The sequence below is a fragment of the Carcharhinus amblyrhynchos genome, chromosome 13 (genome assembly GCF_965287045.1).
Source record: "Carcharhinus amblyrhynchos chromosome 13, sCarAmb.v2.hapA, whole genome shotgun sequence".
Classification (NCBI taxonomy): domain Eukaryota; kingdom Metazoa; phylum Chordata; class Chondrichthyes; order Carcharhiniformes; family Carcharhinidae; genus Carcharhinus; species Carcharhinus amblyrhynchos.
Genome location: NC_137336.1, coordinates 73,830,291 through 73,974,469, shown reverse-complemented (window position 1 = coordinate 73,974,469; position 144,179 = coordinate 73,830,291). Strand labels below are relative to the sequence as shown.

At 42.2% G+C, this 144,179-nt stretch overlaps 1 protein-coding gene across 2 annotated transcripts; it reads left to right on the top strand.

Moving 5' to 3' along the window:
- The first annotated feature begins 34,013 nt into the window (after positions 1-34,013).
- Positions 34,014-121,148, top strand: LOC145351986 (NACHT, LRR and PYD domains-containing protein 3-like). Of its 2 annotated transcripts, XM_080201835.1 has the most exons (12): positions 34,014-34,254; positions 45,012-45,151; positions 59,627-59,715; positions 62,913-63,079; positions 66,011-66,182; positions 66,282-66,341; positions 71,087-72,806; positions 88,988-89,074; positions 100,994-101,164; positions 107,855-108,025; positions 116,938-117,105; positions 118,194-121,148. In XM_080201835.1, exons 3-12 carry the CDS (start codon positions 59,661-59,663, stop codon positions 118,279-118,281), a joined length of 2,859 nt encoding a protein of 952 aa, XP_080057961.1. In that variant the 5' UTR covers positions 34,014-34,254; positions 45,012-45,151; positions 59,627-59,660; the 3' UTR covers positions 118,282-121,148. The 2 variants fall into 2 exon arrangements, with proteins under 2 accessions (XP_080057961.1, XP_080057962.1); XM_080201836.1 differs by lacking the exons at positions 34,014-34,254; positions 45,012-45,151; positions 59,627-59,715; positions 62,913-63,079 and adding an exon at positions 64,200-64,443.
- The last annotated feature ends 23,031 nt before the right edge of the window (positions 121,149-144,179 follow it).

Genomic DNA, 144,179 nt, shown 5'->3' with positions numbered 1-144,179 from the left:
AATGTGTGGAACTGAAAGACTTTGGTGAAGTTTTAAATGAGTAATTTGGATTTGTGTTTCCTACGGTGAAAGGTGATGTACGTATTGAAAGTAGGGAGACTTTGGTCATATATCTAAACAGATTTGCATTGAGAGAGAGCATCTGTTCAGCGTTCTTGGTGATATAAAATTGGATAAATAACCAGGCTCAAATGTGATGTATTCAAACTGTTGTGTGAGGCAAGGAGAAGATTCCAGTGGCTCTGAAACTAATTTCTAAATCCTCTCTAGTCATAGGAGGGGTGCAGGGGACAGTTAATGTGCTACTATTATACAAGAAGGGAAGTGTGGAATAAAGAGGAAAATACAGGCCAATGAGTCCAACATTGTCGGGAAATTAATTGTTGGGGAAAAATCTGAATGAAAGAATTAAACTCCATTTAGAGAGCCAAGGGTTAATCAAAGAGAGTAAGTATGGCTGTGGCAGGGGAGATCATGTCTAAAATCATTTTTTTTTTAGGCAGGGATTAGATGTTTAGATGACGGCAGTGCCATTGACATTGTCCACATGGCCTTCACTCAGGCTTTTGACAAGACCCCACATGGGAGATTCAGCAATAAGTTAAGACCTCATGGGATCCACAGCAAATTTGCAAATTGGATCTAAAATTAGCTTAATGGCAGAAGGTTGAGGTTGAAGGTCGAAGGAGTTTCTGACTGCAAGCCTCTGTTCAGTGGTCTATCACTGGGCTTGGTGCTGGGTCCCTGCTGTTTGTTGTGCACACTAATGATCTAGATATTAATGTGGTGGCTGTGGTCAGTAAGTTCAGAGATGACATGAAAGCCTTAGTTTACAGGATGATATTGACGCCTGGTCAGATGAGTTTAACTCTGAAATGTGTAAGATCATTCATTTGGAGGATTAAAAGACAAGGGAATACACAATGACTGGTATGATGCTAGGAAGTGTAAAGAACAGCAGGGACCTTCAGTGCATGTCCAAATGTTCCTGGAGGCAGATAGATAAGATAATTAAGAAGGCATGTGGCATATAGAATATAAGAGCAGGAAGGTTATGATGCAGCTGTATAAAGCACTCATTAGGACACAGCTGGATTATTGTGTGCAGGTCTGATCGCCACAATATAGGAAGGATATGATTGCACCAGAAAGGCACAAAGGAAATTCACCAGGATGCTGTCTGGACTGGAGTATTTCAGCTATGAAGAAAGGCTGGATAGGATGAGGTGATTTTCCCAGAGCAAGGAATGCAAGCGTGGGGAGGGGGATTGGTGGGGGTTGGGTAGCTGCGGGCTTGTGTGTGTTGGGGTGTGTGGAAGATGTTTCTTGTGTACAAAATTCTGAATGACATAGATAGGGAGAAACTTTTCCACTTAATAGAGAGGTCAATAACAAGGTGAACAAAGTAAAATTAAGAGAAATAAATTTAGAGACGGTTTGGTGAAAAATGTTTCCCTCCAGACAGCTGTCGCCACCTAGAACTCCGTGTCTGAAAGGATGGTAAAGGCAAAAACTTTCACAACATTTAAAACACACATAAATAAGAACAAGAAAAGCCATAGCATGCATAGCAATGGACCAAGTACTGGAAATGGGATTAGGATGAATATTTGGTTAGTGGCCATCACAGAAGATGGGCTGTCGGGTCGTTTTCTGTGTTCTAAATCTCTATTTCTCTATGACTCTATCAATCTTCAGTCCAGTTGATAATCCATCTTCCTCTCCTCCAGAAGATTCCAGCATCAGATATGCGGATCTTTGATCCATTCCATGTGATATTAAAAATGGCTAGAGACACTGAATACTGTAAAGGCTAACAATATCCCGGAAGTAGTACTGAAGATATGTTTCAAAACTGGCCACCTCTAGCCAAGTTAAAAATTGTCCAGGTATACTGGGGGTGGCGCGGTAACACAATGGTTAGCATTGATGCTTCACAGCTCCAGGGACCTGGGTTCGATTCCAAGTTTGGATCACTGTCTATGTGGAGTTTGCACATTTTCCTCGTGTCTGCGTGGGTTTCCTCTGGTTTTCTCCCACAGTCCAAAGATGCGTGGGTTAGGTTGATTGGCCATGCTAAAAATTGTGTCTTCCAGTCTTGAGATGCATAGGTAAGAGGGATTAGCGGGTAAATATGTACAGACGTGGGAGTAGGGCCTGGGTGGGATTGTGGTCAGTGTAGACTCGATGGGCCAAATAGCCTCTTTCTGCACTATAGGATTTCTATGATGTCTATGATTCTATACCCTATACACAAGCAGCAGGCAAATCCAACAGCCTCATTGATCTACTCTGAATCATCAATAAAGTGAGGGAAAGGGTGTGATCAAGCAGCACTTGTTTTACAGTAACTTGCTCATTCACATTCAGTTTTGGTGCTGCGAGGGTCTCACAGCTCTTGACTTCATTACAGCCTTGGTTCAAACATGGACAAAAGACCGGAATTCCAAAGGGAAGGTAGAAACAAGTGTCCTTGTTATCAAGGCAGCATTTGACTGAATATGGTACTAAAGAGACCTAGCAAAACTGCAGTCAATGGGAATCAGGGGGGGGAAAAAAACTCCGCTGGTTGGATCCATATCTGGCACAAAGGAAAATGTTGGTGGTTTTTGGGGGTCAAAAATCTGAGCTCCAGGATATCACTGCAGAAGTTCCTCAGGGCTAATTACCATCAACTGCTGCATTAAAGGCCCTCATTTCATCATAATGTCAGAGGTGGGGATGTGTACTGATGAGTGCACAATATACAGTGCCATCCTCAGATACTGAAGTGGTCTTTGTCCAAATGCTCCAAATTTTGGACAGTGTCCAGGCTTGGACTGACAGGTGATGAGTGACAGCTTTGTTAGCCAGCTGTTTGCGAGGATATTTCCCTGCAGTTACTCTGCTTGTTCCTGGCCATTTGCTGTAGAACTGTCAGCACGATGTGTAATACAGGAAGTGTTAATGGCCAGTCTGCTGTAGGTCCGCATGTTTAAACTCTGCCGGGGATCACCCTGAGCAGGGTTCAGCCATACCCTGGTTTAAGCCTGGACTCAAACAGAGTTAAACCAAACACTGACCACGACATGAAACTGCTGGCTCTGATTCTCTCATTTTTAATTATCCGTCATTTTTACGTGCATTTCACTGCAGGAAGTTTCTGTTTTCATTCCCAGCTTTCTGACCCCAAATACCAGATCTATTTTGCGCCATGCGGCCCTGTGTTCAACAACATCAAAACCATCCCATTTTTATAAAGGCAAAATACTGCGGATGCTGGAATCTGTGACAAAAACAAAGTGCTGGAGAAACTCAGCTGGTCTAACAGCGTCTGTGGAGAAAGTATAGAGCCAACGTTTCGAATCTGGGTGGCCCTTCTCTCTCCACAGATTTGTCAGACCTGTTGAATTTCTTCAGCATGCTCTGATTTTGTTTCCATCGCACTTCTACAGCTCTTTAACTCGGGAGACGTCATATTGGACTCGAAACATTAACTGTGTTTCTCTCGCCACAGATGCTGTCCGATCTGTTGTGTTTTCCCAGCACTTCTTCAATAATCCCATTCTAATTCAACATTACAGTTCAGACAAAATCCTAATGATGGCAACAAGGGGCAAACTTGGGTTCCATTTTAAACCTGAAATATAAGGAGCTAAAATCTATTTCAATTACATTTTGGAGGCAAGATGTCCGGTAACTGATTCAGCTGGCCACCTTCCAATTGTCTTATTTAAGAAACTAAAGGTTGCTATGGCCGGGAATTGAACGCAAGTTAACGGTTTGGGAAGCAGCCATGCTCATCATTACACAACCACCGTTACTTGATGGCCCGCACTGGAACATTTACCTCGATTTTGGTAAGTCATCATTTCCTGGTAGTTTCTGTTTTGTTTTTCATCTGCGATAATAATCCTCTGATACATAGAGCCCAACAATGATTTAGCTTCTGTTGGGCAGAAGAGATAGTTTGACGTTCTTGAAGTTCGCGTCAGCTATTAGGTAGAGATAGATCATAACTGACATTGTAACAACAAGATTCAAACCAAGGTATGTTATTTCTCCACTCAGTGATCAAGAACATGTGTCCCATTGCTGAACTCTTACTCAGAAAGATATCCGTACCTTTCCAATCACTGAATAGTAACACATTTTCCAGTATGTATCGTGTTTGCAAATTGAATACACTGTCGAGACAAAGAGTTCAAAAGCACGGTATTAAACCTTTTTAGTAGCAGATGCGGCATTAATCACAGTTCCGTGTGTCACACTTTGGGAGGCATAGGAAGTTATTAGAAGCGGTGCAGAAAAGATTGAACTGATTGGGTCAGTGGACGACAAAATGTGTTCATTAAGATAGATTACAGAGGCTGGGGTTCTTCACCATAGAGAAACTTGCTGTCACACAACTTATGGGAATTCAATACCCCGACAGTGGGAACTATTGTTCATAGTTGAAGAGAACGCCCACTATAGGAAATGGAGTTGGGAATTGGGAAGTGGTTGACGTGTAGGAGACAGTCAGTGTAAATAAAGTATCAATGACACGCAGAGTCGGGAACAACGGTTTCGTTCACAGTTCCTGGATATGAGAGTCCCTGAAAGGATCCTTCACCCCGACAACAAGGCAACATTTCCGTGTGTGTCTTAATACAGAAACTGGCTTTCACTCAAAATGGGTTGAATGGAATAGTCTGTATGGTAGTTAAAATCCAGGACAATTTGAGGAAACAAGATATGTTAAAGCTGACAGGAACCAGCCTTCTTTGATTGAGTAATACCAACTGAGAAATTCATTAATTAATCCGACAGGAAACGCGCAACTTGTAAAAGTGACCTGGGCATGGCAAATTAACTCACATTATATTCTCTGTCACAGATGCGTTGTTTTCCTATATTTCTCCTCTTACTTTCTTCAATTTGCTTCCGAGCGGCAGCTATTCGGGATCCTGCCACTCATGCCCTCATCCTTTGCTTTTTTATTGATCCCATTTCCGCTCCATCCCGCCAAGGACATTTTTCGTCACTTTTCTGGTTGAATCTCTCCTGCCGTCCGCCCAATCAAACGTTCCCTTTTGCTCCTCTGTCCACTCTCCCCTGAAATACGTGAAAAAATGCAGGCCCTCCTTCTTACACACAGTACGTATATTACCAAAAGCGTAGGAAATGGGTCGGACATGGCTGATGGCCTAGTTAACCATTCCGAGTGTGTATGTATGTGTGTGTGCGCGCGTCTGGGGAGGGCTGGGGCGGGAGTGGTGGACTCAGATGAGAAACCGTTAAGACATTTCAGAAGTGGTGGAAGGTAGCATCAGCAGAACAGAAGTGATGGGAAAGAGAGAAACTGTGAGAATGCAATGCAATCCTTCTGGGAAGCACGGAATGAGGACGTACAGTCGAGATAGCCGTGGAAAGTGGGGATTGATCTATGCTTTTGTTCTGAATATTGATTGATTGATTATCCCCAGAAACTGGGAGAGAAGCATCAGTGAAGGGAAGTGTTGACGATGACAACGTGATGGTGAGAGAATGGTGGAAATGGGAAGCAAACTTCATAATATTTTTTTCAGGTCCAGACGAAAGCATAAAACAGCAAAAAGACAATCATTGGTGTAGCAATAAAATAGTAAGGACCTGAGTAAGACTGGAACAAAGAATGTTCGAAATACATCACAAAAAGACAGGCAGAACAACGGCCCATCGACACACCTTTCATTTGGATGAAGAGGCGCAGAGAAATTGTTCAGTGGATGAGCATGTTCAGCAGCAGGAATAATGGTAGCAGTGGATGAGGAGAGTGCAGGCCTCCATCAAGAAAAAGCGACTCGTTCCTGAAGATCATAAATCTAAACTCTGTTCACTTTATCATTTCCCATCACATCACACATCCACTTCATCCAGGAATCAACGAGCTGAACTTTCTCTTAATTGAAAATTGTGCTATTATTTCCCACTTATAACAATGAGACCAAACCTTTCTGCACTCCTGCGCGTGTGGTCTCAAAATACCCAGTACTTATGTGGCCAGACATCAAAAGTAGCTCAATCCTCCTTGCAATCAAGACCAACAGAAGAGGAGAATGGATGCATTAAAGTGTATGTATAGTTGTCCCACGAGTACCAGAGGAACACTGTTGCCATTAATGTCATTTCATGCTGCCACATGTTCCAGGCAATCATTACCATTTCAAGGTTAAGTGTGGGTGCTGGAAGAACACAGTCATACCCAGTTTAAAAATAGTGGCGTCAGTAATGCTGGAAGAACATGCTACAATCTAGTGTAAATGTCATGTGACATTAGCGCCATGGGATTATTGACAGCCCTACCAATGTGTCTGGATACTACTTGTATAGGAGCACTATAGTTTTCGCTAATTCAACAGTAGTCTATCCTTTACAATGTTGCAAGATTTGTTTCATTACCTCATTCAGAGGAGCTGTAGAATAAAGTTGAGGCAGGAATGCCTATTGGAAATAAAGCTACCTTCACCTACCTGTAATAATGCTGGGAGATTTTTATATGTAAACATTCCCAAACAGCAGCATGCTGTTTGAAGGAATGTTGCATTTTGTTATTATTTTGCAATTTTGCATTTGATACATTTTGCTTCCATGTCGTATGTCTGACATGGAATTTATTTTTAGAATCAGAAGAGAATTACAAAGATAGAGGCACCAAAGAGCGTAACATTCGTTATGAGGTCAAGTCCAGTTTTATTTTGTGTCCTTAAATTTCATGTTTCAATCCTTCATCATGTATTTTCACAGATTTTATGAATAACGTGCATTTTCAACAAAAAAAATGTATTTTTAACAGTGCAGTAGAAATGATAACTTGTCTTTTAGTCTAATACAAGCCAAAAAAAAAACAATTTCAGAATCTCTTTGCTAATGCCTGTAATTAATGATGATGTTGATTTAATCTGGTTGCCTCTGAGATTGGTGAACACATAAATATAGGTTTCTTTCCAAAGCCCCAGCAGAACACCACTTAGAAATTTCAGCATCGACATTATGTATCCACTGTTAGAAGAAGGGATAACCTGTTGTTCTGCTGATAAAGGAGATTTACAACCCAATTTTGGCCACTATTGGTATTGGTAAACTTGTTTCTTTTAGTTAATTTTAAATGTCTTAATTTTCTTGTAGTCTGTTGGATAAGAAAATTCTAGATGAGCACGAATTAGACATTGAAGCACAATCTAACTTCTCTGGTGATTGACGAGTGATGTTCATTCATCTGTTGCCATAGCGTCTGCATGGTCTCCCCAATGTACCATGCTTTGGGACAACTTTTCCTATGTCGAGGGCATCCTGAAACCCATTGTACAAAAACCCCCAGCTTTTGTTGCGACACTACAGACTTCCTATGGAAATTCAGCCCACATGGAGCATTTGAACCCGGGACACTCCTTGTCACAATGGATGTCTCGGCTCTGTACACCAACATCCCCCACATTGATGGCATTGCTGCAACTGCCTCAGTACTCAACGTCGACAACTCCCAGTTTCCAGATGCAATTTTACAACTCAACAGCTTTATCCTGGACCACAATGTCTTCACCTTCAACAACCAGTTTTTCATCCAGACACACGGAACAGTCATGGGGACCAAATTCACACCTCGATACACCAACACCTTGATGCACAGGCTCGAACAAGACTTCTTCACCGCACAAGACCTTTAACCAATGCTATGCGCTAGATACTTCAATGATATTTTCTTCCTTTAGACTCATGGTGAACAATCACTCAAACAACTAAATGATGACATCAGCAGTTCCACTCCACCATCAGACTCACCATGGACTATTCTCCAGAATCGGTTGCATTCTTAGACACACACATCTCCATCAAGGACGGTCACCTCAGCACCTCACTGTACCGCAAGCCCACAGCCAACCTCACAATGCTCTACTTCTCCAGCTTCCACCCTAAACATGTTAAAGAAGCCATCCCCTACGGACAAGCCCTCCGTACACACAGGATCTGCTCAGATGAGGAGGATCATGTCAGACACCTCCAGACGCTAAAAAGATGTCCTCATAAGAACAGGATATGGCACTCGACTCATCAATCAACAGTTCCGATGTGCCACAGTGAAAAACCGCACCGACCTCCTCAGAAGACAAACACGGGACATGGTGGACAGAGTACCCTTCGTTGTCTAGTACTTCCCTGGAGTGGAGAAGCTATGACATCTTCTCCAGAGTCTTCAACATACCACTGATGAAGACAAACATCTCGCCAGGGCCATCCCCACACCCCCACTTCTTGCCTTCAGACAACAGCACAACCTCAAACAGACCATTGTTCACAGCAAACTACCCAGCCTTCAAGAGAACAGTGACCACAACGCCACACAACCCTGCCACAGCAACCTCTGCAAGACATGCTGGTCATTGACATGAATAACATCATCACACGTGAGAACACCTTCCACCAGGTACAGGGCACATACTCTTGCAACTCGGCCAATGTTGTCTATCTAATACGCTGCAATTTTGTAATTGAACCTCCTCAACATCCTGGCTATGACTGTAACATTACATTCTGCACTCTGCTCTATGTACAGTAGGTTCATACAAGAAACAATACTTTTCACTGTATACTAATACATGTGACAATAATAATAAAATCATATCTTCACTGTTTTGCATCCCTAACTGGCATAGATAGTATGAAGGTGCAGTGAGTAATTAAGAAGGCTAATCAAATGCTGTTGTTTAATGTGAAAACAATTGTACATAAAAATGAAAATGCAATTCTTCAGCAATAAAGGGTGCTTGTGAGGCCACGGGGGACATCTTGAGTCTGAGCTCTCAATCCGTGGGAATCCGCTGCGGCTCAAGATCGAGAAAACCTAAAAATCACAAATTTTGACAGAGTGATTGTGATTTCCGATTTATGCCAACCTCTGCCAGCGATATAATCAGGTTCACACCCACAATTAGCATGAACTTACATTTTAAAACATTTTAATAAGTTTGAATGTACTTAAAGACTCCCTCACCATATATTCCACCAGGAGGAAGTGGCAGGAGGGAGGAGGAGGTGGGGGAGGGAGGAGGAGGTGGGGGAGGGAGGAGGAGCCGGAAGGGAGGGAGGAGGAGCAGGAGAACAGGAGAGGTTTTGGGTCTGAGATGGGGAGAGGAAAGGAGGGGTGGTTGGGGGGATGGGGGTGGGTGTAGAGTAGACAACGTGACATAGAGCTAGAGAGAAAACTGGTCTGATTTTTCGAGTAAGAAACGTGCTGGTTTTCAGTCAGAAACTGACAAGCCATTTTTTATATCAGATTCCACCCCACATCTTGAAAACAGTGTGCAGTTCTGGTCAATTTATTTTAAGAAGAATGTATTAGCGGAGGTTCAGAGGAAGATTGGTAGATTGATATTTGAAATGATTAGATTGTTTTATGAGGAAAGGTTGGACAGACTGGTCTGTTTCCATTGAAGTGACTTGACTGAAGTAAATAAGATCCTGAATGATTGTGACATGGTGGACGTGGAAAGCATGTTTGTTGTAGTGGATGGGTACAAAACTAGGGACATCAATTTAAAATCACAAGTTCCCCTTTAGTACAGAGTTCAGGAGATTTTCTCCTCTCCAAGGGAGGATTGTATGGATTTGTAATGCTGTCTCAGAGGGAAGTAGATGCGGGTAATTGAACATTTTCAAGGCAGAGGTAAATTGATTCTCTTGCCTGACAAGTATCTAAGGTTATTAGGGATAGGTGGGAATATGGAACTGAGAACAAAAATAGATCAGACATGATTTTATTAAATGGTCTGGAGCAAGGTCAAGGGGCTGAATGGCTTTTGTCTGCTTTCACTTTTTTTTGTTATAGTCTTGGATTTGAAGTTCTCATTCTCATAGCCCATTACATGATGGTCTTTCTCCTTTCAATCTCTGTGGCTTTCTCCAGTGCTATAACTGTCAAAGATCTCTGTGCTCTTATCATGCTAGTCTCTTCCATTTCCCCAATTTTCTCCATTCCTTGTTGACAACAATGGCTTCAGCTTCCTGGCCCTGAGATCTAGAATTTATTCCTTGAATGTCAGTGCCTCCCAATTTCTCACTCTTTTTAAGGAAGTAAATGTGGTCTCTTAGCCATGTTGAAAAGGAAAGGCCAGTGAAATATTATCTCATGAGGGAAAGCCAACTTCCAAAAAGATTAAAGAGAGTCACGAAACAAAGTTGGGAAATTGTATTAACATTGCATTGATCTTTTGAATCTGTATGCCAAATTTTAACTGTGATACATTGTTGTTGTTCTTGAAGAAGTGGGTCCCACTTCTGAGATCTTGTCTTTTCTTCTTGGTTCCCAAACAATTAGAATTAAAAGTTAAAGTGTCAGATTAAACCAGCCCACTATTTTTTTTGGTGTGTTGGAATGTGAGACGCGCACATGCACCAATTTGCGGGATTCGCATGTGCGTCTCCCACCACCAGAAAGCAGGCGCAGTCGGGACCAAGCTGGAAACCAGCGGGAGGGCAAGATATGTGATTTAATCTATTTGTAATGTAGTTAGAATGTGATTATCGGGCTCAGGACTGAATTCTCTGGGCCCGATAACATCTCCCACCCAGGAGTACTTCACTCTAGTGGGGTTCCCTACTTTCAGGGAACTACTGAGAGATGCTGGTGGAGTGAAGGAGGGGAAATATGGACCTCCTGGGGTTAGGTGGCAGATAGCGTGGTGCCTCCTGGGCATTGGCACCATGGCAGTGCTAGCCTGTGCACACTGGCACTGCCCATCAGGCATTGGACAGTGCCAAAGGGGTCGGACCGGGGTGTACGGGGTGATCTGTGTGGGTTAGATTGGGGGTCCCGTTGCCACTCTGCATTAGGATTGATTGGGGCTGGAGGCAGCCCAGCGATTGGGGCTGGCTGGAGGTGGGGGGGTGTGGGTGTTGTCTGCCTCCCTTTGGTGGGGGGGGAGGCTCTGACAGGGTGGGGGAGGAAATTGTCACTGTTGAGGAGGTAGGGGGCAGTCAGGCTGGAGATTGCGATGGTATGGGATAACAGGGAGGTTGGGGCTGGCCCGGAAATGCTTGTGGGGGCCGTGAACAGGTCATGAAGGGTCCAGAGGGGCAGCACCATGAGGTTACTGGGTTGGCTAGTGATTGCATTGACCAGCAAACAGCAGGCTGACAGTTCAGTGCCACTGCGCATGTGTAAAGCTCTGGAACTGTCAGCCTGTGGCGTGAATAGGCCCCACTACCCCTGCCCCCCCACCCCCATTCAACCTTTAATAATATTAATGGTTGTGGCTTCTGCAGTGCAGAGTGCGGGAGATTTGAATCTGAACTCTCACTGAAGAAAAACAACTGTGAATTATGCCATTTTTCCTGCCAGTTCAGCACTTAGAATTTCTTTAGGGAGAATTGCCCCCATTATCTCAAAACTGTCTTTATCCCAAGTTACATTTCATTCTTCATCTCATCCAATGCCTTAACAAGAAACATTTTCTCTTTCTTTCAAGTGTTAAGGAACACTAGCTCCAGCAAGTCAGCAATACCAACGCCCATACAGGAACCTCCCTCCCTTCCTGTTGCTTGGGCGTGATCCCCACAAGCCCAGCTCTTGCCATGTATTCACCATACCCTCTGACCTTTTTCTTCTCTGAGGCTGAATATGCTGTACTTAACAAAGGACTTGCCGTCGTATCCTTATTCCTTCCGTGTCTGTGTGGATTCTTCAGTTTCCTCCCACAGTCCGCAAAATGTTCTGGTTAGGTGGAGTGGCCATGCTAAAATTCTCAATGTACCCGAACAGCTGCCAGAGTGTGGCAACTAAGGGATTTTCACTTCATTGTAGTGTTAATATAAGCTTTTTTATGACACTTTTAAATGAACTTTAAACTAAAGTCCTCAACTCAATGAATTGCAGGCTTGACATGATGCTGAACGCTACTTCACCTTCATCTCTGTGCTCACTTGTTTGTAAGAAGTCTCACAACACTGGGTTAAAGTCCAACCAGTTTATTTGATAGTAAACCCACAAATCTCCACTCACATTGTTTGCATCTTTAAGACTGTAATAGAGGTTAGCTGCAAAGACTTTCATTCTAATCAGTATTCTGTAAACTGTGTGTGCCATTATATGCCCTTCTCTGATCAGAACTTTTCACACACGTGACAAAGGAACAGCATTTCCAAAAGCTTGTGGGTTTACTATCAAATAAACTGGTTGGACTTTAACCTAGTGTTGTGAGACTTCTTACTGCGTTTACCCCAGTCCAACATCGGCAACTCTACATCATTCTCACTTGTTTGGACAGGAGTCCTGCCCATCCCCACTCCCCCCAGCCCTACCACCACCATTCAAAAGATTCTTTCACCCATCTCCAGCATCCTCCCTCCATCTGGTGCCCGCCCTGCAGCATTTTATCTGCTCATGATCTTTTCATGGAGAACTATTGACTTGACATCAGCCGTCTCAATTTCTCTGCTCCTCTTATTCACTCTAACCTGTCTTCTTCTAAACTTATTGCAATTTACTCCCTTACAGGCTTTTGTCATCAAACTAGCTGAGAAGGGTGGTGCTGCTGATGTCTGGCATACTGTGAAAATCCTGACTTCCAAGTTTGACTTTAATACAAACACACATTAACAAGAGATACCTAACCACCAGATTGTACCTTTACTTACTTGCCACCAAGGGGAAAGTGCCTGACGCAAAGGTCAAGACACCACCCCACAGGACAAAGAAACTCATTGACCTTTATACCTTTTTTGTTAAGCCAAACCCTAGCTGGACATAATTCAATAAAAAGTGTAACACATTACATACATTGCTTATCAATCCAATAGGAACAAATGGCTGAGATTTGTACCGATACCTGACAGGTGAATGACGTCTCAAAGGACGGCAGCATGTTATCATCAATCTTTGTCAGTTCCCATTGAGTCTCTCCTTCTATAGCTCTTTTGTTAATGACATTAATGTTCTTTTAACTCTGTTTCGATTCAAAACTGTCAAGGCAGCCTCATTAAACCTTGTCCTGTCTCAGTTGTTTTCACTGATAACGTGTCTGGAAAAACAATTAAATCTTCTTTATGACTTCGTGATTCTAACACTTTGATACCTTAAAGCTGTAATATAAACAGGGCCTAGTTTTAAGGCTGATAAAATTGGATGTCCTAGATTAAAGAATTGGGTATATTGAAATCAAATACGGTCAAATCTTGGGCAGGCCAATTGTACAATACACAACCCTGGCTGGGCCTGATTCATCAATCACCCATCAAAGATCATTGCACTCTACTGATACTTAACAGGAGATCATTGCACCCCATTGAAATACACCGGCCTATTGTTAGAAACCCAGATCGGGCCAGACTTGCTGTCACTGCGAGTTCCTGCAGTTGGCTTAATCTGATAACAGGTTACATGTAAGCAACAGCATAGAGATGGACACCTGGGGGTGGACCCTGGTGTTCTGTCAGGCAGACATCAAGAAACCCACTGGGTGTTGGAACCCTCTCCTAGGACCTCATTGGCCAGAAGCCAGAGAAGTTTCTGGAAAGGCAAGCAGGCAGGGGATAAACGGACACATTTTCAGACACCAGCAGCGAAGACTCAATGAAGGAGGCGGCCCTTCACCATCTGGAAGACTGACCAGAGAAGAAAGAAGCTGCTATTGACACTCACCTTCATGATGACAGGCCAAAGAGACTCAGAGAATTGAGCCTGCAGTTTTAACCAAACCATCTTTAAATCTGGGGTATCCTCTTATTTTATATGGGTAATTTAAGGGTTAGTAGCATTGTTATCAATAAACTTGTTGAACCTTTAATTGTGTTTGTTCTTTGTCCATCTTGCAAATAAGGGCACCGGGGTAAAACATTGGAGTAAGCAAACTGGTCGGAAGTATCTGAGAATTAACAGGTACAACAGTGGAGATCCAGATGTGACTTTGATAAGAAGTGATACGTTGCTACGAAGTTGAACCTTCAACCCAGTATTCTCCAACACTCTGTCTGAGCCTGGATTAAGAGGGCAGGTGCCCCACGTGACAGTCAGTCTTAAGTGAGTGAAGGACTAATACAGATTCGACCAGTAAATTGGGCCATAAACTCGGTGTCTGTAACACAAGGTTCTTAAGAACAGTCTAGGGAATTTGGGTAAAATCTATGGGAGGGAATTTAATGAAAACTGGACCCCTACCCTGATCCCTTACCTATACTCAAGTGACGAATCCTGAAAGGAAATAATTATGGCCTGACATGCCGAAAGGAGGAAGTCCTCCATTTATATTTGAATCATAAGTGGCCCAAATGGGTGCAGTGGGGTGATGCCCCAAAACTGGATCAGGGATCCGAGGGAGAGAATTGTTGGAGTCGTGCCCGTAAGGAATTGGGTAAAAGGGCTCCCAAGCTTAGGAAGGCAATTGCGATTGCCAGTTGTCTCAAAAAGCTCTTTGGTAGAGAAGCAGAGATTATCCCGGTTAAACGGGACAGAGAGGCCCAGGTAACCCAACTAAAGCAGGAGTTAATGAGTGCTACCACATGCATACAACATTTGGAAGCGGAAGTAGATACACGAGAGGAAAGGAACCAGATTAATATGATACACATGAGCCAGTTCCAGGCTCAATGTGATAAAATCTACCAAAAGACACAGCATACTGTCAGTGAGAGAAAGGCTGCGCTGCAACAGGTAGAGGAATTTAAACATAAATGCAACGATCTTCAGGCTGCAGTAAAAGTTTTATGCCAAACAGGAAAAACAAATACAGCTTGTTCAACAGACCACTCCAAATGCCTCCGTGAAATTTCAGATTTAAAATCACAACTAGCTAAAAAAAAGGGGTGTAAGGTGTGCATATACCTCCAAAACAGGAGATAGTAACCCAGGGGTAGAGTGGAGGGATTTAGAAGAGGTTGCCTGCCATTTTGCAACAGCTAGTTTCACTGCTGACTGGGGACCCCCCACCTCCCTTCCTGGTAGTGGAACCTATGGCACCACCTAATCCAGTCCCCAGCTCGGAAAACTCAGTGTCAGCTCCTAGTCCTATTCCCATCCCAATAAGCCCAGTTCCTGTACCGATGAATCTGGTCACTACCCAATGACAGGACAGACAGAACCACAGTGTAACTTACGTAACTCCATACACCATGACACAGCTCACTGACATAGTTAAAGCAATGGAGTATTTGAACCCTCTGGGGATCCACATGCTCTCCCAGGTCACCCAACATTGTGTTTTAAATGGCCTAGATGAGGCAGATGAGGTTAAACTTATTCTGTAAAGTTTAAGTCCTGACGTCTGTTCCGCTCTACCCGAGCCCCAGAATGTGGCCGGGGGAACCCTACCAGAAATGAAGGCAGCCATTCTGGCTGCCATAGGCTACAATGGGGATGACCCAGTACAAGGCTTAAACAGCTGCCAACAAAAGAGAGGGGAGCACCCAACAGCCTATGCTGGCTGAATATGGAACCAATTTGTTGTGGTTTTCGGCCAATTAAATCAAGTCCAATTAAATGCACACCACCAGTCCACATGGATCCAGACCCTGATAGTGCACATCACCGAGGGGAGTCAGAAAGCCTGTGAGAATTTTGACCCTGATGATAATACACATACAGAAGCCTGGGCCATCCACAAAATGACTCACGTGTGGGAACGGGAAGTCAGACAAACAGACACTCCCAAGCCCACAAAATGTGGAAAAATGAACCCGATCCACACAGACCCAGCCCCTGTTTGGCATAACGAAGGGGTAGGTGGAAACAGGGGACAGGGAAGCTCAGGGCCCCCATCCCCATATACCCCTGCCAATCATCAATACAAAAAACTGCAGCCCCGTTCAGAACTCCAATATATTCCCAACCCCAAGTACAGAGAACAAGACCAAGCCACTTCCAGATATCTACCCCCACAAGCGCAGTGTGACAACTGTGGCCAGATCGGCCATTTTGCCAGGGAATGTAGAGCCCCACCCAGCCAGACCCCACGACCACCCCAACAATTGCACAGAGGAGAACCCCAACCCACGTCATCAGAAGGACTGCCAGACAGTACATCACAACCCCAGTGGATGCCTCTGACATCCCTTTCAGCCTCTACCCCCAATTAGACTCTGCACCGTAAGCATGACTGTGCCAGACCTCCCCAACTTGTTTTGCAACACTGAATGAGATAGTGCAGGGAGACCGCTTGTAAAAGGCAAAGTAGGAGGCTGCCCCATTGAGTTCCTATGGGACACTGGAGGATCCCTTACCACCCTTAACACATCCTGTGGCCTCAGCTGTACTTGGCCTACCAGGAAAACAATAACGTTAAGTGGCTTTATGGGACATTTTCAGGACGGTTTAGAAACAGATCCATTAGAATTTCAACTTGGTGATATAATATGTCATCACCCAGCTATCTTGGTTAAACTCTACCCAGGGGCAGAGCACATTCTAGGGTCCGATCTGATGAGAAAATGCAACCTATCGTTTGACCCCACTAATTGTTGCATTTGGCTAAAGCCAACCACCTGTCAGTCCCCAGTTGAGGTGGCCACTGGCAGATACATAGACCGAATCTCTACTTTTGAAGAATTGTGGATCAGGCCCACAGAAATGACAGAGGACCCTGAAGCACAGGGTATATTAGCCAAACACACACAGGCATTTGCTAGTCACAAGCATGACTGCGGCTGAATAACAGATGGGGTAATCATAAAAGGTCCTGACCCTAAACCCCAAAGACAGTATGGCTTCCCTAAGCAAGCCAAAGGAGAAGTGGCCAAGGTGATTAGCAGTTCATTAAAACAAGGAGGCCTGCACCCCATTGTTTCCACTAACAACTCCCCAATATGGCTGGTAAGGTAACCAGACGATTCCTGGAGGTTTACAATTGATTATCGAGCCCTAAATCACACCAGCCCAATCACAACCTCCACAGTGGCCACTAGCCCAGAGGCCATGATGAAACAAGCACCGCACACAAAATTTTTCACAGTGTTGGACATCAGTAATGGCTTCTGGTCAATTCCCTTAGATCACCACTGCCAATACAAATTTGCCTTCATGTTCCAGGGACAACAGTACACCTGGACGTGTTTACCCCAAGGTTTTCATGACTCCTCCTCCTTATTTTCACCAGCGCTTACCAAAAGGCTTAGAGGAATTCTCCAAACCAGAATGTTTTGTATAATACGTTGATGATCTCCTCTTACAGACTGAAACAAGAGGGGAACATCTAAAGATGTTGGATGAACTGCTGAACCTCCTCGTGACATTAGGATTAAAGGTAAATCCCAAGAAAGCCCAGATCATGTGATGACAGGTCTCCTACTTGAGTAGGGTAGTGATTGAGGGAAAACATGAGATAGACAGGAAGCGAATCAAAACTGTAACATGCCTTCCCTTACCAAAGGTTGTGAACTCCCTACACTCCTTTCTAGGCTTAGTGGGGTACTGCTGGAACCACATTCATGGTTTCGCCACTAAAGACGCTCCCCTGTCCGAACTTTTACAAGAAAATATCCCGTGGGTCTGGACTGCGCAACACACACCAGCAGTCTCAGACCTCAAACAATCCCTTGCACATATCTCTGCCTTACAGGTACCCAACCCTGAATTCCCCTTTGCCCTTGAAGTAGCGGCCACTTACACCACACTAGCTGTCATGCACCTCCAAGAACGGCACAGATGATTCGGCCCAATTGCTTACATTTCCCACCTACTAACTCCGGTTGAACAAAGATTTTCGGTGTGCGAAACCCACTTATTAGCAGTTTTCTGGGCAGTGCCCTGCTTTAACTATACAGTCGGCTTGAACCCTCTTGCAATATTTAAAGAACAAACCCCATACAACTACTGCTGAATGGCCGAATTAAAGATGGGACAGTTAGTCAAAACTGTATCACGTGGTGGACACTCATGTTACAGGGTCGAGACATTGCGGTTAAACACATCCGGAGCCCCACATTCCTGGCAGACAATGTAACCTACGGCGGGGAGCGCCATGAATGCCAGGTTCCAGCAATAAATGACTCCAAGGGGCCATTTTTGCCAAAGCAAAAAGGGGGAGGAGCCTGGGGAATTGGCCAAACCCAGGCTCAGGACAGTTTAAAAATTTTTGTAGATGGGTCATCCATGGCGGAAGAGGGAATCAGGAGGACAGGATGTGGGATATACGTGGAAGGCCAAGAAGGCAAGCCCCTGTGGGAGATAGCCTTAAAACTTCCAGCACGCATGAGTGCACAAGCTGCAGAACTTGCAGCAATAGCATACATAGTCAGCCATCCTGACCTGCCACACCCACAGACATACACTCCGATAGTATGTACGTCTGCAACAGTTCAACAGACTTCATGCCCCTGTGAGAAGCAAGGGGATTCATATCAGCAGATGGGAAACCTCTACCATCAGCCCCACTGTTAAGATTTATCTTCCAGGCTGCCCAAGGCTGGGAGTATGGCACAATTAAAGTAAAAGCCCTCCACCGCACCTGTCTATTTGGGAAAATAAGGGTGGATGAATTAGCCAAACAGGGTGCTAGAGAGGGGGAATTTTGGCAACCAATGCGAATTGAAGCTATGACTGTTAACCAGTCCAAGGTTGAAGACCTAAAACAAGCCCAGAGCAGTGACCAGGACCTGAAACTAATTTAGGAAGGGGAAAACCCTGCCTCCTTTGAAAAATCGTGAAGCACAATATTGGTACAGGATGGGCTTGTCCTTAAGGACGGCCTATATGTGGTCCCAACCAAAGACCGTAACCAAATCATTTTCCAAAACCACAATGTCCAGGGCCATCAAGGGGCAGGAACCACAAGTAAGCAAATCAACGGATTGTGCTGGTGGCCGAACCTAGAACAGGATGTGCGGCATTACGTCGATAATTGTATCATTTGTGCACAGAACAATCCTGATAAATATGCCCACAAAGGGGAACTGAGACATACTCGCCCTGTAGAAGATCCCTGGACAAATCCCCAGGTTGACTACATTGCTCCCCTACCGCCCGGAGTGGGAGGTTACAAATACATCTTGGTCATCGTAGACACTTTTAGTAAATGGGTGGAAGCTTTTCCAAGCCGCAATAACACAGCCAAGGTCACAGCTGACATCTTAGTGCAGCACATTTCAGTACGCGGGGCCTTCCCCACAGCAGCGATTCAGACCAGGGCACTCACTTCACTGCTTAGGTAATGCAATGCGTAATGGAATTGTTCGGGATAAAGCAACAATTCCACATTGCTTACCACCCCCAATCTAATGGTCTGGTAGAGAGGATTTACCGTACCTTCAAAGATATGATCCATAAGACCTGTCAGCAGAACAATCACTCCTGGAGCAAAGTCCTCCACTTCATATTAATCATAGTGCGCAATTCCGTATCTAGTTCCACCAGATTCACCTCGCATGTCCTCATGACTGGGCGACCTATGTGAGGAATTGAACCTTTACTCGGGCTGGATCTGTCCAGGCCCGAAGTCATGGCCCTTACCCACGAAAATGCCATGAGAGCCATCGTAGAAAACATACAGGCTGCACAACAGGCTGCAGCCGTTAAGATAGGCAAATGGAAGCAGCAAAGTAAGGCCTATTTTGAAGGTAAGAGGTTGGGCAACAGATAATGCCCAGAGTCTTCCAGCACACCACATTTGGTTGCGGGATGAGGGATCTATTGTTATACCGTGCCATAGTTCTCCAACAGCAAGGACACATGCCACACACCCAACATTTCATTTTCAGGCTCTGCAAACTCCATTAAACACTGATTGCCGACCAACCCCTCATATGACACTATTGGGCCTTTATTATTCATTTACTTATTTCTTTGTTTCTTTTTTCTAAAAAAAAGAGGGGTTCATACAACATTCTTGTAATGAAATTGAAAAGAGAGTCAGAAATTAATAAGAATTAACAGGTGCCACCTTGATCTCCCCCAGAACGGTCTACATACTTCTCTGCGATCTGGGACTCCTTGTCTCAGACCGAACCGCAGACACCACTTCAACCAAAGACCAGAACAGCAGCCTACAATACCCCAGATATATGTGGTTCACCCCACCAGATGCAGGCAAATGTGAGGATGGCATCCTATTGGTATACCCCAATAAAAGTATCACCTCTGGGTGTAATAACCAAAGAGTGGTGTACAGGAAAGATAATGGGAGCTCTGATTACTGCTCCCTAAGGACAACCCTCACTAGTGATTGGTGGGCGTACACTAACCATGGGTGCATGGAGCTAGCCTGTCTAGCCTACAGTCCAGAAAAAGGGCTGGAATTAGGAAAGAAGTGCCCCGGTAAGGTTATTCACAATGAGTATATCTAATATGAAATTAAGAATGCGTTAAGACCAACTGTTAACACATCCATTCTCACTAGTCCCAAAACCACCCCAGGGCCCCAAAATGGGTTGATACTAAAACATACAGGGAAAATATTATTCGATTACACACAGTACGAATTGGCACCAGTAGTGGTAGATTTGGCCAGAACAGAATTACCAGACTGGTGTCTCTACCCACTTAGAAAATTGTACCTCCACTCAATCTGACCTTATCTTTTAAAATTACTGGGATCCCCAACACTAATCCAAGCATAGTCCCCTGGGTTCCTCTACAATTATCGTTAGACCAGACCTTGGTCAGAGATTTAAGCCTGCAGTTTTAACTAAACCATCTTTGTGGCTAGTATACTTGAATCTGGGGTACCCTCTTGTTTTATGTGGGCAATTTAAGGGTTAGTAGTGTTATTATTAATAAATTTGTTGAACATTTACTTGTGTTTGTCCTTTGTCCATCTTGCAAATAAGGGCACCGGGGTAAAACATTGGAGTAAGCAAACTGGTTGAAAGTATCTGAGAATTAACAGGTACAACAAAGGAATGTAATTAGCTCATGTTTAGTTTACAGGGCGCTTTGTAGCTATGCACCCTTTTTAACAAAATTTTCTTTGTTCAGTTCTAAAAATGTATCGAAGATATATATTTATACGTGTGGGCTAATCGTTGTATTACACATACTTTTAAAACTACAAAGTGTTTAAAACGCTTAATTACAATTACTAAAACTTGCTCAGCATTGATTTAAAGTAATTTCTGCATCGAAGTTGATTAAATAAAAAAAAAACTAGCACAATCATGGCAATCTTATAAAGCCCCTTCTTTTCCACCTTTCTACAGTACTGACTTCTACCTCTGCTGAGAGTGCCAACTCTCAGACATTTTCTGCCTCCCCTAGGATCATGACTTTACAACTGTTTAAGTTCAGGATCATCCTTTCTTGTACACCCTGCTACGTACTGGCTTAAAAGTCAATTCAGGATATCTTACCTTAGGAATGATATATCAGTCTTTTAGGGAAAGGGTGGAGGGGAGCAGGGATGTTGCAACCATAAGATATAGGAGCAAAATTAGATCATTCAATCATTGCTGAATTTCTCAACCCCCTTCTCCTGACTTTTATTGATCTCTTTACCAGTCAAGAACATATCTATGTCTGTCTTAAATATACTCAGTGACCTGGCCTCTATACCCTTCTGTGGCAATGAATTCCATAGATTCACCATTCTCTGGCTGAAAAAATTCCTTCTTATCTCAGTTCTAAACGCGGAGGCGTTTAGAGTAGCTAAGAGTAGTGGGCGAGAAGAGGATTGGGAGAGGTTCAAATGTCAACAAAGATTGACAAAGAATTTGATAAAGAAGGGTAGGAGAAACTATGAAGCTGGGCTAGCGCTTAATATAAAGAACAAAGAACAAAGAACAAAGAACAACCCAGCACGGGAAACAGGCCCTTCGGCCCAACGAGCCCGCGCCGCCGCATCACCCTACACCTATTTTACCCTGCATGTCTACGAATGGGACCCTACTCAGTCAGATTCAGGGAAGAAATAGTGTCAATTTGGTGGAAACCGATTAGCCTAAGAGCACATCTTTGGGGTGTGGGAGGAAACCAGAGCGCCCGGAGGAAACCCACGCAACCACAGGGAGAATGCGCAAACTCCCACAGACACAGGCCCAAATCCATGTGTCTGCACAGCTAGCAGTGCGAGTCACTGAGCTGTTGTGGCGCCCGTCTATCGGTCCAGGATCAAGCACACACACCGACATGAAGTACTAGGCCACTCCTGGACTTCCAAGAGCAGCCCACGCACGACCCGCCGTGTGCATGCCCCTCGCTTGACACGAGGTGGACCTCCACCTGTGGAATAAAGACAAAAAATATTAATCATACAGCCTGCCCTTCCGGTGTCTCCCGAGGTTTAACCCTATTTAATAAAAAAGGATAGCAAGAGTTTTTATAAATATATAAAAAGGAAGAGGCTGGCTAAGGTGAACGTTGGACCCTTAGAGGATGAGAAGGGGGACTTAGTGGTAGGGGATGGGGAAATGGCTGAGGTCTTGAATAACTTTTTTGTTTCGGTCTTCACGGAGGAGGACATGAATAATTTGCCGGGTGTTAGAGATGGAAAGGTGGTAGGACTGGAGGGTCTCAATGACATTATTGTTACTAGAGAGGCGGTGCTCGACAGACTGGAGGGACTGATTGTGGACAAGTCCCCAGGACCGGATGGAACGCATCCAAGGGTTCTGAAAGAAATGGCGGAGGTGATAGTGGATGCCTTGGTGGTTATATTCCAAACGTCGCTGGATTCCGGGGAAGTGCTGGAAGATTGGAAAACGGCTAATGTTACGCTGTTGTTTAAGAAGGGTGCCAGGCAAAAGGCAGGGAATTATAGGCCGGTTAGTTTAACGTCTGTTGTAGGTAAAATGTTAGAATCCGTCATCAAGGAGGAAATAGCGAGGTATCTTGAGGGGAACTGCTTGATAGAGCAGACGCAGCACGGTTTCGTTAAGGGGAAGTCGTGTCTGACAAATTTACTGGAGTTCTATGAGGATGTGTCTAGGGCGGTGGATAGAGGAGAGCCGGTGGATGTGGTCTTTCTTGATTTTCAGAAGGCGTTTGACAAGGTACCTCACAAGAGGTTATTGCAGAAGGTCAGGGGACATGGAGTTGGGGGTAGGGTGTTAGGGTGAATAGAGGATTGGTTGTCAAATAGGAGGCAGAGAGTGGGGGTCAATGGGTGCTATTCGGATTGGCGGTTGGTGACTAGTGGAGTGCCCCAGGGGCCGGTGCTGGGGCCTCAGCTATTTACCATTTATATAGATGATCTGGACGAGGGAACCAAGTGTATGGTGTCGAAATTTGCTGATGACACCAAGACTGGTGGAATGGCAAACTGCGCGGAGGGTGTGGAGCGTCTGCAGAAGGATCTAGATAGGCTGTGCGAATGGGCCAGGAACTGGCAAATGGCATTTAATGTTGGCAAGTGCGAGGTGGTCCACTTTGGTAGGAGTAATGGTAGGAAGGATTATTACTTACATGGCGAAAAACTGCAGCAGACGGCGGTGCAGAGGGACCTCGGGGTCCTTGTGCATGAGTCGCAAAAACCCAGCTTGCAGGTGCAGCAGGTGGTCAGGAAGGCAAATGGGATGCTGGCCTTCATAGCGAGGGGGATTGAATATAAAAGTAGGGAGGTCTTGCTGCGGCTGTATAGGGCATTGGTGAGGCCGCAGCTGGAGTACTGTGTGCAGTTTTGGGTGCCGTACTTATGCAAGGATATTTTGGCCTTGGAGGGAGTGCAGAGGAGGTTTACTAGGCTGATGCCGCAGTTGAGGGGGTTGAGCTATGAGGAGAGGCTGAATAAACTAGGCTTGTACTCATTAGAGTTTAGAAGAATGAGGGGAGATCTCATTGAGACATACAAGATGATGAATGGGATGGATAGGATAGAGGTGGAGAGACTCTTCCCGCTCAGAAAGGACAATAGGACTAGGGGGCACAGCCTCAAGATAAAGGGGGGGCGGTTTAGAACGGAGTTGAGGAAGAACTCCTTCACTCAAAGGGTTCTGAACCTCTGGAATTCTCTGCCCGTTGAAGTGGTGGAGGCTACCTCGCTGAATATTTTTAAGATGCGGGTTGATGGGTTTTTGATAAGAGAGGGGATTAAGGGTTATGGGGAGAGGGCGGGAATGTGGAACTGAGCCACGACAGATCAGCCATGATCTTATTGAATGGCGGGGCAGGCTCGAAGGGCTAGATGGCCTACTCCTGCTCCTATTTCTTATGTTCTTATGTTCTAAACGGTCATCCCTTTATTCTGAGGTTGTGCCCACAGATCCTAGTCTCTCCAACTAATGGAAACAACTTTCTCATGCTCACTTTATCCTGGCCTTTCAGTATTCTGTAAGTTTAAATGAGATCCCCCGAACTTCCCCTCCACCCCCCAACCCCTCATTCTTTTAAACTCCATTGATTACAGACTCAGAGTCCTCAAATGCTCTTCATACATCAAACTTTTCATTCCTGGGATCATTCTCATGAACTTCCTCTGGACCCTCTCCAGGACCACCACATCCTTCTTTAGATATGTGGCCCAAAATTGCTTGAAATACTCCAAATGTGGTCAGACAAGAGACTTATTAAGCTTCAGCAGTACATCCTGCTTTTGTATTGTAGTCCTCTCAAAATGAATTCTAACATTACATTTGCCTTCTGAACTGCCAACTCAACCTGCAAGTTAACCTGAATAGAATGTTAAAGTTGTGAGTGCTGTTTATTCACAGAATGATGCCAGGGCTGAAAGACTTAAAACCTGAAATAGATTGCATAGACAGGGATCTGTTCCCCCATGATTATGGAAGAGTAATGTGTTGTAAAAATCAGTCTGTTTTAACCCTTATACGATGGACAAATAACTTTGAATAGACATCTTATTAGTACAAACAATATTTATTTAAACCCACACAATCAATAATCACCCACCCGACCAACAATAAGTTATCTTATAGAAAATACTAGAATTCAAGTACAATACAAGACCTTGACTTAACTTTGCGTGACTGACAAGTCCCCAAACAGATAGTGGCCTTTATCTCTGCACTGGTCTTGGTAGTTGTCTGCGTAGTCTGGTCCTTTAGCCTGGTGTGGTACCCTGGCTCTGGTCTTCTTTCTTTCCTCCCTTCTCAGGTGTGGTGGCTCTCCGTCGTTGTAGCTTGTTCGTGGGGTCAGAGAGAGAGAGATTCCTGGTTGTGCAGCAACCTTTATACCCCGTTTGGTTTCACGCCCTTTTTTTGGCCATTGCCAATCAATCGATCAGGACTTGATCACCCTGATCGATAAGAGTCCAATCAGGTGCTACCACACTGATCTCTGGGTGTGTCCCTGGCGGCCATGCCTGTATGTGTTGTAGGCACATAGGTCACATACCTTCCTCCTAAATAAGGATTCACGGTGCCTTTACGTCTGGCACACAACCCAGTGTGATCAGAAAGTCTCTTTCATCCTGGAGATGGCCCATATCCTGTGTATTCACTCATCAGGGTTACAGCCTGTTTGTCTGTCTTTAAACTGCAGCCTGTCGGTTTAGTCTCTTGCCCAGTTGTCCCGGAGTGCTTTACAAAACGCTATTTTAGATGGCCTGTTTGGCTACAAATGGCTGATCTAAACGAACTGTATAAAATAATTGAAAAAAATGATAGGGAAGAAAGTTAAAGTCTTTTTTTTTCTGACCAGGGCATTCAGAACAAGGAGATATCACCTTAAAACACAAATTAGGGCATTAAGGCCTGATGTCATGCATACTTCTTCAATCAAATAATGGCGAAAAGTTGGAAGCCTTTCCCGCCAAAAAAAGTTACTAAATATTCCAATACTATGTTTGATGGACTTGTTTTAAGCAAGGGTATTAATAATTACAGAACCAGGGAAAGTATCAGCCATGAGTTAAGTGAATGCTAGAATAGGATTGAGCTGAATTAGACCATAAGACATAGGAGCAGAATTAGGCCACTCAGCCCATCAAGTCTGCTCCACCGTTCAATCATGGCTGACACTTTTCTCATCCCCATTCTCCTGCATTTTCCCCATAACTTCTGATCCCCTTATTAATCAAGACTCTATCTATCTCTGTCTTAAAGACACTCAGTGACATGGCCTCCACAGCCTTCTGTGGCAAAGAGTTCCACAGATTCACCACTCTCTGGCTGAATAAATTCCTCCTCAGCTCTGTTTTAAAGGATTGTCCCTTCAACCTGATGTTGTGCCCTCTGGTACTAGCTTTTCCTACTAGTGGAAACATCCTCTCCACCTCCACTTTATCCAGGCCTCACAATATCCTGTAAGTTTCAATAAGATCCCCCTCATCCTTCTAAACTCCAATGAATACAGACCCAGAGTCCTCAGCCGTTCCTCATACAAAGAGTTCTTCATTCCAGGGATCATTCTTATGAACCTCCTCTAGACTCTGTCCAAGACCAACATATCCTTCCTTAGCTATGGGGCCCAAAACTGCATTCAATGCTCCAAATGGGGTTGGACCAGAGACTTATACAGCCTCAGAAGTATATCCCTGCTCTTATATTCTGGCCCTCTCAACATGAGTGCTAACATTGCATTTGCCTTCCTAATTGCTGACTGACCCTGCATGTTAACTTTAAGAGAAACTTGAACAATGACTCCCAAATCCCTTTGTGTTTCTGATTTCCTAAGCATTTCCCCATTTAGAAAATAGTCTATGCCTCCATTCCTCCTTCCAAAGTGCATAACCTCACACTTGCCCACATTGTATTGCATCTGCCACTTCTTTGCCCACTCTCTTAACTGTCTAAGTTCTTCTGCAGCCTCCTCGCCCCACTTCCTCAATACTACCTGTCCCTCTACATATCATCTGCAAATTTAGCAACAGTGCCTTCAATTCCTTCTTCCAAATCGCTAATGTATATTGTGAAAAGCTGTGGTCCCATCACCCCTGAGGCACATCACTTGTCACCAGCTGCCATCCTGAAAAAGACTCCTTTATTCCCACTCTCTGCCTTCTGCCAATCAGCCAATCCTTTATCCATACCAGGATCTTACCCTTAACACCAACTCATAACTTACTGAACAGTCTCCTATGTTGAAATGTAACCGGTGACAACTTTGTATTCATTGTAATGTGACCAATGGGAATGAGATGTAAGGGTCAGCTGACCCAGTAAACAATGGAGCCAATTACAGAGTGATGAAATAGTTAGTTGACCAGCTGATTCATTATAAATAAGAAACTATGTAGAATAGTAGAGAGCTTGGAGTGGTCTAAGGCAAGGCTCCAAGTTTGGAATAATAATGTTTCTTTATTAAACCATTTCTTTGATTTAAAAGTTGGAGTAAGTTTCATTGTATTTTCATTATCTGCATTTCTGAAGTGTTCCTTCTGAAGAAACATCCTATGAGGCACCTTGTCAAAGACCTTTAGGAAATTTAAATAAATCACATCCCTGGCTCTCCTTTATCTAAGTTCTTTGTTACCATCTCAATGAAGAGAGAGCTCTAACAGATTTGTCAGACATGACCTCCCATTGTTGGAACCATACTGATTCAGTCCTATTTTGTCATGCACTTCCAAGTATTCCGCAATCTTTAATAATGGACTCTAAAATCTTGTCAATGACTGAAGTCAGGCTAACTTGCCTATAATTTCCTGCCTGCTGCCTCCTTCCCTTCTTAAACAGCAGTGTTGAATTAGCTACTTTCCAATTATTGGAGACCCTTCCTGCCTCCAGTAATTCCTGAAAGATCACCACCAATGCCTCCACAATTTCCTCAGCTATCTCTTTAGAACCCTGGGATGCAGTCCATCTGGTCCAGGTGATTTATCCAACTTCAGATCTTTCAGTTTCCCCAGAACCTTCTCCTTAGTGATGGCCACGACACTCACCTGTACCCCAATTCTCCTGGAGCTCTCCCACTGGGGTCTTCCACCATGAAGACTGATGCAAAGTAGCCATTCAGTCCCTCTGCCATTTCTTTGTTTCCTATTATTACTTCTCCAGCCTCATTTTCCAGTGGACCAATGTCTATTTTTGCCTCTCTCACCTTTTATATATTGAAAAGAAAAACTCTTCCTATCTTCTTTTATTTTACTAACCTACTCCTGTTTGATAGAGTGGAACTTTATGGCTCCTCGGGCGAAATGTGGTGAAATGTTCAAAAGTCCAAATACATCAGCGAGACCATAAAATCATGTCAGCATTAAATTTCACCCATAGACTTATTTCACTACTTTATAATTGTATTAAATAGTAGTCCTTGTATGCAGATGATTGTGCCATCTTGAACTTCTAAATTCATATATAGGATTTACACTGAATGTTTCACGTTCTTTCAGATGTAAACTGATAACAAATATCTGGCAGATTGTTAGGCAGCAACAAAGGAGGGCATATGAACCTATGAAATAGGACAGGCATTGGATATTCAGCTTCAGGTATGCTCCACCATTCAATAAGATCATGGCTAATCTGTTTATTTTGAATTCCATAAATCATCTACCCCCGGTAACCTTTGATTCTCATGCATAACAACTAAATATCTACCTCCTCTTCTGCCTCCACCATCTGCTGATGCACAGAGTTCCAAAGTTACACAAATCTCTGTGGAAACTTAGTCATTGAAAACAGTGTGAAAAAGGCAAGTAACAAAGCCAATATCATTTATTCTGAGCTTAGTAAAGAGAGAGCAATATTGAAACCCAATTATTAAGTGCTACAAGTAAAGGTTTTAGTGATTTTTAGAAAATAGGTAATTCCTTCAAGTAGCAATTTGTGGACTATTGCAGTGATGTGGGGAATGATAAAACAGAGAAGGCAAACCAGGATTGTGTGAGTTGACAAACATTATTGATGTATCTGAACTGAATTGTTCTAAATTTAGTTGAAAATTGTCAGTTAATCAGTTTATAAGTATCAAGCTTAACTATTCCCTTCATAATCTTATATGTTTCTTTCAGATCTCCACTCATACTTCCGAATTCCAATGAGTATAGCCCCAGTCTACTTAGTCTCTCCTCATAATCCAACCCCCTCTACTCCAGAATCAACCTAGTGAATCTCCTCTGTACCCCCTCCAGTGCTAGTATATCCTTTCTCAAGTAAAGAGACCAAAACTATGTACAGTACTCAAGGTGTAGCCTCACCAGCACCTTATACAGCTGCAACATAACCTCACTGCTTTTAAACTCCATCCCTCTTGCAATGAAGGACAACGTTTCATTTGCCTTCTTATTTACTCAATCCATACAAAAGAGGAGGACATTCAGCTCTAATAATATCATTGTCGCCATGTATCCTAATTCTATCCACCTGCTTTGGCTCCATACCCCATAATACACTTGCCTGAGAATTATATTACCAATCATTTTTCTAAACTTATGAATTTAGCTAGAATGCTTTCTGGAGTGAGAGCTCCACACTTTCACTGTCTTTGAGTAAAAATAAAGTTTGCTCACACTTCTCCTTAATGGACTAGCTCTAATTTTAAGCTGATGTTTCTTGATCTATACTCCTCCAGCAGCACAATAAAATTTCTGACAACATCCATGCTATCAATTCCTTCCAAACCCGATTAGGGACAGAACTACTTTGAAATCTTTTCCTGAATTTACATGTCAATCTTTGCTGAGCCAATTACCAGTTTGAACTACATTTCCCATAAAGCCTTTGACACTGCACCTGCGTACTGAACAGCAGCAGTATGCAATCAGGGATACCCAGACTGCGATGCCTGATGGTAGTTGTAGTTATGACGCAGCAGAATTCAGAAGTTCCAAACTGAGAAAGTAGGCAGAGCCCGTGTAAATCTCAGACTCAGGTGGCTGGAACCAAGATTGCAGCTGTTTATCGAGCTCTACCTCAACCCACTTCTTTACGTTCCCTTCCATCACCACCCCCCCCAGCTCCTGCCCCCTTCCCTTCCATCACCCCTCACAATCGCCTCCTTCATCATCATCCCTCAATTTCCCTATTTCACACCCAATTCTCACCTCCATCTTCCTATTTAATACCCTCATCCCTCTCCCCATCACCCCCAATTCACCCTCCTTTCTGCACCATCCACCCTCTCAGCAGCAGAGTGGCGAGCAGTGCCAGGGATCCGGGTTTGATTCCCGTCTTGGGTCATTGTGCAGAGTCTGCACGTTCTCCCTGTGTCTGTGTGGGTTTCCTCTGGGTGTTCAGTTTCCTCCTACAGAACAAAAGATATGCTGGTTAGGTGCATTGACCATACTGAATTCTCCCTCAGTATATCCGAACAGGCTTCGGGGTGTGGCAACTGGAAGATTTTCACAGTAACTTAATTGTGGCCTTAATGTAAGCCACTTATGACACTAATAAACCCTCCTTCATGTCCCATCTACCCTCCTTCTTGCACAAGTCAGAAAATGTTGATTTTGGAAGTGAGAATGTGTGTGTGTGTGTGTGTGTGTGTGTGTGTGCTTTCAAAGAGCAGCACCCATCACAGTAGGATGTGGCCACAGGAGTGTACAACCAGCTCGCTGGGAGAGAAGTGCAATCTCCAGGTAAATCTCTTACTCAAGCATTGAGATGAGGTTAATTCAGTTCACTTTTAAGCCTGCATTGCTGCAAAGAGAACAATGCATTTGATTTACTGATCAATATCCTTTCTTCCTTTCTGTTACAAGCAGGATTGAATCATGGCAATGGCCTCTATATAGAATCTCAGCAACAGGGTTGTAAACCCGTGAGGCTTTCCAACCTAATAACGTCAGAACAACTGCCTCAGGCAAGGTAGTTGGGTCTCTATTGTTCACATGCTGCCACTTCTCACTGTGCAGGAGCATAGCACCACAAAGCAGGAAAGAACGGCCCCCTCTTCCATGATTAGTTCAGCAGAGTAATCAACATTAAATTCTGGAAGGGATTTCAAAGTAGTTTTGCACCTTATTGTGAGAGACTCATTCATCATTTTGGGGCCACTGTCATTTGGAGGCTTAGTTTCATTGTAAATCCACCTGGTCAATGCTGGGATGTTGGCCTTAGTGAAAACCCTGACACTGGTGTGCCTATCCTGCCATTGGAATTGCAGGATTTTGCAAAGACATTGCTGGTAGTGCTTCTACAGGATTTTGAGGTGCCTGCTGTACATAATCCAACTGTGTGTTCCATATAGGAGGGCAAGTAGAAGACAATGAGCTTGGTGCTAAGATTGAGAACCTAGTCTTTACACTCTTCCTTGGTGTGATATATTGTAAACCAATGCATATCCGCACAGTATGTCGCATGATTATGTGGTGACATCGTCAGAAGCATTTGGGAGATTTTTCCTCTCATCCATTCTGGATTGCAAGCAACAGCTGTTGAATAATGCTCCACTAACTGTTTAAGTAATCCACTGTGTGGCAATCTTTCATTCTTTATCTTTGCTGTTAAAGTGAGGTGATTATTTTAGTGTACAACATTTAGGCAACCAAAAATTGTGTTGGTACAATGAAGGCGGTGTTGAACTTCATTATTGATGTCTGCCTTTGTTAACAGCAGACTCCCAAGGCATGCAAAGTAATCCATGTTGTCCAGAGCTGGTTGATTTTGATAACCTGGGACAGTGCTGTACAGTGGGGGCAAGTTGGTAAAATATTTTTTGTCTTATGGGTATTTGGAGACAGGCTCATGCTCTCATACATCTCAGTGAACATGTTAATGATGGTTTGGACTTCAGCCTCTAAGTGTGCGCAGATGCAAGGATTGTCTGCAGTTCAATGACAGAATATGGGATGACATTAGATCTGACCTGCAGACAGGGGAGATTGAGCAGATGTCATAATACAGTAAGACCACGAAAAATAGAAACTGGAGTAGGCATTTGATCCTTGAGTCTGGTCTTCCTTTCAATAGATTCACTGTTAACCCAATATTCTTCACATGTTCTTTCTCCATAATCCATAATTCCCTTACCAATCAAAAATCTATCCACTTTAGCCTTAAAAATACACAAAGACTTTACCACCCACAGTCCCCTGTAACAATAAGTTCCAAAGACTCTCAACCCTCAGAGAAGAAATTACTCCTCTCAGTCCTAAATTGGCACCCCTTTATTCTGAGACACTGCCCTCTGGTCCTAGGCACTCCCAAAAGGGGAAACATCCTCTTAGCATTTAATCTGTCAAGCCCTTCTCTTATTTGTTCTGTAGTTTAGCTCCCCCGCAGCAGGAAATTGCTGAGATTGAGAATGGAACATTGCAGCAAGAAAGATTGAGAAGATGGTGAGATGACATAGCCTTACTTGATCACACATGAGTTAGATCTGTGTCAGGATTACTGCTTGCATATCATCGTGGAGCAGACTGAGGTTGGTGACAAACTTTTGAGGTAGCTAAAATAGAGACGGATGCTCTATGATCTCTCTTGGTTGATGGTGTTGAAGTCCTTTGGGCTAAAGAAGGTCGTATCCTGCATTCTCTTGTAGTTGCAGTGTGGGGAAGATCATAGTATTGTGCCTCTTGGTAGGTGGAATCTTCATTCCATCTCTGGGAGTATTTTTGTGATCCTTGTGGATGCCAGCAGGAAAATTTCTTTAGTTAATGCAGTCAGAGTTGTCACCTTTCTTGAAGGTGGCCACTGACTGAGTCCCATGCACATACCCAACTGATCCAGTCATGGAGCATAACCTCATTAATCCAGCCCCTTACCCACTCCCAACTGACCCAGTCCCACACCCCATTAAGCCAGTCCCACATCCAGCTGATCCAGCCCCATACTCGCACCTTACTGAGCCAGATCTACACTCATTGACCCAGATCCACACCGACTCCCGCGTTCAGTGAATCATTGACCTGGTAATTTGGCAATTATTCCATAATACGTTTCCATTACTCTTTTATGTTGTGCATTTTGGATCTTCATGACTTACCACATTTTTCTCATGTTCCTCTCATTCTTTTCATATCTCTGACCTCTACTGCTGACAGTTACCTTTCACCTGATTTTTCTGACTTGTTCTGTGAAAGTTCTTCCATTTTGAATCACTTTATTTTTGCTACTATTGTCTTTCTCTGTTCTAGAGGGACCAACACCAGTTTCTGTTTGGGGCAGAATATAAAAACACTGGTCAGATCACATCTGGAGTTCTGTACACAGTAATTGACACCTTATTTGAGGCGCAATGTAAATGCAGTAGAAGCATTCAAAGACTAATAAGACTAAAGACTAATATCAGGAAGAGACCTGATTTGTATCCACTGACTAAGAAGCAACTTGATTAAAATCATGAAGATCATGTCAAGGTGGAAGTGGAAAGAATGAATGGAATTTTTCTATGTCCATGCAGCGGGCAAGGGGGCAAATGGTAGGAGATTGTTTTACATTGGTTTGAAGCAATGGTGGGATCTCGCACTATTGCACACATCATGTGAGTGTAATACAGAAGAAGACCCAAACAGAACTACAGAATCCACCTCTTGTCCAAAGATCCATGAATCAGTGGGAAAATTACATGGATCCAGAACATGTCTGGATCAATGTGGTATGAAAAAGTCATTACGTATGCTAAAAAGGTTTGGGCAGCTCATGAAGATTCAAAGAGAAGATGGAAGCTTCCTGTGACCAGACCTTGGATGAGTGGGGCATCAACTATGTGGCTCTTCTCCATGAAGTAGCATCTAGAGATAGCCTGAGTGAAGGCGGTGCTCTGGGAATTATCAAGAAGAAATATTATTCCACCGCACCTCTATCACCCCTTTTCCCATCGACTCTCTTTGTGTCCATCATCCGTTTTTGGTGTGACCCTCTTTCACTTCTTTCCCATTTCTTCCCTTCCTCCTTTTCCTATATCATTCTTCAACTCCACAGATATTTCTCACTTTCCCATTTCAGATCAAATGTCCCTCCCTAAACCCTTAACTCGTTAAATATTTCAACTCCTCAGAAGCTGGCGGATCTAATGAATATTTCTAATATTTGCTGATGTTAATTTGGATAAATTACTGCCACTTGATGACACTTCCTTTCCTATTGGCTGGGAACGGGTGATTGACAGATGGTCTAACGAACCAGGGGAGGGAAAGCATTAGGACCCGCCCACATCTCTGGGCGGTCGCAGAGCGATTCGGGAGCGCGACGTTCGGCTGTTAAACGGCCCGAGCGCGAGCTGGAGCTCTGGCAACAAAGGTTCCAGCCGTATACTGCGCATGTGCACAATCCCGAGTGACATCAGGAAACAGTTGCGCTGCTTTTTGGGCATGCGCAGATTCAGCTCGCAATTTGTCTCAGTCGATATTTCCTGTTTTCGAATCTGCGTGTGAGATTGTCAGATGCAATATTCATCGTTATAATCCGAATAGATTCTTCACAGGAATGTTATACGGCTAAAAAATATATTATGTTATTAGAACAATGCTAGTCCAGAATATTAATTCGCAATTTGGAGTGAAATGGACGAGTTTCCGCCTCCAGCAAATCCTGTGAGGATGGAGCCAGTGAAACCAGACGGTGGGTAACCCTGTTTACTGCAAATGGTACATTGGCCTGGATTTGAGTATAGGCATAGCATATTTTATTTGAGGATAAGGGTTAGCACATTTAGCGCTGAAGTGAGGAGTTTTTTTTCACCCAGAAAATGGTGTATCTGTGAAATTCACTACCACAGAAAGTAGTTGAGACCAAACTGTTGTGTGATTGCAAGAAAATATTAGATATAGTTCTTGGAGCTAAAGGGATCAAGGGATATAGAAGAGGCAGATGGGATCAGGATATTGATTTTGATAATCAGCCATGATGCGAAGGGGATTGAATATAAAAGTAGGGAGGTCTTGCTGCAGCTGTATAGGGCATTGGTGAGGCCGCAGCTGGAGTACTGTGTGCAGTTTTGGGTGCCGCACCTGCACAAAGATATTTTGGCCTTGGAGGGAGTGCAGAGGAGGTTTATTAGGCTGATACCAGAGTTGAGGGGGTTGAGCTATGAGGAGAGGCTGAATAAACTAGGCTTGTACTCGTTGGAGTTTAGAAGAATGAGGGGAGATCTCATTGAGACATATAAGATGATGAATGGGATGGATAGGATAGAGGTGGAGAGACTCTTCCCGCTCAAAAAAGACAGTAGGACTAGGGGGCACAGCCTCAAGATAAAGGGGGGGCGTTTTAGAACGGAGTTGAGGAGGAACTTCTTCACTCAAAGGGTGGTGAATCTCTGGAATTCTCTACCCGTTGAAGTGGTGGAGGCTGCCTCGCTAAATATTTTCAAGAAGCGGGTTGATGGGTTTTTGATAAGAGAGGGGATTAAGGGTTATGGGGAGAGGGCCGGAAAGTGGAACTGAGCCACGACAGATCAGCCATGATCTTATTGAATGGCGGGGCAGGCTCGAAGGGCCAGATGGCCTACTCCTGCTCCTATTTCTTATGTTCTTAATGAATGATGGAGCAGGCTTGAAGGGCAGAATGGCCAACTTCTGCTTCTATTTTCTATGGTTTATGAAATTTGACAGTGTGTACCCAGGGAGGATGGGGCGAGTGAAACCGGACAGCGTGTAACCTGGGGAGGATGGAGCCAGTGAGATTGGACAGTTTGTATTATTTTCTTCAAAGGAGCATAACAAAAGTTTACTAGTTTTGCCTCTGGGAAAGTGGAACTGTCTTATGAAGAACGGTTTAGGGAAACTGGACTTATAGTATGTACAGTTTCAAACAATGGTAGGGAACTTATAGTAACCTAGAAAATACTTAAAGGGATGGACAGGGTAAATGGGGAATGATTCTTCCCCTAGTTGGGAGTCTAGAGCCAGGAGCATCATCTCACAGTAAGGGGAAAGCCACTTAAGACCGAGCAGGAGAAACCTTTTTACTCAGAAGGTTGTGAATCTTTGGAATTATCTGCCATAGATTTTTGTGGAAGCTCAGTTGTTAAGAATGCTTAAAGTTGAAGTTGACAGTTCCTGAAATTACCAGTGACATCAAGGGATATGGTGTGAAGAAAAATATATTAAAGTGGATGATCATCTCTGATCCTGTCGAATGATGGAGCAGGCTTGATGGGCTAAATAGTGTTCTTCTGTTCCTATGTGAGATTAAGTAAAATTACTTCACTCCAATCAAAGGATTGTGAATTTTAGTAATTCTCTGCCTGGGGAACTGTGAATTCTTCACTGCTGAATATGTTTAAGACTGGCTTGGACAATTTTAATCTCTTAAGAAATGAACTGTTTTGGCAAATAGGCAAGAAGGTGGACTTGAAACCTAAGATGAGTCATTGCTATATTGAATAGTGGAACAGGCTTGATGGGCATTAGTGCCTACTGATGCTCCTCTTTCTTGCAGACAGTGAGCACATAATCTACAATGACTGAGGACATTTTGTCAAATCACATCTGTCTTTCAAATGAGCAATTTAATCCAGGTCTGATTTATCTGTATAGGTACAAGGGAAGGATCACACTGCTCCATTAGAGGAAGTTCAGAGTGCATCTTCCAGTATCTTTACCCAAAGTACAGTGGTGTTGACAATGATTTCAGTAAATCTGCAATGTCAGGTCAGATGGTGTTTAAAAAACTGCTATATTGGAATCACAACCTCGTGGTTAGAAAAACTGACAGAATGTTCTGTGTTAATTATCCTCTTGAATGACCTCAGTTGGTTCTGACTTACATCTAAAAGATGGTGAACAATTCTGTTTAAACTGTCTGTCTATTTGACAGTCCAGGAGCTGGGAACATCTAAGGACAATTTTAATTCAATGTTTGTGTTAATAAAATAAGATTATAAAGTTGTTGTTGTTTCTGAACAGTATATGACATCAATGTATATTAGCAATGGTTTCATAAGGAATTTCTCAAATTGATAATGCCTGTTGCAGTAATAAAAACAGAAAATGCTGGAAAGATTTCGGAGTCCAAACGACTCATCTTCAGAGTTTCTTCAGATCTTTGAAAGCATCTTCAGGTACTTTAGGAACTTTTACCCCTGTTCCAGAGAAGTCGTATTGGACAAGCAACATATTCAGTCTTTTTTTAAATCTCCGCAGAAGCTGCCAGTGTTTTCCTGAGTTTGTCCGGCACCTCCTATGTTTGTTTTACATCTCCAGCATCTGCTTTTCTTTTGCATTAGAATAAATGCCTGTTCTTAAAGTTGATCCAGAATCAGGTAGGAGGCCTCTGAGGATACTGAGGGAAATAAAGGTGGAAATAGTGCAGACATTGATTTGATTTATTATTATCACATGTATTAACATACAGTGAAAAGTATTGTTTCTTGCGTATTATACAGACAAAACATATCGTTCATTGAAAAGGAAACAGAAGAGTGACCACAATCATCAAATTCTCCTTAGATCCAGGTGTAGTGCCAGAGAACTGGAGAATTGCAAATGTTGCACCTGTGTTGAAAAAGGGATGCATAAGCCCAGCAACTATAGGCTGATCAGTATGACTGTGGAATCACAATATATATCAACCTTTGAATGAGGGAATCAATGTACTAATTTCAAGTTTGTTGACCTAGGTGAAATTATGAGTGGTGAGGAGGAAGTTAAGAGGCTTCGAGGTGATTTAGCAATTTGAGTGAGATGCAATAAAATGAAGAAAAATGTGAAGTTATGCACTTGGGCGGGAAAACAGAATGGCAGGTTATTATTTTAAATAGTGATAGATTGAGAAATGTTGACGTACAAAGGGACCTGCGTATTCTAGCCCATCAATCTCTTAAAGCCATCATGCAGGTGCAGCAAACAGTTAAGACAACAAATTGTATGTTAGCCTTCATTCCAAAAGGACTTGAGTACAGGAGCAACAATATCTTATTGCAGCTTTACGGGGTCTTGGTGAGATCACACCTGGAGTACTTTGTGACAGTGACTACAGTTCAGAAGTACGTTGTTGAAGGAAATGTGTTTTGGGACCCTGGTAGTCACAGAAAAGCCCTGTCAAAATGCATGTCTTACTGTTTTTTTTAAACTTGTATTGGCCACTTCCGTTCTCCTTTTCTATCCTCACATCCCTTTTAATACTTGACCTTCTCAACTTTGTTGAATAGTTTCTAACTGTCTTACTTGCCCTTTTGGCTTCTTATCACCTCATCTACTGCCCCCTTTCTCTTCACAAACACGGCATGGAAAGCAGTTCATACAGATTAACTCGAATAATACTGGGCTCTTTTATGAGGAAAGATTGGACAGGTTAGGCTTGTATTCGATGAAGTTTAGAAGAGTAAAAGGTGAGATCCTGAGGTGTCTTTGGGTGAATGTGGAGAGGATGTTTCCTGTTGTGCAAAAATCTATTACTAAAGGATCATGGTTTTAAAAATAAGGGGTTGCCCAGTTAAAACTGAGATGAGGGGAATATTTTTTTCCTCTGAAGCTCCTGAGTCTTTGGAACTCTCTTACTGAAAAAGCAATGGAAGAAAAGACTTCAAATATTTTTTAAGGCAAATGAGGATAGATTCTTGCTAAACAAGAAGATGATGGATTTTTGGGGGTTGGCAGAAATCAAATTTGAGGTTGCTTTCAGATTTTCCACAATCTTATCATAGGATTCCCTACAGTATAGAAAGAAGCCATTCAGCCCATCGAGCCTGCATCGACCACGATGGATATGGGCCTACCCCCATATCCCGACATATTTATCCACTAATTCCTCTAACCTATGCATCTCAGGCCACTAAGGGCAATTTTAACATTGCCAGTCAACCTAATCCACGCATCTTTGGACTGTGGGAGGAAACTGGCGCACTCGGAGGAAACCCACACAGACACGAAGAGAATGTGCATACTCCACACAGACAGTGACGCAAGCTGGGAATTGAACCCAGGACCCTGGTGCTGTGAAGCAGCAGTGCTAACCACTGTGCTACCGTGCCGCCCTCTTATTGAATGATGACAGGCCCAAGAACACTACAGCACAGTACTGGGCCTTCGCCCCTCAATGCTGTGCTGAGCTATGTCCAATCCCAAGATCAAGCTATCCCACTCCCTATAATTCTGGTGTGTTCCATGTGTCTATCCAGTAACTGCTTGAAAATACCTAAAGTGTCCGACTCCCCTATCACAGCAGGCAGTCTATTCCATACCCCAAACCACTCTCTGGGTGAAGAATCTACCTCGGACATCCTTCCTATATCTCCCGCTGTGAACCTTATATTTATGTCCCCTAGTAACAGCTACATCTACCCGAGGAAATAGTCTATGCAAGTCCACTCTATCAATCCCTCTCATCATCTTATAAACTTATATTAAGTCGCCTCTCATCCTCCTCCACTCCAAAGAGAAAAGTCCCAGCTCCCTCAACTTTTCCGCATAAGACCTACCCTGCAAACCAGGCAGCATCCTGGTAATGTCAGAGCATTGCGTGCAGCTTTAGTCTTTTTACCGAAAAACGGTAGAGTGACTGCATAGAGGAAGTGCAGTGAAGGTTCACCAGACTGATAACCGGGATGGCAGGAGAGTCTTATGAGGAGAGATTGGATCAACCAGGGCTGTATTCACTGAATGTTAAAAGAATGAGAGTGGATCTATGAAATATGTAAAATTCTGACTGGGCTGGATGGACTGGATGCAGGGATGTTATTTGCTCTGGCTAGAGGCTCAAGAACAAGGGGTCACTGTCTCAGGATATGGGGTGGGCCAATTCGAACTAAGCTGAGGAGAGATTTCCTCACTTAGGGTGATGAACCTGTGGAATCCTGTACCATAGAATGCTTTTGAAGCCAAATCATTGAATATATTTAAGAAGGAAGTCAATAGATTTCTAGACTCTAAAGGCATCAAGGAGTAGGGAGGAAAGTGCTGGAGCATAGTGTTGAGATAGAGGATCAGGTATAGGTATAATCACTTCAATGGTGGTGCAGGCGTTAAGGGCCAAATTACCTGTTTCTGCTCTATTCTCTATCTTTTGTGGGAAAGGGGATTGTTTAAGGGAAGTCACCACGGATTCGTTAAAGAGAAATTATGGTTAATTAATTTAATTAGTTTTTTTATGAAGTAATAAAGTGGTTGACGTTGTGTACGTAGATTTGATAAAGACACTTGATAAAATGCCATTTAATAGACTTTGCAGCAAAATTAGCGTCCCTGAAATAAAAAGGAGAACTGTGCCACAAATTAGTAAAACAACGCGTGATATAGTCTTGCTTATGGAATCATACTTTACAAACAATATCCATCCCTGGGTATGTCCTGTCCCTCGGATGGGTGACTGATGGGGCATTCATGGCCAAGTTTTAAGTTTGTTCTGTGGACCCATCAGTCTACCCTTGAACATAAGTAAACTGATGGAAGAGGTCATCAACAGCATTATCAAGTTGTACTTGCTTAGCAATAACCTACTTACTGATGCTAAACCAGGGTTGCGCCAGGACCATTCAACTTCTGATCTCCTTAAATCTTTGGTTAAAAACTTGAACATAGAGCTGAGATCCTGGGGTGATAATTACTGCCCTTGACACCAAGGCAGCATTTGACCGAGTATGGTATCAAGGTACCTGAGCAAAACTGGAGTTGATGGGAATCGCTAGGAAAATCTCTGTTGTTTGGAGACACACCTGACACAAAGGAAGACCATTGTGTTTGGTGGAGGTCAGTCACCTCAGTTGCATGACGTCAGTGCAGGGAATTCCTCAGCGACACATCCTAGGCCCAACAATCTTCAGTTGCTTCAAAAATGACCTGCCTTCCATCATAAGGTTAGAAATGGGGATGTTCACTGACGATTGCACAATGCTCAGCACCATTCGCAATATCTCAGATACTGAAGCAGTTTTTTAGTCACTCATTGGGTGTGGGTGTCACTGGCTGGGCCAGATTTTTTGGCATCCTAACTAATGCTTTGCCAGCCATTTAAGAGGCAACCACATTACTGTCAATCTGGTGTTGCATCAGGCCAGATCAGTAAGTGCAGATTTCCATAGAAGATTACAGCTCAGAAGCAGGCCTTTTTGCCTGCCTTGTCTGTGCCGAACCATTTTTTTTGCCGAGCCCCACTGACCTGAACTTGGACCATATCTCTCCATACCCCTCTCATCCATGAACCCGTCCAAGTTTTTCTTAAATGTTAAAAGTGACCCTGCATTTACCACTTTATCTGGCAGCTCATTCCACATTCCCACCACTCTCTGCGTGAAGAAGCCCCGTCCTCCTCCTCCTCCTCCTCCCCTTTCTTCCCCCCCCCAATATTCCCTTTAAACTTTTCTCCTTTCACCCTTAACCCATGTCCTGTGTTTTTTTTTTCTCCCCTAGCCTCAGAGGAAAAAAGCCTGCTTGCATTCACTCTATTTATACCCAATAAAATCTTGTACACCTCTATCAAATCTCCCCTCATTCTTCTGCACTCCAGGGAATAATGTCTTAACCTTTCAATGTCTCTCTGTAACTCAGCTTCTCAAGTCCCGACAACATCCTTGTGAACGTTCTGTGCACTCTTTCAACCTTATTTACATCCTTCCTGTAACTAGGTGACCAAACCTGTACACAATACTCTAAATTCGGCCTCACCAATGCTTTATATAACCTTACCATAATACTCCAACTTTTAAAGGCCAGTGTACCAAAAGCACTCTTTACAACCCTATCTACCTGTGACATCACTTTTAGGGAATTCTGTACCTGTATGTCCAGATGCCTCTGTTCAACTGCACTCTTCAAAATCCTACCATTTACCCTGTATGTTCTACTTTGGATTGTCCTTCCAAAGTGCAATTCCTCACACTTGTCTGCGTTAAATTCCATTTGCCATTTTCAGCCCATTTTTCTAGTTGGTCCAAATCCCTCTGCAAGTTTTGAAAACCTTCCTCACTGTCCACTACACTTCCAATCTTTGTATCATCAGCAAATTTGCTGATCCAATTTACCACATTATCATCCAGATCATTGATATAGATGACAAACAACAATGGACCCAACACCAATCCCTGTGGCACTCCACTAGTCACAGGCCTCCACTCAGAGAAGCAATCCTCCACAACCACTCTCTGGCTTCTTCCATTGAGCCAGTGTCTAATTTCCTTCTTTAAGAAACATTAGTGAACTAGATAGGTTTTTTTAAACAACAATTAACAGTGGTTTCAGATTTATCATTGGACTATCATTCCAGATTTTTTTTTAATTGAATTCAAATTTCACCACCTGCCATGTTAAGATTTTAACCCCAGCCCCCACACCGTTGCTCTTGGCTTTTGGATTCCAAGTCCAGTTAAAATGCCACTGCACTATCACCTCCCTCTAAATGCAGCAATGTCAGACTTGGGCTGATAAGTGACAAGTAATATTTGTGCCACACAAGTGCCAGGAAATGACCAGTTCCTTCAAGCTAGAATCTTATCAGTCCTCCTTGAATTTCAGTGGCATTATCAAGATCTTGGGGTTACCATTGACCACAAATTGAACTGGACTAGCCACGTAAATACTGTGGCTACAAGAACAAGCAAGGAATCCTGCGGTGATTAACACAGTTTCTGATTCTTTTCAACCTTTCCACTATTTACAAGGCACAAGTCAGGATTACAATGGAATACTGTTCCCTTGCTTGGATGAGTGCCATTCTCGTAACACTTGAAGCTTGACACCGTTCAGGGAAAATATGTGTAGGCACCAATCAAAAAGATTCACTCCTTGCACCACTGATGCACAATAGCAGCAATGTATACTATTTCCAAGGTGCACTGCAAGAACTCACCAAGATTCCACAGACAGAACCTTTGAAATTCATAACCATCCAGAAGAACAAGGATAGCAGATACATGGAAACATTACTATCTACATGAGTCCCTCTAAGTCTCACCATCCTGACTTGGAAACTTATCACCATTCCTTCACTGTTGTTGGGTCAAAATCCTGGAATTCCCTCCCTGTAAGCACAGTGGGTGTACCTACACCACATGGACAAGTTAGCTCCCCATCACCTTCTCAAGGGCAAATTAGGGAAGGGCAATAAAAGCTGCTCTAGCCAGTGTTACCCATATCCTATGAATGAATTATGATCTTGATCTTGGTACACAGGGCAGAATTTCAAAGTTTGCAGATAGTATCAAACTTGGAAACGTTGTGAACTTTGAGAAGGACATTGAGAAGTTGATAGAATGCAGGAGCAGGTGAAGTTCAATGCAGAGAAATGTGAAGTGTTTCATTTTGGTGTGAAGTACACAGTGAGACAGTATAACGTAAAGGATAATTTTGAAGGATGTGGAAGAGTAGAGGGACCTGGCTGTTTATATGCATGTCATAGAAAGTGGAGGATAGTTTGAAAGTAGCTAATAAAGCATACACTATCTTCAGCTTTATTAATAGTGGCATGGAGTACAAGAGCAAAGATGGCATGTTGTACTTAAACAGGATGTGGAGATGTTGGCTTTGGAATGGCGTAAACACAGTAAGAAGTCTCATAACACCAGGTTAAAGTCCAACAGGTTTATTGGTAGCATAAGCCACTAGCTTTAGGAGCGCTGTTCCTTCATCAGGTGAGTGGGATTTCAGTTCACAAATAGGGCATATAATGATGGATGGCGTTCTCATGTGAGATGATGGCACCATGTCGATGATCCGGCATGTACGCGCGTGTTCCGCACACATGAGGACAGCCTCAACCAGAATATTGGGTTCACGTAACCCTCACGACTTGCCTGGGTTTGCAAAATCTCATTAAGTGTCCTGGCTGGAGACAATACGCATCTCTTTAAGCTGTGCTTAATGCTCTCTCCACTTACATTGTGCCTTTAAGACTCGCATTCCAACCGTTATTTTGTAAATTGAATTTGTATCTTTATATGCCCTGTTTGTGAACTGAAGTCACACTCACCTGATGAAGGAGCAACAATCTCAAAGCTAGTGGCTTGTCCTACTAAATAAATCTGTTGGACTTGAACCTGGTGTTGTGAGACTTCTTACTGAACTTAAACAGGACACTAGTTTGGCTCAAGTAGAGTATTGTATTGCATAATGTTCTGGATGGCACAGTTTAGAAAGATGTGAAGGCATTGGAGAGGAAACAGAAAAGATTCACATGAATGGTTTCAGGGATGAGAAACTTCAGTTACAAAAATTGTCAAGTTAGGACTATTTTCTTAGGGGGAAAAAGGTGAAGATATATTAGCCTTAGACTATGTGCAACTTGATTGATTACTGAGATGGGAGAACTGCATATGAGGGGAAATTGAGTCGAATGGGCCTATATTCAATTGATTCAGAAGAATGAGAATTGACCTAATTGAAACAAATAAAGTTGAGGAAATCTTGACTGGTTGATGTTAATGAGCTGTATCAGCTAGCTGAAGAGTGTAGAACTGGAGCTCCTGCTATCAGGTTAAGGGGTGGTTGATTTCGAGCTGAGAATAGAAGAAACTTTAATCGGAGGGTTGCAAATAATCAGAATCCTATACTTCAGAGAGCTGTTGATACTAAGTTGAGAGCTGTGTTCAGGAGGTTGCACCATAAGCTTGTCAGCAAAGTAAAGGTCCATAGGAACAAGAGCAACAAGTATATGCAATTGGCTGAGTGACCAGAGACATAAATAATCATGAGAGCTATTTTTTTCAGACTGAAGGTTCACCAGAGATGAATATTAGAACCACTGCACTATCTTGGACTTGAGAAAACAGAGCACATTTTCAAAAATAGCAGATGACCCAAAACTTGGAATTACTGTAAAGGAAATAAAGGTAGACCTCAAGATGATTTGGACAGGTTAGTCGGTGGACAGACAGGGAGTAATGTCATTTAATGCAGAGAAGTGCAATATGATGCATTTTGATGAGACCGAGGAGAGACATTATTAAAAAAAAAGTATATTGATCCAAAGTAAGTGCAGGGATGAGAGGCATATTGAATATCTGCTGAAGGTGACGTGTCAAGTTGAGAGAATTGTTAAGAAAGCACACAACCCATATTTGAGAGTGTGGGAGAGACTCGATCAACTGCTCTTGTGACTTGCAGAAAGGCACAGAGTACTATAAACCAAGTCTTGAAACTGGACAGTATGTGAAAAGAAGGTATTGTATTGCTGGGAATAGTTCGGTAATTTTGATGCAAATTCAGCCCTTCCGAATAAACAGTTATCAGTTACACTAGGAACCTTGAACTAAACTAACTAGTAATTTGGAAAATGGGATTGAGTTTGTTGAGAATTGAGTGTTTTTTTTTGGGAGAGAATAAGCACAAGACAATGGGGCAAAAGGAAGGAAACAGCAGTGAATAAATGGACAGAAGGGATGTGTTTGTTATGTGGGCCTGTAATTTACTTTGAATATTTGTCTCCTTTTTTAACCATGTTATTAGAGCTAACAATAAATGATGGAGTGTTGGGAATGGACACAGCTGGGATTGTGAACTGGGGAACAACAGCAGATGAGCCAGCTCAGGATTATGAGAGCCTCAATATGATCCAAAGAGTTTCCATAGATTGACTGTGGAGAAAGGTAAGAGAAATCTAACTTACTCTGATAAACACTGGTCCTGTAGACAGTACACTGAGGTTACAAGTAAGGCAGGAAATATTAAGACTCAGACTGGTAGAGTCTGACCACTGAGCTGTGTGATGGAATGTGAAATTGGATCAGTTCTGTCTTAAATCACAGTCACAAATGGATACACAAAGTGTGCACTTTGAAGTAACATAATTGATTGATTCCAATCTAGGCAGAGCTAATTAACTGACATGTGTCTTTATTATGTGTATCTGAACTCTCACTGACCTCATCAGATCTCAGTATTATAATATTCTGAAATGTGATGACACATCGAGTGGGGATTAAACTGAGAAACTATTCTTGTGAATTCACTGAACATGATGCAGAGGTGAACCTCAAAGATCTGCACTGCCTCTGACCAGCAGCTATAGAATCGTGGAATAGAAGAGGGCTATTTGCCAGCTTTATGTGCGTTGGTCCTCTGAAGGGGCAACTGGCCTTGTGCCACTCTCCTGGCTCTTAGCTATGGGGTGTTGTCAGATAGTGAACATTGAACGCAGGCTTATTACCTATCAACATCCTAATTTTTAAAACTGGAGACTGTGAAATGCATTAAACACTTAGTGTTTTCTTCCTGTTTTATCAGTCACAGTGATATTTCATTAGTCACAGTTACACACTGTTCTCCCTTCCAGGATCATCGTAAAATTCCAAGTTAAGCCGTTTTCATTTTATTGAAAAGTTGTTTTACCTTATCTCTTTCATCCTCACCTCCAATAGTGAAATGCATGGAATCCATGGTGTCTTAGTTGCTTGGATTCAGAATTGGCTTGCCTGTAGAAGTCAGAGAATGGTGGTGGAAGAGTGTTTTTCTGGCTGGAGGTCTGTGAATAGTGGTGTTCTACAGGGATCCATGCTAGGACATGTGCTGTTTGTAATATTTTGCAGGTGACAAAAAGTAGATGGAGTTGTGGATAGTGTAGAACCTTGTCAAACAATACAGTGGATTAGCTGTATATATGGGTGGAGAAATGGCAGATGGAGTTTAATCTGGGCAAGTGTGAGGTGTTGTGCTTTGGGAGATCAAATGTCAAAGCTAAATATACAGTTAAAGGCAACACCCTGAACAGCATTAATATGCAGAGGGACATGAAGTTCAAATGCATAGCTCTCTGAAAGTGGCCACACAAGTAGATAAGGTGATAAAGAAGACACAGGGCATGCTTGTCTTTCTTGATCGGGTTACTGATTACAAGAGTCAGATGCCACTTTGTAGCTTTATAAAACTTTGGTTAGGTTGCACTTTGTGTTGTGTTCAATTCTGGTCATTGCATTACAGGAAGAATGTGGAGGTTTTGGACAGGGTGCAGAAGAGGTTTACCAGTATGAGCTATAAGAAGAAGTTAGATAAACTAGGGTTGTTTTCTCACGAGTGGCAGAGCCTGAGCGGAGACCTGATAGAAGTCTGCAAGATTATGAGAAGCATAGGTATGGTGGACAGTCAGAACCTTTTTCCCAGAATTTAAATGTCTAATACTAACGGGGGCATGCACTTAAGGGGAAAAGTTCAAAGGAACTGTGAGGGACAAGTTTTTTTTTTACAGAGTGTGTAGGTTTCTGGAACATGCTGCTAGGTGTGGCGGTCGAGGCAGATATGATGAGGATGTTTAAATAGCTTTTTGATAGGCACATGAATATGCAAGGAATAGAGGGATATGGACCAAGGTCAGGCAGAAAGATTAGTTTAATTTGTTGCCATGTTTGGCACAACAGTGTGGGCCGAACATTCTGTTCTTGTGTTTTACTATTCTTGTTAAGAAGTGTAAGGTATAAATGGATTCCTTTGTCACTGATAACACCATCCAATCAGCTATTTTACTGCATGTGTCTCTTCCCCTTTCTCATGTTTTTCTCCTATCTCTTCTCATGTCCAGTCCAAGGCTGGAATTTTTCTCCTGTGGAGAGGTTTATCCTTGGTAGAGATGGATGGGACCGGAAGTTTATGCCAAAGCAGGAGAGGTTGCCAAATCCTGCCCTGAGATCCCCTTTCCATGAGACACACTTCCTGAACATTTGGCCATCATCCCACTGAACTGCTGACCAACCAATTCCATAACCTCCCCTGCCACACCCACCCAGATGCCTTCCCAAATCCTTCTATTAGTTGATGATATTGACACATATTTCTCTCAAGTGCTGTCGCTGTCTTCTTTAAATTTGTTCTCCATGTATTTTCTAACCTCTGTGAACTTCAACTAAAATTTTCATGTTTTAACTCAGTAATAACCCTCTCTGATCACTGACCTACATTGATTGCTGGTGATTACCAATCGTTGTCTCCCTGCAAACTGTCTGAGGGTGAACCAGACTGCTCATAACTTTGGTTTCACACCCTGACCCTGAGATAGCCTTCCAGCCACACAACTAACTGCACCATCATTCATGGATTTCTACGTCAGTAACATCACCTGACTCCTACCTCAGTTCAACTGTTGACACCCTAATCCTTGTCATTGCTGTGTCAAGACCAGAATGTTCTAACACAGTCCTGCTCTGCCTCTTAACCTTCTACCATTTATAAAGTTAACATTCTCCAAAACTTTGCTATCCATCATAAGTTGTTACCACATCTCATTTACCCAACATTACTTTGCTTAATGACCTACCTGGCTTCCATTTTTGTCATCGTCATACAGCACAGAAAATGGCCCTGCAGTCCATCATGTCCATGCTGACCATCATATATCAATCTATACTAATTCCATGTACCAGCACTTGGTCCATAGCCTATTATGCCTTGGCAATTTAAATGCTTGTCAAATACTACTAAAACAGTACCTGCCTCCACCCCACCTCTCTCTCAGGCAGTATGTTCCAATTTCCACCAGATCTGAGTGATTTTCTTTTACCTCAGATCCTCTCTAAATCACTTATTCCTGACTGGTTTTAGACACCTCTGCCATGGGGAAAAGTTTCTTATGGTATCCCCTACCTGTGACTCTTATAATTTTGTATACCTCTATCAGATTCCCTTTCAACCTCCTCGGCTCTAGAGAAAACAAACCCAGCCTATCCAGTCTCTCCACATTGTTTCCATCCCAGGCAACATCCTGATGATTCTCCTTGGCAGCTTGTCCAGTGCAATCATGTTCTTCTGATCGTTTGGTGACCAGAACGGCACACAATATTCCGTCTGTGGTCCAATTAATGTTTCATAATGGACACTTATAAAATTCTAACAGGACTAGGCAGGGTAGATGCAGGAAGGATGTTCTCGATGGTTCTGAGCTCTCTCACCAAGGGTCACGATCTGAGGATTTGGGGTAGACCATTTAGGGTGGGGAGGAGACATTTCTTCACCCAAAGAGTGGTAAGCCTGTGGAATTCATTACCACAGGAAGTAGTTGATGCCAAAACATTGAATGTATTCAAGAGGTGGCTAGATTTAGCACTTGGGGTGAATGGGATCAAAGGTTATGGGGAGAAAGGATTAGACAATTGAGTTCAACGATCAGCCTTGATCATGATGAATGGTAGAGCCAAAGGGCCTGCTCCTATTTTATATGTTTCAATGTTTGTACCAAGACCTCCCTGCCCCTATATTCTGTGCCCTGGTTAATCATACATTAATAGAAACATAAAAATCCTACAATGCAGAAAGAGCCAATTTGGTTCAACGAGCCTGCAGTAACAACAATCCCACCCAGGCCGTATCTCCATAACCCCACCTATTTGCCCTGCTAATCTCCCTGACACTTGGGGACAACTGAGCATGTCCAATCAACCTAACCCACACATCTTGGACTGTAGGAGGAACCCTGCGCAGACATGGGGAGAATGTGCAACTGCACAGACGGTTACCTGAGGTAAGAATTAACCCGGGCCCCTTGCACTGCGAGGCAGCAGTGCTAGCCAGTGTGTCGCCATGAAAGCAAGCATCCTGTATGCCTTCTTCACCATACTATCTACCTGTGTGGCCACCTTTAGAGACCTGTGGACTTGTACATCGAGGCCCTTTGTTTCTCAACACACCCGAGGAACCAACTGTTCATGTATATCCTCTCCTAAATAGACCACCTAAAATGCATCACCTCATACTTATCAAGATTAAATTCCATCTGCCATTGCTCTGCCTAACTTACAAGCTGACATGTATCAGTCTGAAGCTGAAAACTATCCTCTATGAGTACATAAGCGAGGGGAGACGATAGCCTAGTGATATTATCATTTGACTGTTAATCCAGTTACTCAGCTAACATCCAGGGGACCCAGATTCGAATTTCACCATGACAGATGGTTGAATTTGAATTCAATACAAAATAAAATCTAGAATTAAGAATATTGAGATGACCTTGAAGCTATTGTCGATTGTAGGAAAAACCTGTCTAGTTTACTAACGTCCTTTAGAGAAGGAAATCTGCTGTCCTTACCTGGTCTGGCTTACATGTGACTCCAGAGTCACAGTAATGTGGTTGACTCTCAATTGCCCTCCAAAGGCAACTAGGGATGGGCAATAAATGCTGGCCCCAGAGACACCCATGTCCCATGAATGAATAAAACAAAACACCAATTTTTGTATCATCTGCAAGTTACCTTCTACATCCACATCCAAGCTGTTAATGTATATAACAAGCAGCAAGGTTCCCAGCACTGATCGATCCCCATGGTCACAGGCTTCCAGTCATGAAAGGAACCTTCCACTATCACCTCTTGCCTCCTATTAACAAGCGAATTTTGGATCGAATTTGCGAGCTTGCTTGGATCCATGAGCTTTAACCTTTTGGATCAGTCTTCCGTGTGGGATTTTTTTTGTGACACTTCGATTTTAAAACGTTGATCTACATTTTAAGATCTATTCGCAGCCTTGGTCCTCCTGTGCAGCTAATCTCCTTTAGCTCTACAACCCTCCAAGATAGAATCATTGTTGCCATAGATTCATAATTATTGTAGAATCATAGAATGGTGTTTGCACAGAAGGAGGCCATTCATGCCACATGTTTGTGTCGGTTCCCTGTAAAAGCAACCTAGCCATTCTCGCCTTTTCCCCAGAGCACTGCAAACTTCTTTTTAGGGATTTCTCCAATTTCCTATGAAAGCCACAAATCAATCTGTGTCCCCCAAACTTTCAAAGGTATGTTCTATACCCCACCAATTAAGGTGTAAGGTCTTTCTGCAGCTTTCTTATCCCTGGAACCATTTTTCCATATTCCGTTTAATGCTTTCACATCATTCCCAAAGTGTATGCCCAGAATTGGCCACAATACTTCAGTTCAAATTGCTTTATGAAAGCCTATCCTTGCTTTTGGATTCTTTTTCTCTGTTTTTCTCTCTTTTTTTTACCCTCACAATCCCATATGCTTCCCTAACTGCTTTCTCAACTTGCCCCATGACCTTCAATGATTTGTGCATCAATTGGAGAGTTGTTGCCCATCACAAAGAACGCCGTTTGGACAATCATGTTTGCACCAGCTCTCCATGAGCAATTTTCTTGGTGCCATTCTGCCATCTTTTCCCTGGAACTCTGCATATTATTTATTCTCAAAAAAACAGTGTAATTCCCTTTGGAATGCTTCAATTGAATGTGTCTGCACCACACTTCCAGACACTGCATTTCACATCTTAACCACTTAATAAGTGGAAAAGTTTCACCATCCCATTTTTGCTTAGTTTGATTATTTTAAATCTGTGCCCTCTTGTTTGCAATCCGTTCACAAGTGGGAACAGGTCCGACATGATTTTGAATACCTCCACCAAACTGTCTTGAGCCTTTCCTCCAAGGAAAAATAGGTCTTATTTTTCCAATCTCTTTTCACTACTGAAGTTCCTCATCTTCAGAACCATTCTCATAATCTTTTCTGCACTCTCTTATGCCTTCACATCCTTCCTAGTATGGTGATCAAGTATGGACGTAATACTTCAGCTGAGGCCAAACTGGTGACTTATACAAATGCATCACAACCTCCTGCTCTTATACTTAATGCCCATATTAATAAAACCTAGGATACTGTACGCTTTATTAAAAGTGCTGTCAACTTTCCTGTGCTACCTTCAGTGATTTATACATTTAACACTGAGGCCCTTATGCTTCTCCACCCCCTTAAAATTGTATGCTTTGTTTTACCTTGACTTCCTATGCTTTTCTGAGCAAAATGAATCACTTGGAGTCACAGAGGTTTACAGCATGTAAATGGGCCCTTCGACCCAACTTGTCAATGCCATCCTTTTTATTTTAACCCAAAGCTAGCCCCAATTGCTTGTGTTTGGCTTATATCCCTCTATACCCATCTTACTCATGTAATCGTCTAATGCTTTTTAACAGACAAAATTGTACCCGTCTCTACTACTATCTCTGGCAGTTTGTTGCAAACATCACCATCCTATGTGTGAAAAAGTTGCCTCTCTGGACCCTTTGGTATCATTCCCCTCCCACCTTAAACCTATGCCCTCTAGTTTTAGACTGCCCTACCTTTGGGAGAAGATATTGATTTATCTAGCTGATTTATGCCCCTCATTATTTTATAGACCTCTATAAAATCTCCCCTAAAGCTCTTAGGTTCCAAAGAGAAAAGTACCAGTCTCTCCTTTATAACTCAAACCGTCAAGTTCTGGTAGCATCCTAGTGAATCTTTTCTGCACTATTTTTAGTTTAATAATATCCTTTCTATAATAGGATGACCAGAACTGTGCGCAATATTCCAAGTGTGGCCTTAGCAATGTCTTGTACAACTTCAACAAGATGTCCCAACTCCTGTATTTAATGTTCTGACCAGTGAAACCAAGCATGTCAAATGTCACCTTCACGACTCTGTCCATCTGTGACTCCACTTTCAAGAAGCTATGAACCTGCACCCCTAAATGTCTTTGTTCTGTAACTCTCCCCAACATCCTAACGTTGAATGAATAAGTTCTGCCTTGGATCAATTGACCAAAATGGACCACCTCGCATTTACCTAAATCAAACTCCATCTGCCATTTGTCAGCCCATTGGCCCAATTGATCAAGATCCTGTTACAATCCTAGATAACCTTCTTCACTGTCTAGTATGCCACCAATCATTAATATAAATGACACATAACAGTGGACCCAACACCGATCCCTGAGGCACACCACTGGTCACAGGTCTCCCGTTTAACAATCACCCTCTGTCTCTGTCATCAAGCCAATTTTGTATCCATTTATCTATCTCACCCTGCATCCTGTGAGATTTAACCATATGCAACAACCCACATGTGGTACCTTGTCACTTCATCTGGAACACTGTTGTGGAGATGAGTGGGACCCAATGGATTTCACTGGATAGCTGCCTGTGTCACACCTGATGTGGAAAGTCAATTGTAGCACTTAGGAAATGCTCGACCCCCGAATTAACACTGTTATGACTGGGGAGAGGGGATTTGTGTTAGGTTCAACACGGAAATTGTGTTCTCATTTAACCCCCCCCTTAATATTATGGGCAGAATTTTATGATCCCTAACTAGCACGTTTATGGGTGTTGGGGAGCAAAACATTTTCATATAGCCTTCCTGCAAAATTTGCTTTAACACTGAGATGGGCAATGCCTGTATGCCCTTCCCTTCCACCAGTGGAATTCTTAAATGGCCAAGTATTGACTGATTACAGGCCATTTCCCTCCCAACCTTAATTTCAGACTGGTGGCAGGAGTTCCTGAGCAGAGGGATGGTCTGCAAATTAACCACGTTCAGACTTTGGATAGGAAGTGTGTGGGGAAGCACCTCCATCAGCAGCCCACTTTTGAAATTGGAGGCACTCTGCTCCAGAAGATCCTCCCTTCCCCCAGACATCTGTGCACACCCTGAAATCCCCTCCCCCGCCTTCCTCCGGGTCTGACCTCCCCTCCCTGAGACAAACAAAATTTACCTAGCCCCTTAACCCAGAAGTTTAGTCTCCGGGAACATGCAGTCCAAGCCCTGTCCACTCAAGCTGTGGCAGTGCAATGATGAGAAAGCTGCCTGTAAATTAGATTGGCCAGCAGTCAGACCATTGTTATTTAGCAGGACTACAATGAAGAAAGTGTTGACAATTTGAATCAAGATAAAGCTGTGGTATTTGGGAAAACTATGGACCTACATTTTACAAGATCTGGTCATTTTTGCCTTCCCTTAAACGAGCCAAAATTATTCAAAGGATTCATGATGCATTAATGGACAAAAAGGTTATTCTGAAACTCCATAAGTTGTTTGCTCATCCAGCACCACAGACTGAGAGCACTGCTGCAGGATGCAGGTGTGCTGGACGAAGAATATAATGATCTCTCAAAGCAAATATCAGCCCAGTGTGAAATTTGCATAAAATATAGAAGGATTCAGACCCCCCACGTCCAATAATGAGTGTACCACTAGCACGGGATTTCAGTGATGTAGTGATGATGGATCTAAAGATATGGGGTAAGGACAAAGACATCTATTTATTGCACTTTGTGGACATGGCCATAATTTCTTGTGATTTACAGCAAAAGTGAAAAGACCATGATAGATAAAATTATGACCCACTGGATTGGAACAGGGTTGGTGCCACCGTTTGGAGGCACCGTAAAAACTTTTGACAGACAATGGGGGTGAACTCGCAAGTGATGAGTTTCAAGATATGTGCTAACATTTAAATATTGTAATAATGCATATTGCAGCAGAGAGCACATTCAGCAATGGTCTCTGTGAAAGGAATCAAACGTAAAATTGAATAGAATTTTGGCGAATCAACCAGGCTATAAATTGCAGATCCCATACCAGTTGTATGCAGGAGGAATCCAAAGTTGCTGTCTGTATTAACAGATGTTCCTCCAGCATTAGAAGGGACAAGCATTAGCTCCATGTTTTTGGTATGCTTGAATGCTATGTATGCAGGGAGAAGGGCTTTCATTAATGTTGAGGTTTCAGAATGGATTAGAGGAGTCCTAAGGAAGCGCATAAGACCATTGGGTGTATACTTTGAGAAAGGGGATATGGTCTACTATAAAAGAGAGAGCCTAAAAGAGCGGAAACAGTCTTGGAAAATGGTGGTTATTCTACAACACGATAACCAGACAGTGCGAGCCCACTCTTCAAGAGTACTGAGAATTGGTTATGAATTTGGACCATCTGAGCAGGATGTAGAAGTGCTGGAGGCACCTTGTACCTCGCATGAACATACTTCGAGATACTATGATGATCAAACAGCTCTCGACGAGAGAGAATCTGATGATCAGCAAGTATCAGTGAGGCAGGGGGTGAAATGTTACTTCAAAGGTTCACTTACCCAAAGTAGACGCAGTTGTATCATACGTACCTGTAAGGGTCAAGTGAGTGGAGGGATTCCACTATTATCGGGAGAGCAGGAAAAGCCTTGGAGAAGTATAAACACTGGCTCAACATCTAAGAGTGAGGCCAAATAGATTGGGAAAATGAGGTGTAAAGCTGGAAGCAAAAGGTGAGACCTAGGGTACAAAAGGTTCAGAGAGCTAGGAGATGTTAGGGATCTAGAGGAGTATACAGCTTATAGGGAGGAACTTAAGAAGGAAGATAGGAGAGCCAGAAGGGGTCATGAGAAGGCCTTGGCAGGTAAGATTAAGGAGAACCCTAAGGCGCTGTACAAATATGTGAAGAGTAAAAGGATGAGATGTGAAGGAATAGGAACTATAAAATGTGAAGGTGGGAATGTTTGTACAGAACCAGTAAAAATACCAGAGGTGCTTAATGAATACTTTACCTTGGTATTCAAGGTTGAAAAAGACCTGGGTGGTTGTACTGCAGGCTTGTGGCTGACTGAAAAGATTGAGTATGTGGACATTAAGAAAGAGGATGTGTTGGAAGTTTTGAATAGCGTCAAGATAGATAAATCGTCGGGACCGGATGGGATGTACCTCAGGTGACGGTGGGAGGCCAGGGAAGAGATTGCAGAACCTCTGGCGATGATCGTTGCATCATCAATGGAGACGGGAGAGGTTCTGGCGGATTGGAGGATTGTGAATGTGGTTCCTATATTTAAGAAAGGGAATAGGGATAGCCCAGGAAATTATTGACCAATGAGTCTAACCTAAGTGGTTGGTAAGTTGATGGAGAAGATTCTGAGGGGCAGCATTTATGAACATTTAGAGAAGTTAATAGTAGTCAGCACGGCTTTGTCAAAGGCAGATCGTGCCTTACGAGCCTCGTTGAAAATGTGACCAAATACATTGACGAAGGAAGAGCAGTAGATGTGATTTATATGGACTCCAGCAAGGCATTTGATAAGGTCCCCCATGCAAGACTTCTTGAGAAAGTGAGGGAGCATGGGATCCAAGGGGCTGTTGCCTTGTGGATCCAGAACCGGCTTGCCCACAGAAGGCAGAGAGTGGTTGTAGATGGGTCTTTTTCTGCATGGCGGTCGGTCATTAGTTCTGGGACCCTTCCTGTTTGTAATTTTCATAAATAACCTGGATGAGGAAGTGGAGGGATGGGTTGGTAAGTTTGCTGATGACACGAAGGTTGGTGGTGTTGTAGATAGTTTGAAGGGATGTCGGATGTTGCAGCGTGACATAGATGGGATGCAAGGCTGGGCGGTGAAGTGGCAGATGGGCTTCAACCTGGATAAATGTGTAGTGGTCCATTTTGGCAGGTCAAATGGGATGAAGGAGTATAATATCAAGCGTAAGACTCTTAGCAGTGTAGAGGATCAGAAGGATCTTGGGGTCCAGGTCCATAGGACTCTTAAATCGGCTTCGCAGGTAGAGGATTTGGTTAAGAAGGCGCATGGTGTACTGGTCTTCATCAATCAACTGAGTTTAGAAGTCGGGAGATAATGTTGCAACTTTATAAAACCCTAGTCAGACCTCTCGTGGAATACAGTGCTCAGTTCTGGTCATCTCATTACAGGAGGGATGTGGAAGTTATTGAAAGGGTGCAGAGGAGATTTACAAGGATGTTGCCTGGATTGGGTGGCATGCCTTATGAGGTTAGGTTGAGGGAGCTCGGTCTTTTCTCCTCAGAGAGACGAAGGATGAGAAGTGACCTGATAGAAGTGTATAAGATTTTGAGAGGTATAGTTCGGGTGGATTCTCGGAGGCTTTTTCCAAGGGCTGGAGAGGTTGCTACGAGAGGACACAGGTTTAAGGTTCTGGGGAGTAGGTACAGAGGAGATGTCAGGGGTAAGTTTTTCACTCAGGGTGGTGGGTGAGTGGAATCGGCTGCCATCGGTAGTGGTGGAGGCAAATTCGATAGGGTCTTTCAAGAGATTTCTGGATGAGTACATGGAACTTAATAGAATTGAGGGTTATAGGTAAGCCTAATAGGTATGGATGTCATCAGCACAACTTGTGGGCCGAAGGGCCTGTTTGTGCTGTAGTTTTTCTACGTTCTATGTTCTATCTAAGCCCTGAAGATGAGACAGTGAGCTTCCATGAACCAGAAAAAAGTCACAATTCTTTGTGTCAACAGAGAGTGGTCTTAGAATAGCAGCCCTGACAGACACAGGAGTAGAAGCCGAAGTTTAACGGGGAAGGTTAGGAATCAAAACGATGATAGTGATAGAAGTAGAAGTCCCCGTGAAAGTGACATATTGGTAACTGCCAACAAAATGAAGCTTGTGGTGATAAGAGAGGCCAAAAAAGAGAGTCAATCAGTTGGAAAGAATTTGGGGTGTACACTGAGGCACCAGATGAAGGGCAGCTTGCGTTGTCCCATCGGTGCGTTTGCATAGAGAAAGTTTTGCCAGATGGGATGTACAAAGCAGAAGCCAGATTAGTAGCCTGTGGGTATGAGGAACACTTGGAGGGAAGAGACATTACGGTAGATGCACCCACAGCAAGGACAGTGACATTGAATTTTTTTTTTTGCTATCCTAAGATCTAATAACTGGATATGTAAACCAATAGATATTAAAGCAGCGTTTCTGCAGGGCGAAACATTTCAAAGAAAAGTTTTTTTGAGGCCACCCAGAGAAGCAGGTAATACACAGGAACAATTGCGGGGATTCAACAAATGTGTATGTGAGTTAAGTGATGCATTAAGGGTTTGTTACTTATCTGTACATTCTGTATTGCTGAAGACTGGCTGAGTCCAGGTAAAACCGTATCCAGCTATATTCTACTGGAAACCTGAAGGAAAATTAGCTAGAATTTTCGTGATGCGTGTTGATGATTTCCTATGTCATGGCACAGAAAAGTTTGGAAAAAGGATAATTGAGAAGCTAAAGACAGAGTTTAAAGTAGGGTGCCACACAGCTGGTGGTTTTGCTGTCTCGGCTTTGATATCTGACAAAGTAGATCTTTTGATTTTTGATTTGATTTATTACTGTCACATGTATTAACATACAGTGAAAAGCATTGTTTCCTGCGTGCTATACAGACAAAACATACTGTTCATAGAGAAGGAAACAAGAAAGTGCAGAATGTAGTATCACAGTCATGGATAGGGCATAGAGAAAGATCAACTTAATGCAAGGTAAGTCCATTCAGAAGTCTTGACAGCAGCAGGGAAGGAGCTGTTCTTGAGTCGCTTGGTATGACCTCAGACTTTTGTTTCTTTTCCTGAAGGGGGTGGAAGAGAGAAAGTCTAGGGTGCGAGGGGTCCTTAATTATGCTGACTGCTTTGCTGAGGCAACGGGAAGTGTAGACAGAGTCAGTGGATGGGAGTCGTAACTGACGTGCCAAACTTCCTTAGTCTTTTGAGAAAGTAGAGGTGTTGGTGAGCTATAATGTCAGCATGGGGAGACCAGGAGAGGTTGTTGGTGATCTGGATACCGAAAAACTTGAAACTCTCGACCCTTTTTACTTCGTTCCCTTTGATGAAGACAGAGGCACATTTTCCCTTATGCTTCCTGAAGTTGATGATAATCTCCTTTTGTTGATATTGAGGGAGAGATTATTATTGCCGCACCAGTTCACCAGATTCTCTATCTCATTCCTGTACTCTGTCTCGTCATTGTTTGTTTGAGATCCGACCGACTACTGTGGTGTCATCAGCAAACTTGAAAATCAAATTGAAGGAGAATTTAGCCACACAGTCATACGTTTATAAGGAGTGCAGTTTATAAGGCTGAGAACACAGCCTTGTGGGGCATCGGTGTTGTGGATGATCGTGGAGGAAGTGTCTATCCTTACTGATGGTGGTCTGTCGGTAGGAGGTTCAGGATCCAGTTGCAGAGGGAGGTGTCGAGGCCCTCGCCACGGTATTTGGAGATGAGTTTCTTGGGAATAATTGTGTTGAAGGCCCAGCTGTAGTCAATAAATAGAAGACTGACATAGGAGTCCTCGTTATCTAGGTGTTCCAGGGTTGCTTGCAGGCCCAGGGAAATGGCACCTGCTGTGGACCTGTTGTGGCATTAGGCAGACTGCAGTGGACGCAGGTGGTCTGGGAGGCTGGAATTGATTCATGCCATGACTAGCCTTTCGAAGCACTTCATAATGATAGATGTCAGAGCCACCGGCCGGTAGTCATTAAGGGGTAACGGTGAGTCAACTGGAATATCTAAATAACATTGTTCCCATTCCCACCATCAGAGCGAGGTCAATGGAAAAAGAGGAACCAGTCGACAAAAAAGAAACAGGTTTGTTGAGGATTGTGATAGGACAGCTAAGTTTGTTGTGCACACAGACAAGACCGGATGGGAGCTATATTGCTCTAGAGCTCTTGAGACCCACCTCAGGAAGCAAGATCTTGCAGGCAAATTAGACTTTAGAAAAACTGAAGTTAGAGGAATTTGTAATTGAATTCCCAGCACCAGGAGAACTGGAAGACATGAAGTTAGTTGTGTTTAGTGATGCTTCACATGCCAATCTACCAGATGGATATTCAAGCAGTGCCAGATTCAAAGTATTCTTGGTAGGTGAGGAAGGAAAATGTTGTCCCTTGGCCTGGGAAGCAAAGAAAATAAACAGGGTAGTCAAAAATACATTGGTAGCTGAAACCCTAGTATTAGTGGAGGCGTGGGATATCTTTGTCTGACACATTAACAGAGTTATTTTTTATGGTAGCATCAGGAAAGAAATTACCAAATGTGTTATGTAGGTAATTGGTCTTCACTCAACAAAAAGTGTGACAAAAAAAAACGACTGAGAATTGATTTGGCCAGCATTAAATAAATGCTGGAAAACAAGCAAGTTTCCAAACTCAACTGGGTTGATGCAAATCTACAGTTATCTGACTGTTTTACTAAAAGGGGTGCAGGCACTGGAAAGTTGTTTAGAATACTGGAGGATGGTTGTCTTGAATTATTTTGAAAATAAAGAAAAATGTAACCAATGATAACATTGGATTTCTTGTGAATTGACCAACTGTAACAAGCTGTAAGGGCCAGCTGACTCAATAAACCATCTAGCCAATGACAAAACGATGTGGTGGTCTGCTGACCGGCTGACTCAGTATAAATAAGAATTTGTTGGGAATTGTGGGGGAGCTTGAAATGACCAGGATGAGGCCTCAAGTATTGGAATAATTAAGTTGCTTTATGAACCTTTTTGTTTGATTTATAAGTTGGAGTAAGTCTTGTTTCATTTTATTGCCAAAACTGAAGGCGACCTTCTGGTGGATCAACAACTGTCCCCACAATGGCTGAAGGTCCGGACCGGAGAGAAAATTCAACAGTATTGAGAATGGGCACAGGTAGGTTCACAATATATTTGGAAATGTGATTTCTGTCCTGATAAAATATGCACGTTTTGAGCAAAACCCTGCAGCTCACACAAGAAGAGACAGCAAGATTAGAATGAATGACCACCTCGTGGGTTTTCATCAGCAACTTTTGCATCTGTAGATGCATTTCTTTCCTCTGAAGGCTCCCAGTCAACATCCTCACACCCCTCAATCCACCCCCTGAATCTTATGTTTCCTCCTCATTCTTAGATCTCTACACCTACCTGGGCTCTGGGGAAATGTGTCCACTGCAGCTTCTGGAACTGGAGAGCTGCTGTCCAATCAGGTTGGCCACTATACAAAGGATTAACAGATGGGATATACAAATAAATGACACAAATGATGATATATCACTGACATCACTCCATCATGTTAGATTTTCTCATGCCCAGGACCGATATTCCTGCTTTGTAACGTGTTTAGACGTAGTACTAATAAACAAGTGTTCATCAGATGTCAGAGTATGACTACAGTCTGCCCAGTAAATATGAGGACTTGAGTCCTCAGACAGAGCATAGAGGCAATAGTTAATGGAGAAAATGCAATGGCGTTATCAATGGAACCACATTGTCAAACTTAACTCAATAGCAGCTCATGCTTACAACTTGATGAGAGGAGGCGGCTAACTGGAGAGGTAACAATGGGCATACCTGGCGAGCAGTCCCTGCACCATTTAAATATCTCAAGAACCTATAGGAAGGCCAGAAGTGGAAGTTCAACATCAAGCAGCATCAAGCCTTTGTACTAAGGAGCAGAAGCATCAAGCTCCATTATTTTATACTTTAGGTCCCATAGCAGAGAATGACGCAGAGATTGGAAGAGTCTCATGCAGACTTTGAGACCATTCTCAAAGCCTTTGGTGCCATTTTAGCCTGAAGCAAAAGTTGGTAATAGAATGAGTTTTAATCTGAGGTCACAATGACAGTGCAGAAGGAGGCTATTGGCTCATCAAGTCTACACTGACAGCAATCCCATCCAGGCTCTATCCAAACTGAATTAATTCTAACTGACCTACATTGCCTAGTTGGTAATTGTAGATATGTGGCACTGAAAGACTAATCCACAATGGCATTCTCATGGGATCCAAAACAAAAAACTCCAACTTTGTGCAAACCAAAGATGACCTTACTTCAGATCACGTGGTCCAAGGAGGCTGGCTGAGCGTAGGGAATTTAGCTGGGCACTCATTTGTTGCTGCATCAATGCTTCATGAGACTCTGACTGAGTAGGCACATGGGCAAGAGCTCCACCCATAGGAAAGCCCAGAAAACTAAAACGGTGGGATACCCCACATCAGCTGTTAATTTGAGAGGATTGTGTTGTTGCATAAAAACCAACATAGATGCTAGGACTGCCCACACAGGGATGCAGAATGCTTCCAGTGCATTCCAGTCCAGAGTTATAAGGAGAGCCTAGATAGACTGGGACTTTTTTCCCCGGGAGCATAGGAAACTTAGGGGTGATCTTATGGAGATCTAAAAAAAAGAGGGGCATAGATCAGCTAAAGAGTCAACATCTTTTCCCAAAAGTAGGTCAGTCCAAAGAGGGCATAGGTTTAAGGTGAGGGGAGAGATACAAAAGGGTGCAGAAGGGAAATTTTTTCACACACAAGGTGATGACTGCCTGGAACGAACTGCCAGAGATGATAGTAGAGGCGGACATAATTTTGCTTTTCAAAAAGCATTTAGACAGTTACATGGGTAAGGTGGGTATAGACGAATATGGGCCAAACTCGGACAATTGGGACAAGCTTAGTGGTTTAAAAAAAAGGGAGGCATGGACAAGTGGGCCAATGGGCCTATTTCCATGGAATGAACCTCTATGACTATGCCACTATGCAGCGAAACTGGAAGTGTTTTTCAAATCCAGCAACTTTAATCAAGGTGGATGACATCAACATATTTATAAAGCACACTCCTTCCAAGGAATTGGAAACCAAGATAAGGAGAGAATGAGAGTGTTGTTACTTTAATGATAACATTCACTTTATTTACTGTACAAGACACAATGTGAGCTTATTGAGTGATGGAGCAGGTCAGGGGACCAAATGTCTTATTCCTGCTAATTTGCATGTTTGTAGTGAAATGTTTGTTGTTATAAGACTTTGTTTAGTTGAAATAATGTAAATGTAGTCATTAGGTTTGAGAGTTTTGTTCTTCGGTATAGTATTTTAGCAATAAACACTTAAAATTCTATTAAATTTATATCCCATCTCTGCATGGTCCTGAGGTCTGCCTATGGTGGATAATAGCTGAATTGGCACAGTAGATTTAAATGTAATAGGTAGTATGTAAGGTGCATGGATTAGCATGAATTGGCACAACAGTGACTTAGGGCTTTAAAGGGCCATGGAGGCAGCTGAGTGGGGAGACACATAGGAGGTCACTGAGCTTGTCTGGGGAGTCATACCTGCCATAGGGCCATGAGGGTTTTTTGGGGTTGGCATATATTGTCATGCACATTATGGGGAGCATATCAATCATCTTCAGGAGCATAGTTTGATGTAGAAGCATTAGGTGGCATCGATGGAGCATGGCTGGTGGGTGAAAGGACTGAGGGCTGGAGTCCCAGCCTCCTCACTCCTGGGCCACCTGCTTCAATACCAACTCTATGCCAGTCCTTTGAACTGAAAATTCAGGCAAACAAATGGAGGTGTTGAGGCCAATCTCAAGGTAAAAATCTAGACCTTGGCATCTGGACTTTGTAGTCAAATTATTAAACATCTGGAGATTAGGAGATAATCCAGTGGGTTGGAATTGAAAAACCAAAGGTAAATTGTGCTTGACCAGTTTGATGATTAAGAAGTGACTGTACACAGAACATGGCACAGTGACACATTTGTTAGCACTGCTGCCTCACAGGAACCTGGGTTTGATTCCCGGCTTGGGTCACTGTCTGTGTGGAGTTTGCACATTCTCCCTGTGTCTCTGTGGGCTTCCTCCAGTTTCCTACTACAGTCCAAAGATGCGCAGGTTAGGTGGATTGACCATTCTAAATTGCCGCTTAGTGTCAGGGGCGCTAGGTAGGGTAAAGAACAGTGGCATGTGCAGGTTTTAAGTTGATGCTTGATGAAGTGATTTGAAGAGGAAATTACTTCTTTGTTATAAAATAAATTAAAATAGACTGAGTAGAAAACTAATGATATGTTTCAACTTTGCTGTTCACAGATCCAAACTCTACAATCACTGAATTCTTGACAAAGTACGACGATGAGAAGCTATTCCAGTTTTCAAAATTCTACCGGGACAGACTAGAACAAGCGATTGAAGAAGTGGTAGATGGAATCAGCTTAGTGTTATTACATGAAAGTCATTTCAGTGGACAAGAACATGGGGTAAGTGGGAAGGACATTGAGTTTGGATTATTTTTTCATCACAAAAGAGACAGAGTAAGCACAAATTAATTGTGTTGTGGAGAAAAGGCCTGTCTAAATCATTTTTCAATATCATGACTGTAACCTGCCGTGATGATATTGAAGTTATTGACTAATCATAGCAATCAGTTTATTCACAACAAACCCAGATATGGGGAAAATACCAGCAGAACTTTTAAAACCACTGTCACCTGTTTCTCCCAAGAATGTTACACATAGCAGATGCAAGATCCCTAATTAATCATATGCTACATTCCAAAATGTTATTTTTGGATATTTTTGTAATTCACAAGACAGCAGCTTGATAACTATTTATTGAATTTTTTTTTCCTCTAACCTGGAGTTATGGTTTTAATTACTAATAAAAGAAAAATCAACAATGTATTAAATTTCTGAAGTAATTAAACTAATTAATATTTTAATCAGATAAGTATAAGAATAAATGAATTTTGATTCAGAGACTTAACACAGAGTGGGTTTAGAGGCATAAATTAATATACAAGATATTAAGTAGATTCTGAAAAACAGAAAAAATGGTTTTTTTTAGATCATAAAAGAACAGCAAAGACTTGCGGCCTGCAATTCCTGTACCACATGGGAACTTTAGGACATATGATGTGTTTGGGGGACTGGGTATTTAGGCAGTATCTCCAGCTCTTGACCTCAGCTTCATGATTTTCAAGCTTGAGGAGCAGTTGCTGGAAGCACTGGAGCTCCAGACAAGATGAGAGTTTCTTGGAGATGGCCATGAGAGAGATGGTGAAAATTCAGCATGGTAAATGGATGGCTATCTGGAAGAGTAGGTAGTATAGGCGCCTTTGGGTTTTATGCCATTTTCAAACTGCAACTCAGCATTTGAGATCATTGGGAGTGTCGACACTTCTGAGGTGTGCAGACCAGGCCACCGTTGAGCAAGGGACTTCACTGAGGGAGCAACAAAGAATAGAAATGTAGTCATTAAAGGAAGTTCCATAGTTAGGGGCCAGGCAGATATTTCTATGAGCCCTATATTGATGCATGATATTTTGCTTCCATTTACCAGGATTACAATACCATAGAGAATATTCTACGGGGGATGCAATTGAGCCAGAAGTTGTGGTACACATCAGTAGAAATGGCAAAAGGGGCGGGGGGGGCACACGCGGTATTGAAGTTACACAGTCAGCCTTTCAGAAGTTAGGATAAAGAACCATGAAGGTGATGATCTCTGCCAGCAAAAGTTGAAACGGGAAGAAAGAGGATCGGCGCACAGCGCAGGAAGGAGGGCTTCAGGTCTTTGGGCTACTCTTCATCGTGTATGACTTTGCTGGTTTGCATTTCATCCAGTTATGTATTGGTAAAAAAGCTATAGTCTGCTATTCCCGAAGTAGACTCTTAACTTCATGCCCCTCTTCAGTCACTGTCTGTCATTGAATCATATTATCCATTATCTCCCAATCAAACCAAGTTGAATTACCAAACCCATCAAAACGATCTCCTGCTTCTATTCTCATAACACTGCCTACCTCAAGTCCTGTATTATCTCATATGCTGAATCTTCGTACTTGGCTATGTTTGCTCCTGGTGGCCTTCCTTTACTTCCAGTCTTGAGGAACTCAAAAATTCTGCTGCTTGTCTCCTGATCTTCCCCAGGTCCTATTCAAATGGTACGCTTTGGTTTGCTCACCTACAATGGCTTCTTTTCTTTGAATTGTTAAGTTTAAAATTCTCACCCTCCTGTTTAAATATACTTCATGGTCTTGACCTTTCCTATTTCTGTAACCTCGTTCAGCTCCAAAACGTTTGTGCCCCTGAAATTTTCTGTTGTGGTGCTGATCTCTTGTGCACTTACTCCTTCACATCATGACTTCTGACCATGGATTCAGCTCTCTTGTTTAATACTCTTTGAAATTCCACCTATCTGCTTTTCTCTACTGTTCAAAACATACCATTTCTGTTTTGGTCACTCATATTAATATATCCTGCTTTGTATTGGGTTCATCAACTGACTCTACTGTGAAAAGCTGTGGAACATTTATATATAGGAAATAGCTATGTAACTCTAATGTGGTGATCAAAGTCTTGACTACACAAGGTTCATTGATGGACATGTGTCCCTCGTTAATGAGTATTTGTACAGACAGTAGATGTGTAAGATAATGAATTAATATGTCATCATTATGATGTGAAGATACTGGGGTGGGTACAGCAAGACGTCTCAGAACACCAGGTTAAAGTCCAACAGGTTTATTTGGAATCATAAGCTTTCAAAGCACCACTCTTTCAGCGCTCCTTTATCCTCTCCATTTACCGAATGAAGGAGCAGCGCTCCAAAAGCTCATGATTCAAAATAAACCTGTTGGACTTTAACCTGGTGTTGTGAGACATCTGACTATGTTTTAATTACCGAGGGAAGTGATTGAATTGATTATATGGCTGATGTGTCTAATAAATCAAAACAGTAATTTCTTTGTGCAACTTCTGACTTTTCGTGCTGACTTCCTCAATACAGAAACTCCCCTGCTTGCCATCTGAGTTCTGATGCTGCTGTTTTAAATTTGAGCAGATTACCAAGTGTGACAGCAGGAAGTAAATGTGAGAAACCGGCAATCATATTGTCGCTCAGTAATCTGATGTCATGTTGAACACTTAAGGATAGAGAAAACTAATCGCGTTCAAATTATAATAGATTTGGATTCCTGTTTCATCAGATTTATTTTCTGTTGTTGATTAAACTATGATATTTGCCTAATATTCAACCATGTTCACCATGGATCAGGAACTGACCGAGTGACTATGTTCTGTGCTTAAAACAATTGGAAAATCCCACCACTGAGCAGATCAATCCTTTCTGATTCTCAGTGTTTATTTTTTGCTCAACTCTTCATTATTATTCATTATTATACTTTACAGAAAGTCACCGCGCTTATGGAGAAGAAAAGCCGGAAGGACAGTTCCAAATTGCTCCTAAATCTGGTGATGGAGAAAGGATCTCTGGCCCGAAGGGTGATGTGGATGTCCTTTGTGCAAATGAGCCCCTTTGTACCAAAGTTGGACAAAATACTGAAAGAAATACAGGAACTTGGTACGGTAAAATCAAACAGTGAATTCAATTTCAGATTCAAACACTGCAGTTATTACAATGCCATCACAAATATCTGACATATCAATTGATTTTAAACAGATTCTGATTTCTATGTGAACATGAAGCGAGATATATCCGAAATACCCAATCAGCTGAAAGGTAAATGGTGAAATGGATACTTCAAACTGTTTCACTTGTGGGAATTGCTTGTTTAGAGATTGTCAGGAACTGAAAATCAGAACTTCAGAGGCCAGCACAACAGGATTGAATGTACTTTGGATTTATCAATGTTCTGTACTAAGTTATAATTCATATCATCTCTGAATATAGATTGCCATTACTTGAAGTCTTGAACATAGCACGTTCTTGAAACACTGTGAAACCTCGTACATACCTAGCAGGATCCTGATACATTGTGAAACCTCTTGCACACCTGGCAGGATCCTGATACATTCTGAAACCCTGCACACACCTGGCAGGATCCTGATCCTTAATCATTTAGAAAGTATCTATTTTACCATTTTTTTAACAGCCCTGTCAGATCAGTAATAAGCATAAGTATAGGAATTCTGGTCCGCCTCATCACACCCTGCTCAGATCTAAAACGTTTACAGTGCATTGCAAACAATCTACTAATAAATATACTTTGAGTTGCAAGAGTATGTGCCGTGTACCTGATGGATGGTGTTCTCACGTGAGATGATGTCACCCATGTCGATGATCCGGCATGTCTTGCAGAGGTTGCTGTGGTAGGGTTGTGTGGTTTTGTGGTCACTGTTCTCCTGAAGGCTGGGTAGTTTGCTGCGAACAACAGTCTGTTTGAGGTGCGGTTATTTGAAGGCAAGAAGTGGGGGTGTTGGGATGGTTCTGGCGAGATGTTTGTCTTCACCAATGCTGTGTTGAAGACCCCGGGGAAGATGTCACAGCTTCTCCGCTCCGGGGAAGTCCTGGATGACGAAGGGTACTCTGGCCACCGTGTCCCGTTTTTGTCTTCTGGGGAGAGCGGTGCGGATTTTTGCTGTGGCGCGTCAGAACTGTCTATTGATGAGTTGAGCGCCATATCCTGTTCTTATGAGAACATTTTTCAGCGTTTGGAGGTGTCTGTTGCGATCCTCCTCATCTGAGCAGATCCTGTGTATACGGATCTGCCCCGTCACCAAAATGGACCCCATCAGTTTCGCAGCGGACACAGAGGAATTCAGCAGGCGATTGAGGCTGTGGGAGTTCTTCCACAAACCCCAAAAGGCCAACAGCGAATACAATGAGACAGCCAATGAAGTGACAGAAGTCCGCAGTGCAGCAACCAAAGAGGAAAGAGTCCGATTGGACTCTTCCGGAAGGCCCCTACCCTCGACTTGACATGTATGCCCAAGCCAGCAGAAGTTGCGTCAACACCAGATTCATCAACCGCACTCACAAGACAGCCCCGAACATCACCCAAGCACAACGCAATGCCATCCATGCTCTCAAAATCAACCGCAACATTATCATCATACCAGCTGGCAAAGGAAGGGCCATTGTCATCCTGAACAGAAAGGATTACTGCAAAGAAGTGTACCGACAACTAAACAATGAGGAACACTACAGACAGTTACCCACAGATCCAATCAAAGAACACACCCGTCAACTCAACTCTTTGATCAAGACCTTTGATCTGGGCTTTCAGAGCACCCTCCATGCTCTCGTCCCACGTACTCCCTGTGTTGGTGATCTCTACTGCCTCTCAAAGATACACAAGATAAACACACCCGGCCATCCCATCGTATCGGGCAGTGGGACCCTGTGCGAGAACCTCTCCGGCTACGTCGAGGGCATCCTGAAACCCATTGTACGAAGAACCTCCAGCTTTTTTCGCGATAGTACGGATTTCCTACAGAAACTCAGCACACATGGAGCAGTTGAACCAGGGACACTCCTCGTCACAATGGATGTCTCGGCGCTCTACACCAACATCTCCCACAATGATGGCATTGCTGCAATTGCCTCAGTACTCAATGCCGACAACTGCCAGTTTCCACATGCAATTTTACAACTCATCCTGGACCACGATGTCTTCACCTTCAACAACCAGTTTTTCATCCTGACACATGGAACAGCCATGGGGACCAAATCCGCACCTCAATGTGCCAACATCTTCATGCACAGGCTTGAACAAGACTTCTTCACCACACAGGACCTTCAACTGATGCTATACACTAGATATACCGATGACATTTTCTTCCTTTGGACTCATGGGGAACAATCACTGAAACAACTATATGATGACATCAACAAGTTCCATCCCATCATCAGACTCACCATGGACTATTCTCCGGAATCGGTGGCATTCCTGGACACACGCATCTCCATCAAGGACAGTCACCTCAGCACCTCACTGTACCGCAAGCCCACAGATAACCTCACGATGCTCTACTTCTCCAGCTTCCACCCTAAACACGTTAAAGAAGCCATCCCCTACAGACAAGCCTTCCATATACACAGGATCTGCTCAGATGAGGAGGATTGTGACAGACACCTCCAGACGCTGAAAGATGTCCTCATAAGAACAGGATATGGTGCTCAACTCATCAATAGACAACTCTGTTGCGCCACAGCGAAAAACCACACCAACCACCCCAGAAGACAAACACAGGACACGGTGGACGGAGTGTCTTTCGTCGTCCAGTACTTCCCCGGAGCAGAGAACAAAGAACTGCACAGCACAGGAAACAGGCCCTTCGGCCCTACAAGCCCGTGCTGCCCACTCAGTGAGTGCCTTTGTCTACCTCTAGTGGATCACCACAATAAAGGGGGTGGAAATTTAGGGAATTATATGTACGCCAGATTAAGGGACATACAATTCGGGGACAATTTTTTGACACCAATCAACCTAAAAAGCATGTTTTTGGGATGTGGGAGGAAACCGGAGCACCTGGAGAAAACCCACGTAAGCACAGGGAGAATGTGCAAACTCCCACAGACATTGATCCAAGCCAGAGATCCGACCCGAGTCCAAGTAACTGTACAGCAGACAGTGATAGTCACTGAGCTGACGTGTTGCCTGTCAATTGGTCCAGAATAAGCGTACACTAATGGACGTGAAGCACTAGGCAGCTCCCGAAGCAACATCCAAGAGCAACCCTTGCACGACCCACCACGTGTATGCACCTTGTAGGCCAACAAGGTGGACCGAATCGCCTGTGGATGTAAAAGGAGACATCAGTGAACATAAATAGACGTACAATAGGCTATACAGACTGTAATGGAAGATCCCCAATAGTTCCAACATAAGTGACAAGGTGAGCCTTAAAATTTGTTGGACGACTGACGGGAATGTGTTCATTCCCAGGAACGTCCTGAGGCTCTTGATCTTCAACTATTTTGTATCCCTCCATTTCCAGTCTGCTCATGTGACTATCCAGGTAAGTCTTAAACAACCCTAGCGTGTCTGCCTCCACCACCCTACTTGGCAGTGCATTCCAGGCCCCCGCCACCCTCTGTGTACAAAAACGTCCCTCTGACATCTGAGATATACCTCACCCCTCTCACCTTGAGCCCGTGACCCCTCATGATTGTCGCCTCCAACCTGGGAAAAAGCTGCCCTCTGTTCACCCTATCTATACCCTTCATAATCTTATACACCTCTATTAGATCTCCCCTCGTTCTCCGTCTTTCCAGGGAGAACAACCCCAGTTTGCCCGATCTCTCCTCATAGCTAAGACCCTCCATACCAGGCAACATCCTGGTAAACCTCCTCTGCGCTGTCTCTAAGGCCTCCACGTCCTTCCGGTAGTGCGACGACCAGAACTGAACGCAGTACTCTAAATGCGGTCTAACCAGCGTTCTATACAACTGCAACATTTAGACTCCAGCTCTTATACCCTATACCCCTTCCTATAAAGGCAAGCATACCATACGCCATCTTCACCACCTTCACCTGTGCTGCCACCTTCAAGGACTTGTGGACTTGCACACCTCTGTGTTTCTATACTCTTGATGATCTTACCATTTATTGTATAACTCCCCCCTACATTAGTTCTTCCAAAATGCATCACCTCGCATTTATCTGGATTAAAGTTAAAGCTACGACATCTTCTCCGGAGTCTTCAACACATCATTGTTGAAGACGAACATCTCGCCAGGGCCATCCCCACATCCCCACTTCTTGCCTTCAAACAACCGCACAACCTCAAACAGACTGTTGTTCGCAGCAGACTGTGAACTCATTGGGGTCACAATTCACAGCTCAGGAACCTCTGCAGTAGTACTCCTTGTAATGCATTGTTTGTTGAACAGAACAGGTCATATGTTATTAATAACTTAAGGAGAAAATATCACGTTAATAGACATCGTCATGCTCAGTAAATTTTAGAAGAAAGTGAGGATTTGAACATTTCCTCAGCCACTGGGTGGCACGGTGACACAGTGGTTAGCACTGCTGTCTCACAGCTCCAGGGACCCAGGTTTGATTCCCAGCTTGGGTCATTGTTTGTGTGAAGTTCACATGTTCTCCCCGTGTATGCGTGGGTTTTTTTGCAGGTGCTCCGGTTTCCCCTCTCAGTCCAAAGATGTGCAGGTTAGGTTGATTGGCCATGCTAAATTGCCCCTTAGTGTCCCAGGATGTGTACGTTAGAGAGATTAGAGGGGTAAATGTGTGGGGTTGTTGGAATAGGACCTGAGGTGGGATTGTTGTTGGTGCAGATCCAATGGGCCGAATGGCCTCCTTCTGCACTGTCGAATTTCTGTGATTTCACTGGTATGTTTGAGGCAACAGTTCCAATAATTGAGTTTTAACTTGTCTATTGGAAGTGCGAGTGAAATCTTGTACCATTTTACTGGATGCTAAAATAGCCTTGGAAAGTTGTTTTTAATAACATAGTTAAACTGAAAATCACTTTCTTTCTTTCTTTCTGTTTTACTTGAAGATGTTCAACAGAAGCACAAGGATACACTCCGGGTACAAGCTGAAACACTGAGAGTGAGCACTATCCTAATAAGGCAGAAAGTTAGGGCTTTCCAGCTGGTTGATCGATACGCTGAGCTAACACTTATTTCTACAGTTCGAGATCGGACACTTGTAGAACATGAACTGCTAGCAAGGGGCCGACGCCATGAAGAATGGAGAGAGGAACATCTCCGGAGAGAACTGGAAAAAATCCGTGCTGATCAATTGTTCCAGAGCAGTTTTTCCCAGAGAAAACCCAAATCTGGGAGTTCAGCAGCAGTGAGTGGAGTCCCAGGGATTGGGAAAACAACAATGGTGCAAAAGATTGTTTATGATTGGGCCACTGGGAAAATATACCCACACTTTCAATTTGTCTTCAGTTTTAAATTCCGGGATTTGAACACCATTAAATGCAGAATAAACCTGAGGAATCTGATACTGTTCTTCTATCCTTACTTCGGGAATGTTCTGGTAGAACTCTGGAAGAACCCAGAGAGATTGCTGTTTATATTCGATGGTTTGGATGAATTTGAAAAAACAATCAATTTTGATGGCAGTCAGTCCACATGCACGGACCCTGAATGCTATACTGAATTGTCTGACATTGTGTACAGTTTAATGCAGCACAAACTGCTCCCCGGATGTTCAGTTCTTGTGACCACCAGGCCCACTGCATTAAGTTTGTTAGAAAAGGCTGAGATTAGTATCTGGGCTGAAATCCTGGGATTTGTTGGTGATGAACGCAAGCAATATTTCAACAAGTTTTTTGAAAATGAAGAAGTGGCGGCAGCTGTTCTCAAACACCTGGAGGAGAATGAGATTTTGTACACCATGTGCTATAACCCTTCCTATTGCTGGATCCTCGGTCTGTCACTGGGCCCCTTCTTTACACAGACACACCGGAATGAGCAGCAAGTTCCAAAGACTGTCACCCAGCTATATTCCTACTACATTTACAACATTCTGAAAAACCATAGCCAAGAGATTGAAAATCCCCGTGATGTGTTTTTGAAAATTGGTGAGATGGCCTTCACAGGCATCTCTGAGAAGAAGATTGTGTTTCGAAATGGTGATTTGATCAACTACAATCTGCAATCTTCCCATTTCCTGTCTGGGTTTCTTGTGGAACTTTTGGAAAGAGATCGTTCTGTCCAGAGTATAGTTTACACATTCCCACATCTCACTATCCAAGAGTTTGTCGCTGCACTAACAGAATTTCTGACTTCAAATCCCAGGAACGTTAGGGAACTCCTCAGGGAAGCCCAGAGTGAGGAAGATGGGCGATTTGAAATATTTCTCCGTTTTGTTGCTGGCCTCTCCTCCCCACAGTCAGCTAGGCCCCTGGAAGAGTTTCTGGGTCGATTTCTTCATCAAACAACCTGTCGAGTGATTGACTGGATAAAGGAAAAGGTTGAAGGTCAGATTGGAAACACAACGGGTGAAAGTGGTAAAAGAAACCTCCTGAACACATTTCACTACTTGTTTGAATCTCAGAATAAAGCATTGGCTCGATCCACAGTGGGTTCTATGGAAACACTTTCATTTTGTGAATTGCGACTGACCCCAGTTGACTGTGAAGTCCTGTCTCAGACCATTGGACTCTGTGATACTGTAAGATACCTCAATCTACAAAAGTGCTATATTCAGTGTGAAGGTCTTCAACGGCTGCAACCCATTCTGCACAAATGCGAGGGGTTAAGGTAACTGTTTGTGGAGCTGGTATTTCATTGTTTATAGAGCATTTAAATCTTTCAGGTCAAGCAAAAAGGCAGAGTTAGAAAAGCTTCACAAAAGAAGGTTGTAAAATTCTGAGGTGGAAACTAAGAATGATGTCTTTGCTCACAAGTTTTTACCTTACTTGGTAGTGACTGAAGTGTATGAACATGAAATCAAGATGAAAAGAAACAGTAATATCTGTTTACAGAATAGAATGTATGTGTTCTAAACATAATAAATACGTCTATAATAAATAATTTAGAAATACTAATCATAATTGACGACAAACTGTAAGCCATGCAGATCATGACCATGGAAGAGGGAGTACATGGTGTGATCAGCAAGTTTGCAGATGACACGAAGATGGCTGGACTTGCGGGCAGTGAGGAGTAGTGTCAGGCAATACAGCAGGATATAGATAGGATGGTATATTGGGCAAATAAATGGCAGATGGAATTTAATCCTGATAAATGCGAGGTGATGCATTTTGGAAGAAATAGTGTAGGGGGGAGTTATATGATAAAGGGTAGACCTATTAAGAGTATGGAAACGCCAAGGGACCTGGAGGTGCAAGTGCACAAGTCTTAGTAGGTGACAGTACAGGTGGAGAAGGTTGCGAAGAAGGCTTATGGTATGCTAGCCTTTATAGGAAAGGGTATAGAGTACAAGAGCTGGCGTCTAATGTTGCAGTTGTATAGAACGTTGGTTAGACCGCATTTGGAGTACTGCGTCCAGTTCTGGTCACCTTACTACCGGAAGGACGTGGAGACCCTGGAGAGAATGCAGAGGAGGTTTACCAGGATGCTGCCTGTTATAGAAGGACTGGGTTTTGAGGAAAGATTGGGCAAATTGGGGCTGTTTTCCTTAGAAAGACAGAATGAGGAGAGATCTAATAGAGGTGTATAAGATAATGAAGGGTATAGATAGACTAAACAGTGGTAAGCTTTTTCCTCGAATGGAAACAAATATTACGAGGGGCCACAAGCTTAGGGTGAGGGGGGCGAGGTGTAATTCGGATGTTAGGGGGAGGTTTTTCACACACAGGGTTGTGGGGGTATGGAATGCACTGCCAAGTAAGGTGGTGGAGGCAGGCACGCTGGAGTTGTTTAAGGGATACTTAGGTACATGAGCGGAATAGAGATGGAGGGATATAGGAGACTGTTTTAAATAAGGATCAAGAGCCTTGGGACGTTCCTGGGAATCAATTGATTCCTATGGACCTTCCAACATATTTTCTGGCTCACTTGCTTTCCTTTTGAGCTTTTGGGGATTCCCTTGAATGTTTGCATAAGATGTGCATGTTACTGATGTTTTTCTCTTTTAATCCACAGGTGCTTCGGTCCGCCTTGTTGCCCAACAAGGGGCATACACGTGGTGGGTCGTGCGAGGGCTGCTCTTGAATGTTTCGAGAGTAGCCTAGTGCTTCACACTGTTAGTGTACGCTTAAACTGGACCAGCTGATGGGCAACACGTCAGTTCAGTGACTATCACTGTTTGCTGTGCAGATACATGGATTTGGGCCAGTATCTGTGGGAGTTTGTGCATTCCCCCCTTGCTTGCGTGGGTTTTCTCCAGGTGCTCCGGTTTCCTCCCACACCCCAAAGATAGGCTGATTAGTTTAACAAATTGTCCCTAAGTTAGTCTCCCCTCAATCTGGTTTCCAATGTGGAGTGCCATAAGCGTAGACAAAGGTCATGGGTGGAAGAGGGAATTCACAATGTTAAAATGGCGGTGCGGGCTTGTTGGGCCGAAGGGCCTGTTTCCCATGCTGTGTTGTTCTTTGTTCTATCACAAAAGAAAATAAGTACTGTATAACACCCTAAATATTAAGAAGGTTTCTGTGGGGAGAATGAAATATCTTTAATTTTGATAATTGAATACAAAGACCTTTTTGGGTCTAACTTTTAGGATTTCTCTCAATTCTGTTCATTACTTTTTCATTCATTCATGGGATGTGGACTTCACTAGCTAAGCTAACATTTATTGTCTATCCCTAATTGCCCTGGAGAAGCTGGTGGAGAGCTGTTTTCTTGAACCATATATTTTCAGAAATCTCACAGTGCTATTAAGAAGGAAGTTCCAGGCTTTTGAACCATTGACAGTGAAGGAATAGTGATATATTTCCAAATCAGTGTGGTGTATGGCTTGGAGGAGGTGGTGGTGTATGCATGCGTCTGCCACTCTTTTCTTCCAGATGGTAGAGGTCATTGTTTTGGAAAGTAGTGTTGAAGTAGTCTTGGTGAATTGCTGCAGGGCATCTTGTACACACTGCTGCTACTGTGCGTTGGTGGTGGATGGGGTGCCAATCAACTGAGTTGCTTTGTCCTGAAGTATCAAACTACTTGAGTGTTATTGGAATTGCACTCATTCAGACAAGTAGAGCGTATTCCTGATTGTACCTTGTAGATGGTACACAAACTTTGGGAAGTGAGTTACCTGCCACAGAATTTCCAACCTGTAACATACACTATGGTGATCCTGAGGGTCAGGGCAAAGTGGCTAGAGAGAAACTGTTCCCAATAAGGGAAAAGGAAGCTGATTTTAAGGTAAATGACAACAGAACCAAAGGTGACGTGAAGAGAAGTTTCTTCACACTGGAAATGGTCAGCATCTAAAATATACAGAGTGAGTTGGAGGCAAATTCAATGGTGGATTCCAAAAGAAAATTTGATCATTACCTAAGGAGAAAGGAGCAGGGCTCTGGGGAAAAGGTAGAGGGAATGGGGTTAGCTGAGCTTCTCTTGCAAACCTAGCACAGACAGAATAGGCCGAATGATCTCCTTCTGAGCTCTAACCATTCTATGATTCATCTCTGGCTGTGACCAGTACAGTGTCAAGACAGATTCATAACATCTGCATTTTTGTACCATATTCCAGTCAATAAACATCACTGTTTCGAGTATGTTGCCCTGTGTCAGGTATATTTTCTCTACTTCCATTCTCAACCTTTTTTTTGTTATAAATTGAATCTAAGTGCACTTAGATTCCAATGCAGAGAGGACAGAGCAGGAGGAAGAATAGAAATATAACTGAAATTCTCTGATGTACAGTAACTTGGTCCTCAGTTTCCTCTCCTTGATCTGTGCTGAGTTCCCTGCTTCCAGATTGGAACTCCTTCCAAGTGGCCATTCTTCACTAGTACAAATGGATGGTGAATATTGAGAGGCCAGCACAGTTGGGTGATTTCTCTCTTCCCATATCCAACACTCATGCACACTTATCTCAATGGAGAGGAGAAAAGAAACTAGATAATGATCAGCCGTGAGAGCCCTTCCTCTCAGCCCAACGGCCAGGGGTGAAGAGCAACTAATTCAGCGCAGATTGTATTTGAATTTCTTTTTAGCTCTTTTCCAATTATTTCCTGCAACAGTGAAAGGAATGTGACTTCAAGAAAAGTCCTGTGATTCCCTTTCTGTTCCGGCACTTCAACAAAACACAAGAGAACATCAAAACCTTTATAAAAATAAAATACTATGGATGTTGGAAATCTGAAATAAAAACAAAGTGCTGGACCCATCCAGGACATTCCATACCTCCCCATTCCACTGCCCCATTTCTTCTAATCCTATCCCTTGCCATGTATTTACTATACCCACTGACCTCCCTTCCTCTGATGCTGAATGTTCTACACTCAGCAATGGATTCAGTTTCAGATCCTTACAACCTTACCTCAATGAATTTTGGGCTGGGCATGATGCTGAACTGTTCTTCCATCGTCTTCATTTCTGTGCTCACTATTTATTCATTTTATGGGATGTGGGCGGTGCTGGCTAGACCTGTGTTTATTGCCCATCTCTAGTTGCCCTTGAGAAGGTGATGGTGAGCTGCCTTCTTGAATAACTCCAGTCTCGAAGGTGTAGGTCTCCATAGTGCTGTTAGGAGGGAATTCTAGGATGTTGACCCAGCAACAGTGAAGAAGTGGTGATGTATTTCCAAGTCAGTACGGTGAGTGACTTGAGGGGAATCCCCAGGTGGTAGTGTTCCCAGGTATCTGCTGCTCTTTTCCTTCTAGATGGTAGTAGTCAAGGGTTTGGAAGGTGCTGTCTAAGGAGCCTGGGTGCAGTGCACCTTATCGATGCTACACACTTCTGCCACTTTACATTGTCGGTGGAGGGATTGAATATCTGTCGAAGGGTAGCAATCATGTGGCTGTTTTATCTTGGATGGTGTCAACCTTCCTGAATGTTGTTGCAGTTGCACCCATCCAGGCAAATGGAGAGTATCCCATTACACCCCTGATTTATGCATGATAGATGGTGGACGCGGCTTTGGGGAGTCAGGAGGTGAGTTAGACACTGCAGGATTCCTAACCTCGGACATGCTCTGGTAGCCACAGTATTTATATGACTAAACCAGTTCAGTTTCTGATCAGTGGTAACCCCCAGGATGTTGACAGTGGGAGAATCAGTCAAGGGTCAATGGTTAGATCTTCTTTTGTTGGAGATGCTCATTGACTGGCACTTGTGTGATGTGAATGCTACTTGTCACTTGTCAGGTCAAGCCTAGACATTGTCCTGGCCTTGCTACATTTGGACATGAATTGCTTGAGGAGACGCGATTTATATTGAACATTGTGCAATCATCAGCGAACATAACCACTTCTGACCTAATGATGGAAGGAAGGTCATTGATGAAGTAGCTGAAGATGGTTCGATCTCGAACTCTACTCAGAGGAACTATTAGACCAGACGGGATTGAGGTTCATAAGGAGGTGGTGTTAGCAATTCTGGAAAATATGAAAATAGGTAAGTCCCCTGGGCCAGATGGGATTTATCCTAGGATTCTCTGGGAGGCTAAGGAGGAGATTGCAGAGCCTTTGGCTTTGACCTTTATGTCATCATTGTCTACAGGAATAGTGCCTGAAGACTGGAGGATAGCAAATGTTGTCCCCTTGTTCAAGAAGGGGAGTAGAAACAACCCTGGGAATTATAGACTGGTGAGACTTACTTCTGTTTTGGGCAAAGTTTTGGAAAGGATTATAAAAGATGAGATTTATAATCATCTAGAAATGAATAATTTGATTAGGGACAATCATCACCGTTTTGTGAAGGGTAGGTCGTGCCTCACAACTTTATTGAATTCTTTGAGAAGGTGACCAAAGAGGTGGATGAGGGTAAAGCAGTTGATGTGGTGTATATGGATTTCTGTAAAGCATTTGATAAGGTTCCTGATGGTAAGCTATTGCAGAAGATACAGAGGCATGGGATTGAGGCTGACTTATCGGTTTGGATCAGAAATTGGCTAGCTGTAAGAAGACAGAGGGTGGTGGTTGATGGGAAATGTTTATCCTGGAGTTCAGGTACTAGTGATGTACCGCAAGGATCTGTTTTGGGGCCACTGCTGTTTGTCATTTTTTATAAATGACCTGGATGAGGGCGTAGAAAGATGGGTTAGTAAATTTGTGGATGATAGTATAGTCAGTGGACTTGTGGACAGTGCGGAAGGATGTTGCAGGTTACAGAGGGACATAGATAAGCTGCAGAACTGGGCTGAGAGATGGGAAATGGAGTTTAATGCAGAAAAGTGTGAGGTGATTCACTTTGGAAGGAGTATTAGGAATACAGAGTACTGGGCTAATGGTAAGATACTTGGTAGTGTGGATGTGCAGAGAGATCTCGGTGTCCATGTGCATAGATCCCTGAAAGTTGGCACCCAGGTTGATAGGATGTTAAGAAGGCATATGGTATGTTAGCTTTTATTAGTAGAGGAATTGAGTTTCAGAGTCATGAGGTCATGTTGCAGCTGTATAAACCTTTGGTGTGGCCGCACTTGGAGTATTGCTTACAGCTCTGGTCGCTGCATTATAGCAAGGATATGGAAGCATTGGAAAGGGTGCAGAGGAGATTTACCAGGATGTTGCCTGGTATGGTGGGACGTTCTTATGAGGAAAGGCTGAGGGACTTGAGGCTGTTTTCGTTAGAGAGAAGAAGGTTGAGGTGACTTAATAGAGGCATATAAGATGATCAGAGGATTAGATAGGTGGTCAGTGAGAGCCTTTTTCCTCAGATGGAGATGGCTACCACGAGGGGACATAGCTTTAAATTGAGGGGTGATAGATATAGGACAAATTACTCAGAGAGCAGTAAGGGCGTGGAATGCCCTGTCGGCAACAGTAATGGACTCACCAACATTAAGGACATTTAAATGGTTATTGGATAAACATATGGATGCTATTGGAATAGCGTAGGTTAGATGGCCTTTAGATTGGTTTCACAAGTCGGTGCAACATTGAGGGTCAAAGGGCCTGTTCTGCACTGTAATGTTCTATGTTTCTACACTTTTTATATGTTAATCCAGTTAAGTTACTGGTCAATGGTAATCTGCAGGATGTTGATACTGAGGTCACAGTGAATGTAATGCCATTGATGTCAATCGAGGGAAATGTTTGAATCCTCTCATGGTGGAGATGGTCATTGCCTGTCATTGCTGAGCTCAATCTGAATTTGTCCATGTTTTGCTGCATTTAGACGGGAACTGCTTCACTGTTTGAGGAGCTGCAGATGGTCCTGTAAGTTTTGCTCTCGTCTGCAACCATCCTAACTTCTGATTGTTGTGATGGGGGGAGGATCATTGATTAAATAGATAAGATTTTGGGCCTGAGATGTTACCTTGAGGAACTCCTGCAGTAATACCTTAGGATTGAGATGTTTGACCTCCAACAACCACAACCATCTTTTCTTCTGCTTGGCATGGTTCCAACCAGGGGATAGTTTTCTCTCCCATTCCCATTGACTCCAGTTTTGTTTGAGTTCCTTGATGCCATACTCAGTGAAGTGCTGCCTTAAAGTCAAAAGCAGTCACTCGCTCCTCCCCTCTTAAGTTCACTGTTTTTGCCAGTGTTTGGATGAAAGCTGCCACGAGATCAGGAGTTGAGCCAAAACTATACATCAGAAAGCAGGTTATACAAACATATGAATTGGGAGCAGGAGTAGGCCACTTGACCACCTCCCTCCACCTTGCGCCTCCCAAGCCTACCGCACCATTCAATAAGATCATGATTGAACTCATTGTAACTCCAATCCTGCATTCCTGCCTCGTCCTCTGAAAAACCTTCCATCCTGTTGTTAATCGTGAATCTATCTAGCTGTGACTGAAAAATGTTCAAAGACTCTATTGCCTTTTGAGGAAGAGAGTTCCAGAGACCCTTAACCATCTGAGAGAAACAATTTATCCCCCTCTCTGTTTTAAATAAACAACCCCTTATTTTTAAAGTTTGTTTATAAGTGTCACCAGTAGGCTGACATTAATGCTGCAACAAAGTTACTGTGAAAATTCCCCAGTCACCACACTCCGGTGCCTGTTTGGGTACACTGAGGGAGAACTTAGCATGGCCAATGCGCAGTGATCCCGAGTTCTAGATTCACTGACTAGACAAAATGTCTTTCCATAACCACCTGTCAGTATATTGAAGGGTTTTTTAGCTATGAGAAGTTGAAGAAACTTGATTTGTTCTCACTGGAGCAATGGACGTTGAGGGGACACCTAATAGAAGTCTTCAAAATTATGAGAGATATGGACAGAGTGGATAGTCAGAAGCTTTTTCTCAGGATGGAATAGTCAATTACTAGAGGGCATAGGTTTAAGCACGAGGGCAAGGTCTAAAAGATATACAAGGCAGATTTTTTACACAGAGTGATGGGTGCCTGGAACTCGTTGCCGGGGGAGAAGCAGACACGGTAGTGACTTTTAAGGGGCGTCTTGACAAGCGCATGAATGAGATGGAATCGAGGGATATGGTCCCCAGAAGTGTAGAGGTTTTTAGTTAAGACGGTCAGCATGGTTGGTGCAGGCTTGGAGGGCTGAAGAGTCTGTTCCTGTGCTGTAATTTTCTATCTTCTTTGTTTGTTCTCAACTGCAGTGGATACAAACCTAACCGCCAATCTTTCCTCGTAAGCAACCCAACCATTTCTGGTATTCTGGAGTCCGTTGCTCCAGTGAGAACAAATCAAGTTTCTTCAACTTCTCATAGCTAAAAAACCCGTCAAGATACTGACAGGTGGTTATGGAAAGACATTTTGTCTAGTCAGTGAACCTATAACTCGGGATCACTGCACATTGGCCATGCTAAATTCTCCCTCAGTGTACCCAATAACCCTTCTCTGAATTGCTTCTAAACCATTTACATCTTTCCTTAAATAAGGAAGCCAGTATTGTGTACAATGCTCTAGATGTGGTCTCACCTACTTGTGTAAACAATTCCCCTCACAATGAATGATAACATTCCATTGGCTTTTCTAATTACTTGTTTTACCTTTATACTAGCCTTGTGATTCGTGCACGAGGTTCTTCTGCATCTCAGAGCTCTGCAAACTCTGACCTTTTAGATGATGGCTTCTTTTTCATTCTTCCTGCCAAGATGGACAATCTCACATTTACCCACATTCTATTCCATTTGCCAGATCTTTGTTCACTCACTTAACGTATTTATGTACCTTTTGTAGTCTCATATTCTTTTCACTGTTTACTTTACCTACCTATCTTTGTCAGTCAGTAAATTTAGCAACCATATCTTCAGTCCCTTCATCCAAGTTATTTAAATGTTAAAAATGTTGAGACCCCAGCTCTGATCCCTGTGACACACCACTCATCACATTTTGCACACCAGAAAAAGATTTATTTATGTGAACTCTGTTTCTTGTTAGCTAGCTAACCTTCAATCCATGCCAATAAATTGACCCTTTACACCATGAGGTTTTATTTTCTGCAGTAACCATTGATGTTACTCCTTATCAAATGCCTTCTGTAAATCTAAATACAATAGATCAACTGGTTTACTTTCTCCACAGCACATGTGACTCTTTGAAAGAACTGTTAATGCTGAGTAATTGCTGGTTGATAACAGAGTTGAAGGCAGCTTGCATCATTTTGCTGATGATTGAGCATACTGATGGTGCTAATTGACAGAGTTGAATTAGCTCTTTTTACATAGAGAACATACCTGGGCAATTTTCCACATCGCCGAGTAAAAGTGGTGTAGCTGTACCTGAACAGCTTGGCTATAGAGTTTTGCTTGTTCTGGAGCTCAAGTCTTTCATCCTGTTTCTAGAATATTGTCAGTTATTGAAGTATCCTATGCCTTCAGCAAGAAGTTGAATTGACTGAAGACTAGCATCTGTGATGCTGATGACTATAGGAGTAGGCTGACATAGATGGTTCAGCCACTCAGCACTTTGGTTGAAGGTGGTTGCAAGTGCTTCAGCTTTATTTTTTACAGTGATGTGCTGGGCTCCTCTATCTGCTTTATTTTTCCTGCCATAATGAACAATTTCACATTTACCCACATTCTATTCCATTTGCCAGATTTTTGCCACTCACTCATCACATAATCTCATTATGTTCTCTTCACAACTTACTTTCTGACCTCTATTTGTGTCTTCAGCAAATTTGGCAAAAATTCAATCCCTTCATCCAAGTCATTTATATGAATTGTAAGTAGCTGATGTCCCAGTACCGATGCCTATGGCACTCGTTACTTCTTGCCAGACTGAGGAAAGACCAATTTTTGCCTTCTTTCTACTTCCTGTGAGCCAGCTGATCTTCTAATCCAAGCCAATTTATAACGCACTATAATATGCACTTTTATTTTGTGCATTAACCTGTGCTGTAGAACTTTATCCAATATCTCTGGAAATCTATGTACAGTACATCACCAGACCCCCTTTATCCATAGCAAGTGTAACTTCCTCAAAAAGTCTAATAAGTTGGTTAAACGTGATTTCCTGTTCAAAAACCACATTGATAAGATCAGGGTAGTCAGGCAGAGTCAAAAGCCTGCTGCAACATCTAACATTTTTCTAGTATAATGCTGACTGCCTTGCAGTTTCTCTCTCTCTCTCTTTCTCTCCCTCCCTTCTTGAATAATGGAAATACATTTGCTATTTTTCAATCGAATGTGACCTTTCCTGAATCTAGGCAATCTGGAAAATTAAAATCAGTGCATCAACTATCTCACCTGCCATTTCTATTCAGACCCCAGGATAAATTCCATCAATGCCTGCTTTAAGCTGAGTTTTCCGTGAGGTGGCAATAACACTCAGGAAGCCTATGTCACTGTATGAAATATAAAAATTTATTAAGACCAGTTGCCGAGGGAGATTTTATCTCAAGGGTCAGCAGATAACCTCAGAGCTAGTCTGAGCAGTCATCAGTAAAAAACGGTACGGTTACACGTTTTCTTAATCAAATTACCTGCCTTTAATTTAGCATTAAATCAAATCATCTTCATTGCATAGAAATCAATAATAACTGATAGGTTTTCCTAGCAGCAGCAGTCTGCCATTCAATCTTATAGTTTTCTATTTGTTCCTTAAATTCAATGGCAAACCTCAACTTTCTCGTTGCTATACCTCTCAAAGGTCAGAGTGGATTTGAATTTAGTTCTTTGCCAATACAGGTAACAGTGAATACACGCATCTGAGCTGAACAATGAAATTCCAATTTGATAAATGTTTCACATTACTGACCTTGCTTACTCTAAGATTTTTTTTAAAAGATGCTGATGAAATTTTTACTTAAACCATGATAGCTTGCAGAATTTGTCTTCGACTGAAATGGTCAATTTTATACTTAAGGGATGCATTTAAAAGTCAATATATGTTTTAGGTCATTTAAAATCATTTACTCTGTTAACATGTATATAAATAACTTGCTCTGTTCGTTCATGAGTCTAATTTGAAGTCATTAACTCTTTATTAGTAATCTTGTTAGTGCCTTAACTTCAGAAAGTTAAAGATCTTTAAAATTATCACCTACACTGATACTTGTCAGCCCACAGCCCCAAAAATTAGGACCATATCTCTTCTATTAGTAATTTTCCTGAGATTATCTTTCCCATTTCTTGGTTTATAGCTACCCCTGGAATGTGTTTGTATCCTCTATTGTGAAGACTGATGCAAAATAGCTGTATAATTCATTTGCCTCTCCTGGCTTTCCATTATCAATTATCCAGACTCACTTTCTGCAGGACCAATGTTCACATTGTTAACTCTTTTTTAAATATTCTCAAAAACTTTTCATCCATTTTTATATTTCTCGCTAGCTCTCATACTTTTCCCTTATTTTAGTCTTTTCATCATCCTTTGCTGTTCCTTATACCCTGTTCAACCTTCTGACCTGCAAATGTTTTTGCACAACCATACACTTTGTTTAAGATCAATACAATATTTAATCTCTAGTTAACCATAAATGGTGGGTCAGTTCTCTGGACACTTTCTTACTTGTTGGAATGTATCTATTCTGTGAATTATAAAATGTCCTCTTAATTGTTTCTCACTGCATCTGTGATCTATCCCTTAACCTAAATTTCCAGCTCACTTCAATCAATACATTTTTCATGCCTTTGGGCTGAATTTTCTAGCCCTTCCAGCCTATGGGATCTTCCTGTCCTGGTGCCTTCATTATTATTTAATGAACCTAAGATAGAAGCAAAATACTGTGGATGCAATAATTTAAAACAAAAACAGAAAATGCTCAAATCTCAGCAGATTTGACCGCGCCTGTGGAAAGAGAATGGAGCCAACATTTTTGGTCCGGATGAACCTTATCAGAAATTATTCTAATCTTGTTTCACAATGCAAGTCAACTATAGTCTGCTCTCTGGATGGCTCCAGAAAATACTGTTCTATGAAACGGTCCTGAAAACATTCAATGAATCCCTTATCTAAGCTATCTTTGCCCATCTGACATTTCCAGTCCCAATAAAAATTAAGATCTCTCTCTTTTATTATGATCGTGTCTTTCTGACAAGCTCCAATTATTTTCTTCCTTTATCCATCAATCTACCATGTACTTACTCTTAGGCAAACTATACACAACTCCCACAAGTGACTTCTTGCCTTTATCATTTCTCATCTCGACCCAAACCATTTCCACATCCTGGTTTCAGTCATCCTTTGCTATATGCTAATATTATCATTAACTAACAGAGCCACTGCTTCACATATTTTTCATTTCCTTGTCTTCCTGTACACTTTAATATTCATGTTCGCATCCATGTTCTCCTGCAGGCATGTCTCTAATGATGCCTGTATTGTTTTGAATGATATGTGTATTCATATACAGAATCTATAGTTTTATCCTTTTACAAACTGCATTCTCATCTGTTGAGCTGCTATTATTTTTTTCCCCCAATAATAATTTTCTCTTTTGCCTTGTCTGTACACTTTGATTTATTACATCTTCCCAAATTTGATCCCTTGCCCCCACTATTTAGTTTGAAATCCCCTCTACTTCCCTCATATGTGGTTTGCAAGAACACCAGTCCACGCACTATTTGGGTGTAGACTGTCCCAGATCACTACTGGTGCCAGTGCCCCATGAATGAGAACCCACTTCTTCCACATTAGTCTTTGAGTCACGCATTTATCTCTCCAATCTGATTTGTCCAAATTGCATGTGGTAATAATGCAAAGATTGTGATCTTTGAGAATCTGCTTCTTAATTTGGTGTCTGAGTCCTCAAACAGCCTATGTAGCGCCTCCTTGTTTGTCCTGTCAGTGTTGTTGGGTCATGATGATTGGAACGACCTTCTCCCTTTCTAAGTTCATGTCCAATTCCAAGTTGATGTCCTGAACTCTGCTATCAGGGGGTAATACAGCATGAAAGAGGCACTTTGTCCCACCATGCCCACATTGGCCAAGAAGGACCTATCTGTCCTAATCCCATTTTTCAGCACTTGGCCTATAGCCTTGCTCATTTAAATATTCCTTAAATGTTGTGAGGGTTTCCACTTCTACCACCCTTTCAGGTACTGAGTTCCAGATTCTCACTGTCCTCTGGGTGAAAAAAAGATCTTCCTCACGTCTTCTATAAGCCTCTAGTATCCATGACCTCTGGTTATTGATCTCTCTACTAAGGGGAAAAGTTCTTTCCTATCTACTGTATCAATGCCCCTCATGATTTTTGCACTTCAATCAGGTCCCCCCTCAGACTTCTTTGCTCCAAGGAACACAGCTCCAGCCTATCCAATCTCTCTTAATAGCTGAAATGCTCCAACCCAGGCTGCACCCTGGAAAATCTTCTCTGCACTTTCTCTAGTGCCATCACTTCCTTCCTATAATGTGGTGACCAGAACTGAACATAGTACTTTAACTGTGGCTCAACCAGTATTTTATATAGCTCCATCATAACCTCCTTGCTCTTATATCCAATGCCTTGGTTAATAAAGGCAAGTATCCCATATGCCTTCTTAACCAGTTTTCCTACCTGCCCATAGAGATCTATGGATATGCATAGCAAGTTCCCTCTGATCATCTACTTCCTTGGGTCTGACCATTTATTGTATATTCCCTTACATTGTTAATCATCCCAAATTACATTGCCTCACACTTTTCAGGGTTAAATTCCATTTGCAAATGATCTGCTCATCTAACCAGCTGGTCCAGATTGTTCTGTTATTCAAGGCTTTTCCCTTCACTATTTACCACATCACATTTTTGTGTCATCAACAAAATTATTTATCATACCTCTTAAATTCACCTCCGGATCAGTAGTGTACGCTACAAACAACAAAGGACCCAGCTTTGATCCCTGTGGAACACATTGGATACAGGCTTCCCGGTCACAAAAATATCATTTGACCATCACTCTCCTACCTCTAAGCCATTGGATTCAGACCTATACCTATTGCAGCCGCCTTTATAGTGAACAAAGATGCAAATTACTCATTTAAAACCTCACCTACGTCTTCCAGCTCCACACACAAATTGCTACATTGGTCCCTAATCGGTTCTTTCCCTGGTCATCCTCCTACCTTTACAATAATTATAAAATTTACCTGCCTTATTTTGCATGCACCCTCTTCGCTCCTAATTCCTTAAGTAACCCCCTACACTTCCTAACCTCAGCTAGGGCTTTTTTGAGCCCTCAGTATTTACCATAAGCTGCCTTTTTTTTCCCCTTATCCAACTCTGGATATCCCTTGACATGATGTGGAGATGCCGGCATTGTGCTGGGGTAAACACTATAAGAAGTCTCACAACATCACATTAAAGTCAGGGACAGGAGATCCTGTACGGGGGTGATGCCATTAATTGTCAAAGGTTCGTTGTTATAATCTATCCTATTGAAGGTGGTCATTTCTGGCACTTGTGTGACGTAAATGTTATTTGCTGAAGCCGGCGTATTGTCCAGGTGTTGCTGCGCTTGGACACAAACTGCTTCAGTTTCTGAGGAGCTGCAAATGGACATTGAACACTACAGCACAAACAGGCCCTTTGGCCCACAAGTTGTGCCGATCATATCCCTACCTACCAGGTCTATCTATAACCCTGAATCCCATTAAACTCCATGTACTCATCCAGAAGTCTCTTAAAAGACCACAACGAGTTCACCTCCACCGTCACCGACGGCAGCCAATTCCACTCACTCACCACCCCGAGTGAAAAACTTACCCCTGATATCTCCTCGGTACCTACTCCAGCAAATGATGCAGAACATTTTGGAGTCATCTACAAATATACTCACTTCCGACCTTATGATAGAAGATCATTGATGAATCAGCTGAAATATTTGGGCCTGGAACACTACCCCGAGGAATAACAACGGTAATGTTGTGGAGCTGAGATAATTGACCTCTAACCACTACAACTATCCTCCTTTGTGCCGTGTATGACTCCAACCAGTGGAGAGTTTCCCCCATGATTCCCATTGACTCCAGTTTTTCTATGGTTCCTTGATGCCATACTCTGTCAAATACTGCCTTGATGTCATGGGCAGTCATTCTCATCTCATCTCACCTCACCTCCTGAAGTTCAGTTTGGATTTGTCTGTTTCTTGTGTACAGGACTTAACTGAGCAACTTCCCATGTTGCACAGTAGATGCCAGCATTCAGCTGTACAGGAATATTTTAGTGAGGGGCATGGCAAGTTCTAAAGCACAAGTCTTCAGGATTATTGCTGGAATATTGTCAGGGTCCATATCCTTTTCAGAATCCAGCATCTTCAGCCATTTCTTTATCATGTAAAGTGAATTGAATTAGCTGAACAATTAAATCTGTGATGCTAGGGACGTCTGGAGGAGGTTGTCCACTCCACATTTCTGGCTGAAGATTGTTGCAAATGCTTCAGCCTTTAGTACGACATGCAGGGCTCCTTGCTAATTGAAAATGGGAATTTTTGTAGACCCGGTTATTTAATTGTCCATTGCCATTCATGTCTAAATGTAACAAGACTGCAGAGTTTAAATCTGATTTGTTGGTTATGGGATCGCTTAGCTCTGCCTGTCACTTGGTATGCAAGTAGTCCTGTGTTGTAGCTTCACAAGGTTGACACCTAGTTTTAGTTATGCCTGGTGTTATTCATGGCATGCCATCCTGCATTCTTCATTTGAATCAGGGTTGATCCTCTAATTTGGTGATAACGTAGAGTGAAGGATATGCCGGGCGATGAGGTTACAGATTGTAGTTGAATACGGTTCTGCTGCTGCCGATGGCCTACAGTGCCTGGATGCCCAGTCTTCAGTTGCTAGCTCTGTTCAAAATCTATCCCATTTAGCACGGTGGTAGTGCCACACAACATGATGCCATGGCCATCCTTAATATATTCTAATTAGCTTTATTCTCAATTGTGTATTTTTACTTCTGTTTTTATTTACTTTATTAACCTTCCACCAGTTGCTGGGCTATTTTGAACATGGAAAATAAAATAAATCTTAATCACTTACTATATAATCACCAAATGACCAGCCTCTTCTCCTATAGTGGAATAAGACCACTTCCTGAAAGCTGAGGTAGATAGCACTAAGCAAAAGAGCATCTCTTCTCTTCCTTTCCTAACTCCCTCAATCACCCAACTCAACATTTTATTCAAGGTTGATGTTAAGCATGCTGGACAGTGTCTCTGACATCCTGGTTAGCCCTGGTGCTGCGGAGGCTTTGAAACAAACCAAAGATCTTGCCCTCAGGGCAACCAGCAACCTCAGTCATGGCTGACGTGATTCTAAATCAGTCCCATCTGTCCCTTCTCCATTCCCATCCCTGCTGGCTCAAAGTGAAGAGAAAACCCATCTCCAAGCAACTAATGGTATCCCCACAAAAAAGTCTCAACTTATTCAGTTTTCCACCAGTGGTGTTTTTTTTCATCCCTGAAAATAAACTCAGTTCCTGATTCACGCTTCCAAGTTGAAAACCTAGCTAATTTTAATGTAATTCTCACTTTCCCTATTTAGGTTGAGTTACAATAACCTGGGAGATTCAGGAATGAAACGACTATGTGTGGTTCTGAGGAATTCGGACTGTAAAATACGGAAACTGAAGTAAGTACCAGACTCTGAAATTGTTTATCATGACTGAATGCCTGACACAGTAAATTATTGTCAGTATCGGCAATAGAGTAATTAATAAACACTTCACATTATTATTACAATGGATAGTAATATTGAGACCATGATTATAATTGAGACCACAATTTATTCTGATTCCTATCTGATCTCCAGTCTGGACAGTAGTACCCTGACACATTCTCATCTCCCTCTCTGTACAAACTCGTCACTAATGAGTCTGAATGTGAATTATAATAAACTGAGAGATTCAGGAGTGCAACATTTACATAGTAATCTCAAATTATTTTCATTAACATGTATCAGAGTAAAAATATGAACAAAACAATTAAATGTTTATTCAGTTTTATGTGGCATATCACATGTTCAATTTAGTTAAATTTTCATTCCGATTATAGATGTTTAAGTTTGCAAGCTTGCTTAAAAATAAAAAAAAACTGCTCAATGAGGCAGTTAACAAACTACATTAATTGCTCATGAGTTACATCCCAAGGGATCCACTAGAAATTTGTGTTAAACAAAGCTTTATGTTAGCCAAGATGACCCCATTCTCACATGAAAGCATCTCTTATGTAACTGTATGCTGACAAATGTGATCTGTGTCAAAAGCAACAAATTATTCAAATACTAAATGAAAACAAAAAGCAGGAACCTTTTAAAGAAAGATGTTGTCCAATTTGTTCACACGTTACAATGGGTTGACTTTGGAAGAGTGCTTTGCATTCAGTGTTTTGCACAGTGCTCCGTGATTTTGGGCTCTTGTGTAGTTTGAGTGCAGCCTGAGTCGGTGCAGTCTGAGTCAATGCAGCCACGTGAAAAATTTCGACATGCTTTGGTAAACTGCAGTTACCAGGGTGGAATTTCAGCTCATCACGGCCTTGTTTTATGGGATTTGTGATTCTCAGAGTAAGAATGGTTGACAAATTCTGACCAATGTCAATTTCACTATCAGTCTGTGACTGAGGAACTCGACTGTAAAATACAGAAACTGAGAATGTGTTTCTGATAATTGGAGGTCTTATTACTATTAGTCATGGTGTTATTAGGACAAGTGACTAAAAGCTAAGTCAACGAGGAGGGTTTTAAGGATATCTTGAAAGGGAAACAAGAGATTGAGGTGGTGAGGATTAGGAAAGGAATTGCAGCTCTGCTTAGCTGCCAATGGCAATAATCATAATACAGAACAATCTGAATGTTGTAATTATTAATAATGAACAGTGTTTTTAATAACATGTATATTGATATTAACAGAAGTGTTATCAATATTTGTATTTATCAAAAGCACTGTCTGTTTTTAATAGACACATAATAAGCTGGGCACAAACTTGAAGGCCAGAAAATTAAAAGGACAGTGCTAGTATGTTTGCAAAGTTGTCTGAGTAACAGGGAACAGACAGTTGTTAATTTTTCAATGGAGGAATCATAGCGTGGGGTTCTCAGCAGTTGATATAGTATCATTACTATTTTTTGTGTATTAATGACTTGAGTGTATCTAAAGATGAGATGTAAACCTGGTGAAATTACCACGGCAATTTGCATAACAAGCAGCGGAAGCAACATATGATGCAGCTAAATAAATGAATTGGATTGAGGATCTATAGTCTGAGCATATCCAGTATTGAACTCTGCCATCCTTGTCCAGTCTGACCAACATGTGACTCCGGATCCACAGAAATGTGGTTGTCTATTAAATGCCTTCTGGGATGTCTTGGCAAATCACTTTGTTGTATCGAGCTGCTATAGAAAATTTGAAAGGATTGATGTTAAATGAAGTAGTTATCATCAACCTAGGCATTTGAAAGAACAGTGGCAAATTCAACCCTGTTGAAACTACAAAGTCCTCCTTACTAATGTCTGAGAGCTTGTGTCATAATTGGGAGAGCTGTCTCACGGACTAGTTAAATGACAGCCTGACATAGTCATACTCATGGAATCAAGCCTTACAGATAATGTCCCAGATCACCATCTCTAGGTATGTCCTGTCCCACCAGCAGAACAGAGACAACATTGGTAATTGCTGGGAACTAGTTGCTCTGGGAGTCCTCAACTTCAACTCTAGAGCCCGTAAAGCTTCATAGCATCTGGCCAAAGGTGGGCAAAGAAACCTCCTGCTGATTACCACACATCATCTTCTCTCAGCTCATGACTCACTACTTCTCCATGTTGAATACCACTTGCAGGAATCACTGAGGATGGCAAAGACAAAGAATGCACTCTGAGTGGGGGCTTCAATTTCCATCACCGAGAGTGTCTCAGTAGCATCACTGGACATAGAACTGGCTGAGTCCTAAAAGACAGAATATAACAGGTGGTGAGGAAACTGACAAGGGAGAATCATATTTCATTTCTCCCATCATCACTGTTGGGAGAAAAATACAACTATTTGGCTATAGTGCACTTCACTTCACTCTCGAGAAAGCCAGACAAAAACTTTTGGAGTTTCAGACAATTCCTTTATTACAAATTATAGTACGGACTGGCCCCAGTGCTTTAACTAGTGCTTCACTAAGGAAATCCTCAATCCAGGAATTAAACAGACATTTATAGTTAAGACCTGGTTGCAAGAAATTAGCATATGTCAATCAAATATGTACATTTTCACAAAAGTTATATCTATATCCAGTCACAATTACCGATTAGGTTTACTTCATGCATACATAAGGGTATAGTTGTTCAATTACAACTTGTTCTCAGTAACCTTAATATAATTTCACCAAGCACGTATTTCTCTCTACACAACTATGAAGATATCTTTCTAACCAGTAGATCCTCAACTCCCCTTTTCCATTGTCTCTTATTGGGATGATACTTGTTTAGACCCATGTCAGAAACTCCAAGCTGTCTTATGAAGATAAAACCTAGATCTTAAGTTTTTCATTTCAATTTGGCACAGGTGAGCATACGTGTTTCACTCCAGGTATGATTCAAGTGACCAACTAGAAAACTTTAATCAAAATTCATTTAAGAACACAGTTAAAATATAATAAATGATTTAACATAATTTTATAAGTGTCCACTTAATTAATTATAAGCATCAAACATGATATAGTTTAAATCTTGGCAGCTGGCTATCTAACATGTTTCAAGTCAAATAGCACCCCACAAACATACATCCCATTCTAGTCTAAGCACAAAAAGCAAGTATGCACATGTGATTCTGGATTTTGAAGTGTTTTAACACCTGCTGTGAATTGGTCCTTTGAATGTTGAGTTAAAATTCTGAAACTTACCTGTCCTGGAATTTACCAGAAAATCTCTGAAGAAAGCTTTCGCCAGCTTCTAACAGCAACTCAGACAGCAGAATTTCCAACTCCAGAGGGGAAAAGCACTGTTGCTACTCTTATGTTATTTTGTCCTTAAGAACTAGGAGCAGGAGTGGGCCATCTGCCCCCTTGAACCTGCTCCACCATTCAATAAGATCATGACTGATCTTTTTGTGGACTCAGCTCCACTTACCCGCCCCTTAATTCATTTACTGTTCAAAAATGTATCTATCCTTGCCTTAAAAACATTCAATGAGGCAGCCTGAACTACTCCACTGAACAGGGAATTCCAGAGATCCATAAATCCACAGATTTGTGTGAAGAAGTTCCTCCTCAACTCAGTCCTAAATCTGCTCCCCCTTATTTTGAGGCTATGCACCCTAGTTCTAGTTTCACCCGCCAGTGGAAACAACTTCCCTGCTTCTATTTTATCTATTCCCTTCATAATCTTATGTGTTTCTATAAGATGTCCCCTCATTCTTCTGAATCCCAGTGAGTATAAATGCACTTTTTTCAGTCTGTTCTCATAAGCGAACTCTCTCAACTCCGGAATCAACCTAGTGAATCTCTTCTGCACCCCGTCCAGTGCCAGTGTATCCTTTCTCAAGTAAGGAGACCAAAACTGTACACGGTACTCCAGGGTGGCCTCACCAGCATCCTATACAGCTGCAACATAACGTTCCTGTTTTTAAATCTCTTCACCTCAGACTATTATTGAAAAGCAAAACTTAATACTTGGACTTTTCTGTGGAACATCACCTAACCTGTTACTTGTGCTCCAACCAGCAATTCCAATGGATCATACCATCCCAGGACATTGCATTAATCCAGATTAAAAATAAACATGTCCATTGTATTGCTTCAGTAACAATTAAAGGACACAGGTTACAGGTAAAACAGTACTAATAAAATACTTGGACCAGCTTGTAAAACCTTCAGAGAAACATAATTAAAATACATTTCTTAAAGGCACAGTATCATCACACAGTAAAACTGCACAATTCAAAGGTATCTTGTGTGTAGTTTTTAGCCCTTGACATTTTTCTGGGTCGGTTTTGATCAAGACCCGTAGTTTTTCTCAGTCTGGCAACTTATGAGATTTTTATTGTGTGATCATTAACTCTTTTAGTCCCCCCTTTGGCCATTGGGTGACCATTCAAAAAGGCCAGTATGATATTGAGAACCCCTCTCTCAATCCTTCAGATGGCCATTCGTCCAGATGTCTCATAGTATCCTAAGCTGCTCTGCTATAAACTTCAACTTCTAACTTCCCCTTTCTGTTTTTTTATATAGGGTGTCCTAGGAGCATAGTGAGGTACTGCCAGATCTGGCAATTTATCAGATCTTAACAGCACATTTTGCTGTCCCATAATAACATTATCCCTGCCATCTCCATCCTAATTAATTCCCACCAGTAAGGCAATTTTCTTCCATTCATGGAACAAATACATCCCACCAGTGGTATCCCCTTGATTGTTTCAATCTGGTGGCAGTCTGCGTAGCTTGGTTCACTAGTATTCGTCCTTTATCTTGGAGCACCTGACATATTCATTGGCAATTTCTATAACCTCCCACCAGACCGTTTTCCCTGGTGTCATGTTGATGTACAATGAGTTATCCCACTTGGTATCAAACAAGTAAGCTGATGTTTTCCTGGTCAGGTGGAATTCCCCTCATTCAGTGAATCTGTAACTTGCAGAGGCAAACTATGCTTACTTCTACAAAGTAAGCCCCCAGAGTTTATTTATGTCTCCGGTGTGACTATGCACCACTGTGTGGGGTATACCTTCAAATGTCTCCTTCAATGGCACAATATCAATGATTAACTTACTGTTGGATTATAGAAGCTGAAGAGTCCAGTAAAGACATACTATATAATCTGATTCTGAGCAGCATTCCATAGTGCTTGCATATGCTAGGCCTTCCTTTTGGGTCATATTTCCTTTAAACCCAGCCCCCTTTCTTTGTCTCCACTAATTCAAATACCTAGCTATCCTTAAAGATTCCATTGAATGTACTCTCCTGTGGGGCTACCATGGTGAATTTTAGAGCTCCTTTCGCTGGGCCCCCATCCAGTCGAGTGACCATCAATTCGTGCCTGTCTCAGTAACCAATAAGAAAAATTATTTTGTACAGAGAGATAAGTAAATGTTGGGGAATGGTTCCAAATCTGAAATCTTCAATGTCGGACCTAACCTCATCTATCAGATCTCTAACAAGTTTATTGCATGACTATCCTTTGACTCGGCCCTCTGTAGCCCTAATATTCCTTATTGTTGTACTGAATTAACGAGCAACTTTGCATTTCCAAATAGTCCCCTGAAATTTCCCAATATACGTTTATTTAGTATCCGAGATTCAGGTGTAATTCTGTAAGTAAAATCATCAATGATCCTCTGCAGGTCAACTTTGACTCATTTCATAGCATTGAGATGATCATAGCATGTGGAATGTAAGACTTTTAATAACCTGGAAATATTAAAGATTGCCCTTAGGTGCTCATCATGCAGTAGAATTTTAGCTTTCCCAATCCTGACTAATCCATCTGGGGGAAGCTTTACCATGTTTAGACATTGGGTAGGTTTTTAATGACCATAGATAGTAAGATTATAACATTTAACATGAGCACAACCAAATCTATCTATGTGATACTTGCCCTCAAGGCCAGGTTTTGTGATATTGCATTAATGTCTCCATAAACCCAGTATTTGAATTATATATCCCTTTAATACCCAAAATGCCTTTGTGGTGATACTGTGCCTTTAACAAATATATCAGAGTCATGTTCCTATGCAAGATTTTTTTCTTTTTAGCAGTCTGTTCTAACACCAGTGCTGCTTGTTCTGTAACTGACGCCCTCTTATTACTGCAGCAGCATAATTGATCTTAATTGCTGTAATGTTTCACTTGGTCTGGACTTCTGCAGGGTTATTTTAGTGTTACCCTAGGTGTTTTTTTCAGAGTAGGACTTGATTAGGTTGATTGAAAATTAAGTTAATGAAGTTCAAGTGACTGGGCAGGTCTAGATTTGCAGAGGTGCCCAGTTCAGTTTTGCTGCTTAGGATCTTTACAGAGAGGTTGATTTTCCTGTGTCTTTTTTTAATCTGGATTTTGAGTCTAGGAACCTGCCAGGAAATGAATCTCTTTCTCCGAGATTCGACTGTTTAGGGGGTAGATCTTTCTCTAGGGTACTGTGTGAGAGTCAGAAATCCAGGTGTGTCCGTATCTATCCAGGGAGGGTTAAAAGGCTGGAAATTTAGCACCCATGTGAGCATGTCTGTTTAATGCTAATTGTAAAGTGGCATTTATGTCTTTGAGGATACTGCTTTCATTGGAACTATAGAGATGGATAACTGTTAAGAATTATTTTTGTTTAAGTATTTTAATTGGTAAATTTATGCTAATTCTTTTTGTTATTCTATCTGTGTTCTTAAATAAAGTTTGTTTCAGTAAAAATTTCCTAGTGGGTCAATTAAATCATAACAAGCAAAAAGGCTTATTCTTACATAATGCCAAAGTTTAAAAAAAAATTGGGGTCTAGTCGAAGTTCATAACATATCTTAGAGTTTCTGATCTGGTCTCTAACACCTGAGACTTTTTCATCTCTTGAGTCCCATCTCAGAGACTGTTACAGACAGGCCATCCCTTTTTAAATCCATCTCAAATCATCATTCTATGGGGGACATTATAGTACCAGGTTTCAGTACTATTTTCCCATTCCATCCTTTCTCAAATCATTCGCAACCTGGATCAACGATTCGGATTGGCATGCCCGGCCCCTCTCTAAGGGCATGCCTTTACAGGCATGGAAACTATATGCTCTGCCATAGTTCTTTCACACAATGGTGTGATTATTTGCATCTGCCAACTGGTGAAAGTTACTCAATCCAATATCCGGGCATTATTTTGCTTGGTCCATTGTCCTGTTACTCCGGTTGGTAGCTGAATGTACTATCCGGGGTGTAGTATGTGTTGTCCCTCACATTCACCGTCGGTGCCTCCCACAATTCTACGAATGTCACCAGAGTGAATAGGTCCCGGTGAAAACATTAATGTTGTTCCACACCAGCTTTTTTAGTAAAGTATAATCAACGAGTGTGCACATATCACCTGTCATAATCACGTTATATGGCTATACCACTGTGGTTGGAGACCGCTGCGCTCTGGTCACACCTTCACCATTATGCTATCACTGAATTATGGTACTTTTTAATTTTTCAATTTGCTGATCACTCTCTAAATCCTGAACTGCCTGTCAGTCTGTGACTTTCTTTTTTCAGCTATGCTGTCTTATTCTTTCATGTCTTGTCTCATTATTATTATTATTCTCTTTAGTGAGTGGGACAATCTGTGTAATAGGAAAATTCACTTATTTTTAGACGCAGATTCCCCTCCACATAATTAGTGTTAATTCCATTAATATTAACTTGAATGTGATCTCTGAATAATTAGATTGATGCTCCTTTCTCCCTGATATTCCCCTACCTGCAGACAACCTTACTCAACATTATTCAAAATAACATCATGCATGGACTTAAAATATTCTTAAGTTCTCCATTTATCTATATCTACCTTATCGATACTCCTCACCAGGTTTACTTGCTACTAGGCCCTTAATTGTTGCCATCCAAATTATTTACCCTTTCATTATTTTGCTCATTGTTTTTGTTTTGACAGGGACTAATTCTGTCCCAATTGTTTTGAAATCAGATTTTCTGTGAAATATGTTAAGTGACTTGTTCACTTTAGCCCCATTCACCGTTTTATACCATGTTGTTTGTCATGTAGTGCATGTCTGAGATCTACACTTCAGTGTATAATTACAAATACTTTCAGACACTTGAATTTTGGACTGTTTTCCTGCATAGTAGTAACTTAATACATAACTTACGTGCACTGTTATGCTGTATCTCAATATCATGCCAACTACTTCTTGACTTTCAGGTGCTCTTATCAAAAGGTGTTTTGAAGTTGTTGCTCTCCACTTATGGTCTGGATGCCTTGGATGGCAGTCAGAGTACTGAATTAAGTTTTGAAAATGTAGGCAAGAACAGAAATATCAGCAAGCTAGCCCCATCTATACTTTCAGTAGAATATACATCAATGCCAGATTGAAATATTCCATTGAATTGTATTGCACCCAACATTCCAATTCTCCTTTACACTTTAATTTCAGGTCTCTACCTTCCCAAAATCAATCCAAGGTATTCATGTCAACAATCCCAAAAATTAATTAACTCAACTAAATGAAAACTGTCTCATTCTCACATGGGTTAAGTTAAAATCACAATATCAGACATTAAAACTTGAAACATACAACCCACATAACAAGCAGAGAAGCGTAGCACATGCTTTAAAACAAGAATAAACAAGATGAATTCCATAATCATTCTCGTGTTTTTAACCTTCCAAATGCCTTTAATTAAAAACTCAATACAAGGTTAATTTCCCAGAATGATAAACCTTTAACAAATGTAACTCTAAACAATGATAAAAACAATTTCAAACGATTCATTTTCATCTATATGTTCTTGAAGCCGTAAAGCAATGCAATTGAAATAAGAATAACCTTTTGCTTGCATTCAAGCCAATTTCCAATGCCTGATTTTGTAGGCAACACAATTAAATTATTACACTTATTTCAGATTCCTCCAGCCTGTGTTTAAAATTTCCACATTTAACTGGTTCCCATAAATTTGCAATTATGAATTAAAATAGAGATACAAAAATCACAGATACACAAGTCTTCAGGCTGGAAAGTTCAGATTGGATCACTGGCAAACTGCAAGCATTTTCTGGCCTTGAAAGTACTATAACTCTATTCAAACTTACAGCTTAATATTTTGAATTTTAAAACAATCCAAGTTTTTGAGACAGATACTCATTTGTTATGTTTTAATTTTAACTGATTCAACAATCACAACCATGTCCTATTTACTCCATATCTTTAATTGTTCCTCGGTCATCTGTTATGACCTGCACTACACCTAGGGGAGCTGCCCTCCCCATATACTTTAGAATGTGTTTGCTGTAAGTACTAATGAGCCACAGTAATTGCCTCAGTTGTTGTCACTTATTCAAGCTTTCCAGTACTTTTTAATTGCATAGTGCATTTTTCCAATTAATTTACAATGTTCCTGGATGAAGCAGAGTGATCTTATTTCTTTGTTCCCACCCAGTGACCAACTCTGTTCTGCCTTTTCAACTTTCCCCGGTTTTGACATGTCTACTTGATTTAAGGCGTCTGGACAGTAACAGAAGATAAATGGAAGATCTAAAAAGCGTGTGCACATTCAGTGTGTCTCCCTTGCAGGAATCTTCACCATGGTACTTTGTTTCCCCACACCTGCTTAGGAGGAGTTGGTGACTAACTGCACTCCATTCCCTCCTGCCCCTCAGGAGCATAGCTTAACAACATGTACTTCGCTATCCCCTGCCCTCGAAAGCAAAAGCCTTTATTTAGTGAGACAGTAAAGAATATTAGGGGTCCATCTACATTCCAGCATGCCCTTCAGACTATTCCTAATCTGGGGCTTCAGGTGACCAGTGATGGGAGACACAACATCAAGTTTTATACTAACCAGAGGCTCTCCTGTGCTCATCCTTTAGGCCACTCACTCACTCAACTCCACAACTCATTTTGCCAACTGTAATTGTGTAATCTGCGTCTAGATCTCCCAGAGAGGCTGACATACCTCTGGCAGTCTATGCTGTTGCCTAGGAATTGCAGTTGGCTGGTGCAAATGCACTTTCTATCAATTTCATTTTCATCCATATTAGCATTGTGTTCTGAATTCAGCTTGTCAAACCATATCAGATCATTAATACTTTTGCCACATTGCTACCACGTGCCCAAGTCTGCTCAACCCCTCGGCCCTTTCTATCCACGTTGATGGGCTGATCTTCTGCTCCTCCTGTCCTGAAGGAACAACTTCTCCCTGAATCCGAGCAGTCTGGAAGAACACCAGCTCAATGAATCAGTGAATTGTGGAGTAACCTTTAATCTGCCACCTTCGATTTCAGCCCTTTGTTCAGCTGCTAGGGCGCTCTCGTAAGTAATGCTGGCTGCCTTTTAAATATGGTGCGAGCATTGCCTGAACCAGGACTTCCCCTGCAGTGAGTGGTTAAAGTCTGGAATGCTCCACCTAGAAGTCTGATGGAGACACATTCAATGAAAGCATTCAAAGAGGAATTGGACTATTATCTTGAAAGAAAGGGTTACGTGGAGAAGGCAGGGGAATGAGAATCAGTAAATTGCTCAGTATCAATCTGGACGCCATGGGCTAAATGGTGTCCTTCTACTCTATAACAAATCTGTGATTCCACCTGTGCTGCCTGAGTGTATGACTTCCCCTCATCTGGCAGAAATTAATTGGCTAGCTCTGGTAATATTGTGTTCAGAACTGGAGTTGGTTAGCACAATTGATTTGGCGGAGAGTGTGTTCAAAATTTGCTAACGCTCAGGATTTAATCCCCAACGATGGTAGTTCTTGGACTTGCTGCCTTCCTTACCCGATGTTTGCTCAGTAAGTAATGGGGCAAAGTTTTCTCAAAAATTTGAAAGTAGAACAGGTTAGGGTTAGGGTTTTTTGACGAGGTAGGTAATGGGAATCTGTGGCGCTCTGTGCAATATAGAAACCATAATGTGAATTTTGCCAGTAGGAATGGGGAGGGCAGTGGAGTCTCAGCTTGCCGATGAAGCTGTTTGCTGTGCTCTATGGGCTTGATTCTGCAGGCGCTCCAATCTGTGTATACACAGTATAGTGAAACATCTGTCACCAACCCCCCTCCCCGTTGGAGGGGACCATCTGTGATCCTCGCTGGTGAGCAGGCTAAGATAAGTGAGCTCGAGCGATAGTATCTGGGCCTCATTAATGTCATGTAAAATCTGTCATTAATATTGAAATCAACCTCATGCCCACTGATTGTGCTGGCAAAAATGTACCAGGAAGATCGCAAGAGATAAGAATTCACCTTTCGTCCTATCTTAAAGCTCACCATGCCAGCTGATTGGCTTAGCAGGCTGGTAAGATCACGCCCACTGTTTCTTTCTCTCTCGCCTCTGCTTTGCTTTCCCACATGGAGAGGTACACAAATGGTCCTTTGTGGATTATGTTAAACTACTTATCCCTGTCCACACTGCCACATATCCAGTTTCCAGTTCAAATATCAGTAAACTGCCAGCAATTATCTTCCACAAACTGCACTCCTGATTCACGGACCATCCCAAATATTGCCCCAGTGATATGTAAGGATATGAGGATCCTATCTAGTACCATTATCCTTTTTGTAATTTAATGTCTCCTGCACTTTTTTCTTTCTTTCTTTCTTTGCCATCAACCATCCCCAATCTGCCCATCCCCATTTCCTTGTCATTTAAAACAATTTAATTTGCTGCTGTTTCCCAGTTCATGAAAACACAAAGTGAACCATTAACTCTGTTTCTTTCCTTACAGGGTATGTTTGACCCGACAAATATTGCCACATGTTCTATTTATATTTCAGATTTGTATTATCAATATCACTTTGTGTTTTTGAGTGCCCACCCTGTACATTATCATTGTTAATTATATACTGTAAAACACTGAGGATTAACCCTGATTCCTGTTGTTTTTCTCTTTCTGATCCCCAGTGTTAGTGATAATGCTTTCACAGATTTGTGTGCTGCGGATCTCACCTCTGCTCTAAGTAGAAACCAGTTACTGACATCTCTGGAACTGAGTTATAATAATCTGGGTGATTTGGGAGTGAAACATTTGTCTGCGGCTCTGAAGAATCCGGACTGTAAAATACAGCGACTGAGGTCAGTACCACACTGAGATTTTTCATATAATAACTAGATATTTAACAATATATTCTGGACGTATTGGTATCGTAAATAACGTCTCCACTATTGTCCGTGTCAGTAATACGATTGTAATTGTGTACGGTAATAGTCAGAGCCAGATTGCCATTCCGCTCTGAGCTATGTTGCCTAAAATGAAACCGCATATTTCCTGTCCTTCCCTCTGACACAGGCTGAGTTCTTGAGTCCTTCAGAAAAGGGCAGGAGAGTTGAAAGAAAGAAAGGTTCTTTATGGGGTTGAAAAGTTACTCGGGATAGAGGTGAGGGTGGGGTGTAAACAGAGACCTGGAGGGTCAGTACTGTAATTACCTAAAAGTTGGAACCATCTAAGATTTGCTGTTTAAATCCGAGTGTCAGATGTTTTCCATTGAATGTGCAGCTTTTACTTAGTTTCTGTGTATTTTTTTCATTGGGATTTAACTTTTTACAGTTCTGCAACTTCTTGAGACAGCTACACAGCAGCTGTTCCTTTGAGTGAGCCCATTAGGACCATAGAATATTTACATCACGGAAGGTAGCCATTTGGTCCATCTTACCCACACCAACTCAAGGACACAGGTGCCCTTTCTAATCCCACTTTCCTGCACCCAGCCAAAACACTGTGCTTACAGCACTTAAGATGCAGATCCAGGTACTTTTCAAAGAGTTTAGGATCTCAGTCTCTACCATCAAGTTGGGCAGTGAATTCCAGACACCCACTACCCTCTGCATGAAAAAGTTCTTTCTCATGTCCCCTCTATACCTTCTGATAGAATCTATGTCTCTTGTCTCTAGAATTCTCCAACAAGGGAACCAATTTTAGCTCGTCTATTTCTTCCTTTCATAATTTTAAACACCTCAATTACATCACTCCTCAGCCTTCTTTGTTCCAAGGAAAATAACCCGAACCTACATAATCTCTCCTCGTAGCTGTACTTTCCTAGCCCTGGCAACGTTCTTGTAAACCTCCTCAGCACTCTCTAGAGCCATTATATCCTTCCTGTAATATGGTGACAAGAACCGCTTACCAGTTGAGGCTTCACCAGTGTTTTATACAATTCCAACATTATACCCTTATTTTTATATTCTACATTTCTACCAATGACTGAGAGATACGTCTTCTTCACAACTTTGTCTACTTGAACTGCTTTTAGGGACCTGCATACTTGTATGCCAAATTCTGTCACTTCATCTACCTCCTCAGTATATTCTTGTTTATTGTGTATCCCTTATAACTGTTTGACCTTCCTAAATGCATCACCTCACAATCCTGTATATTAAAATGAATCTGCCATTTAACTGCCTACTTCCACAACCCATCTATATCATTTTGGCAATTATAGCTATGCTGTTCCATTATCCACCACTTGGCCAATCTTAATGTCTGCAGATTTCCCAAATATACTCCCTGTGTTTGCATTCAAATCTTTAATGTATAATGTAAACAGCAAGGGTCCCAGCATCGAGCCCTGCGGAACAACTCTTAAAACAATTTTCATTCAAAAGGGCATCCATCGACTATAGCCCTTTGCCTTCTGTTACTAGCCAATTTATTCAGTTTGCCATGTTATCCTGTATCCATGGGTTTTCACTCTTTCGACCAGTCTGCCATGTGGGACCTTGTCAAACGGCTTGTTGAAATCAATTTATATAACATCCACTGCATGACCTTCTGTGCTGTAGGGATTCCAAGAACACTTCTTGTCACTTCATCAAAGAATTTGTGAGGCAAGACCTTTGTTTAACAAATCCATGCTGACCATTCCTGACTAGTTCATGCATTTCTATGTGACAGTTAATCCTAACTCTAGCATTGATTCTACTCACTTGCCCACTGTTGATGTAAAACTAACTGGCCTATAATTGTTTGGCATTTCCTTCAATCCCTTTTTAAACAAAGGAGCTGCATTTGTATTTCTCCAGTACTCCAGTGCCTTCCCTGTATCTACTGAGGTTTGGAAAATCATCCTCAGAACATCCGTTATCTCCTCCCTGAGCTGCTTCAGCAGCCTTGGAAACAATCCGCCTGGACCTGGTGACTGATCAACTTTCAATGATTCCGACCCTTCGAGTACTTCCTCTCTATGATTATCACATCCTCTTGCACTACAATATCTGCATCACCACTTTCCTTTATAAACATAGAGACAGAATACTCATTTAAAATCATTCCCAAAGCCTCTGCAACTACACACAAGTTCCCTTCTTCATCTGTGATAGGTCCCACTTTCCCCTTAACTAATCTTTTACCATTGATATGTTGTTATAATTCATGTTAGAAACTCCAAAGTGTTTTATTAATCCCACCTGGATTATAAATTTTGCAATTTGAATTTGGCAATGATAAGCATGAGATATTACACTTCAGGTCTAATTGAAATGACTCACTAGGGAGCTTTTATCAAACAAAGTTACTTCAGAATACAGTTAATATATAGCAAGAACTTTAACCAATTACAAACAAAAAAACTATGATAACACTTAACTATATGAAATGTCAACAAACAAACTTCCATGTAAAGATATACCTGCCACAGTTTAACACAGAAAATTAGGATGCCCATGTGATGCTGGAACTTAAACCTTTGGTTGGAGAATTGAAATTCTGACTTCCCAGCCTTGTAACTTCCAGCAGCTGTTGAAGGTAAATAAAATGCCACTGCTGGCCTCTAGCTTTCAGCCAGCAAACCTCTGCAAGAGACATAATTCTCACTCTAGCAAGGCAAGAAGACCTGCTTCCAGCTAGCCAGTAGACTTTACCATACCAGGGAGAGAAAAACATTGCTTTTCAGTATGATGTCCAAAGCTTCTAAACTAAAACAGCAGCCCAAAAGTGAAAATGAAAGAACTCCTCAAACAAAAATAAACAAAAGCCCAGTTAAGTCATTGAAGCAGCAATAGAAGGACTTCTAAGCAAACAGCTTAGTAACAATGGAAAAAAAAAACCTGCCTACAAACTTACAAACATGATTTTCTTAAATAAATATATTTCTTAAAGGCACAATAGTGTCACAATATTGGTAAAACATCTTTGAGTTTTCTTAAACTTTACTTGCTAATCTTTTTTCATGCCTTCTCTTTGATTTCCTTGTTTACTTTTTTACTTTATCCCTGCATTTCCTGTATTCATCTAAGCTATCTGAATTGTTGAGTCCTGTGTACCTATCACACACTTTCTTTTTTCTGTTTGATCTTCCTCTGTATTCTTCTAGGCAACCAGAGGGTTTCTAGGTTTTGGCTGAATCACTCTTATTTTTAGAGGGGACATATCTACTTTTTTTTTCATTTAGGATCTCACTTTTTAGTGTTTACCACTGGTTTTCCACTGATTCATCCTCTGGCAGTGCTGTTCATTCCATCTCACTCCATTCCACCTCAGTCCCTTCTTATTCCTGCAAGCTTTGCCTTCCTTGTTCAAAACTTTTACTCCTGCTTTATCTCTGCCGTTTTCCATGGTAATGTGAAATCTAACTGAATTGTGATCACTATCTCCAATATAATTGCCAACTGCCACTTCACCCACTTGCCCTTTGTTCCCCAAGACTAGGCCTAAAATTGTGCTTCCCCTCATTGGGTTAGTCACTAATTGGTTGAAAACATTTTCTTAGACAGACTGCACAAACTTTTTTCTCTCAGTGCCCCTTATATTATTTGAATCCCAGTTGATACAGAGATAGTTAAAGTCTCCTATTATTATTGCCCCCTTGTTCTTACAGCAGAAATTTGCCTCCATTTTTGTTCTTCTATGTCCCTTTCACTATTTGGGAGTCTCTCAGTGGTGTGATTGCCCCTTTTTATTTCTGAGCTCAAACTAAAAGGCCTTGCTTGCTGACACGTTTAGTATATCGTCCCTTCCCACAACTGGAATTTGTTTTTCGACCATTTGCGCTATTCCCCCCATGTCTGAAGACTCGATAACCAGGGATATTGAGCTGCCAATTTTGCCCCTCCTTTAGCCAAGTTTCAGTTAAAGCAATGGCATCCTGCTGCCTTGTGTCCACCTGTACCGTAAACTCATATACCTTGTTTGTAATACTCCTTGTATTTAATTAGAAGCAGTTTAACCCTATACAATTAGGGTACACGGAGTTGGGGATGAAGTGTCAGCGTGGGTTGAGGATTGGCTATCTAACAGGAAGCAGAGAGTTGGAATAAATGGGTGCTTTTTTGGTTCGCAGTTGGTGACTAGTGGTGTGCCAGAGATTGGTGCTGGGGCCTCAACTGTTTACCATATACACAGACGATCTGGAGGAGGGGACTGAGTGTAGGGTAACAAAGTTTGCTGATGGCACGAAGATGAGTGGGAAAGCAAATGGCATGGAGGACGCAGAAAGTCTGCAGAGAGATTTGGATAGGCTGAGTGAGTGGGTGAGGATCTGGCAGATGGAGTATAACGTGGGCAAATGTGAAGTTATCCACTTTGGAAGAAATAATAGTAAAATGGAATATTATTTAAACGGTGAAAAATTACAACATGCAACTGTGCAGAGGGACCTGCGGGTCCTTGTGCAAGAATCGCAAAAACTCAGTCTGCAGATGCGGCAGGTGATCAAGAAGGCGAATGGAATGTTGGCCTTTATCGCGAGGGGGATAGGATATAAAAGCAGGGAGGTCTTGCTGCAACTGTACAAGATACTGGTGAGGCCGCAGCTAGAGTACAGTGTGCAATTTTGGTCCCCTTATTTGCGAAAGGATATTTTGCCCTTGCAGGGAGTACAGAGAAGGTTCACCAGGTTGATACTGGAGATGAGGGGGTTAGATTATGAGGAGAGATTGAGTATATTGGGCTTGTACTCGTTGGAGTTTAGAAGGCTGAGGGGTGATCTTATAGAGACATATAAGATAATGAAGGGGCTAGATAGGGTAGCGGTAGAAAGATTCGTTTCACTTAGAAAGGAAACCAGGACTAGAGGGCACAGCTCAAAATAAGGTGGGGTCAGTTTAGAACAGAGTTGAGGAGGAACTTCTTCTCTCGAAAGGTTGTGAATGTCTGGAATTCTCTTCCCTTTGAAGCGGTGGAGGCTAATTCGTTGAATATGTTTAAGTCACGGGTAGATAGATTTCTGATCGATAAGGGAATTAAGGGTTATGGGGAGCAGGTGGGTAAGTGAAACTGATCAGCCATGATGGCCTACTCCTGCTCCTATTTCTTATGTCCCATTTCCATTACTGGATACTTTTTAAAACTTTGCTTCTCCTGAAATTCCAAGCCTAGCGCTACATTTTTTGCATCGCTAGCTAACGTTCTACCTCCATTTTCCTGATCGGAATCTGATCTCTGGGATCCCATCCCTCTGCCACACCAGTTTAAATACTCCCAGCAGAACTAGCAAAGACCTACGAGGACATTGGCCCCAGCATGTCCAGTTTGTATAGGTCTCAACTTCCTCGGAACCAGACCCAGTACCTCAAGAATCTGAATCCCTTCTGGATGTACCACCTCTCCAGTCATTCGTAGGTCTAACATCTTATTCCTGCTTTTGTTTGCACATATTCCTGAGGTTACTATATTTGATGTTCTGAATTTTAATTCCATCTAATTTCCTATACACAGCTTGCAGGTCTTCATCTCTTAGTTTATCTATGTTGTTGGTACCAATGTGCACATTCCCTCACCAGAAGGCTGTGCAGAAGTGCCATACCATTCCCTCCCTTTACTCTGTGCCCACCCTCTTTCTGTCCTCCACAGTACCACTGAGCTTCCTCAGTATGCATTTACGCTGGCTACCTATTAGTTAGCCAGCCAATGTGAAATTACATTCCAGGGCCAATTATGAGCAGAAGTGCATTTCACGGCAGCTTTTGGGCTTGTCAGTGCGTGCACCCGATGGGCAAAACATTCAGGCCATATTTTTTCATTGCAATTCACCCATCAAAGCCACACATTAGTCTATCCTAGCAAATGGATACCTCATGTATCAGTCACAGTAGTGTAAGCATCAACTCTGGGGCCCCCCACAGACAGGCTGTCATATGTCAAACAGCCAGTACTGCTGCCTGAGCATTGTCACTGGCTGGGGAATGATGTTTCAGCTATTTTCATTTTTATTCACATATAACACATTTAAATTATATGCTGTACTCTCAGCCATTATCTTTGTGTTGACCTTAAACTCCATTCCTTAACCATCAGTCACGTTGTGACACAGGTTTATGGTGTGGAACGCTCCATTATCAATATCACTTTAATTACACGTACACTTTCTTTTTGTTCTTTCCTTGCCACCTGTTCTTATGCAAGCTCATTAATCTGTTTCTCCTTTCTCAGGTACTGCCTGATGTAATGACATTTCCAGAATAGTTTTTTTCACATCTACGGCGTCATGTGTATTTGATGTTTCCCCATGGCTAATCCATCTAACCTATACATCTTTGGACACTATGCGCAATTTAGCACGACCAATCCACTAACCTGCACTGGAGCACCCGGAAGAACCTCACACAGACATGGGGAGAACATATAAACTCCACATAGACAGTGACCCAAGGCTAGAATTGAACCTGGGTACCTAGCGCTGTAAGGCAGCAATGCTGACCATTGTGCCATGTTCTTAAAAGTTGTATTTTTTGAATGTTTCACAATGTGCATTATTCCTGTTATTAATCATGTTCTTTAAAATACTGGAGATTTAATCTGATTTTAGTTACTTTTTTCTCTCTCATCTCCAGTCTGTGTGATAACAATCTCACGGATTCTTGTGCCGAAGATCTTACCTCTGCTCTCTGTGCAAACTGGATAATAAAAGACCTGAATCTGGGTTGGAATAAACTTGGAGATTCAGGACTGAAACTTCTGATTGAAGCTCTGAGGAGCCCGGACTGTGAAATACGGAAACTTGAGTAAGTACCAAATTGTGTGAAATATAGTCCGAAATTTTCACTTGTCAGGCACGTTTGCCTGATGGACCTATTCACATTGGCTGTCGACTAAATAACAGTGTGAAATGTGCACTGAAAAAGCCCAACGTTACTCAAGAAACGAGACAAAGGGCGGACACTGAGAGAAAGTAATGCACGTGTTTGCATTTATGTCCCCCCTTGGGACTGTTGCTGTGAAGCTGTCTCAGCTACAGGTATCTGGCACCCTGTAAAATCTACATTGCAATGGAGTAACGTTGCTCACAATGTCTGAGCTGCACATTTTAAGCACTAATCACAGTACTGACACAACAGTTGATTTTTATTTTAGCCCCAACGTTTCATCCCTCCCTGGATCAAGGTTTCAGTTAAAATGTAAAGGCTGTTTGACCAATTGAGCCATTTGACACAAACAGACGCACCTGTAAAATTGTATTAGTTTGGGCTAAATTGTTAGCTCGACTCTTGTGCGCACTTCCGACTCTTAATGAACATCTGCTGATTGAAATACTGAAAGTGCAATATGACATCATGATTTGCACCAGGTCAGGGACGTGCCCTACCGAGCAATGTAAAATTCTGGGTACATTTATAATAACTGAATATTTAACAGTATATTTTAAGTACTGTTATTGATATAAAAATAAAGACTATCTATTGTTATTAGTGTCAATTATTAATTTTAAAAAGTGCATTCATATTGCAACCTGTTTCTTCCTAATCCCTAGGCTTACGGGATGTCAGTCCCACAGATTTTTGTGTCAAGGGTGCATCGTATAAAGTTCCCTCCTCCTCCTCAGAAATTTATAACTCACCTGTGGTCACAGCAGCTCTTGACTTGTGAAAGATAGAGGGATTAGATAGTGAATGAAAGGTCAGGAATATCACAGAAACAAAGAAATTATAGAAACCCCTACAGTGTAGAAAGAGGTCATTCGCCCATCAAGTCTGCACCGACCACAATCCCACCCAGGCCCTACCCCCATATCCCTACATAGTTACCTGCTAATTCCTCTTACCTACACATCTCAGGACACTAACGGGCAATTTTTAGCATGGCCAATCAACCTAATCTGCACATCTTTGGACTGTGGGAGGAAACTGAAGCACCCAGAGGAAACCCATGCAGACACGAGGAGAATGTGCAAACTCCACACAGACAGTGACCCAAGCCAGGAATCGAACCCAGGTCCCTGGAGCTGTGAAGCAGCAGTGCTCACCATTGTGCTACTGAGCCGTTATAAAGTTATATATTAATAACATGTGACTACAGTAGGGAGAGGTCATCTTAGTTCAGAAGATGAAGTTGTGGATTACGTTTAATTAGGTAAGGCAAGGAGTCCCTTGTGGGAGTCTTTTATTGGCCCCTCACACTCTCAGATTAATTATGTAGCAAGAAATGTGCGGGCTTATAAAAAAAGTACTGTAATAATAATTTTAACCTTCATATATGTTTGGATGAATCAGATTAGTAATGTTTCGCTTGAAATTGAATCCATTGAGTGTACTCAAGTGACAATTCCTTAAAGCAGAACGCCTCAGTGCCAACCGGTAATTGTATTGACACCAAATGTATTAATAATCTTTTACTAAAGATCTAGAAAGCAGTGATCATAACTGTAGAATTTTACCTTTGGCTTGAGGGTGAGAAGTCCAGTCCAATATCTAGTGTCTTAAACTTAAATAAAGACAATCAAACGGGTATGAGGGCAGTATGGGCTAAATTTAATTGGGAAAATAAATTAAAAATTAAGATGATAGAGAAACAGTGGCAAACATTTAAGAAAGCATTTCATAAGTTTCAAGAAAAATATATTCCAATGAGAAAAAGAGTCTATGTGAAGGATACAACATCTGTAGCTAATAAAATATTTTCAGGATAGCATGAAATTAAAAGGAAAAGCATTAATATTTCCACAGATTAGTGGTAGGTCAAATGGGACAGACTTTAGAAACCAGTAAAGAATGTTGGGGAAAAAAGTGGAAGGAATTAGTCTACGAGACAAAATTAGCTTGAAATATAAAAGCTGCCAGAGGTTCTCCAAGGGTAGGATTTTAAGCATGGTGCGCAATTTAACTTAATAGATGAAAGTGCAGGATTCCTGGCTGAGACTCTGCTTGCCCAATTGTGAAATTTTATATGGATTCAGGCATCTGGGTTCCCAGGAGAATCTCATTCATGGTAAATGGATAGGATATGATGAATGGGATGGATAGGATAGAGGTGGAGAGACTCTTCCCACTCAGAAAGGACAGTAGGACTAGGGGGCACAGCCTCAAGATAAAGGGGGGGCGGTTTAGAACGGAGTTGAGGAGGAACTTCTTCACTCAAAGGGTGGTGAGTCTCTGGAATTCTCTGCCCGTCGAAGTGGTGGAGGCTGCCTCGCTAAATATTTTTAAGAAGCGGGTTGATGGGTTTTTGATAAGCGAGGGGATTAAGGGTTATGGGGAGAGGGCGGGAATGTGGAACTGAGCCACGACAGATCAGCCATGATCTTATTGAATGGCGGGGCAGGCTCGAAGGGCTAGATGGCCTACTCCTGCTCCTATTTCTTATGTTCTTATGTAAAATTCTGCCCCAAGAATTGATATAGGATAAGAGTACCAAAGTGAGCATTGTTTCCTCGGCGGGTGAGACTGCCAAATATTGAGAAACAAGGAAATAGCAGATGCATTGAGCAGATAGTTTGTGCCTGTTTTGACTGTAGAAGGCACAAAAAATGTCCCTAGAATTCTGGAAAATCAAGAGGAAAAGAGAACGAGGAATTTAAAACTATCTTAGTTACTATGGAAAATGCATTTTGGAAACTATTAAAACCAAAAGTTGACAATTCTCTTGAATTGATTTCTTTTATCCTCAGGATTTAAAGTAAGTGGCTGCAGAAATAATGGATTGGTTGTGATTTTCCAAAATTCTTCAGATCCTGGAAACGTCCCAGCGCATTGGAAAATCACAAATTTAACATCTCTATTCAAGAGAAGTTGGAGACAGAGAGCAAATAACTATAAGCATGTTAGCCTAACATTTTGTCACAGGGAAAAAGCTAGAATCTATTATTCAGGAGATAGTCAGGATGAAATAAATATTCTACAGAGGGATTTAGAGAGGTTAATTGAATGGGCAAAAATTTAGCGGAAGGAGTATTATGTGAGACCATGTGAACTTATGCACTTTGGCAGGAGAAATAGAAAAATACTGTATAATGTGAATGGAGAATGACAGCAGACTCTTCTCTACAGAGGGACCTGGGTGTCCTGGTCAGTGGATCATCAAAACTTGATATGCAGTGCAGCAAGTGATTAGGAAGACAAATATTACGTTGACATTTATTTGAACACCATGGTTTAAGTGATCAAAGTATCTCCCTAGTAAATAGAAGATCTTGAGTTCAACCCTGAACCTGTGCACTAATTTTCAGTGACAGGTGCACATGGACACCAAGGTCTCACCGAGTATCCATATGTCTCATTTTATGCCCATTCAAATAATAATCTGCCTTCCTATAATGTCATGTTTATGCACATTATACTGCATCTGCTATGTACATGATCACCCACTCAGGCTGTTGAAATCACAGTGAAACATCTCTGCATCCTCCTCACAGCCTACCATCTACACAGCTTAGTACCATCTGCAGAATTGAAGATAATACATTTAGTTGACTCCTCCAAATTAATTGTAAACAGTTGGCGTCCCAGCACAGATCTCTGTGATACCCCAGTTGTCACAGCCTTCCAATCAGAGAAAGACCCATTTATTCCAATCCTTTTTTTTTGTCTGGTAACCAGCTTTCTACCCATTTCAAGGCACTACTACCATCCCATCTACTTTAACTTTTCATATCAATCTGCTACATGACCTTGTTGAAAGCCTTCCAAAAATCTAAGTAAACCACATCCACTGGCTCTCCTGGAAAACTCTACTTGTTCCATCTCAAAGAATTCAGTCGATTGTCAAGCACAAATTTCCTTTTGTAACTCCATGCTGACTTTGATTATACCGCTGCTTTCCAAGCGCTATGATATGAATTTCTGGAAAATGGACTCTAACACCTTTGGAGAGGCGATGGCCTAGTTGGTATTATTGCTAGACTATCAATTCAGAAACTCAGCTAATGTTCTGGGGAGCCAGTTTCAAATCCTGTCACTGGCAGATGGTTGAATTTGAATTTAGTTAAAAATATGTGGAATTAAGTATCTACTGATAACCATGAAGCCATTGTTGATTGTCAGAAAAATCCATCTGGTTCACTAATGACCTTTAAGGAAGGAGATCTGCCGTCCTTACCTGGTCTGGCCTACATTTGACTCCAGAGCCAAAGCAATATAGTTGACTCTCAACTGCCTTCTGAACAAGTTCAACTAGAGATGGACAATAAATGCTGGCCAGGCAGTAATGCTGATGCCCCAGAAATGAATGAAAAACTTCCCTACTATTGATGTTGGACTCACAGGTTTATATTTCCCTGTCTTCTTTCTACCTCACTTTTTGGATAGCAGGCTTATATTAGCTATCCTCCAACCTGTAGGAACCATTCTAGAGTCCATAGAATTTTGGAAAATGACCACCAATGCATCTATTTATAGGGCCACTTTCTTACCTACTCGTGGATGGAGATTATCTGCTTTCCATCCCATTAATTTCCCCAAAACCATTTCTCCACTAATACTGACTTCCTTCAGTCCCTCATTAAAACTTGTTTGTCAGAACATCCAGTACATTATTCATGTCTTTCTTTGTAAAGATGTGGAGATGCCAGCATTGGACTGGGGTAAACACAGTAAGAAGTCTGACAACATCTCGAAAGCTTGCAAATTTACTATCAAATAAATCGATTGGACTTAAACCTGGTGTTGTCAGACTTCTTACTTTCTTTGTAAAGATAGAAGCAAAGTATGAATTTAGTTCCTCAGCCATCTCTTTGTTTCCTCTTATCAATTGCCCCATTTCTGACTGTAATGGGCTTGCATTCATTTTGTCAGTACTTTTCTCTACATACCTAGATAAACTTTACAGACAGTTTTTATGTTTCCTGTTAGCTTATTTTCAAGCTATTTTCCTCCTTTTCAAATCAGTCCCTTGGTCTGCCTTTGCTGCATTTTAAACTGCTTCCAGTTGTCAGGTCTAATGTTTTTTATGCCTATTTGCATGCTTGTTCTTTGAGTCTAATACTCACCCTTGTAAGCATGTTTGGCCACAGTTCTCTTTCCATACTTGTGTCAAATAGGAATAAATAACTTTTGGGGTTCACCTATTTGTTCCATGAATGCCTGTCATTGCTTGTCCACTGTTGTTCCTTTTAGTAATGTTTCCCAATACATCATGGCCAATTCATATCTCATATGTCATATTTCCTTTATTGAGATTCAGGACCCTGGTCTCGGAATCAATTACATCATTATCCACCTTGACAAGAATTCTAGAATATTTTGGCAGTCATCCCCAAGGGTTCCCTCACAAATAGATTGCCAATTAATCCTTTCACATTGCACAGTACTCAGTCCAAGATGATCTGTTCCTTTGTAGGTTCCTCAATGTACGAATCAATCCCATCTACACTCCTGAAATTCCTGTTCTATTGTACTGTGACTAATTGGACTCATCCAATCCATGCAAGTTAAAGTCACCCACGAGCACAGATGTTCCCTTATCATACATTTCTCTGATTTCTGTGCTATTCTCAATATTACCACTGCAGTTTGGTGATTTGTATCCCAGCCCAAAAATGTTTTTTTTGCCCTTTGCTGTTTCTTAGCTCAACCCATATTGATACCACATTGCCTGTGGTCCTTACCCAATATTGTTTCAGTATCTTCTTTAATTAACAATGCAACTCCATCATATTTTCCTATCTGTTCTTCCTAAACACTGAATAGTCTCAGTGTTTAGTTCCCACTCTTGGTTTTCTTGGAGCCATAATCCCAACTATATCAGACCCATTTACATCTACCTATGCAATTAATACATGCATTTTATTACAAATTGTTTGAGCATTCAGGTACTAAACCTTAAGGCTAATCTTTTATAACGTTCCTTAACCTGTTCCTACTATGTTATTTTACTGTCCTTATCTGGTTCTGGCCATTGATTCCTCTGCCTATTATTTTTCTTATTCTCCTTGCTGTCTTTTTCTCTTGTTCTTAATTCCCCCTCTGAATCCTTACTTGGGTTTGTATTCCCCTGCCATATTAGATTAAACCTTTACATTTATTACAAGATGTCTTACTGCAGTTATATTGTGCCTTGGTTTGACCACCACTGGAGTAATGTGTGCAGTTTTGGTATTTACCTAAGGAAAGGAATTGAGTTTATGAGTCGGGAGATAATGCTGCAGCTGTATAAGACCCTGGTCATACCCCACTTGGCGTACTGTGCTCAGTCCTGGTCACCTCATTACAGAAAGGATGTAGAAGCCATAGAAAGGGTGCAGAGGAGATTCACAAGGATGTTGCCTGGATTGGGTAGCATGCCTTATGAGGATAGGTTGAGAGAGTTTGGTCTTTTCTTGGAGAGACGAAGGATGAGGGGTGACCTGATAGAGGTCTATAAGATGATGAGAGGTATTGATCGAGTGGATTCTCAGAGGCTTTTTCCCAGGGCTGAAATGGTTGCCACAAGGGGACACAGGTTTAGGGTGCTGGGGAGTAGGTACAGAGGAGATGTCGAGGGTACGTTTTTCACTCAGAAGGTAGTGGGTGTGTGGAATCGGCTGCCGGCAGTGGTGGTGGGGGCGGATTCGATAAGGTCTTTTAAGAGACTTTTGGATAAGTACATGGAACTTAGTAAGAAATAGGGTTATAGGTATGCCAATTAGGGACATGTTTGTGGGCCGAAGAGCCTGTTTGTGCTGTAGTTTTTCTATGTTTCTCTGAAAGATATACCTGTCATAGAAGTAGTGCAATAAAGATTCACCAAATTAATTCATGATGTAGACGCACTTTCCAATGACGAAAACTTAAATAGACGAGGCCTTTATTCTCTGGAGATTTGAAGAATGAGAGCTGCTCTCATTCAGACATAAAGCTGAAATCCTCCCATTCCACCCGTCACGGGAATTGTAGCTGGTGGGGGAGGGCAGACCATGTAAATGTCCATTGACCTCCAGAGGGATTCTCTGGTTTTGAGGTGAGTACGGCCCCGAATTCCTTACAGAGCTTGATGGGTGAGATGCAGCAAGGATGTCTCCTCTGGCTAGGGTGTCTACAACCAGAGATGTAGTCTCAGAATAAGAGGCAGGTAGTTTATTTCTGAGATTAGGAGAAATTGTTGTTACAGAGAGTCAGGGGGACACTGACAGGAAAGTGGAGTTGAGTCCACAATCCAACAGCCATTGATCTTATCAAATGATAGAACAGGCTGAATGCTGAAAAGGCTAAATAGCCCATTCCTGGCCCCAGTTATTCTATTCTTATTCCAACACATCCTTCGGATTACTGTCTGTGATCAGTGATGGATACATAGGCTGTATATTTTGCAGTCATCAGTGACTTGCCTATGTCATCCATTAGGCCGCCCACTCATCTGCATAAACCGTCCTTCTGCTGCACAACTGTCTGCCTGCGTCTGGCTTTATCTCCCATTGGCATAAGAATGGCAAGATCTGGACAGCATCAGTCTTAGCTCGTTCCCTGGCAATGTGTGTTCTCTTCTACAAGCAGATATATTTTCATTGTCGCTCACCAATCATTAACATACATTCACTAGCCTATGCTGGTTCTAGCTTGACTGTGCAACATGTCTCCTCAGGGATGTCTCCTGCATGCAACCACTCAGTTACATATAAAACTGTAAGTTTAACACTTCGCTCAAACATATCAGGATATTGATCCTTTTACGGAACTGCAACACTGATGCCTTCCTAAACGTGCTCCATCAGGCTTCTTGTGCTTAGAGGGAAGTCCTATTTGCTCAGGACTTGCGCAGCTCCTCAGCAATCTCCATTCTCCTTCTCCAGTCCTCAGCAAATAGGATTTCCCTCTGAGCCCTAGCAGACTGAGAGAAGCACGTTTCGGAAGACATCAGTGAAGAGGTGATCTGTCTTCTGCCTTCATAACTTCTGGTAAAATCAGAGCCATTATCTTCAGAATGACTATAAATTCTGTTTCTGATTCACTAACATCCCATGACTCTCACTAGTGACCCAGGAACATGAGGATCCTGTGCTTTTCTCCTGTCCTGTCATTCTTTTCATCATTTAATAACTCCTATAATTCCATTCTGTGCTTTCTTTTTTCCCACCACCATCCACCCAAACAACAGCAATTGCTTATAGCCTGTTAATTCACTGCTAAATCCTAGTTCTAATGAAAGCTCGAAGTATAACTCTCTCTTCACAAAAAATTGCCTGATCTTTTGATTATTTTCAACATATTCTATTGCTACTTCATTTACAACATTAATAGTATTTTTTGCATCATTTTCACAAATTATTTAGTCCAATTCAGGACCACGGGAGTCAGAGCCTATCCAACAAATGCTGGCAGTGCACCACACAAGATGGGACATCAGTCCATCATAGGGCAGGCACACACAACACACACACACACACACACACACACACACACACACACATATGTATGTGCGCGCACACACATACACAAGCAGTTTATTGTGGTCAATCCACGTAACCTGCACACTTTTGAACTGAGAGGAAATTGGAGCACTTGACTAAATGAGTATACAGGGAGAACATGCAAATTTCACACCTGAGGCCAGAATCGAACTTGGATCCTTGGAGCTGTGAGGCAGTAGTGCTAACCACTGCACCAAGTGTTTCTATCTATATGAAAATTATATTTTTTGAATGTCTTGTACCTTAAATAATTAGTTATATTCTTTAAAGCACCGGGATTTACTTTGATTCCTGTTTCTTTTCTCTCTATCTGATCCCTAGTTTATATAAAAACGATCTCACAGATTCTAGTGTTGAGGATCTTGTCTCCGCTCTCAGTACAAAACTGTCATTGACACATCTGAATCTGCAGGGAAACTCCTTCACAGACCAAGCAATCCCTGCTCTCTGCCAATTCATACAGACCTGCAAGAATCTGGACCTGATCAAGTGAGTGTGTTAATTTTTAGTGTATTAAAATATGAATGGGATTTTGAAATATGAATTGGCCTGAATCTTTCAAGCAGTGGCAATGATGTGAATTGCCATATGCGGAAAGATTCTTCCAGCCTTAGATTGCTGCATATTTCTTCTGGGATCTTCAGTGCATTGAAGCAGAGTAGAGTCGGGCGAGAGAGGCCACAAACCCAATTTACAGCACCAGCTTAAGGTTGAAGGACCGGTTTCATAGTTACTTTTAGTTGATGACTGAGTGAATGGGTTTGTCGCTTGGGTGAGAGAGAAAAGTAAGTGAGTAAGTGGTTAGTCGAGAGTGTCAGAAGAATGGCCGGGAGAGTAGTCATATGGGGTTGTATGGTTGGTTGAGGAATACAAGAGCAGTAAGGAGATAACCAAAAGAGAAAATGCTGGAAAATGTCAGCAGGTCTGGCAGCATCTGTAAGAGAAAAGAGCTGACATTTTGTGTCTTGATGACCTTTGTCAAAGTAAGGATATAGTCTGAGCTTTTTTTTGGCAGGGGGTGGAGTTGGTAGTGGCATGGGGTTAATTTGGGTTGGCTCAGCGGCATATGTCACAGAGTAATCGGGTCAGGGGCAGTCAAGTTGGGGAGTTTAGTCAGAGTTGGTCAATGGGGTTGTTGTGGAGAGTCAGGAGATTGTTGTAGGATAGTTGAGAAGGATATGGGCGGTGGGGCGCTCATCAAGTAGTGGGAGATAACGTATGAAGGTTAGTGGTTGCGAGGAGGAGTGATTGGGGGACTCAGTTCTGGACTTACCCCTGGGTTTTAATCCAGACCTCTCACTTTCTAACATTCCTGCGTAACTATCCAGGAAAGTTCTGTGGATCTTTCCCAAATCTCCAACTCTATCTCAGAGTCAAGGACTGTCACACAGTGTCGTTGGCAGCAGGGTAGTTTAAACCTCACGGGTTTGTCAGGACATCCACAGAATCCTGACACATATCTTCAGTTGTATGTCTGCTGTCTGACAATCTAGCAACTGGAAGAGTTGGTCCATTCACTCCATTCTCCTGTTATTTCAAAATGGTTTATTTACTGTTTAATATTTAATGTGTTTCAGCTTGGAGGAGAATCGGTTCAGTCCAAATGGAAAAAATCAGCTGGAGTTATTGCAGAGACCCAGTTCGAGACTGAAAGTGTTGGTGTGAATATTTCAATCATTAACATTTGAACTTATAAACAATCCAGATCGTGACTTAGAGTGACAGTGTAAATATTGTAATTTATAATCATTGCTGCTCTCATTCTATGAACACTTGTAACTGATTTCCTGTCCTACCCCGTTAAGCGGCCATGCTTCAGGTTGAAATCCTATTGGCCGTCCCCAGTTTCTTCCTTGAGCTGAGTGAGTGTCATCTCCCACTGTGACAGTCAGAAGTCTCATAAACCATGTTAAAAGTCCAACAGGTTTATTTGGAATCATGAACTTTCGGAGTGCTGCTCCCTCATCAGGTGAGGGGGAATCCTGCTGTTCACCTGTGTGGGTTCAGTATGGGTACAGGGTCTGCTTAGCTGGAATAGATCCCACTGTCCAATAGGGATGAACACCCACTGCATTGAGTGACCCAGGGAAGGTACCCTGTGGGGAGTTTCCCTTGGATTGTGTAACTGGGGAATTGGAATGAAAGTATCAATGCTTTCTATTTTCCCCAAGTAAGAAAATAACAGTTGTGGCCCCACCATGCTGCCAGCAAGGACAGAGAATTAGGTGCTCAGCCAAATCTCTGTTCACTGCAGTGGGACCAGAGAATCCTGCTGACGTGAATGGGTAGGATTCTCTGGCCAATGCATTTAATATTGATTCTGTCCAATTGATATAACTGTCATTTATACACTAAAGTATAACTTTCACGGGACTGGAGTCTGTCCAATAAAGGGGTTGACCTGGTAAGTTCACCTGCTGGCTCAAAGTATAACAAGTTATGGAAGTTAAGTGACCCAGTATAATCTACACTGCAATAATTGGACAGGATTCATGTTCGGACCCACTGTCTGAACCACTGTGGGCCCCATTTATGGATTGTGGTCTAAACACACAGAGCAGGGTCATCAGCATTTAACCAGAGAGAAGATAGTTTGATTTTTTTGTGGGTCAAGTTCCTTATATCGTAACTCTGTTGCATTAATATTATTTTCCATTTAAAAATGGAGCTGCTGTACATTACAGTATTTCCTATTTTATTTTACATTTCCCATCATATGCAGTTTGTTCATTCTCTCCTCACTCTGGTATAATAATAAATGGTGAAGTTTCACCATATTCATCAGACTTCAAAAATCCAGGAATAGGAACCAATAATTTAATCAGCAATGACCAGGTTAGAATAGCAAGCTCACGCTAGAAATATGATCTGATATTAGATATCACCTGGGACTGCAGACTTGTGGACCAAGGGGGAGAGAGGGCAAGATTCTGGTTTAATGTAAAAATCACAACTGTAAAATGTCAAACTAACCACCGAATAATGAGGATAATCATTATATAATAATACATATAAAGTGTAAAGAACAGGGAACAAGAGAAAAAGAAATGCATTGTATTTCAATTTCTGTGTACTATTGTGATGTGGCCCCTAACTCCCAATTAATGCTCATAATTACAAATTGCAATGAGATAAATGGTCATTTAATAGAGTGGATTTGAACCATCAGGGAAGGGAATATATTAGTTCTGTTGCTGGATTAAAAATGCAGAGATTATGCTAATAAGCCAGTGAACATGAGTCCAGATGACTGTTTGAGAATTTCAATCCAGTTTATTAGAAACTGAATTTAAAAAGAAACTGTTGTCAGTGATCATTAATCTGTCTTGTTATTGGAAAGGAAATGTGCTGTTCTTATCTGGTCAGTTCTGCATCTGACTCCAGATTCCCTCCAGTGTGATTGACTGTTTTGTTAGCTGTCTCTGAAGTGCCTGAGTATTCTGCTTAGTTTTATCAAACAGTCACATCAACAATTCAAGAAGGTGGCCCAACAGCAACATCTCAGGATAATTTGTGTCAACAATTATAGCTATTTTACTAGTGATACTCACAGCTGGAAAAGGATGTAAAAGAATCTTGTCATTCAATTTTAAAACTATTTTTTGTGATCTCTGAAATTCAAATTGAAATGCTTCTGTGAAGCTGCTGATTTTTCATGTCAGTTTCTCACCATGAAAGCTGAGAGATAAATGTTCCTGCAAACATTGGGGAACTTCTCACATCTGCTTCTATTAGAAAAGCTGGGATCTATTGTATCACTTGAACGGATGAGGGAACCATGGATTATCACCTCATCAGTGAAAGCCACAGTCAATGTAAAAGAGAATAGGGCCGAGCACAAAAAGCACGGCCGTTTACTATTAACTGGAGCAGCACAGTAGTTAGCATTGCTTCCTCACAGTGCCAGGGACCCAGGTTCAATCCTGGCCGCGGGTGACTGTGGAGTTTGCACATTCTCCCCATGTCTGTGTGGGCTTCCTCCGGGTGCTCTGGTTTCTTCCCACAATCCAAAGATGAACAGGTTAACTGGATTGGCCGTGCTAACTTGACTCTAGCGTCAGACGATTAGCAGAGTAAATATATAGGGTTATGAGAATAGAGCCTGGGTGGGATTGTGATTGGTGGAGACTTGATGGGCCAAATGGTGTCTTTCTGCGCTGTAGGGATTCTATGATTCTATGATCCAATGAGGGCAAAAGCCCAAGAAAAACCTATTCTCTAATCAACGGTATTAGATAGACAAAATACTGAATGGATTAATTAGATTCCAAAATAGTTGATACTAAATTAATCTCTCCAATCTGGAGCAATCTCAGACATTGGTCTGAACTATAGTTGATCATTAGTGATTTAGTGAATGTTCCCTGATGGTGATAGACTAAACTGACAAACTCTTATTCACTGTGCTATTTAACTGCTCAATAATTGTTAGTGAAGTTACTAGGTGATTCTATCCACAACAATTTAAAATTAATCATTGTTATGTTGAAGTTATGTTTATATTTTTGAGTCAATTAAACATTGTCAGTGAATGATTTAGTTTCTGACTTGTTCTTTGTAGATTTGAGTAGAAAGGGTTAATTAGGTCACACAGGAGCTTGGGGGATTTGAATTGAGGGCTGGTGAAGTTAACTCAGATTCTGGGAACTGGATAATATCAGACAATTCAGCCAAACAATATTAGGCATCATTTAATTTTAGACAGGGAGATGGGAGTTAAAACTCAGACTAGTCATTAGTGATGATGTAGGTGAAGTTGCTGAAGGTTAATCTGCTCTCCTACCATGTATTTGACACCAAATATCAGTATTCTAACAGGAGTTCTAACAGTCTTTTAACCCCACCCCTGTACTTCAGAAGTGATTGGGCTGCTGCTGAGCAACAACTAACACTGGTATGAAATGAGATATAAGAACATAAGAAATAGGAGCAGGAGTAGGCCATCTAGCCCTTTGAGCCTGCCCCGCCATTCAGTAAGATCATGGCTGATCTGTCGTGGCTCAGTTCCACATTCCCGCCCTCTCCCCATAACCCTTAATCCCCTCGCTTATCAAAAACCCATCAACCCGCGTTTTAAAAATATTTAGCGAGGCAGCCTCCACCACTTCAACGGGCAGAGAATTCCAGAGATTCACCACCCTTTGAGTGAAGAAGTTCCTCCTCAACTCCGTTCTAAACCGCCCCCCCCCTTTATCTTAAGGCTGTGCCCCCTAGTCCTACTGTCCTTTCTGAGCGGGAAGAGTCTCTCCACCTGAAACCATCTGTATGAATGAGCCATGCTACAGAAGTGTAGGAACATAGAACACTACAGCACAAACAGGCCCTTCGGCCCACGAGTTGCGCCGATCACATCAACACCTATCTATAACCCCCAATCCCATAAAACCCCATATACTCATCCAGAAGTCTTTTAAAAAACCCCAGCGAGTTCGCCTCCACCACCACTGACGGCAGCCGATTCCATTCACTCACCACCCTCTGAGTGAAAAACTTACCCCTAACATCACTTCTGTACTTTCCTCCCCACACCTTAAACCTGTGTCCTCTCGTAGCGACCATTTCAACCCGGGGAAATAGCCTCTGAGAATCCACCCTATCTATTCCTCTCAACATTTTATAAACCTCTATCAGGTCGCCTCTCAACCTACGTCTCTCCAGGGAAAAGAGACCCAGTTCCCTCAACCTAACTTCATAAGGCATGCCTCTCCGTCCAGGCAACATCCTTGTAAATCTACACTGTACCCTTTTTCAATAGCTTCTACGTCTTTCCTATAGTGAGGCGACCAGAACTGCGCACAGTACTCCAAATGAGGCCTGACAAGGGTCTTATAAAGTTGCAGCATTACCTCCCGACTCCTAAACTCAATCCCTCGATTTATGAAGGCCAGTACACCATACGCCTTCTTGACCACCTCTTCCACCTGCGAGGCCGATTTAAGAGTCCTGTGGACCCGGACCCCAAGATCCTTCTGCTCCTCAACACTACCAAGACTCCTGCCCTTGATAGTGTACTCGTTCATCCCGTTGGTTCTGCCAAAATGGACAACTATGCATTTATCCGCGTTGAATTCCATCTGCCACTTCTCCGCCCAGTCCTGCATCCTATTTATGTCCTGCTGTAACTTTTGCCATCCTTCCAGACCATCCACAACACCACCGACCTTCGTGTCATCAGCGAACTTACTTACCCATCCTTCCACTTCCTCATCCAGGTCATTTATGAAAATGACAAACAACAAGGGTCCTAGAACAGATCCCTGGGGCACTCCACTGGTGACTGACCTCCATTCAGAAAAAGACCCATCCACAACCACTCTCTGCCTTCTGCAGGCAAGCCAGTTCTTGATCCACAAGGCCAAAGGCCCTCGGATCCCATGCCCTCTCACCTTCTCAAGAAGTCTTGCATGGGGGACCTTATCAAACGCGTTGCTGAAGTCCACGTACACCACGTCCACGGCACTTCCTTCGTCAATATGTTCAGTCACATTATCGAAGAACTCAACTAGGCTCATAAGGCACGACCTGCCCTTGACAAATCCATGCTGACTATTCCTGATCATGTCAAACCTCTCCAAATGGTCGTAAATCTTGTCCCTCAGAAGCCTTTCTATCAGCTTACCAACCACTGAGGTCAGACTCACCGGTCGGTAATTTCCCGGGCTATCTCTGTTCCCTTTCTTGAAAATAGGGACTACATCCGCAATCCTTCAATCTTCTGGAACCTCTCCCGTCTCCATTGACGACGCAAAGATCATTGCCAGGGGCTCTGCAATCACTTCCCTCACCTCCCACAGTATCCTGGGGTATATCCCATCTGGTCCCGGCGACTTATCAATCTTGATAGAATTCAAAAGTTCTAATACATCCTCCACCTTAATATCCACAAACTCAATCTTTTCCATCTGCTGCAAATCCGTGGCAAAATCTCCCAGATCAGCTTCCACCGTGAATACTGAGGCAAAGTACTCATTCAGCACCTCTGCCATTTCTTCTGGTTCCACACAGACCTTACCCCCTTCACCTTTTATAGGTCCTATCCCTTCTCTTCTCATCCTTTTACCTTTCACATATTTATAAAAGGCCTTGGGATTCTCCTTAATCTTACCCGCCAAGGTCTTCTCATGACCCCTTCTGGCTCTCCTAATTTGCCTTTTAAGCTCCTTTCTACAGTCCTTATACTCCTCAAGATCCTTAACCTCTCCGAGTTCCCTGAACCTTTTGTACACCTTCCCTTTCCTCCTGACTAGGTTCAACACAGCCTTCGTGCACCACGGTTCCCTCGACCTACCAAAACCCCCTTGTCTCATCGGAACGTTGTCACGCATAGCTCCAGACAAACATTCCTTGAATATCCGCCACCTTCCTTCAGTACTTTTCCCTAAGAACGCCTCCTTCCAGTTTATTTGTCCAAGTAACTTCCTGACTTCTTCGTATCTCCCCTTACTCCAGACAAACACCTTCCTAGCCTGCCTGATCCTATCTCGTTCCAATGCAATTGTGAAGGAGATAGAATTATGGTCACCATTCCCAAGATGCTCCCCTACCGAGAGATCCATCACCTGCCCTGGTTCATTCGCCAGTACCAGGTCAAGTACAGCGTCTCCCCTCGTAGGCTCATCCACATACTGTGTCAGGAAACCTTCCTGAACACACCTAACAAAGTCCTCCCCATCCAAACTCCTTACCCTAGGGATATTCCAGTCGATGTTTGGGAAATTGAAGTCTCCCATCACGACAACTCTGTTATTAATACATTTCTCCAGAATCTGTTTCCCTATCTGCACTTCAACTTCCCTGTCACTTGGGTGGCCTATAGCATACACCCAGCAAAGTTTTTGACCCTTTGCTGTTCGTAACTTCCACCCACAGAGACTCTGTAGATAGTCCCTCCACGGCATCCTCTTTCTCTGCAGCCATGACACTGTCCCTGATCAACAGTGCCACTCCACCACCTCTTCTGCCATCCTCCCTGTCCTTCCTGAAGCATCTGAAACCTGGCACCTGAAGTACCCAGTCCTGTCCCTGAGACATCCAAGTCTCCGTAATGGCCACCACATCACAATCCCAAGCAGCAATCCACGCCCTAAGCTCATCTACCTTATTCACTACACTCCTTGCATTAAAATATATACACTTCCCTTCAGTCTGGGCATTTCCCTTCTCCACCCCCTGTCTAACCTCCCCCCCATACTGCCAGCAGTCCTCCCCTACCTGGGAGCTAACCTCCTCCATCCCAGTTTCCCCATCACAATTCCCTCCCCATCCTTTCTAGTTTAAAGTCCCCCCGGTAGCCTTAGCCAGTCTTCCCGCCAAGATATTAGTCCCCCAATGCACATAAAGATCTACAGGATGTGGTTTCAAGCAATGCTCTAGTTTTAAGTATTGGGAACTGAACCACTGGTGGCAGTTTAGGTCAGGAAAAGCTGAACTGTCGGTGTCTAGGTACAAACCCAGAGCCCAGTTTGTCCAATGAGGAGAATAACATACAACTACTCACAGAAACATACAAAAACTACAGCATAGGAGGAGGCCACTTGGCGCAATATGTTGGTGTTCATGGGAAAAAGGTCTCGAGCCTCATCCCCATTTTCAGCTCTTGATCTGTAACCCTAGAGATTTGGCATTCAATTGAACAGCCAATTATAAAAGCGACTTGGATTTCTATATTTATCACACTTTCAATCAGAGAGTTCAAAACATTCATTACAACTTGAGTGAAAAGAATCATCCTCTCCTACCTTCTAATCCATTTTCTACCTACCCCGCCCCCACCGGTTATTGACATCTTTGCTAGCAGATTTCTCCTTCCTATGCACTTCAAGCTAAAGCCTCATAATTGTCTATCTCAACCTAATGGTGCCTCATTCTCTTTTTTCAAAGAAAGCAATTCAGTCATTCTTTGGAGGCAATGGGTGAGCACTAGATGGCCAAGGTGAGCACGGCCAGTAGTGCATGTATACACACAGTACATCTCATTCTAAAATCAGTATTCAGTCACTCTCCCATCTGCACAATCTCACCAATCTTGCTTACCTGAACCTCCTGACTCTGGATTTTCACAGTAACTGTATTGCTGTGGTAATCTAAGGCTACTTGTGACATAAACTCATAATTTCCTTGTGCTGGTAAGGCTTGATTCGGCATTGCTGGCTGGGCAGCCCTCAACTTTGGCTGGGTCAAGTTGCCCTTTGGTGCTCGATGGCTGCCAATCCAGACTGGCTGGCTCACCTTGTGACTTTTGCCTGACTAATTGGTGAACTGGACTTGGATCAGGTGAATTAAAGATAAATACTGCAGAAGCTGAAATACAAAAAGAAAATGCTGAAAGCATTCAGTCTAATGTTTTGCAGTCCAGTGAGAGACATTGGGGTGAAATGGAGACAACCTCAGTCAATATCTGGATTGGGACTTGGATGGAAGTCATGAAGAAATGCTTGCCAAATTTGCTGATAACATAGGTGAGAAAATAAGTTTTATGAAGAGGGCATAAGGAAACTGCAAATAGATACTTTGTGCAAGTATCTGATAAATGGTGTATAATGTTGGTAAAAGTTAAATTGTTAATTTTAGCAGGAGAATAAAAAAAAATCTAAATAGAGATTGCAAATTTCTGAGGTGTTGAGGTAGCTGGGTGTGTTAATGAATGAATTCAAAAGGCTTGTATACGTAAACCATTGCCCATTCCTTCAATCAAAAAACACAGAGAACCTTTTCATTTGTAAACAAAAATCCATTTGCTTTCCCCTAAGTAAATATTACATGGCTAAAATGAGTAATGACCCTGTTTTCCCAGCATGAGTTGTATTCCTTCCACACAGTGACTCCTGTAGCAAAAAAAACTTAGTTTTAACACAGTCTCCTTATACTCAAAATATATCAATAGCACAGTATCATCACACTCGTCAATAGATCAATGTAGTGCCTCCCAATGAAATAGCCCAGACCATAATTAGCATGTTATAATAGTAACATTGTCAGGAAATGTGCTTCATTCAGTGTTTCTGATGATCATCACAGTGAACAGTACCATTATTCCCACTGAATTTACCCACATCCCATAAATGAATTTCCAAAAAGCTGGAAGGCTTTGTTTGAAAAGATGAAAGAAGATATTTTAATGTATAATTTTAGAAGAGAATTAGAAAGGTATTTGATGAGGAACGTGATGCAGAAAGCAATAACCAAAAATAGCCCAAACTCTCACACAAACTGTGGCTGACTTGCCTTTGTGGAGCCCCAAGTTTACCTTCATTTCTAGGCCCCCTAATATTGGCATGTGCCTCCCCGCAAGGATTGTAATTGAATAATGCAACATGTTCTTGTTTCTTTTATAAATTGGTTTCATCATGGGGTTAATTTCACTGGAAATAAACATTTTGTGAGTCAATAAAATTCAAAACTTGGTATAACATAAGTTTTCAGCTTCAATTTATACTGATGTGGAGATGCCGGCATCGGATTGGAGTGGGGACAGTAAGAAGTCTCACAATACCAGGTTAAAGTCCAACACGTTTATTTGGTATCACAAGCTTTCAGAGTGCTGCTCCTTCATCAGGTGAATGGACCTGCCATTAAAATCTCAACTTTCTCTGCCTTTTAGCTTTGACAAAGGGCCACTTGGAGTCAAAAATCAGCTCTTTTCTCTCCTTATAAATGCTGCCAGACCTGCTGAGATTTTCCAGCATTTTCTGTTTTGGTATCACCTCACTTTTGTCTGAATTAAATTCCATCTGCCATTTCTCTGCCGAAGTCTACAATCTATCCATATCTTGCTGTATCCTTTGACAATCTTAATCACACTCTGCATCTCTGCCACTTCTGTGTCATCTGCAAACTTACTAATCAGACCACCAAATTTTCCTCCAGGTCATTTATATATGACACAAACAACAGAAGTCCCATCACTGATCCCTATGGGACACCACTGGTTACTGATCGCCATTCTGAAAAGAAACCTTCCACTGCTCCACTCTGCCTTCTATGGCCAAGCCAGTTCTGTATCCATCCAGCACACCCCAGATCCGATGAGATTCTGCCTCCTGCACCAGTCTACCATGAGGGCCCTTGTCAAATGTTTACTAAAGTCCTCTTACCACCTTTCCCTCATCAGTCACTCTTGTCACCTCCTCAGAAAACTCAATTAAGTTGGTGAGACATGACCTTGCCCGTACAAAACCATGCTGCCTGTCACTAACAAGTTCATTCACTTCCAAATGCAAACAAATCCTATCTCTCAGAATATTCTCCAACAGCTTCCCCTCCACTTACATCAGGCTCAGTGGCTTATAATTACCTGGATTATCTCCATTTCCACTCTGAAGCAAAGGAAAACCACTGACTATTCTCCAATCCTCTGGAACCTCACCTATGGTCAAAGTGGATGTGAAGATATTTGTTAAGGCCTCACCAAATTCCTACTTTGCCTCCCTATGTCCTGGGATTGAACAGAATACCAGAGAGATAAGCATTGCTGCAGTATTAATATCCCAAAGCAGAGAACACTCACAGGCTCCGCACATGCACTCGCTGACAAGAACAGGCCCCAGACAAGCAACCAATTCCTTCCACATCTCACAGCAACATGGAGGCAGAATTTGTAGTAGAAAGAGGGAGATCGGTTCCAATCATCCACCCATTTTCTATCATAAGTTAAATGAACAGCCAATTTCATTATGATTTGTCACCTTATTTTAAATTAAATCTTTAAATGCAGACACAAATAGGGAATCTGAAAGAAAAGAAGGACAGAATGGTGGAGGGAGGGAGAGATAAAGGAAGAAAGAAGCGAGAGAAAGAACTAAAGTGGGAGGCACGGATGCTTCATTGTCCAATCCATATCAGCCCACAGTCTCGAAAACATTGAGATTAATGTGGAAAGTGCGGAGATTGGGACTAATTTATTCATTCTTTCAAAGAGACAATGCAAGCACGATGGGTCCGAATGGCAGCCTGTTTGGAAAGTTTGGCATATATCAGATGCTACGGTTTCCACTGGAGCAATAAATTGTTAACACTGTTTACATATTCCTGTTAATTCTTTTAAACTGGCACTTGTGTGTAGGAATAACATTTTACAGCTGCAATTGGTGTTATAAAGTACAACTGAATACACCCTTTGTAATGCAAGCAAAAATGCTTTGGCTTTATTGGATTTGAGTTGATTTGATTTATTATTGTCACGTATTAATGCACAGCCAAAAGTACTGTTTCTTGCACATTATTAGAGACAAAACATACTTTTCATTAAGAAGGAAATGAGACAGTGCAGAATGCAGTGTTACATAAGAACATAAGAAATAGGAGCAGGAGTAGGCCATCTAGCCCTTCGAGCCTGCCCCGCCATTCAATAAGATCATGGCTGATCTGAAGTGGATCAGTTCCACTTTTCCGCTTTCTCCCCATAACCCTTAATTCCCTTGTCTGTCAAAAACCTATCTACCCGTGACTTAAATATATTTAGTGAGGTAGCCTCCACCATTTCAACAGGCAGAGAATTCCAGAGATTCACCACCCTTTGAGTGAAGAAGTTCCTCCTCAACTCCATTCTAAACTGCCCACCACCCCCCCCTCCCCATCTTGAGTCCTGCTGTCCTTTCTGAGCGGGAAGAATCTCTCTACCTCTACCCTATCCATCCCTTTCATTATCTTATGCATCTCTATAAGATCTCCCCTCATCCTTCTAAACTCCCAACGAGTACAGACCCAGTCTATTTAGTCTCTCTTCATAGTCCAACCGCCTTATCTCCGGTATCAGCCTAGTGAACCTCCTCTGCACTCCCTCCAAGGCCAAAATATCCTTGCGCAAGTGCGGCGACCAAAACTGCACACGGTACTCCAGCTGCGGCCTCACCAGTGCCCTGTACAGTTGCAGCAAGACCTCCCTACTTTTATATTCTATCCACCCTCACTATGAAGGCTAGCATTCCATTCGCCTTCTTGATCACCTGCTGCACCTGCACACTGGGTTTTTGCAACTCATGCACAAGGACCACCAGGTCCCTCTGCACCGTAGCATGCTGCAGCTTTTCACCCTTTAAATAGTAATCCCTCCTACTATTATTTCTGCCAAAGTGGGTAACCTCACACTTGCTAACATTGTACTCCATCTGCCAGGTCCTCGCCCACTCACTCAGCCTATCCAGATCTCTCTGCAGACTTTCCACACCCTCTGCACAATTTGCTTTTCTGCTCATCTTCGTGTCATCAGCAAAGCTACAGTCAAAGCTAGGGTGTAGAAAAAGATCAACTTAATGCAAGGTAAGTCCATTCAAAAGTCTGACAAACTTCACATTCAGTGGCAATAATGGTGCCTTTCACTCTAATGATCACCTCTAACAACATACTACATAGGCAGCACATTTCCTGACAATGATATGCACCCTAATATGCTAAACATATGCAGTCTGCACTATTTCATTGGGATGCATTGCACGGATCTATACATTAAAAAAAAAATGAAATTTGGGTGCTCATGACATTGTGGTTGAATCCTTGGATGTATCTGTAATATATTTTACTCCCAGTTTATACCAGATGTTGTATAATTCACAGTGGAGAATACAGAATATTCTGTTAATGTACTTACATAGTCCTGGTTAGCTCCCAGTGCGAACTGACATAAAAAATATGTAAACCACCAAGTAAACAGAATTTAATTGCCACATACACTGTCCAGCACTGGGCCACCCATTAGTCAAGGCCTGTGCTTAAAAATGATGTGTTTTATTGCAAGTTCGCCTTAGGTGTTATGTGTTATCATCAATGTTTTGTTCTGATTGAGAGATCAGGGTTCAGAGGAAGCCGTGCTGTTGACTTGAATCTTGCTGCTTACGAACATGATGCAAGTGGAGATGATGAATGATTTCAAAACGAAGAAAACCTGTGAAACATAAAGTTGCAGAGCAATGGGGATTTTAGTGAGGCACTGGAACTGAATGGGTCCCAGTGCCTCCCTTATTCCAGCAGCGTGATGGAATAGAATCGATGGGACAAATGGTCTTCTCTTCTGTAATGACTTTGATGAGATGAAGAAGGAATAATGGAGAAAATTATGTATTTTCACTGAAGATGCTTAGACTGTATTGCAATCTTAAATTTGAATGTTCATTTTCTTAATTACTGACTAAATAACACTTTCCTTTCTCTACCTTACTTAAATCTGACGTTGTCTGATATCCCCTTATTCCCCTTTGGACCCAAGAGATCAACTGCAGTATCTCCAACCATTCCTTAGGTAAAGACAAAATACTGGTGGAATGTGAAACAAAATAGCAAATCTGACAGAATCTGTAGAGAGAGAATAGAGCCAGTAGTTTGAATCAGCATAACCCTTTGTCAAGATGAAGACAGTGGAAATAGGACAGGATATATATTGTGAGAGTGGAGGTTGTGTATAATTGATAGGGATGACAAAGAGTGAAGTGCTACACTGAAATTTCTGGAACAAAACTAATAGGACAGCACTAACATGAGCTTCCTTGCCCCAATGATAAGTAGGTATTTATACTTAATTATTTATGCACCTTTTATTCTGCTCTAACTGCAGTGAGTAGAGGCAGTGGAATATTCATTTGTTCATTTACACATATTAAATAATACTTATCTCTAATCATGAAAATAAAATTACACTTTAAATGGGTCAATAACAAAAAGATTCACTGTTCTAAATGAATAGCAAAAAGAGTTTAAAAAATCTTTATGATACAATCTCTCTGTCTTCAATACAAAGATGTGGAGTTGGTGGCATTGGACTGGGATAGGCACAATAAGTAGTCTCACAACACCTCGTTAAAGTCCAAAAGTTTTATTTGGAGTGTTGCCCCTTCATCAGGTGAGTGAAGGGTTTGGTTCACAAGTAGGACATATATAGACACAAACTCAATTATAAGGTAATGGTTGGAATGTGAGTCTTAACAGGTAATCAAGTCTTTACAATATGAGTGAAAGAGGGTTAAATACAAGTTAAAGAGATGTGAATTGTCTCCAGCCAGGACAGTTAGTTAGATTTTTCAAGCCCAGGCAATTCATGGGGTTTACAGATAGTATGACTTGAAAGCAAGATCCTGGTTGAGGCCATCCTCATTTTTTTTTAATTGAAGACCGCAGAAAAAATAGGTATCACAACTGTTTTGAAGGCAAGTTGGAATTTTGAACTTTTTTTTGTTCTTTTGTGAAATGCTCACAACTTTATTTTTTATACTTGAAGATGTCTATTATTTAATATTTATACGAGAGCATACATTTAAAGTTTATTTATTAGTGTGACAAGTAGGTTTACATTAACACTGCAATGAAGTTGCTGTGAAAATCCCTGAGTCGCCATACACAAGCACCTGTTCAGGTATACTGAGAGAGAATTTAGCATGGTCAATGCACCTAACCAGCATATCTTTCAGACTGAGATGGATCCAGAGCACCCAGAGGAAACCCACACAGACAGAGGGAAAACGTGCAGACTCTGCACAAACAGTGACCCAAGCCAGGAATGGAACCTAGGATCCTGGTGCTGTGAGGCAGCAGTACAAACCATTGTGCTGCCCTAGTTATTATTTTAAATCTGAAGCTACCATTTAAGTGTGTACCACATTTTGCAAGTCATTTTAATGCTTAAAAGTGTTTATATATTTTAATTTAGAATATGGTCACTGGTGCAGAAGGTGAAGTCGCATGGGATCAGAGGTGAGCTGGCAAAGTGGATACAGAAAGGGCTCGGTCATAGAAGACAGAGGGTAGCTGTGGAAGTGTGTATTTCTGAATAGAGGGTTGTGAGTAGTGGCATTCCTCAGGGATCAGTACTGGGACCTTTGCTGTTTGTAGTGTATATAAATGATATGGAGGAAAATGTAACTGGTTTGATCAGTAAGTTTGTGGATGACACAAAGGTCGGTGGATTTGCGAATAGTAATGAGGACCAACAGAGGATAGAGCAGGATATAGATCGGTTGAAGGCTTGGGTGGAAAGATAGCAGATGGAGTTTAATCTGGACAAATTGAGGTGATGCACTTTGGAAGCTCTAATATAGATAGGAAATATACAGTAAATGGCAGAACCCCTAAGAATATTGATAGGCACAGGAAACTGTATACAAGTACATAGGTCACTGAAAATGCCAACGCAGGTAGAGAAGATAGTAAAGAAGGCATACGACATGCTTGCTGAAGTAGGAGGAGGGTTAATGAATTTAATACATTTTGTACCTAGCGTATATCACAAACATAACCCTTCCTCATGGCTGATCACCTCAAGCTTGTACTGCTCCTGGCATCAATATAAATTATTTTTTTTTCCTTACTTGTTCATGCCTTTCATTAACTTTCATTTCCTTAAAGACAGATAGTTAAATGTGAATGTTATTTTGCAGACATTGCAAACCTTACCTGTTCGTATTAGTTAAGCATACTTAATGCTGCAGATGTAAGAATGCGAGGACTCCTGCTGGGAAGCCACGACCACACAAGTTACTTCAATGGAGAAGCTGCTGAAGCCGATAGGCAGGCTGTGATTCGCAATGGTACCAATGCCTGCATCATGATTGAAGCTGTCAGACAGGCTGCAAGTCCTGGTTGAAGCCAAGGGCTGCATCTTGGCTAGAAATGGAAATGTTGTGAGTCCTAACTGATACCAGTGTTTGCATCATGACTGGTGCTGAGAATCATGATGTATAAATACCCACAATTATTTGTGTTCAGTGAGAAGCCTGGTAAACCATTGTTAGGGGTCAGGTCTGTCCCAAAAGCTTTGGAAATCAAACCTACTGTATTTTGACTCACTAATAATCTCAGAGGTGTCTTTTTACCTACAACACTTGCTTTCATTGGTTGGACAACACCAGGTTTTAGTCCAACCTATTTATTTGATAATATACTCGCAAGCTTTCGGGTTAGCCCCTTCGTCAGGTGAATGGAGAGTCAGCTGACGAAGGGGCTAACCCGAAAGCTTGCGAGTATATTATCAAATAAATAGGTTGGACTAAAACCTGGTGTTGTCAGACTTTTTACTGTGTTTACACCAGTCCAACGCCGGCATACCCACTTCATTGGTTGGAGCATTGAGTTTAAAAATTGGCAAGTCATGTTGCAGTTTTATAGAACCTGAATTAGGCCACACTTGGAATAAGGTGTTTAATTCTGGTCGCCACAATACCACAAGGATGTGGAGCTTTGGAGAGGGTACAGAGAAGATTTTCCAGGATGTTGCCTGGTATGGAGGGCATTAGCTTTGAGGAGAGATTGAAGAAACTTGGTTTGTTCTCACTGGAAGAATGGAAGTTGAGGGGTGACGTGATAGAAATGTACGAGATCCTGAGGGGCATGGACAGGGTTGATAGAAGCTTTTTCCCAGGGTGGAAGAGTCAATTACTAGAGGGCATAGGTTTAAGAAGTGCGGGGCAAGGTTTAAAGGAGATGTACGAGGCAAGTTTTTGTTTTACACAGAGGGTGGTGGGTGTCTGGAACTTGCTGCCGGGTGAGGTAATTGAAGCAGATATGATAGTGATTTTTAAGGGGTGTCTGGACAAATACATGAATAGGATGGGAATAGAGGGATGTGGTCGCCGGAAGAGTAGGATGTTTTAGTTCAGTTGAACAGAATGGTAGGTGCAGGCTTAGAGGGCCGAAGGGCTTGTTTCTGTGCTGTAATTTTCTTTGTTCTTCGTTCTATGTTCTTTGAAAATCCAGCTGAGAAGACAAGCACTCAGAATTTACCTAAAAAGTATTTGGACATGTTATTATGTGAAGTGGAGCAAAGGAAGACCCATGTTTTTCACTGTGGAAAATCAAAGCCACTGAGAAAGATACAATCTAAAGCTTGGAAGGAAGTTGCCAAAATTCTCTCCACAAACAATGAAGTGCCTAGGATTGCAGATCAGTGCCGAAAGAAAGGTACTGTTTTACTGCTTTTAGTCAGGGTATGTAAATATCTTGACTCATCATTCGTAAAAAGATTCTCTTTGCAAAAATCAGTTTCAATCCACATTGGGTATAGTATGACGTAGCCCAGGGCTTATAGACGTCAATAAAAACAGATTTTTTTGAACCCTGATATGTAAGTAACACTGGCACCTCACAAATTTGTGGAAGTGGTCACAGAATTTAATAAAAGTGGAAATTTATGAAGTTGAACTTCCATCTAAATAGTATTGTTCCCTTACAAGTCTGGAGAGGGTCATAAAATTATTATGTTACCTTGGAATGGTTCTGACCTGGTCATAAGATTGTATAATAACTCAGAGAGTCTGACTGGAAAGGTTCAGTATTGATAAACATGAAATAAAACCACTACTCCATGGTGGAAATGCACAAGTCCCAACTTTCTTTCTGGATAAATGAATTGAACTTAATTATACAAACTAAGGGACAAAACAAGAAGGGCAGTCCCCAAAGAAGGGAATCAGCTGAAAGAATAACAGAGCAGAAAGGAAACTTAAAGCATTAAAACTAAATGTGTTTAAGACAGTCAACAATACGCCTCAGTTCCTACAATGCCTAACGGAAATGGAAGCCTTCAATGGTGCCCTCTCCAGGGGCACCAGATTGCGAGTGCGGCCATGGGGGAGGGACCATGATGTGGAGATGCCGGTGTTGGACTGGAGTAAACACAGTAAGAAGTCTCACAGCACCAGGTTAAAGTCCAATAAGTTTATTTGATAGTAAAGCCACAAGCTTTAGGAAACGCTGTTCCTTTGTCAGGTGTGTGCAAAGAACAGCATTTCCAAAAGCTTGTAGCTTTACTATCAAATACACTTGTTGGACTTAATCCTGCTGTTGTGAGACTTATTTCATGGAAGAGGGGCACAGAGTCGTGTTGGATGACGTCCTCTGCCATTAACTGACATGATTGGGGGGGGGTGTGCATTGCTCAGCATAAAAGCAAAAGAAAAAGCATACAGAGTGTCAAGGATTGCTGGGAAACCAATGGATTGGGAAACCTTTAAAAGCAAACAGAAGACAATTAAAAAAGCATTAAGGGGGGGAGAAGATGAAATATAAGTTTAAGCTAGCTGGTAATATAAACGAAGCTGAGAAGAGTTTTTTTTTTCAATATATAAAAGCTAAGGGAGAGGCAAAGATAAACATTGGACCACTGGAAAATGAGGCTGCAGAAATAATAATAGGAAACAAAGAAAAAGCAGAGGAACTGAATAGTTGCTTTGCATCAGTCTTCATAGTGGAAGACACCAGTGGGATGCCGGAACTCCAGGAGAGTCAGGGAACACAGATGGGTGTAGTTGCCATCACACTGGAGAAACTTCTGGGGAAACTGAAGGTATGCACATTGGAAGGAGGAATGGAGGCATAGACTACTTTCTAAATGGGAAAATACTTAGGAAATCAGAAACACAAAGGGATTTGGGAGTCCTTGTTCAAGGTTCTCTTAAGATTGTTCAGTCAGCAATTAGGAAGGCAAATGCAATGTCAGCATTCATGTCGAGAGAATACAAGAGCAGGATGTACATCTGAAGCTGTATAAGGCTCTGGCCACACCCCATTTCTTGTGTTGTGAGCAGTTTTGGGCCCCATATCTAAGGAAGGATGGGCTGGCCTTGAAAAGCATCCAGAGGAGGTTCACAAGAATGATCCCTGGAATGAAGACCTTGTCATGTGAGGAACGGTTGAGGACTCTGGGTCTGTACTCGTTGGAGTTGAAAAGGATGAGGGGGGATCTTATTGAAACTTACAGGGTACTGAGAGGCCTGGGTAGAATGGACATGGAGAGGATGTTTCCACTAGTAGGAAAAACTGGAACAAGAGGGCACAGCCTCAGGTTAAAGGCATGATCCTTTAAAATGGAGATGAGGAGGAATTTCTTCAGCCAGAGAGTGGTGAATCTGTGGAACTTTTTTACTGCACTAGCAGTGGAGGCCAGGCCGTTGAGTGTCTTTAAGACAGAGATAGATGGGTTCTTGATAAAAATGGGATCAGGGTTTATGGGGAAAAAGACAGGAAAATGGGGATGAGAAAAATAGTAAAAAGTCTGACAACACCAGGTTTAACTTCAACTGATTTATTTGATAGTAAATTCACTAGCTTTCGAGGTTACCCTCTTTGTCAGGTGAATGGAGAGTAAATGGAGAGAGAACTCTCCATTTACCTGACGAAGAAGGTAACCTCGAAAGCTAGTGAATTTACTATCAAATAAATCGGTTGGTCTTAAACCTGGTGTTGTCAGACTTTTTACTGTGTTTACCCCAGTCCAACGCCAGCATATCCACATGATGAGAAAAATATCAGCCGTAATTGAATAGTGGCGCAGACTCAATGGGCTGAGTGTCTTAATTCTGCTCCTATGTCATATGGTCTCACTAACTCCAAATCATCCCCTGTGTCCACAATCGAGCAGCCATCCTCTGGGCCGTCAACAGATCTGAGTCTACTACGGTAGTGAGTATGTCAGGCAGCTTGGACCTACCAACTAGCCCCAGGAACGATGCAGAAGGCGCTCTCTTTTGGTAACTCTCTGGTCTCTGGCTCAGAGGGCATTGGCAACTTAGAATAATGCTTTGTCTCAGACATCTGGTCACCCTGGGAGTCCGGAGAAACCTCTGGTTGTGGGACAGGTGTGCTCAGTGCTAGCGTCTGAAATGGAAAGACGAGGAGGCCCTCCTCACCACCACCACCACCCAGAGACCCAAGTGACAATGTACCCCTGCAGCCTCCCTGGCGATCTATAAAGGAATGCAACTGGGGTGCAAAGTTGCTCTGGATGGAGCAAGCCTCTGGGCTAGGACTGCTACAATGACATCAGTGGCTTTGGAGGCAGGTAAAGCGTCGCCCACCTCCTTGAGTGTCTGGCTCCACACACTGCCTGTCAACCAGAAGACAGTATTTGAACCCTGCATGGGCAACATTGAAGCCTCCCTTCCAGGTGCACCTATCCCCCCGCCTACCCCCCTCCCTGGGCTAGCCAGATGAAAACCTGGTTGCGGATGGAGTAGATGTGCCTGAGGGAGGTTTCCTTCAGGCTGTTTGGAATTGGAACACATTGGATTTAATCTTCCCCAGTTCATGGAGGTAGGGGAGGAGGAGATCTATGGGGTTGAAGGGTGGGGCATTGTATGTATTAAATCCTTGGGCACTGGTCTCCGAAGAGTCCATGACCAGAAAGACCCAACCCGCCATGAGCCCCTTTTCAAGGGCAAGATAGACTGTCTGCTCAGCCTTTGAAAATAATATGGTCTTGCCGTTCATCTTTGAGGCAGTGACAATGACCAAGGGGCTGAGAACCCTGGGCACTGTCTTTATGCATGTCTTGATGGTCATGTTTGTGTGGGTGTAACACTTCACCCCCAGGCAAGTGGTCAATAATTGAAAGGGTAACGGTGTAGCGGCAGCCCCTGAAGAACCCTGCCACCTGCAAAGATGGTGCCATTTAGGGAAGTGCTACACCCAGCCAGTGATAATGATGTGACTCATGAAATGGAAGGGCGGGGGTGCGGGAACATGATAGGAGGCATGCTCCCCTTAATGTGGAGTGAATGGGGTGCTCTGGAGGGAGAAAGGAGGGGAGAGGAAAGAGCGGGAGAGAGAGGGAGAGATACCTGGGCCTTTGAGACCTGTGCCTACCTCCATATCCAGGGACTGGCATTTAGCTGGCGTTGAATCTGGATTGGGGCCGCTTGGGGTGCAACAATGCAAGTTAATTGCATCAATTCCTCATCCTCTGGCTGATAAATTTGCAAAGCCCTGTCTTGAGGTGACTTCACCCTTTGGTTTGGGCATTTTGCCAGTTTTGTTAGCCTTGCCTGAGGCAGACCTTATGACGGTAAGTACAGTATAGATGTGCTTGCTTTTCATTGCACTGTGGGAGGAAAAAAAATCTCCCATCCAGTTCTGGAATCTCGTCGCCTCCTTGTCCAAATGTCCTTCTTTGTCAACAAATTGGAAATATGAGTGTTATCAGCTGATGACTTGGTTCTGTGGTAGAGGGGCCTCCACGGATGAGGACAGTATTGTCTGTGGATCCCTGAAGCCCCTGAGACCCATCCTCTGCATTTTCATCAGAAAGGCTAGTTCTATGGCTTTCTTAATATCCATATTTGGCTCAATCACTAGCTTCCTTTCAGTTGTTCCATTATTTATTCCACATACTAAGCGGTCTCTTAACATTTCAGGAAGTGCTAGCCCATACCCAAGTGTTTCAACAACTTCTGCAATCTGATCAAGATTTCCATAACTGCTTCCCCAGAAAGTGTATTTGCCATGTTAAAGCTGGAATGCTGTAATGCAACACGCGGTTTGGGGACATGGTGTTTCACTGCCAAATCTATCAGTTCATTATTGGATTTTGAATCCGGGGCTGCTGGTATGTTAAACTCTTTATGATGCCAAAAGCTGGGAGCCCGACAATTGTGTCGTGGAAAGTGCGACCTCTCCATCTGCACAGCTCACTACCTGGTGGCCATGGCAGTGGCGGATTTCCTGATCATTATCACTGAGGTTATACTGAACCGAATCAATGATTATTATTTCCCACCAAATTTCCTGAGAATCACTCCTGTGTGTACTGTTCGCTATGTTATGCTGCATGCAGCCACAGACTGCTCTGTCTGGTTCACAGTCACTTTCACTTTTGACCGATTTGTCGCCATTTGTAGTAAGAAGTTAAAATCTAAATACTGCACCAAGCTTGCATCTGTGGTCCTAGGAACAACTGGCACTTTGCTGTGTTTAAAAAATATTCCCATCTACTTTACATTTAAACCAAGATGGATTATTGATAATGTACCATGGCTTTGTAGTAATAAGCCTAGTTATTTCAGGGACCCTAGATGGATTGGATTTGGATATTTTGAGAAAGTTTTAATGCCATTGCTCCTGTTCATTTTAATTTTGTTATTCAATGCTCTGACAGTTAGGCATATTCTAATAGCCAATAGAATCCTTAAAGGACTGAGCAGACAATCACGGTGATCCAGAGATGGAGAGCAGAAGGAAGTCTATCATTTTATTCTTCACCATATCGGGCAGTTTCATACTCCTCTGGTTTGTGTACTTTTTTTTGATGTTCTTGATCACTTAGATGATTATTCTTCTTACAACTTTGAAAATGTCACATACATGCTGCAGAATTTAAGTTGCTGCACAAACACACTGATTTACGTGGTGACTCAGTCGAAATTCAGAGAGCAGTTGAAGAATGTAGTAAAATGTCCATTTACATTACTTGTCAAATCAATAAAGAATAAATAAGTATTAAGTGGCAAAAAAACACAGGAGGGCCAGAGCAAAAGGGCCTGGAGAAGCAGGAAACATCTTGAATGTTTCAACAATGGCTCAGAGGGAACAGGGAGAGAGGGGTCATAACAAAATTAGCAGCAGGTATCTTATACTTAGAAGAATAGCGAATCAGAAGCAAGGACAGGCATTCAGAGGACCGGACAGAAGTGAGCAGAAGCAATGCCACACAATAATGTGCAGTGGGACAAACACAATCAAACTTTTGGACGACCTGCAGTAACTCTGCAGTCGGAGTCACACAAAACAAAGGGAAGTGGAACAATGGTGAGAGATGGCATGCGAATCCCAGGAAGTAAGTTAACAGGAGGAATCAACGGACAGGAAAGTAGTGACCAAGGGACAAGAATTGACATTTGGAGGAGCGGACATTAAGAAGCCAGGAGGATAGTCAGAGAAAAGGCCTGAAGATTAGAAAGGGATGCATCAGACACAGTCTCTCCTATATCTCTGCTAGTTCGATTCCCAGCTTCTCAAATTTTGTCAACAAAAAAAATCCTTCGAAGGAAGAACACTGTGATGTTGGAAAACACTTGTTGACAATGTATAATTTGTCAATCTAGGTAGTAACTGATAACAACAATTTATTGAATCTCTGGCCATTGCGATTCTCCAGATTTGTCACTGGAATCTGCCTTTCTCTCACCAGCCCCCTTCTCCCCACATCTCCTCCAACACTGTAGGCCAAGACTAGATGTCTTCGTTGTCACATCTGGACAAGCCCAGCGAGGGGCATGGGTGGGCAGCAGAGACCGGTGGCGGAGTTTGCCAGCCAGCGTGAGGTAGTGGCGGAGGAAGAGGTCAGATAAATCGAGGGAAGAAAAAAGTGTGTTTATTTGGAGGAGACTATTAGCCTTAGTTGGTGAATGATCTGCAGCCCCACCCTCTGAAAACTGTTTCTGCTTTCTTCTCTTTTCCGGTGTGAAGACAGCTGATAGTTAGCCCCCAATCGTATAGTTGCAACGCCATCTTTTACATCTCAATAACGCTGCCTGACTGTCTCCCTCTTTCAGTATATTCGCTGTGGTAACCCTCATCCATTTCATTGCTACATCCAGACTCGATTATTCCAACACAATGATGACCAGTCTCCGACTTCCACCCTCCATAACCTCGGCTGCATCAAATTCTGATTAAAATGGCACCGAATCCCATTTTACAAGCATTCTCTTTACTCACAACGATACACATTTTCATTTTTATTGATATCTCAAATTAAATACGCTTATGTTTGCTTTCAAAACCCACCAGGATCTCACTTCTCTATGTATCTTTAAACTTCCAGAGCACTGCAGCTCCACCCTATCTTTGGAACAAAGGAACATCGATGTAGGAATGGGCTATTCAGCCCCTTATCCCGCTCCACCATTCGATTAGATCCTGGCTGATCTGTGGCTTAACTCCATGTACTTGCCTTAGGCCTCTAACCCTCGATACACCTACTCACTAAACATTTGTCTATCTCATAATAAACTAATAACTGAACGATGGTCCACTGACATTTGAAGAAGAGTTCCACTCCTCCACCATTCTCCGTGTGTAGAAATGTTTCTAATATCTCTCCTGAACGGTTTGGCCATAATTTGTAGACTATAGACCCCTCAACCAGTGGAAGCAGACAATCCTTATGCATTCTGTCCTTCCTTGTAAATATTTTGTAGACTTTACCTCTCAACTTTCTGAATTTGAGAGAGCAAAGGCATAATTTGTCTAATCTCTCTTCTTATCTGGACTTCAAGGGTTAACTTATCATTCTTGCAAACTTGCATTGAACGCCCCGCATGGAGCTCAAGGGAACCAGGTTGGGTCCTTCAGCCTTTGTTGACTGTATGTATGGAGTTTGCAAATTCTTCCCGTGTTTCTGTTTGTTTCCTCCGGGTGCTGTGGTTTCCTCGCACAGTCCGACAGATGTGCTAGTAAGATGCATTTATCATGCTAATTTTTCCTTCATTGTACCTGAACAGGCGCTGGAGTGTGATGTGACTAGAGCATTTTTATAGTAACTTCATTGCAGCACTAATGTAACCCTACTGGCGATATTAATAAATAAACTTTAAAAAAATCCTGAGGTGTGGTACCTAAACCTGCTCACATATTCTAAGTGGAGCCTAACTAGTTTTTTACAACTGCAGCATAAAATCTGCATCCCTATTCTTGAATTGTTTAGATACGAAGACCAGCGTTCTGTTCGTGGTATTTTAACAAGCAATGCACTTGGGCTACCAAATCTTGTTGGACATCCATTGAATTTAATTTTGTCCCTTCTGAAAAAAACAAACACTCCTCTATCCTTCTACAATCTGAATTGGATAACCTCACACTTGGATGGATTGAAACCCATTTACCACTTACCTAATTTACCAAATCTATCAAAAAAGCTGTTGTCATTTTATGCTGTCCTCAACATGATCTACAAAGCTGCCCAATTGTGCCATCCATAAATTTGGGTATTTGAGTTTTTTTATGCCATTATCTAAGCAGTTTTTGCATATTGTAAATAATTGAGACCCCAAGATAGAACCCTACGGGACGCTATTAGTCAAATCCTCCCAATTTTAGTACTCAAACATTATTACAATTCTCTGTTTACTGTTGCTCAACCAAGTTCCCATCTGTGTCAACTTCATTTCCATCAGCTTCCACTTTAGCTAACAATCTCTTGTGCAATATCCCCAAAATCTATAATCCACTTAATATTAATAATTTGCTCTATGCTGAACAATACTTGCTAACTCTGTAACCCATTGCATTCCCTTCAACTCTTCCCATCTCTGCAAACTGCTTCAGCCCTCCAATGTCCCCTATCTTTTTAAGTTCCATCAGCCGTTACCACACTTCCTGTCCCTGCATCCATTTGAACAAGTAGAAAACTGTATATATGTTTATCCTGCTTCAGCCCTTATAATCCAACAGGATATTTGTTCACCTAACAGCGTTCTCTCATTTTTTTTCCATTTCTTAACCATTTTGCCAATGTAGTTTTGAGCTCTTTGATTGAACAACTCTGAAATTCTACTTGCAAACCTCTCAACCCCTCTTGTTCTGTCACGTAACAGACTCTTGAAAATTCATTTCATAATCTCCATGGCTTGGTGCAAATAATTTGTTTGATAACACATCTGTGGTGGGGATGGAATATTTGATAACATGAAAGGAATTAAGTCAACTTTTTCTCCCTGCCCCTCCACTCTCTATCTCTCTCTCTCTATCCCACACTTTCTACTTTTACTTGTCTCAGGCCTTTTTCAGACATCTCCCTCACAAGTCCCTGGACGGTTCATGCTATCATCTTCACAGCAATCCCACCTGTTTCCTCACTCCTTTCATCCGCCTAACCTCTTCCCCTCCCCTCCCAGCACCCTCATCCCTCTCCGTCTCTGACAATATCCCACTCTTACACACTGTTGCTTTGTAACAACCCTCACTATCCTTCCACATCTCTCACACTTTCTTACATTCCCCTCCCTTGTTTTGTTTCCCCTCACTGCCACTTTCTCCAACGCACTCCCAAACTCTCACCATCACCTGTCCCTGTTAATTTCTCTCTCTCTTTCTCTCTCTACTTGCTATTCATCCTCCAGAACCTCTCCTGTCTCCATTGATGATGCAAAGATCATCACCAGAGGCTCAGCAATCTCTTCCCTCGCCTCCCACAGTAACCTGGGGTATACCCCATCCGGTCCCGGCCGCTTACCTAACTTGATCCTTTTCAAAAACTCCAACACATCCTCTTTCTTAATGCATCCTCAAGCTTTTCAGTCCACCGCAAGTCTGCACTACAACCACCAAGATCCTTTTTCCACTGTGAATACTGAAATAAAGTATTCACTGAGCACCTCTGCTATTTCTACCGGTTCTATACAAACCTTCCCATCGTCACACTTGATATGTCCTATTCTTTCAATTTTTATCCTCTTGCTCTGTACATACTTGTAGATGGGTCTTTCTGATAATCAACAATGGTTTCATGGTCATCGGTAGATTCATAATTCCAGATATTTTTTATTGAATTTGAATTCCACGAGCTGCTATGGCAAGACTCGAACCGGGGTCCCTAGAACGTTAGCTGTGTTTCTGGATTAATTATCTAGCGATAATAGTGCTCATCAATCACATCCCTCTGTCAACCACTTTCAGTTCTCTATCCCAAACAGCCTCCTCCTTGCCATCGATGTTCAATTACTCTACACCTCGATTCCGCACCAGACTGATCTGAGAGCTTTTTGTTTCTTCTTCAAAAACATGCCTGAAGAATCCCCTATCCAGCACCATTCTCCTCTGTCACACAACAATTTCTATACTTCTTTCAAGTGAGGGTGGGTCCCAGTTAT

Excerpts from the sequence above, each read along its gene's own strand:
- LOC145351986 (XM_080201835.1), top strand. The coding sequence starts at position 59,661 with ATGGCTGAAGGTCCGGACCGGAGAGAAAATTCAACAGTATTGAGAATG. Across the intron at positions 66,342-71,086 it reads AATACCCAATCAGCTGAAAG|ATGTTCAACAGAAGCACAAG; the intron begins GTAAATGGTGAA and ends TTTTACTTGAAG. Across the intron at positions 101,165-107,854 it reads TGTAAAATACAGCGACTGAG|TCTGTGTGATAACAATCTCA; the intron begins GTCAGTACCACA and ends TCTCATCTCCAG.